Source organism: Hyperolius riggenbachi, chromosome 4, assembly GCF_040937935.1.
Source record: "Hyperolius riggenbachi isolate aHypRig1 chromosome 4, aHypRig1.pri, whole genome shotgun sequence".
Lineage (NCBI taxonomy): Eukaryota > Metazoa > Chordata > Amphibia > Anura > Hyperoliidae > Hyperolius > Hyperolius riggenbachi.
Genome location: NC_090649.1, coordinates 120,191,887 through 120,317,919, shown reverse-complemented (window position 1 = coordinate 120,317,919; position 126,033 = coordinate 120,191,887). Strand labels below are relative to the sequence as shown.

The 126,033-nt window shown below is 44.8% G+C and overlaps 2 protein-coding genes across 4 annotated transcripts; both read left to right on the top strand.

The window, feature by feature from the left end:
- The first annotated feature begins 17,226 nt into the window (after window positions 1-17,226).
- On the top strand, window positions 17,227-36,592 carry RNF168 (ring finger protein 168). Its single transcript, XM_068280463.1, has 7 exons — window positions 17,227-17,379; window positions 20,120-20,457; window positions 21,635-21,711; window positions 25,871-26,050; window positions 26,145-26,272; window positions 29,885-29,957; window positions 33,724-36,592. The coding sequence occupies exons 2-7, from the start codon at window positions 20,130-20,132 to the stop codon at window positions 34,606-34,608; spliced, it is 1,671 nt and encodes a 556-aa protein (XP_068136564.1). The 5' UTR covers window positions 17,227-17,379; window positions 20,120-20,129; the 3' UTR covers window positions 34,609-36,592.
- Window positions 36,593-52,411: 15,819 nt separating this feature from the next.
- UBXN7 (UBX domain protein 7) lies at window positions 52,412-95,730 on the top strand. 3 transcript variants are annotated; one of them, XM_068280460.1, is made up of 12 exons: window positions 52,412-52,524; window positions 64,948-65,095; window positions 68,059-68,123; window positions 69,064-69,129; window positions 73,957-74,016; window positions 77,073-77,185; window positions 79,694-79,840; window positions 81,398-81,488; window positions 81,573-81,700; window positions 88,138-88,570; window positions 92,455-92,534; window positions 94,115-95,730. In XM_068280460.1, the coding sequence occupies exons 1-12, from the start codon at window positions 52,467-52,469 to the stop codon at window positions 94,274-94,276; spliced, it is 1,551 nt and encodes a 516-aa protein (XP_068136561.1). In that variant the 5' UTR covers window positions 52,412-52,466; the 3' UTR covers window positions 94,277-95,730. The 3 variants fall into 3 exon arrangements, with proteins under 3 accessions (XP_068136561.1, XP_068136562.1, XP_068136563.1); XM_068280462.1 differs by lacking the exon at window positions 52,412-52,524 and adding an exon at window positions 64,205-64,429; XM_068280461.1 differs by lacking the exon at window positions 73,957-74,016.
- Window positions 95,731-126,033: the final 30,303 nt, after the last annotated feature.

Genomic DNA, 126,033 nt, shown 5'->3' with positions numbered 1-126,033 from the left:
ATGTAAATTTACACTACCGTTTGCTACATTATCTGTCATTTACCGCATTTAAAATGTATACTTTTTTCCTTTGAAACTTTAAAATCGATTTTCTCAAAAACTATAGGGTCTTCTTGAAAAAAAAAATTCCCTTTTGTACCCACTGTCCCTGTCCACATCCCCTCCAAATTTGATGTAGCATGTAAGGGGGCTTTGCTATTAACCGTTAAAGTCGGCGACGGCTCACCTTCCGTTAAAGTGTATTTTTAAAAAAATGTGGATTCTATGTGAACGGCGAACAGGCCTTTGTTTGCAGAATACTGCCCGCCAGGGGAACTGTTCGGGTCATCTCTATTCAGCTGTTGCATAGGCATTTTCATAGCTTCACATATGCTGTCTGTCCATCTTAGCCTCTGCCGTCCTCTTCTACTTTTGCCCTCAGTTTTTCCAAGCATTGTGGATTTCTTCCCAAAAAATCTGATCTTCTCATTATGTGACCAAAGTATTTGAGTTTTAATAGTAGTGTCAACCCTGAGCCTCTGTAGCTTGTGTTTGTCCCTAGCGGAGGTGCCCGCATACCATGTGATGATGGAGGAGCAGAGAATCAACTTTATGGTGGTGGAGTAGAAGCAAGTCAGAGGGTGCAGGGCATGCCAAACTGCCAAACATTTTCAATGTGTATATACCAACTATTATTAAAATATGGCTAAGGTATTGGCGGCAGTGTGTTCGGCTTTCAGCAGCTTTCCGTTGCGGTTGGCGTTTTCGTCCCCGCAGGAGGACACTAGCCACGGTGGTTAACCAACCTTGGAAGCTACATGTAGCATCCAGGCTCACCTCAAACGCAGTGATGGGCAGTACTACATCTAAGATATTAATCATCATGCACTTGTTCAACTCTTCTTCTACATTCTTTGCAAACAAAAAGATGTGAAATTGAAAATATATAAATGTCTGCCTCCAATATCCTCAGTTTAGTGGAACTATATAAATAGCTATGGTGCTTTCTCAAGCTTTAGGGTCGCTTCACACTTGAACGGATGCAAAATACGCTAAGCTGATGCACTTCATCCAGTGTGCATCTGCTTGTAGTTTGTGCACCGTCGATCCACTTAAAGGGGTTATGTGGAGATAGAAAACAGAACAAAAACAGACAGTTACCTGGGGCTTCTATCGGCCCCCTGTAGCTATCATGTCCCGCGCTGTCATTTTACGATTGTCCGCTCCCCGCCGCTGGCACCAGTCAATTATTCGTCTAACAAGACGAATAGTGTGCACTCCTGCTCGCGTCTCCGGGAGCTTACTGCGCAGGTGCAGTACGAGGATTTCTTGTACTGCGCCTGCGCAATAAGCTCCCAGAGACGCATGCGGGAGCGAGCACATGCACGGCCGCGCAGCCGCAGTCTTGCTGAAGGGACAATTAGACCGGGACCGGCGGTAGGGCACGGACGATTGTAGGATGACGGCGCAGGACATGACAGCTACAGGGGGCTGATAGAAGCCCCAGGTAAGTGTCTGTTTTTGTTTTTCTTTTAACTCCTCAGAACTCCTTTAACAAGTGGAAGCGGGTTCTATTTTTAACAGTAGGATCCGTTTCTGTGCTGAGTGTAGGTTCAAAAAACATCCCTGACGGGCCACATTTTTAAGTGTAAACAGCCCTAAAATGTCATTGTCCACTATAATAAGCGTTGTCATCGATACTTATCAGTTTTTTTTAATCCAGTCAGCAGTATAGAGAAATTTAAAAATGTCAGTAACATGATGTAGTGATAGATGTTGCTTTTAAATCTCCTGATAGTTTTAGCCACTTTTTTTTTTACCACTCTGGCCACATTTTGTTAGCGCCTGTACAAACTGAAAATCGCCAAGCGCAATCGCAGTACGATGCAATTGTGTTTTGTAATCAGAATTCTACTTTTAAATGGTTGTGTGTTTCTGATGCGATTGCGATTCTGCTCTTTTCCTGGTTTCCTGATTGTTTACCTAAAAATCACAATGAAAATCGCATGCATAGCGGTTTTTATGTGTTTTTCAAGCATAGCGCTTAAAAAGCGCAGCGCAGCAGTCACGGCGACTTCGCTTTTCTAAAAAACACATCGCACCACTGTGTACAGGTCATCATTATTTTCATGATTTTTCCAAAGGATGTGGGAGGAAATCTGAGTGCCCGGAGGAAACCCACACAAACACAGGACTAATCTATTAACCCATACAGATTGTGTACTGACTCACATTTGAACTCGGGGACCTTAGTGTTGAAAAGAAGAGCACTACCCACTGTGCAATACAAAGTAATAATACAAGTGTAGTAATTGAAGTTGATTACATAACACCTAGCAGATCCCATTCCCATAATAAGTCTGTCTTTCTGATCTATGGAAGAAGCCCCAGGTAAGTAAAAGTCATTTTTTTGTCCCAGTTCTGGAGTCACTTTTACCACTGTATGGGGTCCCAAAGCACGTAAGCAAGGCCATGTTCAGTGAGAGGGATATGGAGGCTGCCATATTTATTTCCTTTTAAGCAATACCAGTTGCCTGGCTATCCTGTTACTCCTCTGCCTCTAATACTTTTAGCCATAGCCCCTGAACAAGCATGCATCAGATCAGTTGTTTCCGACGTTTGTCAAATTTTTAAAGATTAGCTGCATGCTTGTTTCTGGTGTAATTCAGACACTACTGCAGCCTAATAAATCAGCAGGACTGCCAGGGAACTGGTATTGTTTAAAAAGAAATGAGTATGGCAGCCTCCATTAGTCCATATACTTTTCAGAGTCAGAGGTAAGCCTGAGGCTTCTCTCAGCGTCCTCTGTCCTCCCACTCGTGAGCATGACCCCCCTCCACGTCGGGGCCGCGCATCTCCTCTGCCATCAGGAGGTGCGTGGCCCCAATAGCATTGCCGAAAATCCCTTGTCTGCAATTTTCCAGGGGGCCGCGCTCAGCGAGGGGGACAGCAGAACACAGAGGGAAGCCTCAGTAGGATTTTGAGGCTTCTCACTCTTTAGGTAATTATCTTTTTAATACCTGAGGTTTGGCTCGGGTACACTTTAAGTCATCCTTTAACCCTCCTGGCGGTTGATTGTTTCTGCCAAATAGGCAGAAATCTGTTTTTTTTAATTTATTTATTTTTTGTTTCATGTAAAGCTACCAGAGTTGTAGCTACATGAAACACCACTAGACGGCGGTGTCCCTCTAGTGCGATCGTCGCCGGCATCAATAGCAAACAGGGGAATGCGTATATAACGCGCACCCCTGTTTGGCTTCTCCTGTCGCCATGGCGACGATGGGAATGACGTCATGGACGTCAGCCGACGTCCTGACGTCAGACGCCTCCGATCCAGCCCATAGCGCTGCCTGGAACTCATTGGTCCGGGCAGCGCAGGGCTTTGGCGGGGGGGGGCCTCTTCCGCCGCTGCGTACAGGCGATTGCCGCAGAGCGGCGGCGATCAAGCAGTGCGCGCTTTAAATGGAGCGAATCGCCCCACTAGGGGCTGAGATATCCTCCTACGCGTCATAGCCAGAGCTCAGCTCGGGCTTACCGCCAGGAAGGTTAAAGAACAAGCGACACCCATGCTAACCTAAAAATAAAAAACACATATATAAGTAGATAAATACTACTTCTACTTGCATAACAGATGTATTGTGCTATCCACATAATGATTTCTGTGAATTTTATAAATGAAAAGCAGAAAATCCTACTCTAGGCAGTGGCCATCTTGCCAAGCTAATGCTGACATCATATCCTCCCTGACTCTTGTTTCCCCCCCTCCCTTCTCTTGCTCATTGTGTATTCATTAGCTGCCCTCCTCCCAGAGTCTTCAGACACTCCCACTGAGTTGTATACTAGGAACTACAATGCTTTATCCTCCAATCCAGCCTTTCTCAACCTTTTTCCCCTGGAGGAACCCTGCAAATAACTTTTGGATCTCAAGGAACCCTTGCAAACAATTTTTTGATCTTGAGGAACCCTGCATTTATTTTGCAGGAGGCATGGTCTTTAACCACCTGAGCGGTCTGGACGAGCTCAGCTCGTCCAACACCGCCGGAGGTCGCCGCTCAGGCCCTGTTGGGCCGATTTTCATCAAATAAAAAGCAGCACACGCAGCCGGCACTTTGCCAGCCGCGTGTGCTGCCTGATCGCCGCCGCTCTGCGGCGATCCGCCGCGAGCAGCGGCGAAAGAGGGTCCCCCCAGCCGCCTGAGCCCAGCGTAGCCGGAACAAAAAGTTCCGGCCAGCGCTAAGGGCAGGATCGGAGGCGGCTGACGTCAGGACGTCGGCTGACGTCGATGACGTCACTCCGCTCGTCGCTATGGCGACGATATAAGCAAAACAAGGAAGGCCGCTCATTGCGGCCTTCCTTGTTTATTCTGGGCGGAGCGCCCTCTAGTGGGCTTTCATGCAGCCAACTTTCAGTTGGCTGCATGAAATAGTTTTTTTTTTATTTAAAAAAAACCCTCCCGCAGCCACCCTGGCGATTTAATCAGAACGCCAGGGTGGTTAAAAGTATGTGTGGCTGTTTATTTCACTCCCCCCATTACACTGCCACTCCTTATACTGTCTCCTGAGCCACCAATTTAGTGCTTCTTGTTTCAGTACCACCTATTATAGTGTGCTCTATTATACTTTCACCATGATGGGGGAAAATGCCAAGGAACCCCTGCAGAGTACTCAAGGAACCCTGGGGCTCCAGAGAACCCTGGTTGAGAAAACCTGCTCCAATCGCTGAGTCACCTCAGCCTTGCTTGTAAACACAAGTGAGCAGAGGTGTTTCAAATAAGAAAGCTAGGCAGGGGAATAAATGGAAGAGGAGGAATATATTACAGATAAAAAGAACTCCCAGCATTCAACTCTTCGGCACTGTTTGGCACTAGGGCCAGTGCTCATAAAGTATGTGATAACTACAAACCATAACAGTAGAAAAAGTTTTGCGAGTTTTAAATGCAGGATTTGCATCTTTATCACTTAACCTGCCTGGCGTTCTGATTCCCGCGGCCCTGCGGCCGTGGGAACGTTTTTTGCAATTTTTTTTTAAAAATATATCATGTAGCTAGCCTAGCGCTAGCTACATGATTCCCCCCTCCCTGCGGCGTCCCTCCCACCCCTCCGATCCCCGCCGGCGCAATCACCCATTCTGAACGGGATTTCCAGGAGGGCTTCCCCCGTCGCCATGATGACGCACGTCGTGACGTCGGCGACGTCGTGACGTCACAGGGAGACCCGATCCACCCCTCAGCGCTGCCTGGCACTGATTGGCCAGGCAGCGCACGGGGTCTCGCCTGGGGGGGCCCTGCATCGCGGCGGGTAGCGGCGGATCTGCAGCGGGCAGCGGCGATCGGACACAACACGCAGCAAGCAAAGTGCTTGCTGCGTGTTTTAAAAAAAAATTATTCAAATCGGCCCAGCGGGGCCTGAGCGGTGACCTCCGGCGTCTCTGGACGAGCCTACCTCGTCCAGAACGCTAGGGAGGTTAATACACTCAGACCAGTTGCTGTTGAAATTGGATTTTTATGGTGACAATACCGCTTTAAATGTGAACTACCCAATAATTACAATGGGTTCTCAGTTTAACTGCATTGTCCTATGCAGAAAACATGCAGGTCGTCAGAGAGTGTGAACCTTGCCTCATACGTGTACATTGCGTAAAATAACCTGTGAGAATTCATACATAACAGTAGAATGCTGTTTTGTGAATCAATGTGTGTGCCACTGCCATCTTGTGGAAGGAGTTTAATATTACAAAACTTTTCAATTTCTAAATACAGTACTGCCTTTACTGATGGCTATACACATACAACACTCTTCTACAAATACAGTACTGTAGTTTACTTTTTTATTTTATTCTCTGATACTTGTAAGTGGATGTTAGTTGTGTGGACATAAAGCAGATGTATCAGCACCATCTCAAAATAATGCCATGATTGTCATCCCTTTAGACCAGTCGCCCTAACCCCGATTATCATGAAGACCTTCGAGAGACTGTTCTCTCCTACCTGAAGCTTCACACTGCCACCCTATTGGATCCCCTACAATTTGCGTATAGGGCAAACCGGTCTGGGGAAGACGCCATTAATATCTGCCTTGCACATATCACTGAACATCTGGATAAACCGAAGACCTACGCAAGGATCCTCCTCCTGGACTTCAGTTCCGAGTTCAACACCATCTGCCCGAACATTCTGCACGATGACCTGGAACGGCTCGGTGTTGACCCAACCCTTTGCACCTGGATCAAGGACTTCCTTACGAACAGTACACAGCTAGTGAGACTCGGAGACTGCTCCTCCAGTGTAAGAACCACAAACACAGGCGCCCCGCAAGGGTGTGTACTGTCACCGATGCTCTTCTCCCTGTATACAAACAGCTGCACCTCCTCTGCGGACACCGTCAAGGTCATTAAGTTTGCGGATGATACCACCATCGTAGGACTCATTGGTGATAAAGCGGAGCTGGAATATCACAGCGAGATCGAGCGGATTCTCAGATGGTGCTCAGACAACAAATTTGTACACAGCAAAAACGGTGGAACTGATAGTGGACTTCAGAAGGAACGCCCCACCGCCCAGCCCGGTCATCATTGACGGTACCAAAGTCACCAGGGTACATAGCGCACGGTTCCTAGGCACCACCATCACGGAGAACTTGAGATGGGACGAAAATACCTCTAAAACCCAAAAGAAGGCCCAGCAGAGATTGTTCTTCCTGAGGCAACTGAGGAAGTTTGGAATGCCCAGGGAGCTACTGACCAGTTTTTATACGGCGACCATTGAATCTGTCCTTTGCTCCTCCATCATCGTCTGGTACTTGGGGGCAAATGCAAAAGACAGGCTCAAACTCCAGAGAGTCATCAATGTGGCTGAGAAGATCATTGGGTCGCCCCTGCCACCCTTGGACCTTCTCCACACATCCAGAATGAGGTCCAGGGCAAATAGAATCACACTCAACCCCTCCCACCCTGGCAATCACTTTTTCAGTCCCCTCCGCTCGGGACGCCGCTATAGGTCCATCTACACCAAAACCACCAGGCGTAGGAACACATTCTTCCCTCAAGCGATCAATCTCCTTAACTCAGACCCTCTCCCCAATGTCATCTCCTAAGTCCCTTCAGCAGCTCGGGGCACTAGAGTACGAACGCGTGCCCATGTGTCATTTGCTCTGTTGCAATGTTTCTTTATATATTGTACTATGTGTAGTGTCACTTGCACTGTTTGTCAATTGCCAATATGCCTTGTGTCCACAAATAATTCCGGTCGCACTTGGCGAATAAAGTCATTCTGATTCTGATTTTGATTCTGATCCCTTTAATACGCAGATTGTTTAATATATAAACTGAACCAAAAGACACAGGCAAGGGGTGATGGGGCAGAAGGATTAGAGTGGGCCTATTTCACCTGGCTCATGGTGCAGACATCACCCGCATTATCAGAGGCCCATCACAACTGGGTAATACCTGCGCCATGTGTTGTTGTGAATTGCCCCATCCAGTCCTCCTACTCTACCCCCCCCCCCTTTTTTATTTTGGGTGGAAACTTCCTCATCATTAAAGGGGAACTGAAGTAGGAGGTATACGGAGGCTGCCATATTTATTTCCTTTTAATCAATACCAGTTGCCTGGCAGCCCTGCTGGTCTATTTCTCTGCAGTAGTATCTGAATAACACCAGAAACAAGCATGCAGCTAGTCTTGTCAGATCTGACTTTAAAGTCTGAAACACCTGATCTGCTGCATGCTTGTTCAGGGGCTATGGCTAATAGTATTAGAGGCAGAGGATCAGCAGGGCTGCCTGGCAACTGGTGTTGCTTAAAAGGAAACAAACATGGCAGCCTCCATATACCTCTCTCTTCAGTTCCCCTTTAATGCCAGGGTTATAATTTATATGTTGAATTCCGCCACATTGATACTGTTCTCTTATTCCCTATACACCCACACACTGTACACTCAAGTACGCATGCACTGCACACCCATCAGCTCTGCCCTTACTCACATTATGCATGCGCTGTACATCCATCAGCTGTGCCCTTACTCACATGTATAAGTGCACTTTACACCTGTCAGTTGTGTCCTTACTCACATGTATGCATGCGCTGTACACTCATCAGCTGTGCCCTTGCTCACATGTACGCATGCACTGTACATCCATCAGTTGCTCCTTTATTCACATGTTCACAAGCACTGTACATCCATCAGCTGTGCCCTTACTCACATGTATGCATACGCTGTACACCCATCAGTTGTGCCCTTACTCACATGTACACAAGCACTGTACACCCATCAGTTGTGCCCTTACTCACATGTACACAAGCACTGTACATCCATCAGTTTTGTCCTTACTCACATGTACACAAGCACTGTACATCCATCAGCTGCGCCCTTACTCACATGTACGCATGTGCCGTACACCCATCAGTTTTGTCCTTACTCACATGTACACAAGCACTGTACATCTATCGGCTGCGCCCTTACTCACATGTACGCATGTGCCGTAGTACGTACACCCATCAGTTTTGTCCTTACTCACATGTGCACAAGCACTGTACATCCATCAGCTGTGCCCTTACTTACATGTATAAGTGCACTTTACACCCGTCAGTTGTGTCCTTACTCACATGTATGCATGCGCTGTACACTCATCAGCTGTGCCCTTGCTCACATGTACGCATGCACTGTACATCCATCAGTTGCTCCTTTATTCACATGTTCACAAGCACTGTACATCCATCAGCTGTGCCCTTACTCACATGTATGCATACGCTGTACACCCATCAGTTATGCCCTTACTCACATGTACACAAGCACTGTACATCCATCAGCTGCGCCCTTACTCACATGTACGCATGTGCCGTACACCCATCAGTTTTGTCCTTACTCACATGTACACAAGCACTGTACATCCATCAGCTGTGCCCTTACTCACATGTACACAAGCACTGTACATCTATCGGCTGCGCCCTTATTCACATGTACGCATGTGCCGTAGTACGTACACCCATCAGTTTTGGTCCTTACTCACATGTGCACAAGCACTGTACATCCATCAGCTGTGCCCTTACTCACATGTATGCATACGCTGTACACCCATCAACTGTGCCCTTACTTACATGTACGCATGTGCTGTGCATCCATCAGCTGTGCCCTTACTCACATGTATGCATGTGCTGTACATCCATCAGCTGCGTCATTGCTCACATGTATGCATGCACCGTACACCCATCAGTTTTGTCCTTACTCGCATGTATGCATGCACTGTACATCCATCAGCTGTGCCCTTACTTACATGTATGCATGTACTGTACACCCATCAGCTGTGCCCTTACTTACATGTACACAAGCACTGTACATCCATCGGCTGTGCCCTTACTCACATGTATGCATGCACTGTACATCCATCAGTTGTGCCCTTATTCACATGTACGCATGTGCTGTACATCCATCAGCTGCGCCCTTACTCACATGTATGCATGCAATGTACATCCATCAGTTGTGCCCTTACTTACATGTACACAAGCACTGTACATCCATAAACTATGTTCTTACTCACATGTATGCATGCACTGTACATCCATCAGTTGTGCCCTTACTTACATGTACACAAGCACTGTACATCCATAAGCTGTGTTCTTACTCACATGTATGCATGCACTGTACATCCATCAGTTTTGCCCTTACTCACATGTATGCATGCACTGTACATCCATCAGTTGTGCCCTTACTTACATGTACACAAGCACTGTACATCCATAAGCTGTGTTCTTACATGTATGCATGCACTGTAAATCCATCAGTTGTGCCCTTACTCACATGTATGCATGCACTGTACATCCATCAGTTGTGCCCTTACATGTATGCACGCACTGTACATTCATCAGTTTTGCCCTTACTCACATGTATGCATGCACTGTACACCCATCAGCTGTGCCCTTACTCACATGTACGCACGCGCTGTACATCCATTAGTTGTGCCCTTACTCACATGTATGCATGTGCTGTACACCCATCAGTTTTGTCCTTACTCACATGTATGCATGTACAGTACATCTATCAGCTGTGCCGTTACTCACATGTACACATGCACTGCACACCCATCAGCTGCACCCTTACTCACATGTACGCATGCACTGTACACCCATCAGCTGTGTCCTCACTCATGTACGCATGTGCTGTACATCCATCAGCTGCCCCCTTACTTACATGTACACAAGCACCGTACATCCATCATCTGCGCCCTTACTCACATGTATGCATGTGCTGTACATCCATCAATTGTGTCCTTACTCACATATATGCATGTACTGTACACTCATCAGCTGTGCCCTTACTCACATGTATGCATGTGCTGTATGCATGTGCTGTACATCCATCAGCTGCCCCCTTACTTACATGTACACAAGCACCGTACATCCATCATCTGCGCCCTTACTCACATGTATGCATGTGCTGTACATCCATCAGTTGTGTCCTTACTCACATATATGCATGTACTGTACACTCATCAGCTGTGCCCTTACTCACATGTATGCATGTGCTGTATGCATGTGCTGTACATCCATCAGCTGTGCCCTTACATGTACGCATGCACTGTACATCCATCAGCAGCGCCTTTACTCACATGTACACAAGCACCATACACCCATCAGCTGTGCCCTTACTCACATGTACATATGTGCTGTACATCCATCAGCTGTGCCCTTACATGTACGCATGCACTGTACATCCATCAGCTGCGCCTTTACTCACATGTACACAAGCACCATACACCCATCAGCTGTGCCCTTACTCACATGTACATATGTGCTGTACATCCATCAGCTGTGCCCTTACATGTACACAAGCACTGTACATCCATCAGCTGCGTCCTTACTCACATGTTTGCATGTACTGTACATTCATCAGTTGTGCCCTTACTCACATGTATGCATGCGCTGCACATCCATCAGCTGTGCCTTTACTCACATGTATGCATGCGCTGTACATCTATCAGCTGTGCCCTTACTCACATGTATGAATGCACTGTACACCCATCAGTTTTGCCATTACCTAAATGTACGCATGCACTGCACACCCATTAGCTGTGCCCTTACTCACATGTACGCATGCGCTGTACACTCATCAATTGTGCCCTTACTTACATGTACACAAGCACTGTACACCCATAGGCTGTGCCCATACTCACATATACTCAAGCACTGTAAGCTGTATCTGTATTCACACATACTGTACACCTATCAGATACTTGTATGCATACACTGTATATTTCCTTCCAGGCTGTACATTTACACATGAACTTGTCATTCATTCCTGGTCTGCAGGTTTGTAGAGGTGGCAAAGGTGTCTCACCAGGATGTTTTTGTCCCACTTGTCATTTTACAAGGTTGGAAGGTATGCTCGTCAAGCCTAGAAGAGTCATTGGAGTATTTGGAGCAAAATTCTTGCCAGAAGTGGAGCAGATGCTCAGAATAGCCAATAAGGATGCTTTATTTCCTGAGCATCTACTCCACTTTCTACTCCAATCTTTCTTGCACTGGCTTTGATCAATCTGCTTCAGTATTTTGCCCCTGTGAGGGATAGCTAATGCTATATTAATCAAAAACAATCAATGGCAAAGGTGGCCAGTAACGATACAATTCTCTGTATAATCCAGTGGCGTATGGGCCACAGCCGAGATGCAGCGCTGTTACTTTGAGATAGAACGCAGGACCGGGAAGTTAGTACATGCGGCGCTGGATCCTGGCAAAGTGAGTATCTGTGATTACCCACACTTCATGCACCCGCCGCTGTGCCCTGTCCCCTACAACCCCCCCTCCCCACCTGGCTACCTATACTGGGGCCACCTATACCTGGCTACCTATACTCAGAATCAGAATCAGAATCTTTTATTTCGCCAAGCACGGCTGGGCTGTGCCCGGAATTGGGTTTGGCAAGTACAGGGCAAGTGTGAGAACAAGCAGGACATAACGATACATATATGTAAGCAGACAGACAATATAAGGGGTACAGTTACAGCATTTGGACACATTTGAACACGTATATATGAAGTGAGCACCCGTACGGTCAGGCTGGGTGCTACCAGACACCACTTGTCGTGTAGGATGAGGAGGGATCTAAGAGTTCAGATAATTTACGGCTGAGGGGAAGAAACTGTTCCTGTGCCTTGTGGTCCTGGTGTAGATGGATCGGAATCTCCGGCCTAGGGGGAGCCTACTAAAGAAGCGGAAACCTGGGTGGGACGGGTCATTAGCGATTTTTTGAGCTCTGGAGCGCAGTCTAGAGTTGAAAATCTGGTCAAGAGAGGGGAGTGGTTTCCCGATGATTCTCTCCGCTGATCTGATGACCCTCTGCAGTTTGTGTCTGTCGCTGGCGGCGGATCCAGCATACCAGACCAGGATGGAGGAGCAGAGGACAGATTCAATTGTGGCAGTGTAGAAGCTCGTCAGAAGCTCGCGGGCCATACCGAACTTCTTAAGTTGGCGTAGGAAAAATAGCCTCGGCTGGGCTTTTTTCTGGGTTGAGGTAGTGTTGGCTTTCCATGTCAGGTCCTTAGAGATTGTCGTGCCAAGGAGGCGTGCACAGGGGACGTTCTCAACTACCGTGCCGTCAATGCTGATCGGGGGTGGGGTGGTGGCGCGTTTCTTAAAATCGACAATCATATCGACCGTTTTTGTAGTGTTGAGGACCAGCCCGTTCTCCCTACACCAGTGGCAAATTCTGTCAATCTGCTGGCGATACTCCTGCTCATCATTACCCGAGATGAGGCCAACGATGGTGGTGTCGTCGGCGAACTTGAGGACTTTGACGGAGTCCGCAGTGGACCTGCAATTGTTAGTGTATAGGGAGAATAGGAACGGCGACAGTACGCAACCTTGGGGGGCTCCTGTATTGGTGGTCCTTGGTTGGGAGATGATAGTGTCCAGCTTGACGGCCTGGGATCTATTACTTAGGAAGTCCGTGATCCAGAGGCGGAGGGTGGGGTGGACTCCGAGGGCAGCGAGATTTTCCTGAAGTATTAGGGGGCTGATGGTATTAAACGCCGAGCTAAAGTCGAGTAGAAGGATCCTGGTGCATGAGTCAGGTCTGTCCAGGTGTTCATTTACAAGCTCCAGGCAGATATTTATGGTGTCGTCAGTAGACCTGTTTGCTCTATATGCAAACTGAAACGGGTCCAGCAGGGACTCGGTCGATTGCTTGAGGAAAGGCAAAACCAAGCTTTCAAAGGCTTTCATGATGACTGAGGTGAGAGCCACCGGCCTGAAATTGTTGAGGTCTGAGACACCCTGTTTTTTGGGGACCGGGATGATTGTGGACCTCTTGAAGCAAGCAGGGACCCTGCCTTCCTGGATGGACTTGGTGAAGATGGATGAGAGAATGGGAGCAAGCTGCTGTGCGCAGGTTTTCAGACAGGGTGGTGACACTCCATCTGGGCCTGAGGCTTTCCTTGCCTTAATCCTTGACAGGTGTTTCCTGACGTCATCCTCATACACCGCTAGGGGGGGTGGGCTTGCATGTGGGGGTTCTAAGTCAGAGGAGGTGGCCAGAGGCTCTGGGGACCTTGCTGGATTCTCAAATCTGCAATAGAACTCGCTGAGGTTCTCAGCGAGCTCGGTGCTGGGAGTTGCATGCTGCGGAGGGGGCTTGTAGTTCGTGGCAGCCTTGAGACCCTTCCAGACAGTTCGTGGCAGCCTTGAGACCCTTCCAGACAGTTCGTGTGTCTCTTGAGGAGAGGTTCTGTTCCAGTTTTACAGCGTAGTTCTTTTTGGCGGCCCTCAGTTCCTTGTTTAGGGTGTTTTTTGCCCTCCTATACTCCTCCTGGTTGCCAGACTTGAACGCCAGTTCTTTGCTTCAGCGCAGATGCCGAAGTTTATTTGAGAACCAAGGTTTGTCATTCGGGTAGTGTTTGCGGATTTTTGTTGGTACACACTGCTCCTCGCAAAAGCTGATGTACGAGGATACAACGTCTGCCCACTCATCTAAGTTCGGTGTTTCCAGAGCCTTCCAGTTCGTGCAGTCGAAGCAGGCTTGAAGTTGTTGTTTAGCCTCCTCCGACCAGACTTTGCTGGATCTTAGGACTGGTTTTGCGGTTTCCAGGCGTCTCCTGTAGGTGGGTATCAGGTGAATGATGCAGTGGTCCGATGAGCCCAGTGCAGCTCGCGGGGTTGCCTTGTAGGCATCTTTCAGGACCGTATAGCAGTGGTCCAGAGTGTTGGCGTTCCTGGTGGGGCAGGTGACGTGCTGGTGGTAGCGCGGAAGTTCATGGCGTAGGTTGGCTTTGTTGAAGTCCCCTAAGATAATGAATAACGAGTCCGGAAGGGACAACTCCCACTGTGTGATGGTGTCGCTGAGCACGCTTTGGGCCGTTTTGACATCAGCGTCAGGAGGAATGTACACCCCAACAAGGACGTAGGAGGAAAATTCCCTGGGTGAGTATACGGGTCTGCAGTTAACCAGAAGGAGTTCCAGATCAGGGGAGCATCTCTTGGCAAGAACAGAGGTGTTGGGGCACCAGGCAGAGCTGATGTAGAAGCAGATGCCACCCCCTTTTCTTTTCCCTGAGAGTGCGCTGTCGCGATCTGCCCGGATGATGCTGAAGCCATGGAGATGGAGGGCACTGTCGGGGATGTTGTCGTGCAGCCATGATTCTGTGAAGCAGAGGACTGGGGTGTTGCAGGGAAGTTCCATCTTGCTACTGAGGAGCCGCAGTTCGTCCAACTTGTTTGGGAGAGAGCAGACATTTGCCAGGAGGACAGCGGGGATGGCTGATCGCAGTCCTTTCCTTTTCAGTCTCGCATGGGCTCCGGCACGACAGCCTCTCCGTCGCTGGCCCCAGCGGGGCCCTGACCCAGGGGCAGTGATTTTTTGGACATGGCTCCAGACAGAGTCAAACAGGAATCTGTCCTCTGGGTGCAGGGCTGCGCTAGGCTCCCATTTTAGGAGCTGTGGTCTGGTGTAGGTGATGCGTGTGAGTTGAGGGGGCATGGGTGTAGAGTCGACTCGCGGTCGCTGTGGTCCCAATCGATAATTGTTCAGCCAGTAGTCGTGCCCTACAGTCCCTCCTGTGAGCCGCACAAAAACAGAGGGCCACTTATACCAGGCTACCTATACTGGGGGCACCTATACCTAGCTACCTGTACTGGAGGCACCTATACTTGACTACCTATACTTGGGGCACCTATACCCAGCTATATATACTGGAGGCACCTAAACTTGGCTACCTATACTAGGGAAACCTATACCTGGCTATCTCTACTAGGGGCACCTATACCTGGCTATCATACTGGAGGGGGGGATGGGTGAAGGAGTGTGGCCCATCTAGCTACCAGACTGGGTGGGGAGGGGGAAACCCATATGGCTACTATAGGTGTAGGTAGTAGCACATTATTTAATGTAGCGATGGGGGGGGGGGGGGTGCGTCCAAATTCCGCATTAGGACCCAAGGTCTGTAGCTACGCCAATGGGATGACTGATCGTCCGATTTGATCGTATTATCGATCGGAAACCATTCTTTGGCCCGGCTAACGTTAGGAAAGCTGCAAACCAATCCGATCAGATTCATGGAATCGATCCAAAAAACAGATTGATTCCATTAATCTAATTGAATTGCATAGCAGCTTTCCATCCGAATTGGACCATCAATTCTCCAGAGAGTAGTATCATTAATAAGCACTTTAACATTAACCATTTTCGCCTTTTGCGTCCCAAAGGTTGCTCTAATGCTGCTGCGTGCTCCCGTGCGCGATCACACCCGTGCCCGTGCGCTCCCGTTAGCCCGGAGATCAATGAATGGGAACACAGAAAGAACACAGAAGCCGCACTTCTGAAGAAAAAAAAACATTTCCCATCCTCCATTCACATTCTGTAAGCAAAAGCGATCACTTACTGGAGTAAAAAAAATAATTTTTGACTGTGGCCAAATAGTAAAACTATATCTACATACATTTTTTTTTTTAATAAATACAATTTATTACATTTAAAATTAACTGTTTACCCTCCCCCCCCCACTCCCACAAAAATACCCAAATAACTGTTTTAATAAAAAAATACCATAAATAAATTAAAAACAACAACAACATAAATAGTTACCTAAGGCTCTGAACTTTTTTAATATGAATGAGAAGATTGTATATTACTAATTTTTTTTTAATTATAGGCTTGTAAATAGTGATGGTCGCAAAACTGAAAAAATGCACCTTTATTTTCAAATTAAATATTGGCGCCATACATTGTGATAGGCGCATCATTTAAATTGTGTAATAACCAGGACAATTGGGCAAATAAAATACATGGATTTTAATTATGGTAGCACGCATAATTGTAAAGCTATAATGGCTGAAAACTGAGAAATAATATTTTTTTCCACTTTTTTTTTTCTTTTTATATTTCCGTTAATTTAGAAAAAACAAGATATAGATCAACTCATAGTGATGAGTAGTGATAAAGTTATTGGCGAATGAATGGGAGGTGAAAATTGCTCTGATGCATAAGGTGAAAAATGACTTAAAGAGACTCTGTAACATTAAAAACATCCCCTGGGGGGTACTCACCTCGGGTGGGGGAAGCCTCCGGATCCTAATGAGGCTTCCCACGCCGTCCTCTGTCCCACGGGGGTCTCTCCGCAGCCCTCCGAACAGCCGGCGACTGTGCCGACTGTCATTTCAATATTTACCTTTGCTGGCTCCAGCGGGGGCGCTGTGGCGGCTTTCCATTCCGAACTACACGGAAATACCCGATCTCATTCGGGTCCGCTCTACTGCGCAGGCGCAGGAGACTTGCGCCTGCGCAGTAGAGCGGACCCGACGGCGATCGGGTATTTCCGTGTAGTTCGGAATGGAAAGCCGTCAGAGCGCCTGCGCAGGAGCCAGGAAGGTAAATAATGACGTCACCGCTGCCCGGACTCCACGGAGGGCTGCAGCGAGACCCCTGACGGATGGAGGACGGCGTGGGAAGCCTCATTAGGATCCGGAGGCTTCCCCCACCCGAGGTGAGTACCCCCCAGGGGATATTTTTATGTTACAGTTCCTCTTTAAGGCTAAAGTGGTTAATGTAGCTTTTTTTTTGTTTGTTACATTACTCTTTATTAGACTAAATGTAAGTGTTAGAGGCGCAATCATCATATATTTATTACACACACACAAAGTAACTACAGACAATACTACTCTGGGAGAAGGCTGGTCTCCGGTAATATGGCCGCTGAGGCGCTACAATAATGTAGGACTCTGGCTGTAATAAGAGGATACGGCGGTAGATCGCCCTCTAGTGACAGGAAGCGAGCAGGCGCGAATGAGTTGAGGAGATTAATTGCTGTCATTGGTTTCGCATTGGCGCCAGATTGCTGAGGAGACGAGCGGTTTCCGGGGAGTCCCTGCTGACTTTCCCGCTCAGGATCGGGATGTCCCGGCCTCCCAGCGCAGCATCGAGGGGTGAGGAGGGATATCTCGGGGTGTGGGGAGTCCTGCGATGTGCTGCTCTGTGTGGAGACATGTACAGGCACGTCTGTGACAGCAGGGGAGCCATGTCTGCAATCTATTGCATTGTTTACGTGTGGGATGGCTTCTCACACCTCAGTATTTGCCTTCATTTACAACTTGTCATTTCATTGCTACGGTGTGGTGTTTTATGCTGAAGCGTGGATCAGTAATGCAATGTACTTCATTGGCTGATTTTACTTCTCCCATGCTCAGTGTTTGTGGTGTAAGTTTATAATTAAGCTGCACAGAAATTTGGGTGTAGGGTAAAGCCGCTAAACGGCTCACCCTGCTCCTGCAAAAGTCCCGGTGGCGTTAATTACTATTCCCCCTCCAGGTCGCTTTGGACAGTAGGGATAGACTTAAAGGAAAACTTAAGTCAACTATAAAAAATGAGATTTACTCACCTGGGGCTTCCCTCAGCCCCCAGCAGCCGATCAGTGCCCTCGCAGCCCCGCTCAGATGCTCCTGCACCCGCCGGCGAACACTTCCGGTTTGGCCGTCACCGGCTGACAGGCATGGGAACGCGAGTGATTCTTCGCGTTCCCAGCCTGTATATCGCCCCCTATGCTGCTATTGCGGCCAGCTGGTAGCAATAGCAGCATAGGGGGCGATATACAGGCTGGGAACGCGAAGAATCACTCGCGTTCCCATGCCTGTCGGCCGGTGACGGCCAAACCGGAAGTGTTCGCCGGCGGGTGCAGGAGCATCTGAGCGGGGCTGCGAGGGCACGAAATGCTGCTGGGGGCTGAGGGGAGCCCTAGGTGAGTAAATCTCATTTTTTTATAGTTGACTTAAGTTTTCCTTTAATTCGGCTGCCAGCTATTGCTGGTGGCCAAATTATGCTGTTTTTATAGGAATTTGGGCTCTGGAATTACTGTCTGAGTGCCGCTTTAGCCTCAGTTCCTATTACAGGCTATGGCAGCGTGGGCTGCGTCTAAATCTCCGGTGCTGTTTTTAGTTGCTTCGTTTGTGTGGCGGTAGCAGCATTTCGGTAGATAGGCTCACTAGAGCGTTCTCAGTGGCTTTCTAGAAATCTAGGGTTTGCCGTCCATATTTTGGCAATGTGTGCGGGAGGCAGACACGCACGACATCAGAAGTGCATAGACTGCACCGTCTGATGTTCCCACTGCATGCATTCCGGACCAGTGCAGTCCGCAAACGCATGCTGCACGGATTTTTTTGCTCAAACGCATGGCTGTCCCATTCACTACAGTGAATGGGAATCGGCCACGCAACACATGCAAACGCAGATGACGTGCAATCGTATGCGTTGTGTTCCGATCGCACAGCCATCTCCGTTTGATAATGTGAACGAGGCCTAAAGATTTCACAACCAGTGAAACATTTCAGAATGTAAATCGGGTAGAGGAAAGATTTTACAATGGGCAAACACTGACTAAGTAATCGATAACTTAACCCGTTGGGGACCGGCTGCCTAACCTCCCTTAAGACCAGGTAATTTACATGTGGGAGGGCAGATTTGGGGGGGGGGGGGTGTCAGGCAGCAGGATCCCTAGTCTAGCTAGCTGGGCATGGTGTCCCCCTTGTAGCCAGGTGTCGGATGGCTCCTGATCACTGAGGGGAGATGTCAGCTGTCACATAACAGCTTAATCTTCCCTCTCGGGTGCGCTGATCGCGTCGGGAGGAAAAATGACAGGTGGCGTAAATCCTATGCCGCATCAGGCTTAGACAGCCACAAGTGCAGCGTAAGATTTACATGCGGCGGTCCCCAAAAGTGTAATATTGTAAAGAATAAGCAATTTTAGGAATTTGTTATTTACACTACAGTTCCTCTTTAACCGGACTGCTGGGCGGCAGTGATTGAAATCTGTCTTCTTTGGGAACTGGTAGGTCTTGTTCACACCTAGGGCGATTTGCGCTTTTTTTTGAGTGCTGGCGACTTTGAAAAATGCCCTAAAATACCTTGTGCAATGAATCCATATGGGATAGTTCATATCAGCGCGCTTTGTCTGCTTTCTGTTCACAAAAGCGCTGCATGTACTATTTTCGGGGTGATTTTTCTACAATGGAAGGTATAGGAAAAACGCAAATGGCTCACAACGTTTTTTTTCTTATACGGCCATTGCGTTTGCGCTTTAAAAATAAATGCATTGTATTTTTCTTTTCCGGGTCAAAGAGTTCACTTCCTGACTGATATCAGGAAGTGAAAAAAACAGTATCGTTCTGCAAAAGCGCTTACAAAAGCACTTTGCACAAAATTGTACTGTGCAATGGAGTGCTGGGGGGGGGGAAACCCTCAAAACAAAGCCTTATTCCTGCCAGGGCATAGATTTCAATCACTCTCGCACTTCGCGCCGCTCTGTCATCGCTGCAACTCGATGCCATGCTGACAGGAGAGCTCCGTGTACCAATCAGGAGCTGACTCCATTGGCTTATGGCCCCGTAAAAATAGAGCCAATCAAGATCTTACATTCTGGGCAGGGAGCCAGCCAGTACAGGGTCTTGCATAAGTATACAGCTGCATGCAAGCACAGATGTAAAACAGATTTTTAATTCTGAAGATGCAGTGTAACAAAAAAAAACTTTTTGCTTGCACTGCAGATCATTTGTACTTTTTAGAATTTTTCCAATTTAGCTCGGCTTGAAATTTGCAGACCAAATGAGTTTAATTGTTTTGTTATAGAAAAGTGTATTCCTGACCTTGTCTTGTTTATCACTTCCTGCTCTGCAGATGATGAATAATGCGCAACTCCAGCATGCCAAAGAAATTGCAGTACCCTTTATCACGCTCAGAATGCCTGTGTGCAATCTGCCGGGAGATCTTGTTGGAGCCGGTGACCCTGCCATGCGATCACACACTGTGCCTCCCATGTTTCCAGATGACAGTGGAGAAGGCCAGCCTGTGCTGCCCTTTCTGTAGACTGCGGGTCTCCTCCTGGGCACGGCACAGCACTCGTTCAGGGACTCTAGTTAACCAGGAACTGTGGGACTTTATCCAGCGTCAGTACCCAGAGGACTGCAAGCGCCGGGCGAGTGGGTTGGAAACTGAGGATGACGAATTTGAAGATGGTGAGTCTTCCCTTCCCCCCCCCCCTTATTGCTAATTCTATAATTCTATACCTTCTTTTAAAAAAAGAAAGGAGACTATAAGTGGCAAGTGCATTGTATGCATCGTGATATGCAGGGCTGTGGAGTCGGTACAAAAATCTTCCGTCTCCGACTCCTCAGTTTAGGAAACCACCAACTCCGAATACCCAGAATAGCTCCGACTCCTTACTCTTATATTTACCAGGGCTGTGGATTTTGTACAAATTCATCCGACTCCTACTCCTCAGTTTATGAAATCGCCGACTCCGGGTACCCAAAATTGCTCCAACTCCACAGCCCTGGTGACAAGTGCACATTTCTACATGTTTATGCAATGTGAAAAATTATAAAATGTAAAATACATGTGTACGTTTGGAGTTGTACATTTCTCCCAGAGTAAAATGCAGTATACATTACTTTTCTCCTATGTTGCTGTCACTTACAGTAGGCAGTAAAGTTCTGACAGGTTTTGGACTAGTTCATCTCCTCATGGGGGATTCTCAGTATCTTTATTTATTTTAATACAAGTTTGTACAAGCGCTTAATGTATCCGCATTGCTTAGAATGAGCTGTGGAGGAATGTACCATTAGGATAGGTGCAGTAATTTATTATCTGTAGGTGTGCTGCACATGGAGTGTCACCGCTGATGTGTAAATGAAATCTTGTCATGGAGCGGCACCCTGACTGGTTTGCTCACGCTGACAAGTTTAGGCCTGTGACCCACCAATCCATTGACTGATAGTATAACAGTGATTATTTGGCAGCTAAAGGTAGTGATTTGATGAAAGCTGCACCAGCCGCTTTTCACATTGAGTGAGGAAGGCTCTGCAAGTTTTGCATGTATCCTGCATGTGTATTTTAAGCTGGTAAATCATCCCTGCTGTTTTTCATCCTGTCAGTCTGGTTCATTGCCTCTGCACACCAGCTTTTGCCTTTCAGTCTTGCATTCCACAGACTTGGCAGCACTGCCTCGGATACAAGAGCTAGTTATGTCACCTAACTTCACAGGGAATCCCTCCTCAGCTATTTGTGTGTGACCTTTGCACACTATACAAAATTAAAACAAATTTGTTTTTTAGGAGTCAAGCATTAAGCAATAAATCTAGTTCCGTAACATATTTTTTTTTTTATTTATTTATTTATTTTTTTGTCTTTTAGGCTTTACGCCTTTTCCAACTCTGCAACTGTGTGAGCCAGGGGAAATAAGGCAAGAATATGAGGCTGAAATCAGTAAGGTAAGATGAATTTCTAGTAGACAAGAGGCTTGTTATTGATGTTTGCTGGGGGGCTTTTTCTCTGACGGGGCTGTGGAGTCAGTACAAAAATCATCCAACTCCGACTCCTCAGTTTATGAAACCTCCGACTCCAGGTACCCAAAATGGCTCAGACTCCTTAGTCTAATACAGGGATGTCAAACTAAAATACAAAGTGGGCCAAAACTAAACGCTGGGACCTAGTCGTGGGCCAACCTCAAAGTCTAGTGGCTGCCCTCCCTTATAAAGTTCCCTGGTGTCTTGTGGCTTTCCTTCCTCCCCTATAGAGTTCCCTCGTGTCTAATGCCTCTTTCCTCCCCTATACAGTCCGTGGGCGGCTAGTGACCACCCTCTCTTGCCTATAAAGCTACCTGGTGTTCAGTGCTTTCCCCCTCCCTTCCCATATGGCTTCCCTGGTGATCTAGGGCTTTACCTCCAATATAGCATCCCCAGTGGTCTAGAGTGGACTAAACATAATACAAACTGGGGAAACCACTCAAGGGCCAAATTTATTTGCTCTGAGGGCCAGATTTGGCCCGTGGGTCGCAGTGTGACATATATGGTCTAATACTTACCAGGGCTGTGGATTTGGTCTGAAAATTATCCGACTCCTTAGTTTATGAAACTATCCACTCCAGGAACCCAAAATTGCTCCAACTCCACAGCCCTGCTTTCTCATTACCGTTTTCTTGGTGATAGCACAAGTGATTTTTGTTACCTGGAGATATATGCAAAGGTGGACAATTTGGGCGACCTTGGGCCGCCATACTCTGTAATGTGAATTGCGGCTAAGCTGCGCCTAGACAGTAATTTGGGCGCCATCAAAAGATGGAACAGAAATTATTTTAAAAACGGTGTCATTTGGCCGCCAGCAATAGCTGGAAGCCGAATAACATCATTCCCCTGAGTCCATGGCGGCATGGAGGGGTAATGGTAATAAATGCCGCCAGGTCTTGCAGGAGCAGGGTGAGCAATTTTTCAGTGTTACCCTGCCCACAAACTTCTCAGCACCATTTTTGCATGAAAGCCCTTGAGATATATGCAAAGGTTTGGATGCAACCGACCGATGTGGATCAGTTTCTGCAGTGGGTGAAGGAAGAAACTGGAAGAGGGTGATTTGCAGTGGAATGATTTAGATAACCATTGAGGTTATATATGATCACCTGGCTGCTAAATTTCTCTGCTTGGATATAATGGAATATCAGCATAGGGAAGAGCAAGGAACCAGAAACCTCCACATAATACGCACCAAATGTTATATTCCAGCATTGTAATTTAATGGGAACCTGAAGTAATTGGAATACGGAGGCTGCCTTTTTCATTGCCTTGTAGGTTATGCTGAACTTTTGGCTTTAGTTGTTTGGGTCATACACCTGCAGCCTACTGGGTGCAATGAGTCCAAAGAGTCAGGCGAGAGCCAAAGCATCTAACCTGCATGCTCATTCTGGGGCAAGTTATTTAACCACTTCATGACAAAGAACATATATACGTCCATTGTATTTGTGGCCAATGCACCACCAGTTTGTTAATAAATGTGGCACATGTGGTATCGTTTTAACCATGACGAGTTGTAGAATACATTTTGGTGTGTCTTACAGCTTGGACCCCCGTCACATAAAAAATAGGTAGGGACAAACTCAATCAAAACATAAAAATTAATGTTCAAAATTGTGATCAAACTTGAAAAAGTTGTAAGAAAACTACCAGAGACATATGTGGTAACATTTTAACTGTGATAAGTAGTAGAATAGAGTTTAGACAGTTTTAGGGTTGAGGCCCACGTCTTGTGTATTCTTTTTAGTCACAAACTGAATCAAAAGCAGTTAAATTTTCGCACATTTTGTACAAAAATAAGACTTGTAAAATGATAGTTACAGAATATATATATATATATATATATATATATATATATATATATATATATATATATATATATATATATATATATATATATATATATATATATATATATATATATATATATATATATATATATATATATATATATATATATATATATAATTTTATTATTATGTTATCTAAGGAGCGTGGCTTTTTAAATATGTTTGCCATGAGGGTTTATTACTATTATTTTTGTAAATCAGGTCTTGTAATCATCGTTAGTGTATGAGAGAGAAAAAAAAAATGAAAGAACAGAAAAAGACACCTTTCTTTCCAAATACAATAATGTCACCATACATTGTGCTAGGAACAAAATCTAAATGTTTTAATAACCAGGATGAATATGCAAATAACATTTGTGGGTTTAACTTATATTTAGCACTGTTTATTGTAAAGCTATACTGACTGTAAATGAAGAAATAGTGTTTTGTTTTTTTTTCTATTTTTTTCCCTTTAAAATGTATAGAAAATAAGGTAATTACTAAACAAAATTATCACATGCTAAACAGGGCTGTGGAGTCGGTCCAAAAATCCTCCGACTCCTCAGTTTAGGATTCCACCGACTCCGACTCCTCTAATTTGCATATTACAATTTTGTTGATTAAAAGTATGTAACATGAAATTCGTCTCTTAACTGCCAACTCTTAGGAATTTTACAAGACAACTGAAGTGAGAAGGATATGTAGACTACTATATTTATTCCCTTTAGACTAAAACTAGTCCTTGGTAAGAGTACTTGTAAAAGGTACAAACCGGAACAAAGAACATCTATCAGGCCCTAGGCAATGTAAGTGTGGGTACATGTAAGAATGATGTGCAGGTACTCTGCAGGGGAATGAGGAGATTGTAAACAGACAACACCTCTGTGTTCAACGTGCACAGCATTCTCAGTGGATTCCCTGCAGCTCTGTGGGGAGTGCATATGTAGAGTATAGTACTACTGTGTAACAAAGTAAACCTGAGACAGATGAAAAGTAAAGTTTTATACATACCTGGGGCTTCCTCCAGCCGCCTTCAGGATAATCAGTCCCTCGTTGTCCTCCTCCACCACCTGGATCTTCTGCTATGAGTCCAGGTACTTGAGCCAGTCAGGCGTAGTGCGCATGCACACACTCCGCCGCCAGGAGCATACTACACCTGTGCAGCACTATTGCGCAGGTGCAGAATGTTCCTGGCTGTGGGAGCGGCATGCGGCCGGACAGCGCTGACTGGCTGAATTACCAGGACTCATAGCAGAAGATCCGGGTAGTGGAGGACAGCGAGGGACTGATTAGCCTGAAGGGGGCTGGAGGAAGCCCCAGGTATGTATAAAACTTTACTTTTCATCCGTCTCAGTTACCCTTTAATTTGTTGTCACCAAACCAAATTTTAATAACATATCACATTATTTGATTTCATCAGCAAAGGGAGTGCATACATTTGCATAAATCAGCATCCGTGCAGAATTATTTCCATCTCGTTGACCATCTCTATTAGTGACACGGCTACACATCAGGCTTTATTCTTACAGCATAGATGTTATTTAGTATATATGAGATTCCTGTGTACACATCATATATACAGTCACAATCAGATATGTATATCTGACCTTAAAAATACGGGGACTGCTTTATTGAAGCAGCACAAGTAACTCATTTTGATTGGTTTATTTCATTTTTGTGGACTAAGCACAGCTATTACTGTATATATACATTATTTTTAATGACCATTATCTGAGAAATAGAACATTTTATCATATTTTCTATTTTAATTACAGTTACAAATTCATTAGGAGTCGGAGTCGGTGCATTTTTTCCCGACTCCGACTCCAGGCACCCAAAATTGTCCGACTCCACGACTCCGACTCCACAGCCCTGATGCTAAACGCCTAATTTGTCCTGAAAAAAACCAATATATAGATAATTTAGGTGTAATAAGTAGTAATAAAGTTATTGGTGAATGAATGAGAGCTTCGCTGATATGTGAAAGTTGCTCTCGTCCTGTGGTTAAAGTATTAGAGGCAGAGCATTAGCATAGCAGTCAGGCAACTGACATTGTTTATTACAGAATATGAATCAAGCATTAAATGCAATATACAAGTTGATGCTTTTTGAATAATGTATTTGCTTATAGGAGCGTACTGAACCCCAGTGTGTGGCAATGCACTAAAGGCACAATTCATTTTATGGACCCCCTATACTCTTGACATATTTTAGTTCCGGATTGTAAGCATGGGGATAATTTGTATGATTCTGATTAGATTGAGGCTGAGCGACTCAGAATAGAGGAGGAAGAACGGAAGGCAAGTGAGGACTACATAAAGAAACTTTTGGCGGAGGAAGAGGAGGAGCAACGATTGGCTCTGGAACGCGCACAGAGGGACCTGGAAGAGCAGCTGAAGAAGGATGAGGAGCTGGCCTGGATGCTCAACAGCAACCTGGTACATTATGGGTGAAGGGTTGCTGGCTGCCATTATTCATCTGCTCATGTGTCGTCTCTTCATATGTATCGCTTTCATACTTTTTTCTTCATAGAATGAGTCCAAAGCGTCTTCAGGTACTCCATCTCCTGAGACTTCTCCTGTAAATCTGAGTAAGACTTTCAATGCAAAGTCATCCAAGAGTATTAAGGGCAAAGCGAGTCAGTCTGGAGATATTGAGAGGTGAGGAAAGATGCATGAATAACCTAAAGCCCCAGAACTGAAAAGAATATGTAGTAGCAGAATGTACCGTATTTCGCGCCGTATAAGACGCTCCGGCATATAAGACGCACCTAGGTATAGAGGGCAAAAACCAGAGTAAAAAATTATATATACTAAACCTGGTGCGTCCATAATCCAGGAGAGTCTTGTACATGTTAACCCTCAAATGTTGTCCTCCTGTGTCCCATTGTCTCCCCATGTGTCCTCTGTGTCCCTCATACATGCCCCATGTGTCCCCCATGCCTGCCCTATGTGTCCTCTGTGTCCCCCATGCCTGCCCCATGTGCCTGTGTCCCCATGTGTCACCTATGCATGCCTCATGTGTCCCTCATGCCTGCCCCATGTGCCTTTGTCCCCCATGTGTTCCCTGTGTCACCCATGCCTGCCGTGTCCTCTGTGTCCCTCATGCCTGCCCCATGTGCCTGTGTCCCCGTGTGTGTGTAAATTGTGGCTGCACCCGATGTATGCCTCTGCCCGCTCCCTATGCCTGTAATGTGTCCGGCGTGTGTAACAAGTTCCCTCCCGCTGTGTGGCTGATCTCTGCGTGCCCCCGCTAGTGTATAATATGCCCGCTCCCCCGCCTGCCTTATCTCCCTCCCCCATGTGGTTGCTGGCCCCCCTCCCCCCCCCCCCCGGGTGTTAATCTGCAGCGGCTTACCTCTCCGCCATGCCCGCGAGGATTGGAGACCTCCTTCACAGCCGCGCATCTCGCTCTAGTGATCGGCATGTGGTGATTGCGTCATTATCACATGCCGATCACTAGAGCGAGATGCGCGGCTGTGAAGAAGGTCTCCAATCCTCGCGGGCATGGCGGAGAGGTAAGCCGCTGCAGATTAACACCCGGGGGGGCCAGCAACCACATGGGGGAGGGAGATAAGGCAGGCGGGGGAGCGGGCATATTATACACTAGCGGGGGCACGCAGAGATCAGCCACACAGCGGGAGGGAACTTGTTACACACGCCGGACACATTACAGGCATGGGGAGCGGGCAGAGGCAACGGTCGGGTGCAGCCACACAGGCAGGGAATTCCCGACGTGGCGGCGGGTCGCGGTCCGTATCGGCGGGCGTTTTCCAAGTCGGGAATTCCCTGCCTTTGCCGTATAAGACGCAGGGACTTTTCCCCCCTATTTTTGGGGGAGAAAAAGTGCGTCTTATACGGCGAAAAATACGGTATTTACAGGAACTCTGATTAGTTAGTGCAGTGTGACTGAATCCATTGGAATAACACAATCTGTTTTTGCTGGATGTGCAGCACCCCAGTGTGAAAGGGGTCTAACAAGTTGGTGCTTTGAAGTGAACCCGAGGTGAAAATAAACTGATGAGATAAACAATTTATAGTTATCCTACTAAAAATGACTGAGTATCCTAGGCTTTTCTTTTATATTGAAACACTTGCAAAGTAAGTTGAATGTTTTACTGTCTCTAATCAGTGGCAGCCTAATACGTGTCCCAGAGTTAGTAAAAGGTCAATAGTTCATGTATTTTATCTCTCCCTGTCCTCAGAAGTTGTATTCTGCCAGGAGAACTTTTATGGCTGTAATTTGCTTATCAGTGATGTTTACTATATTCCCACACAAGGTACCGAGAAACCAGAAGCTGTCACTTGCATGCCTAAAAATTAACTTTTTCAGGCAGCAAAATAAGTTAAACAGCCTGGTTATTATGTTTTGTACTGTACATACACATGTTTATCTCATAATGTCAAATATCACCTCGTGTAAACTTTTTAATTCTGCTGATGAATTGCACACTGTGTTGCTTTTAGTTGCTGTGTGAAATTAAAACCCAACTAATGGCTAAGATTGACACAAAGTAAGGCTAGTGCTGGTGAGCTCAGCAGTGAGTTGTTGTTTTCCATAGTGTAGGGGATATGTCGCCTTTTAGCTGCCCCAGCACCTGTCTGTCAGTTTAGAGCAGCCTTTCTCAAACTTTTTACTGTGGAGGAACCCCTGCAAATAAGTTTTTTTTGATCTCGAGGAAGCCCTGTATTTATTTTGCAGGAGGCATGGTCTTTAAAAGTAGGCAAAAAACGAATCGCGATCGAAGCGCCGTAGTAAAAAAAGGCAGAGGCGTAGCTAGGGTTTTCAGCGCCCGGGGACAAAGACTATTAATGCGCCCCCTAAGGTGAAGGGTCGTGACCAAATGTGGGCGTGGTTATGGGTGCTCCACATTTGGTCACGCCCCTTCAAATGTACATGGAGGTTAGCAGGCTCACGCTCACCCACCCTCCCTCAGTATGTACCTTCCAGCATGTTCCAAGACAAATTCAGCAATCATGAGCCCCCCCCCATCAAGACAATTTCCGCAATCATGAGTAAACATGAGGCCCCCAACATGACCAACTCAGCAATCATGAGGCCCCCAACAAGACAAATTCAGCAGTCATGAGGCACATAAATAGACAGCATTTCACATAAATAGGCAGAATGCCCCCTTAATATGGTAGACACCTCTCACCTGGCAGCAGTTCCCCAAAATACACTCAATCTGACAGCAGTGCTTCCCCAAAAATAGGTAGCCCCAGGTCTATAGGTGTCCCCAGAATAGGTGGCCAGCAGTATAGATGTCCCCAGAACAGGTAGCCAGGGGTAGAGATGTCCACAGAACAGGTAGCCAGGGGTATATGTGCCCAGAGTAGGTAGCCAGGGGTATATATGCCCAGAGTAGGTAGCCAGGGGTATATATGCCCAGAGTAGGTAGCCAGGGGTATATGTGCCCAGAGTAGGTAGCCAGGGGTATATGTGCCCAGAGTAGGTAGCCAGGGGTATATGTGCCCAGAGTAGGTAGCCAGGTCAGGTGTCCCCCTCCCCAGCAGGAGGGGAGCAGCGCAGAGAAGAGCTGCTCTCCCTTCCTCGCTGTCCCCTCCAATGTCCGGGTGGCTGGCAGCGGCGGGCGGAACTTACCTCCGTCTCGTCGCAGCGCCGGATGGATCTGCCACTACTCTGGTCTGGTCCAGACCAGAGCAGCGGCTGCGCACCCGAACTTCCGCCCGGCGCTGGAGCGAGACGGAGGTGAGTTCCGCCCGCCGCTGCCAGCCAAGAGCCACCCGGACATTGGAGGGGACAGCGAGGGAGGGAGAGAGCACCTAAGGTGAGGGAAGGAGGGGGGATATGGCCCCCCTTCCCCACCGTCCGCACAGCTCTCTCTCTTCTCTGCGCTGCTCCCCTCCGCCGCCAAAAAAAAAAAAAAAAATAAATAAAAAAAAACCCGCAGCTCAGCCAGGCGGAGGGCGCCCTTGGGGACCAGGCGCCCCGGGGCACTTGTCCTACCCCGACCCCCCCCCCCCCCTAGCTCCGCGCCTGAAAAAAGGGCAATGCGATTTACATGTTATCGCGGTGCTCTAGCGATTAGAAAAATGGCTGCGATGCACTTTTTAAATCGCCTCAATTAGGGCAACAGATTGGCAAGAGCTGGAGGGATGCTGTAACCCAACTACAGTATGGAAAATGACAGGGTATGACAGATGAAACATATAATGCAGAGCAGAACCAATGCACCTCAGTCTTGCTGTCTCTGAGCTTAGCACATTGGCATGCGTGCATTATATTTGTTTTTTTTTTCTTTCCTTTAGGTTCCTGTCTCCAGTGTCTGTGAAAGTGGTTCATATTGAACAATCTCGTCATGTCGCAGATGGATATACACTGGTAAATTTTCCTACAGCTTTCAGTTTAAATAAGAATAAAGCTATTATTAAAGCGGAACTGAAGATCGCATTAAAACAAAGTGTTTCACTTACCTGGACCTTCTGCCAGCGCATACATTTGAAATCGGCGCCGGTAGACTTGGGCGCAGGATACAGCCGGTATATGGCTGATCCTGCTTCTGCACAAGTCCGGGCCGTGTTAATTACTATTCCCCCTCCAGGCCGCCATGGATAGTGGGGAATGATATAATTCGGCTTACAGCTATTGCTGGAGGCCGAATTATTGTGTTTTAAAAGCAACTTTGGCTCTGTCTTCTGACTGTGCCGACGTTACTCACTGAGCGACGCTATAGCTGTAATTGTTGTTACAGTCTATGGTGGCGCCAACTACGCCCAAATCTACCTGCGCTGAAAAGCACTGCTCCGACTGCCAGCCCCTTGCAGCCTTCCTGTCCCGCGCTGGTCCTCCACGATCCTCCGTTCTCCCAACGCTAGCTAGTTTCATTTCTGCCAACTTGCAAGTCGACCGCAACTGCGCCTGGGCAACGCGTATCTTTCTTCACATTCCTGCCTGCAATGCTATCCGGCGTTAATGGCGGGACGTTATTGCAGGCAGGAACGTGAAGAAATATACGCGTTGCCTGGGGTGCGCAGTTGCCGTCAACTTACAAGTCAGCGGTAACGAAACCAACTGGCAGCAGGAGAACGGTATAGCCTAAAGTGGGAGCACCACTTTGCAGCATATATAGCCTGCCAAAGCTCCAGTGCTGCCAGTAATGTGTGGCTAGGACTAGCCTGTTTACTTGTCAAAATACAAGGCAAGTGAGTTTAAAGAAAAGTTGAATGCGCTGAAGAACAAAGGCCATCCAGAAAACGTAGACTCCATTTTTCTAAAATGTCTATTTGACACAAAGGATAAAAAAAACCTGGACAAGGTTATCTTACTGTGAAAGATCCAGCGAAACCTTGGCAGCAATATTGCCAACAATGCTTAGCACGGCATGTCTTACAAGTCAAGTAGTGTTAATGATTTATGTAGTGCCATCATCTTCCAAAGATTATGTAGCATAAAATTCCCTCTTGCTTTGTTCCTTCACATGACTTAGGGTGAAAAACCTTGGTAGCAATACAAACAATCGTATTTAGAGACCCTGAAGCGAGTGTAACAGCATGTGATTACCGTAAAGCACTATAGATAGTGCTAAACCGCCGCATTCCCGCGGCAAAATGAGGGGTTTATACTGCCAAATCCCCTCTCCTAACTCCGGGGAGCGCTTCTTGATGAGGCAGAGCTTATGGCTGTAGCTCTGCCTCTCAGCACGTCAAACCCCGCTGATCGCTGCCTCTCAATCTTCCTTCACTGAGGGGCGGGGAAGAGCCGGCGATTGACACGCATGCAGGCAAAACTGCAGCCGTACGCTCTGCCTCCATGAGCGGCAAAGGCAACGACCAAGAAAGTTGTGGATTTTGCAGATGGGGATTTAGGAGGTATAAACAACTCGTTTTTTTTGCGGCTGGGATGCGGTGGTTTAGCACTATCTATAGTGATTTACATACAGTAATCACATTCTGTTACTCACTTCAGAGTCTCTTTAAACATATTCTGTGAAAAAAAAAAATTAAAAAAAATGGTAATACTTATGGGATAATTCTCACATTTCATGGAAGCATGTTGCTATTTGCTGTTGACCAAGCTGGAAAATCATTGGCCAATGCTATTGTTGACTCTGCAGTTGTGCTGCTCATCCTCCCCCCCCCCCCCCCCCCCCTTTCCATACAACAGAGTAAGCTGCCCAAAAGATAGGGTTATATATAAACTTCCTATATAGTGACAAGCATGGAAATACATTTCAGCTTTGGATTACAGCCCAAACAATCAATGTAGAATACACACCAAATTAATCCTGGCCATCCTTGCCCCTGGCGTTCTAGTCGGGCTCCTTGATCTGGAAGACCTCAAGTCGGGCATCCCTATTATAACCATCGCCATAGTGACTGTAAGCTCATGTAGGCAGTGCCTTGGTTTCCTCTGCCTGCATCAGCTTCTTATTTGAGGATGATGGAAATGGAAGAAATGTCACAGGAATCATGGCTTCTAGGAAGAGAGGGCAAACCATTGAAAAGAGTCTTATTTTCATTGGTGGCTGCTGACGCTCCTTGCCTTTCTTGTTTATTGCTTCTCCCTAGGCAGTGTGTTGCTGGTACCACTGTGTCCACTTTAACCAGTTTGTGTTCCGTGGTTTTAACCCCTTAAGATTCCTGACATGTTTGACACTTTTTAGCTGTGTCACTGTTCATACAGCAGTAACATCTTAATTACTTATACCATCATAGTGGTATATACTGTATCTTGTTGTTTTTCAGTACAATCTAGGCTTTCTTTGTATACTTTTATTTTATTGTTTGGGAAAATATGAGGCGTTAATACAGAAAAGACACTCCCGACCCAACCCCCAACCTTCCCAATTTTCACATGACATGTCCCACAGTTGTAAAACTCATTAAAAATGAATTATTTGGCCCTTCCCGGTTAAAATGATACCCCATATGTCATATGTTACTAGCGGAGTGTGTGGCGGAACATCATCCCCAGCCTGCACGTCTGTATCGATCGGATGCGTTCGCTAGGGCAACAGTGTGAGGGGCCATAGTGCTGTACAGATGCATTGCTCGGCAATGGCAGAATGATACATCTGTAGAACATTGGGGCTCCAAACTTTTGCCCCAACGATCGCATCTGATGGTGGTAGTCATTAAAAGTTTTTTTATAAACAGATCTAGGTAATGCAGGGGTTAACAATGGGTTAATAGGCTAGCATGGGGTTAAAACTTAAAGAGACTCTGGTAGTCTCCTGAAAACCATCTTTTTATTTAAAAAATGTGTTTAACATGTTAGCCCTACCTAAACCGCCGCATCCCCACCGCTGTAATCTAACCCCCCTAACTCCCCAGGGGGCAATTCGGGTAGCGCCTCCGTGAGAGGCAGAGCTTTCAGCTGCAGCTCTGCCTCTCAACGCGTCTGTCAGCCCGGATCACTGCCTCTCCCCCGCCCCTCTCAGTCTTCCTTCACTGAGAGGAATGGGGGAGAGGCGGAGATCCGCCGCTGATAGACGGGCATGGAGGCAGAGCGGCGGCTCATAGCTCTGCCTCCAACAGCAGCAAAATCCACGACCAAGAAAGTAGTGGATTTTGCGGGGGAGGGGGGGAGTTGGGGGGGGGGGGGGGATTTAGTTAGATTTCAGCGGCGGAGATGCGGCCTTTTAGGTAGGGCTAACATGTTAAACACATTCAGGCTTCAGTGTCTCTTTAGCTGGGGATAAATCACTTTTTATTTTATTAGGGACACGTCACTTTATTTTGTCACTTTTTTAACATTTTTTTTTTTTTTTTTTTAATTGCCTGGATTTAGTGAATGATTATTGCTAGCAACAATCATTCACTTTTAACACAGGATCGCACACGAGCGTGCCCAATCATGTGCATACAAGGCGGTGGCTATGTTTAATGCAGGATGTAGAATTCCTGAACTAAGCAGTTAATTTACCTGAAGTTTGAGTGGCCTGTGTATAGCTTGCATATACCACACAACCTAAATTAATGTCCAGCGCTGCGTAATATGTTGGCGCTTTATAAATACAATAAATAATAACTGAGCATAGTGAATTTTTTTTTTAACTTCAAGCTACATTGATGGGATTGTTTTATATTATGCTGCTATTTGACGTGTGTTTCTAATAACGACTGCTTCTAATGTATTTTATTGACAGCACATAAACGACAGTGTGGAACATGCTGCGTCTCTGCTGGAGGATTCAGATGACGATGCAATGCCCACGCTCTCCCCTCAGTTTTCTACTGTCAAGGGAGGTTCTTTGCAAGGATCAGATACAGAACTGCAGCTGCCTGACCTAACTGAAAATTATCCTATTGGTAGAAGTGCCACACAGTCAGCAGGATTGTTTACTAAACATGTAAGTCAAAGGATGGGAAATGACTCCTGTATTAGTATATCCTCTACGGAGCTCTCGCCTCCAAGGTGTTCCACGTCCCAGGACCACTATAGAAGATGGCGAAAAAATTCTGAAGACAGCAGTATTTGCAGTACTCCCACACACCTACACAAAACAACACTTAAAAGAACTCTGGCTTCCTCTGGAGATGAAGACCATGTAAATGAAAAGAGGCCAAAGATGTCTTCACTGGATAACAGTACAGAGCTCGGATCTCGTACAGAAAAACTAAAGGAGCTTGAAGAAAATCTGCATGAAAGGAAACTGCAGGAGGAACAGGACAGACTTCTGGCTCTGCAGTTGCAGAAACTTTTGGACAAAGAGCAGAAACAAGTCAGCAGACAGAAGGGTTCTCCAGATGAGTATAAGCTGAGACCTAAAAGAACGCCGCAGGAGCCTTCAGAGACTGAATCACAGGAAAAGGCATCTTCGAAGTGCAACACTAAGGGCTCTGAAAGTGGAGATTCCCCTGATGAAAACAAAAAGCCTGCCCCTCCAAAATGTGCACCATCCCGACCAGCTTCTGGAAGGACAAGAAAAGCCTCTGAGCTGTCCTCATCACCTCATGGGGGAAAAATCTTAAAGCCGAGTAACAAGCAGCAAACTATATTAGACATGTTCCAAAGAAGTAAAGGAAACTAAATCTGGAGCAAAGGCATGTTTACTCATAAACTTGCTTCTGATTGGATACTTGCCTTTGAGGCAAGGCACTGACTCCCGTAGAGCCTTTCTGGTCCTCTCTCTGTGCTCTTGTTCAACCTATATGCCCTGTTGAAAATGTGAACCTTCAGGACTCCTTGGCATGCTTTGAAAGTACCCTTGTCCCCGAGTAATTCTGTAGATGGGGCATCCTTACTGCACATGCACAACAAGCCAGAACTTGCACATGCACAGTAGAGATCCACTCATCTTCGAAAATACTTTAGATTGCGAGTACTTCCGAAACCTACATGAGGCATCCAAAATGGTTATTTGACAGAGCTGCTTGCACAAATTCACAGGGGCACAGCGGTCGAATGAGGACATGGAGCGGACCCGGAAGGCTCTATGGGGCCAGAACCTTCCATCATCTTCACTATTTTTTTTTTTTTCCCTTAAAGTGGACTTGAGCTCTTACACAGGACAGAAGGAAAACGGAGAGAAATGCACCCTGTATGTATTTAGAGAGTTTAGCCTGTCTAATCCCCCCCCTCCTCTGTGTCTAATCACAAGGTGTGTCCCATAGCAGAGATGGCAGATAAGCTCATTTGAAAGCGCAGGATGTTAATAATCTGTCTGCTTTCATGAAAGCAGGAAGTAGAAACAGTGCAGATTTTATTTTAGGATTTGTATCAGTTGTAACAAAGAATTGTTTTTGTTTAAAGGTTATGCTGTTGCATATCTCTTAAAACAGAGAGGAAGTTCTGAGTTCAGGTCTGCTTTAAATTTGTTCAGGTCTTACTTATATGCAAGATGTTGCTGCTTTTAAATTACAGTGGCATTGTTTATAATTCAGGGAAATGGCACTTAAAACTGGAATGGAACTACAGTCACCACATGTACTGTCTACACTGAATATTGAGTACTCTATCGTAAAAATGTTACTGCAATAGCGGTGTTTTTGTTCGCTAACACCATTTTGGTTTCATTTCCTCCTTTCTCTCTCTCCCCCCCCCCCCCCCCCAACACCACCTATCCAGCTTGTATAAGTGCCTACTTAAGTGTACTACAGGAACAAGCCACATTGCTTCCAGAGTTTCTCTCCAATTAAGAATGCATGCATGCATGATCTGGACTGTACAAAAAAAATGGACAGAAGCTGCTGCCACTGTAAGATCACCTGGCTATGATTTTGTTTGTTTAATAAAGACTTGCTTTAGGTTATATAATGAAAGCAAACCTGTAACATGTCCCCCTAAAAAAGTTAGAAACTTGCCCACGTAGTGGGAACCACCTAAATGGTTCATAGGCTTCCATTGTCCTCCTTGACCCAGCTATCGCTGGTAGCCTCTTGTTCACACGCGCTCCATATGAGCAGAGGTACTCTGTGCAGCAACGGTGGCCTCATGGCTTGATCAGGAAGCCTCTACACCAGAGTTCCCCAACCCTGTCCTCAAGGCCCACCTACAGTGCATATTTTGTGAAAAACCACAGAGGTAGTTAATCAACTCTGCTGAGACACCTCACCTGTGCATGTTTGTGGTTTCCTGCAAAACATGTACTGTTGGTGGGCCTTGAGGACAGGATTGGGGAACTCTGCTCTACACCATCCAGAGGCTTCCCTCCACTTAGTTCGATATCTAGGGGGAGGGGGGGGGGGGGCATGTTACAGGTTTGCTTTAACCACTTCATGCCAAGGGCTGAAGAAAACATCCTTGAGTACGTGGACTGAAGTACACTTCCTATTTACACTAAAGGTGCACAAATATAAATGTCCATATTGCAGGAAGTGGTTGAGGGAGGAGAAACCTCCTATATCCGGCAGTGTTGTTGCCTGCGTTTGCTTAGGCTTTAATCTAAGCTTGTCGCTTTATGTGGCCAGATAATTCTATAACAAACGTTACTGAATTAATTTCTGCTGTGTTTCTTGTATTATAAGGGTATTGCTTGGGCATGCATTAAAAAAAGCCATTGTTCACCAACTCTATAGGTTGTCCGATGTGCTATAGTGGCTTTTAGGTGCTCTTTGATTTTGGTTCATCGATAGCAATAAATATGTATGTTTGGTGGGCCTTGGTGCTATATTCCTTATTGAAGGGACGCTTGCATTGTGTGCAAAAACAACGCAGGTATCACATTTTGTTTCCTGGACACAATTGTTTGCAATTTCCCACATTTGATGGAGACGGGCCAATGATTTTCAATGGGCTGTTGCATCTAATGTGAATTTTAAAAAGTGTAAGCTTTTTGCCAGCGATTATGTAGCGATTAGGGATTTTAATTCTAATTTGTCCTTTCAATGTATCATTTATTTATTTTTTTACAGTTTGCAGTACTTTAAAATCACCTTCAAATCGCTATGTGTAGCGATTCATGAGCGATTTTGCCAGCGCTTTAATACATTGGCCTCAATTCACTAAGCAGTTTAGACTAGACTACTGATGGTTTGGTCAGTTGTATCAAAGGGGAATTCACTATTACCAAATGTTTTTAGACCTGGTCTAAACCATTTGGCAATTAGGTCGGTAAAGCAGGGGAAATGATCAAAAGATGCAATTCACAAACAAGTAGCTATTACTGACATCCTTCTCCTTTGAGCTCTCTTCTGCATACAATTAAACTCCTGCATAATTAATTCAAAAGGTTCCATCCTTAAGGTGGCCATACACTTATAGATTAATAGCTAATTCGACCATCAGATTTCTGGCAGATGTCTGTCAAGTCCAATCTGACAGGAATCTATCTAATGTGTGCCACACTCTAGGAACAGATTCCCAATAGATTTCAGAATCTATTGAAAATTGATCTAAATGCATTATTGGACCATTAGATCAAATGCAACTCTATGGGCCATTGATCTGCTGCCAGCAGCAGATCAACCTAGTGCTTCTATCCTGTCAGATCAAATCGATCGAATAGGGAATTTGATAGAATCGATTTCTGATCGATCGATTCTATAGAATCGATCGATGGCTAAAATCGCCAGTGTATGGGCTCCTTTACATCTAAAATACCTCACAGAATTAATTTACCAGCAGAAATCAGCTGGTCTAAGCTGTCAGAAAAAGTGGGCGGGGTTACTTTGTGAATTGTGTAATTTCTGAATGTTAGACCAGGTCTAAAAAGTGGTCTAAAACATTACACCAAACCATCAGTAGACTACAAACCATCTGTAGACTAGTCTAAACTGCTTAGTGAATTGAAGCGCAAATGCTACCAAAATGCTGACTGTTCTGCGATTGCAATTTTGTGAATCACAATCGCTACTGTGGAATTTGTTACATTTTATTTACATTGGCAGAGCGTTTAGGGAAAGTACTAGTGATTTAAAGCGCTCCCTAAACGCTAAAAAAAAAAATCACTCTAGTGGGTTCCAGCCCTAAAAGTGACACAGGTAAAATAAAATATATACCGTATATTCCGGTGTATAAGACGACTGGGCGTATGACAACCCCCCAACTATTCCAGTTAAAATATAGAGATTGGGATGTACTCGCCGTATAAGACTACCCCTCTTCCAATGCATACCAAATAAAAATCCTATACTAGTGCTATGTATGAACAGATCCTGGTGCTGTACTGTATGTGGTACTCAGTATATAACAGTATATAGGCGATTGACTGGTTGGATTGGTCAACTCTCCCTAAGCGGATTGGTCAGCTTTGTCTCCCTGTTTATCAGAGCGGTGTGGAAGAATAGATTGCGCTGTGCCCTTAAAACACGACTCTTTCACCCGTCTGGCCCGCCCTTGTATCCTATTTACCTCCTTCTCTGCCTCTCAGATCTCACACATGTGCGCCTGCGCTGCTTCACTGCAGTCCTCAGCAGCGAGATCTGAGAGTCGGTAACAGGATAGGGAGTATCACCCAGCAGACAGGACAACCCCTGACTTTTCAGAAGATTATCAAAGGTTAAAAAGTAGTCCTATACGCCAGAATATACTGTATTTTTGAAGAGAGAGAAATAGAGAATCCATGAGTTGTTGTTATTGATGTCTTTTATTCCCTGTGAATGACACCTCCTAGTTCCATATTGAAAGTCAATGGAAATGCATTAAAAAAAAAAATCAGTCAGATACTTGAGAGAGAACCTAAACTGATAGGGATATGGATGTTTCCTTTTGAAAAATACCAGTTGCTTGGCAGTCCTACTGATCTCTTTGGTTGCAATAGTGGTTGAATCGCACACCTGAAATAAGCATGCAGCTGATCCAGTCTGACTCCAGTCAGAGCACCTGATCTGCATGCTTGTTCAGGCCCTGTGGCTAAAAGTATTAGAGACACAGGATCAGCAGGAGAGTCAGGCAACTGGTATTATTTGAAAAGGAAAAAATCCATATCCATCTCTCAGTTTAGGTTCCCTTTAAGGAGAGGGAAGGGTCTGGAGCCTTCCTGCTCCTCTCTCAGTGCCTGTTCCAGTGGAGGATCCTCCATTGCAGTATTTGACCAATTTGATCAAATACTGCTCTCTCTGCCTTTGAAGGGAGGCTTCGCAAGTCTCAGGGAGCCCGAGTGATCCTGAAGACGGGCCGCTCCATACTGCGCGATCGCCCTCTTTCGAGCGTGCACAGTATGGAGCCGCCTGTCCTCGGGAGGACTCTGCTACCGACTTCCCCTGGGGGTTTGAACAGGGGAGCAAGCACGAAAGAGTTATCGGGCTTCTAGATGTAAAATAAGGGCTACTTACCCGGGGCTTCGTCCAGCCCCAAGCACCCAGCATGTCCCTTGCCGTAGCTCTGCACGCAGCCGTTCACATCCTCTGCCTCCTGGTCCGCTGTGATGACGCCAGACCTGGAGGTCGGCCTGTACTGTCAATCACCGCCACGTGGACTGGAGTGTACTGCACTGTGCTTCGGTCCACGGGGCGGTGATTGGCAGCACCGCTCGCGCAGTCATCACCACGGACCGGGAGGAAGAGGAGGCGAACGGCTATGTGCAGAGCTGCTGCGAGGGACATGCTGGGAGCTTGGGGCTGGACGAAGTCCCGAGTGAGTAGCCTTTATTTTACATTTAGAAGCCTGATCACTCCTTTAAAGGACCACTATCGTGAAACTGCTAAGATTTAAAATGCATGTAAACTCATTCAAATGAGAAGTACAAATGAGACATAAATTTACTTTTTTTTCCCCCCCCTATGTTGCTGTTATTTACAGAAGGTATTAGAAAGCTGACCAAATTGACAGGTTTTGGACTAGCCCATCTCCTTATGGGGGATTCTCAGGGTTGTATTTATTTTCAAAAGCACTTAGTAAATGGCAGTTACTCCGCTCAACTACCAAGAAAAGTGTGCAGGGAGGCTGGCCAGCATCCTACCTAATAAAACCCCTGTGTGTGTGTCCGTGTGTGTGCTACTGCGCTATGCCGCAGGGCAGGCAGGGGGCTGGGTGCGCGCGCGCGTGTGCTGATAGGTGGCGGTGGGGACGGCCCTAGCCTTTTATTAAATGGGCTAAGGTGCCTAGGCTTTATATAAATCCTTTGCAGAGAGTGTTTATAAAGAATTAAGACCATGCTGAGAATCCCCTATGGAGAGATGGACTAGCCCAAAGCCTGTCAGATTTCTACTACTTTAAGTGACAGCAACATAGGAGAAAAATTAATTTATAGGTCATTTTACTCTGGGGAAAAATGTACTTATTTGTACATGTTTACATGTATTTAAAATTTTACAGTTTTTCGTGATGGTGGTCCTTTAATGGAGAGGAGTGGGAAGGCTCTATAGGATTCAAAGCCTGGCTTCTCCTTAGGTAAGTATCTGGCTGATATTTTTTTTTTCCTAAATCGATTCCAATTTACTTGAACTCAGTAGTCCATGGAGGGCTCAAGGTCAAAAAAGTGAGGGGAAAGCTCTGACAGGGAAAAGGCAACAATAAAACTCTTTAGGCTCTAATCTCTTTACACCTAATTAAAGCTGATCCGAAATGAAAAACTAACTATAACTAGTAACTTGTCTATCTATCTATTTAATTATCTAATATAGATTAGATAGTTTACACAGCATATCTAGCTGCAAACGGCTTCAAAAGTTTAACAGGGTTTGGCAGCCGGTCCCCAAAAGGGTTAAAGAAATCAGTAAAAAGCCTGCTGTGAGTTACGTTGGTACCTGCCGCATTGCACTTGATGTGAGAGCCCATATGAATTTTGCATTGTGATATTGTCAGTGGTGACATAATGGACTGTAAAAGGTCTTTTCCAGCTCAATGAGAGGAGTTTGGATTCAAAACAGCTATGACAGTCTGATGCAATCTTAGGTCAAGTGCACACCAAAACCGCTAGCAGAGCGTCAAAACGCTAGCGGTTTTGGGAGCGAAGAGCCGATATTTGTTGGGGTGCACACCGAGCGGATTTTGTATGTGATTCGCTGGCCGCATCCTCATCAGCGTCCGCGTGGCTAATGTATCTCTATGGGCTGGTGCACACCGGCGGTTTGAGGTTTTTAGCAAACCGCAAACGTGCAGCAAGAGGCACGTTTGCGGCTTGCTAAAAACCTCAAACCGCCGGTGTGCACCAGCCCATAGAGATGCATTCGCCACGTGGATTTTCAAGCGGATGTGGCCGGCGGGTCTGCCCAGTGTGCACTGGGCCTTAAAGCCCATGAAACTGGAGATAGAAATAAGAGACTTTTTTTTTTTAAACCATTAGTACTAAACATACTACATGTTCATCTTTAAAGCTTATTTTACTCAGTCCCTCACCGCAGCCCTGATTCTTTTTGGTGTCCCTGTTGGCCACTTGCAATGATGGTGACCCGCCGGCGGGGTCAGCTCTACTGCGCATCAACATCTGGCGCATACTGCGTGGGCACAGTATGCGCCAGATGACGGTTATGCGGGCAGAGAAGAGCTGCCATTAAGGCGGGTGGCCAGAGAGAACAGCGAAGAGGACCAGGGCTGCGGCGAGGGACTGAGACTGCTGCTCGGGAGTGGAAGAAGTCCCAGGTGAGTCAAAAATAGATTTTAATGTTTATCTCGGAAGTCCTTTAAAGTGTACCCGAGGTTACATGAGCTAAAGATATGGATGAACAGTACAAACATTAACCACATACATACTAGCAGTCTTTAGCCTCTTAAAGGATAACAGAAGCTAAAAGGTTCTGGTAAAATGAAACCTGCACTGGGTAGGGAGAAAAAAAATTAGATACTGCTTCTGTTGTTCACTGCCATCAGCCGCTGGTCTTCTACTATTCCTCCCGGTGTCCTGGCAACTTGGCTGACCTTTAACCTGGATTATCTTTGCTTCTGCCCGGCGCATGATGATGGGCAGAAGTACGCACACTCCCCTGGCTCCTCTGTCCTAGCATCTATGCTCTACTGATAAGCAAGCGTCAGACGCTAAGAGAAATTATTTGCTGTGCATACGCCGGTCACACCGCTCCTCCATCCCTGCAGGCAGTCCTCTGCCATGCCTATGACGGCAGAGCTGTGTAAGCGGGTCCGGAGCCGCTTTCACTGGCTCCTGGCGCTGTCTATCAATGTACGTGCAGCGGGATGATTGAAATTTACTCCCTGGCAGCAGTAAAGGGATCAAAATGGTGTAGATTGCAATCAGCGTGGTTCAAAAGTAGTTCGTAACCAGGCTGTTTTACTTTGCTGCCTAAAGAGTTTATTTCTAGGCATGGAAGTGACAGCTTCTGTTTTGTCATCAATATAGTAAACATCACTGATAAGCAACCTACAGCCATAAAAGTTTTCCTGGCAGAATACAACTGAGCTTGGGAGAGATATAAAAAGGTCAATAGTTCATGTATTTTAAGTCTTGGACACAATAGGCTGCCACTGATTTAGAGACCGTAAAACGTTCCAACGTACTAAACTTTGTACATTTTTAGCTACTTTTGGACCATGCTGATTAAAATCTACACCCTGTTTTAATCCCCTTACCACTGCCAGGGTGTAGCTTTCAATCATCCCGCCTCGCGTTCTCACCACTACTGCCAATTTCGCCACTCTCTCCCTGCCGCAGTTCACCCACCCTGCCATCTCTATTACGGCAGAGCCCTATGAGCCGGTCAGGAGCCGATTTAATTTGCTCCTGACCCTGTCATCATTGTAAGCCAATCTTATTGGCTTACATTGATATCTAATGAAAGCGGCTCCTGTCTGGCTCACACAGCTCTGCCGTCATAGCGACAGCCGAGAGGATTGCCTGTGGCAATGGGGGATCGGCGGGTATTCACAGCAATTCGTCAGGAGGTGCCGTTCCTTTGGTACCAGTGGCTAGAGACTGCTGGTATGTAAGTGGTTAAAATAAATGAAAACATGCAATACTTTAAAAAGTCATTTTTCGGAGTAGGAGACATATAATTGTTTATCTCATCAGTTTATTTTCACCTCTGGTTGATTTGTATACATACAAGAACGCTACTTCTTCTGTACTGTTGAGTACACAGGATTCTGTGGGGACATCTACTGGTAAAATACATGTTAACATACATTCAAATAAATCCCCCATTAGTTATCAACCCATTATTCCCTGTTCTTGATGGTTATCAAAATAAATATAAGAAGTTACAGCATTCTGAAAAACAAACAAACAAACATATTTACCTTTAGGTAGCACTACAACTGCGAGTTGCTGTGCAGTGCATTTTAACTCTGGGAGTGATTAAAACATAGAAATGCATGCTATGTGAGTTTCAGCACGTGAATTATGCAGATAAGCTCGGCTGAATCAGCTGAATTTATTCATATATTTTAAAGGAAACCTAAACTGAGAAGGATATGGATTTTTCATTTTTAAATAATACCAGTTGCCTGACTCTCCTGCTGATCCTGTGTCTGTAAAACTTTTAGCTACAGCCCCTGAACAAGCATGCAGATCAGGTGCTCTGACTGAAGTCAGACTGGCTTAGCTGCATGCTTGTTCCAGGTATGTGATTCAGCTACTACTGCAGCCAAAGAGATCAGCAGGTCTGACTAGTGACTGGTATTGTTTTATTGTTTAAAAGGAAACATCCATATCCCTCTCAGTTAAGGTTCCCTTTAAGTAAGTGTTTCTGTGTCACATACATGGTGGAAGATTTTCCTGCAAGTATTTGCCTCTCTGTTTCCAGTATAAGGCCCCGTTCACACTGCACGCGTTTCCAGCCGCGTTTTGGAAACCCGTGCAGGTGGCCGACACGCACGACATCAGACAGTGCATAGAGTGCACTGTCTGATGTTCACACTGCATGCGTTCTGGACCTGTGCGGTCCGGGAACGCATGCTGTATGCATTTTTTGCCAAAACGCGTGGCTGTCCCATTCACTTTTCAGTGATGGGATCAGCCACGCAACGCATACAAACGCGGATGGCGTGCGTTCGTACGCATTGCGTTCCCGTCTGCGTTTGTAATGTGAACGGGGCTTAAGGCACCTTTTGCACCTAACAGAAATCTTGTGCGTTTTTTTTTTTTTTTTGGGGGGGGGGGGAAATCCACTGCACATGTAAAACAAGTCAATGGCATTGCATTTAACTTGCATCGTTGTGGAATATATTTGAATGCATAAATTGCACAACGCAGAATTGCAAATATGAAAAAAACATGGTCAGAAATGGCAGGGAAACGTGTAAAGGCAGCCTATTGGTGCCACTGCTGCCCAATCCACTGAGCCTTTGATAAAACTGAATGAAGACTCTGGACTGAATACAACAGTGTCAAAATTTGATATTCCAGTAGAACAATAAATGACAGCCTTTTATATATACTCTCTGTAGCAGTAACTCATCAAGCTACGTTTAGGCTGGTTTCACAGTGGGACGTTACAGGCGCACATTAGTGCAGCCTGTAACGCAGCCCACCGCACAGCAATGAAAAATCAATGGGCTGTTCACAGTGCCCACGTTGCGTTACATAGTAACGCTGCGCCATAGGTCAACGTACTGCATGCAGTACTTTGTTAGCGGCAGAGCCACGTTAGACTGCTTGCACATGCTCAGTAACATTGGGGAGGAGCGGAGAGCGGCCAGGCACATGGCTAATTAACCTCCCTAGCGTTCTGGACGAGCTAGGCTCGTCCAGAGACGCCGGAGGTCACTGCTCAGGCCCTGCTGGGCTGATTTGAATAATTTTTTTTTTTAAACACGCAGCAAGCACTTTGCTTGCTGCGTGCCTTACCCGATCGCCGCCGCGATGCAGGCCCCCCCCCCAGGCGAGACCCCGTGCGCTGCCTGGCCAATCAGTGCCAGGCAGCGCTGAGGGGTGGATCGGGTCTCCCTGTGACGTCACGACGTGGGTCGCCATGGCGACGGGGGAAGCCCTCCAGGAATTCCCGTTCAGAACGGGATTTCCGGACGGGCCATTGCGCCGGCGGCGATCGGAGGGGTGGGAGGGATGCCGCAGGGAGGGGGGAAATCATGTAGCTAGCGCTAGGCTAGCTACATGTAAAAGAAAAAAAAAATATATGCAAAAAACGTTTCCGCGGCCGCAGGAATCAGAACGCCAGGCAGGTTCACTGCACTCAGTGACGTGCAGTGTTTACTTCTTGGAACGGCCGCTCTGTGCGGCGATTGGCCAGCGGGACCACGTGATGCCGCATGCGTCCAAGAGTGCGCATCACGGACGCTAGAGTGAGCTGCACAACGCGGCTCACTCTGACGTCCAAAGCAGGGAGCACCAGGCGTTGTGTTAGGGGCATGTTATGTGACAATAACGTCCCCTAAAACGCAACGTCCTGGTGTGAAACCAGCCTTACTCAACCTAACTGGATTTTGGATAATAATGTGTCTATTACACTATAAACAAGGTGTGGTTAAAACAGTAATCCGCATTTAACAAAAAATTATAATCTTAGGCCCCTTTCACACAGGCAACTGCCAGCAATGAATTCACTGCCTGTTATAGGCTGGTACGACCTGTATTAGTTCTCTGCCTCTGGGTAACACCGCCGCATGCCAATTGCTTGACATACGTGGATGTTACAACCGCTGCAATCTGGCTGCATTTAACATAGCACCTGAATTGTATTAGGGGGCAGCAGAAAGGAGACTGAATTGCTTGGCAAGGGTAAAGTTTAGCCTCCCATCTGAAAGAGGCCTTAGAATGTAATGGAAAACAGGAATGTCTCACAAAGGTCTCTTTCAGAAGGGAGGCTGAACTGCATTCTTGCTGAGCAGTTCAGTCTCCCATCTGTTGCCTGCCAGTGTAGTTCGGGTGCACTTTAAATATAGCCAAATTGCAGTGGTAGTAACACAACACATGTCGAGTGCTGACACATGGTGGAGTTACAGGGTGGCAGTGGAGTCTGAGCATGGCAGCGGTCATGCTCAGGTATTACTCCATGTGGGAGAAAGGGAGTGGGCACTAACAAGTGCCCGACGGGTGCAGCATCTGACCGTTGTCTGTGTGAAAGGGGTCTTTACTGACTTTGTAGAATGCAAGTTATTCAATCTGACCCCTTTTACATTTCTACTTGCATGTTGGACCATATTTGGGGCTCTAAAAATGTGCTGATTGCTCCCTTTGTTGTGTAGGCCTTAGGTTTTCAATATGTGGTACGCATATCTCAGAATGTACTTTTGACATCTTCCACAGCACTTTACAGAGTATACATAGTTTTGTCACTAACTATCTCTCAGAGGAGCACGCAATCTAATCCCTAGTCTAGGCCCAATTTAGGCGGGGGTGTCAATTAACTTATCTGTATATTTTTGTGATGTGGGAGGAAACCGGAGTTCCTGGAGGAAACCCATGCAGACAGGAGGAGAACATACAAACTGTAGATAGTTCCCTGGATGGGATTTGAACCAGAGACTCAGCACTGCAAGGTGAGAGTGCCAACCATTATGCCACCGTGCTGCCCATCATTGAAGAGAAGCCAAGGTGGGTTTCTGACCTGAATATTAGGACACAGAAGCACATTTGGCATACAATGCCCAGCCTCTGTGTCCATATAGTGGGCCCCCCCCCCCCTGCGCTCTGCATGCAGCTTGTTGCTAGCGGGCTGTTTATCTGTGTGCTGCCGCTCCTCGCCTCCTGCATATCACCACTCCCTGCCTGCGTCCCTACCCCCCCCCCCCCCACCCTCGTTTCCGTAAGCCGATTGGAGGAAGCTTGCGGAGGCTAGGAGGGAAGGGACGCTGGCGGGGGGTGGTGATATGCAGGAGGCTGTGGAGCAGTGGGTGAATGTCAGCACAAGCTGCATGTCGCTAGTATAACAGTTTTTATATTGGGGAACAGCAGAGCGTGGGGGGCACTATACAGACACAGAGGCTGGCGATAGTATGCAGAACCAGCCTGTGTCCTAATATTCATGTCAGAAACCCACCTTGGCTTCTCATGTAAAGAGATTCTGAAGCGAGTCTAAATCCCCTTTTTGAACTTGTATTTATGTTAAGCAGTATAATCCTTGCTAAACCACCGCTACCCCTGCGGCAAAACGAGGGGTTTATACCTCCCAAATCCCCTCTGCAAAATCCACAACTTTCTTGGTCGTGGATTTTGCTGCTGTTGGAGGCAGAGCTATGAGCTGCAGCTCTGGCTCCATGCGTGTCATTCTGCCGGCGGATCTCCGCCTCTCCCCGCCCCTCTCAGTAAAGGAAGATTGAGAGGGGCGGGGAGAGGCGGCGATCAGCAAGAATTGATGCACGAAGAGGCAGAGCTACAGCCATAAGCTCTGTCTCTATGAGGAAGTGCTCCCCGGACACAGGAGAGGGGATTTGGGGAGTATAAACCCCTCGTTTTGCCCCGGGATAGCGGCACTTTAGCAGGTATTATAAAATAAATACAAGTTAAAAAGGGGAATTTAGACTTGCTTCAGAGTCTCTTTAAAGGACAACTATAATGAGAGGGATATGGAGGCTGCCATATCCATTTTGTTTTAAAGTGTACCAGAAACTTTAAGTTCTAAAGACTTGATACTTACGCGGGGCTTCCTCCAGCGAGTCCCTCGCTGTCCTCCTGCATGCTGCCATTCAGCCACGATCATGCCTGGGTAACTAGCTCAGATGGGTCCAGTCTGGGTCTTGTGCACATGTGCAGCCCTCCCTCACACGCACAGAAGAGCTCGATTGTCATGACTGAGCCAGTTACCGGGGCTGATCACGTCTGAATGGCAGACCGCGGGAGAACTTAACGTCTCTGGTTTCCTTTAAGCAATAGTAGTTGCCTGGCTATGCTGCCTCTTTCCTCTGCCTCATATACTTTTTGCCATAGACCCTGAACAAGCATGCAGCAGATTATGTATGGTGAGCTGTACTGATGCTCACCACTCTCCCCGTTCTCCATTCTGCCTCTCCGCTGCCTCTAAATGCCATCCGCGACCCTCTTCTGGTTGCCTGGGTCCTGCATCACCCAAGTGTTCGCCCGGCTGTGCGCGTCCTACAGCATGCGGCTGTAAGTGCTCTACACATGCGCATAATGTCACGATAACATGTGCAGAGCGCTCCTGGACGTGGGCACGTGCTGTAGGAAGCACGCAGGCAGGCCTGTGTAGGTGCAGTGATGTCTGACCCAGGCTACCCGGAAGAGGGTAGCCAGAGAGCATTTGGGGGCAGTACAGAGAATGCAGGGAATGGTGAGCATCAAGACAGCTCACCATACATGCCTGCTTCCCCGTTTCTCATATTGATTTTGGCTCTGGTATCCTTTATTAGCTGAGCAACAGCACAGAGGGATGACAATGTTTAGCAATCCATTTTGGCTACTGGGACTCACTGCTCAGAGAGGTAATAAAATAATTTGTCAAAAAGCTATGATGCATATTTATTGTAGTGATAAATACATCAGAAATTGTGGAATTTTAAATACAGTAGAGTCTCATTTATCCGCCACAGGTGGGCATTGCCTGATATGTGTGCTTTCAGGTTACTTGAGAAGTCAAGCAACTGGCGTTAAAAATAACACCAACGTCCCCCCAGTGCAGTAACTGCATAGGAGTGTGCAGTAGAAACTGTTTAGGCATCCTCTTGGAGCTGTCCTTTTCACTTCTTACAGCTCCCAGCTGCTGCTCTGTGGATGGCCCCGATGTGTCATGTGACCCAGTGCGGTCACATGACAACCCAGGGAGCCTAATGAGGACACTGGAAGCTGCAAGAAGTGAAATAGATGGCATCGGGAAAATGCATAAATAGTTTCTTCTGCGCACCACTGTGCAGTTAATTCAGCCCTAAAGAACTAGCACTACACCATGTATATGCAATACAGAAAATATTTATTCATCAAAATAAACCACTACAAAATTGTTAAAATCAATTAAACGAGAAAAGCCATAACCACATGCACAATGTTTCCATCATATACATAAACATACCTATAAATCCTAATGAATGGTAAAGTATAATACAATGGTTTGCAAAAGTATTCGGCCCCCTTGAAGTTTTTCACATTTTGTCACATTACTGCCACAAACATGAATCAATTTTATTGGAATTCCACATGAAAGACCAATACGAAAATCATACATGATTCCAAACATTTTTAAAAAAAAAAAAGACTGCAAAGTGGGGTGTGCGTAATTATTCAGCCCCGAGTCAATACTTTTGTAGAACCACCTTTTGCTGCAATTACAGCTGCCAGTCTTTTAGGGTATGTCTCTACCAGCTTTGCACATCTAGAGACTGAAATCCTTGCCCATTCTTCTTTGCAAAACAGCTCCAGCTCAGTCAGATTAGATGGACAGCATTTGTGAACAGCAGTTTTCAGATCTTGCCACAGATTCTCGATTGGATTTAGATCTGGACTTTGACTGGGCCATTCTAACACATAGATATGTTTTGTTTTAAACCATTCCATTGTTGCCCTGGCTTTATGTTTAGGGTCATTGTCCTGCTGGAAAGTGAACCTCCGCCCCAGTCTCAAGTCTTTTGCAGACTCCAAGAGGTTTTCTTCCAAGATTGCCCTGTATTTGGCTCCATCCATCTTCCCGTCAACTCTGACCAGCTTCCCTGTCCCTGCTGAAGAGAAGCACCCCCAGAGCATGATGCTGCCACCACCATATTTGACAGTGGGGATGGTGTGTTCAGAGTGATGTGCAGTGTTAGTTTTCTGCCACACATAGCGTTTTACATTTTGGCCAAAAAGTTCCATTTTGGTCTCATCTGACCAGAGCACCTTCTTCCACATGTTTGCTGTGTCTCCCACATGGCTTGTGGCAAACTGTAAACGGGACTTCTTATGCTTTTCTATTAACAATGGCTTACTTCTTGCCACTCTTCCATAAAGACCAACTTTGTGCAGTGCACGACTAATAGTTGTCCTATGGACAGATTCCCCCACCTGAGTTGTAGATCTCTGCAGCTTGTCCAGAGTCACCATGGGCCTCTTGACTGCATTTCTGATCAGCGCTCTCCTTGTTCGGCCTTTGAGTTTAGGTGGACGGCCTTGTCTTGGTAGGTTTACAGTTGTGCCATACTCCTTCCATTTCTGAATGATCGCTTGAACAGTGCTCCGTGGGATGTTCAAGGCTTAGGAAATGGTTTTTGTAGCCTAAGCCTGCTTTACATTTCTCAATAACTTTATCCCTGATCTGTCTAGTGTGTTCTTTGGACTTCATGGTGTTGTTGCTCCCAATATTCTCCTAGACAACCTCTGAGGCCGTCACAGAGCAGCTGTATTTGTACTGACATTAGGTTACACACAGGTGCACTCTATTTAGTCATAAGCACTCATCAGGCAATGTCTATGGGCAACTGACTGCACTCAGACCAAAGGGGGCTGAATAATTACGCACACCCCACTTTGCAGTTATTTTAAAAAAAAAAGTTTGGAATCATGTATGATTTTCGTTCTACTTCTCACATGTACAGCACTTTGTATTGGTCTTTCACGTGGAATTCCAATAAAATTGATTCACGTTTGTGGCAGTAATATGACAAAATGTGGAAAACTTTAAGGGGGCCGAATACTTTTGCAAACCACTGTAGATAATAGCAACCAAGATGCTCAGGGTGAGAGCTCTCTTGGGCTAAGAACCCAGGTTCAGTATTTCAGCTGTTAAAGTGCAATTCTTAATAAGCAGCAACATGGAGAAAACAACTAACATACATAACACAAAACAAATAGTGTGACCCAATACATCCTAACTACTTACAGCCTAACCCCTAGCACACACTTGTGGGGCAGAGTGTAGTGATATACTTTTGCCACTGTGCAGTTAGATAGGAACGTTATTGTGTCCTGACAGGCATGCTGGTTAGTGGAGACTGCCGGATGCCTGAGTTCTGGACTCTACTGTAAATCTGTATTCCTAGTGAAAAAAATATACTGAAATGCTGTCAATTTTGATTAGGACTTTATTAAAATACCATCAATTTCATGATTCAGTGATCTACACGGGTCCTTTCACACCGATCATGTTGTTGAAAGATGCAAAAGTGCCAAAAAGTTGCATCGCTTTGTTAGGCCGGATCAATACTATAAGCGCTTTTAAAAAATTTCTCCCTTTCTCTAAAAGCGCGATAAAAATCAACATGATTTTTCGCATACACGATTGCAGCGATTTTTACCACGATTTTAGTGAAAGTGAATGGGAGAAATTAAATTGGGTTAAAAAGCGATCAGAAAGCACTAATCAATCACAAAGCGCTCAGAAAAGCGCTAATAGTGTGGATCCGGCCTTAGAGTAACCATATATCACTCAATGTGAAGGGCGATTGATTTTTCGACACAATCATTTTATCAGATGGTGGGAAAATTGATACTGCAACATGGCCACCTGAACAATCGGACAAGTTGGGGCTCAATCAGACGTGGCGATAACGTTTTTCGATTTCCCAAAGTGCCCCTCCTCCATGTGTGTCCCATCCTATGTGCAGTGTTAAAGGCTCACCTGTCATGCCAGTGCGACTCCTGAACTTCTCCAGTGTCACCATGAGCAAATGTACCATGTGACCACAACGCATGTAGCGACAGCACTATGAGCACCAGTGTCACCTGGTACAGGTACTTGCGATGATGCCAGACATCGGAAGAGGTCATGATTTGCACCAGTGTAACAGGTGAGCCTTCAACACTGCACACAGGGGAGGGGAGGTTGGTGGTACACAGACATACCTGGGGGTCAACAGCAGGATGATTTCCAAAAGAGATCATTATAATGATATTGTCTGTAGTGATGGTATGCAACAATCACAGGGCTTGATTCACAAAACGGTGCTACCTTTTAGCACAGCTGTTAGCACGGCTTTTACGCATTTAGTGCGAAAAAAACGGTTTTCACGCACAAAAATTCGTAAAACGCGGGCGTTAATGCGTGAAAAATTCACGTTAAGGTGCAAACTTTTAAAAGTTATCACACAAAATTTCTTCGCGCGAAGCACTTTTCACATTGTACTAATAGTTAGCACTGTTTTATGAATCAAGCCCACAGAGTGAAAGATGACTTATTTTAATTGAATAAAATATAACTGGCAACTGCAAGCTGCCCTGCACCAGAATGGAACTTTAGCAACGGAAGTAGAACATCGTTATTTTGGTTCTTGAAGATGACTTTCCATGAAATATGTTATACAGTTTCTCCAATAACGTATGTAAAGCTAGGAACCACGTCTAGGAGGAAATACCAAAACCCCCAGGATAGGCGGAAATGCGTAAAATACAATCACTTCGCGTCAGTGGGCTGTAGATGGTCCTGGTCTCCGGTAACATGGCTGCCGTTGTGGACCACAATCACAGCGTATCTGTAGACAGTGTGGTGCTGACAGCGGCTTTGAAGAATGAGAAAAGGGCAGTCTGGCACTCTGCGTGACTGAGCATTTGGGGAATTCCTGCTTAGAATCATAGCATGAGCGCTAGAGGCACAGAGGCCAGGCTTCTGCACGGAGGCGGAGACATGTTAGTCCGGCGGCGCCTGGGCCTCTTGCGTCAGTGTGCGCTGCATGTAGGGAGATGGGTGGTGACATTGGCGCAGCCGCTGACGGAAGAGCTTGTTGTTGTGTGGCGCGGGGAAGATGGCTGCGGATTGTGGGGTCCCCGCTCAGCTGCTGGAGGAATTTATTTCCATTACCGGTATGTTGAGTGTTGCTGCTGGTGCAGGTTTGAGGCAGGGCCCTGCAGGAGCTCAGCAGTCACGTGTGGAGCCGCCCTGCCTGCTAGAGGGGTATTATCTAATAGTGCACACAGGCATGCCTCTAGGCCAGGGGAGTCAAACTCAATTAGAAAGTGGGCTAAAAATGAACACTGGGACCAAGTCACGTGCAAACCTCAATGTCTAGTGGCCACCTCCCTCCCCTATACAGTTCCCTGGTGTCTAATACCCCACCTCCCTCCCCTATACAGTTCCCTGGTGTCTAATGCCCCCCCTCGTACAGTTCCCTGATGTCTAATGCTCCCACCCCTGTACAGTTCCCTGATGTCTAATGCTCCCACCCCTGTACAGTTCCCTGATGTCTAATGCTCCCACCCCTGTACAGTTCCCTGATGTCTAATGCTCCCACCCCTGTACAGTTCCCTGATGTCTAATGCTCCCACCCCTGTACAGTTTCCTGATGTCTAATGCTCCCACCCCTGTACAGTTTCCTGATGTCTAATGCCCCAACTCCCACCCTGTACAGTTTCCTGATGTCTAATGCCCCAGCTCCCACCCCTGTACAGTTCCCTGATGTCTAATGCTCCCACCCCTGTACAGTTTCCTGATGTCTAATGCCCCAACTCCCACCCTGTACAGTTTCCTGATGTCTAATGCCCCAGCTCCCACCCCTGTACAGTTTCCTGATGTCTAATGCCCCAGCTCCCACCCCTGTACAGTTTCCTGATGTCTAATGCCCCAGCTCCCACCCCTGTACAGTTCCCTGATGTCTAATGCCCCAAATCCCACCCCGTACAGTTTCCTGATGTCTAATGCCCCAGCTCCCACCCCTGTACAGTTCCCTGATGTCTAATGCCCCAACTCCCACCCCTGTACAGTTCCCTCCCCTGTACAGTGCCCCCCCCCCCTTGCCCTCCTATTCCTAAACAGTTCCCTGGTGACACCCTCCCCCCTCTATACAGTTTCCTAGTGTCTAGTGGCCCACCTTCCTCCCCTATACAGTGCCCTGGTGTCTAATGTCCCCCCTTTCCTCCCCTTTACAGTTCCCTGGTATCTAGTGCTTCCCCACTCTTAATCAGTTCCCTGGTGTCCAATGATCCCCTCCCTCCTCTATACAGTTTCCTTGTGTCTAGTAACCCAACTACCTCCTCTATAGAGTTCCCTGGTGTCTAATGCTTCCCTGCTCCCTCACCCATATGGCTTTCCTCCCTCTAGGTCAGGGATGTCAAACTGGTCCTTCGAGTGCTTAAGTCCTCACATTTTTGACACAGCTCAAATTAATTGATGGGTCTGAATCAGGAAACGTGTGGTCCATCAGGTAGAACACATTCCTCTCTTTCTCAGTCCATCCTAAACACTGGCATGGATCTGGCCCTCCAGGCCTAGAGTTCAACACCTGTGCTGTAGGTATTCACCTCCAATATAGCTTCCCTGGTGGTTTAGGGTGGGCTAAATATAATGTGACTGAGGACACAGGAAGGAAAAATTCTCAGCACTTCGACAAATAGGGGTGAAGAATACAACAGCACGGGTGGCTTTATAGGTTAAGCAAAGAGGCGTGCATCCGGTGTAAAATGTTGAAAACACACTGATAATTGTTAGTACATGAAGGCAGTCCGGACTGGCTTCATGTACTAATAAATATAATATGAAGTCGGGAAACCACTTGCTGGCCAAATTTGATGGATCTGTAGGCCAGAGTTGGACATGTTTGCTCTGAAATACATGAGGGTTCCACATGCAGTCGTTCTAGATCAGAGCAATTGCTGGTGCCTCCAGTATGCTGCTCATGGCTTTCATCATTGCAAAATGCTCTGCAGTTATCAGTGTAGCTAAATAAAATGAGTTGAAAGCATTTTGAAATAGGTTTGTTTTTTACCTCATGTTTTTTGATAACTTTAAAGAGGAACCGTAACCAAGAATTGACCTTCATCCCAATCAGTAGCTGATCCCCCTTTTCCCATGAGAAATATATTCTTTTTCTCAAACAGTTCATTAGGGGGGCGGTCTGTATGGCTGATATTGTGGTGAAACCCCTCCCACAGCGTGATGTCAGGACCATGGTCCTGACAGTTTCGTGTCTGTGATCTGAGCTGTGATCGATTTAGATGGTGGGCAGGTGCAAAGCAGATGCAAAATGGAATGCATCTGCTCACCGTGTCTGTTTTGCATTCGCGCTAGTGGGAACACAGCCTAAAGGAACTGGTGGAGCTAATCTGCTTTGGAAGTTAATGATTAACTTTACTCGGTGTGCAGTTGTTTCTATTCTTACCCAACTGTCACATCATTCCATCTTCCATATATGACTGCTCTGTGACAAAGATCCACACCTGTTTTCCCTTCATGTGTCAACACATAAGGCAGCAATGGGAGGAATCGGTGGGGCTGTGTGCCACAGGGTGGGCATATCTGAGAGAAGTAATGAGGTGGATTGAGCAGTCTGGTTTGAGCGGAGTTTGGTGCATGTAATTATATTTGCTCCATCATGATTCCATACTCAAGGAAGGATACGGATAATGATAGCAACTATGCCCAATGCTGTACATTAGGGGATCTTCATTTTATTTGTTCAGTATACTAAACCTGTAATTTTCCACCCAAAGAAAGTAAGATACTCAGGGCTGGATTTACCATAAGGCACTGAAGGCACATGCCTACCGGTGCCCAATGATGAAAAGGCGGCTCAATCCCCTTCCCAAGCGCCTCCCTCCTTCCCTATGCAGAGTCCTGATGAGAGTGTAAATGAGAGGTTACTCACCCAGTTCTCAGTATTCCACTGAGGAGATCTCCCTTCAGTCAGGGGCACCTCTAGCAGCTTAAAGGGGAACTGAAGAGAGAGTTATATGGAGGCTGCCATGTTTGTTTCCTTTTAAGCAATACCAGTTGCCTGGCAGCCCTGCTGGTTTATTTCTCTGCAGTAGTATCTGAATAACACCAGAAACAAGCATGCAGCTAGTCTTGTCAGATCTGACTTTAACCCTTTCTGGACCAGCACCCTCTGCCCCCTTAAGGACCAGAGGGTGCTGGTCCCGTAAATCGCTGCTTCCCGACGAGTCGCCGCAATGATCCGCCGCTCCCGACGAGCACGCCGCTCTGTCCCCGCCGCAGGCTCCTCTCTCTGCCGTCGCTATGACGGCAGAGCGCTGTGCGCCGGTCAGGAGCCGCTTTCATTGGCTCCTGACCCTGTCACTCCATGTAAGCCAATGAGAGCGGCTTACATGAATGACAGGGCCAGGAGCCAACGAAAACTGCTCCTGCCCGGCTCACAGTGCTCTGCCGTCATAGAGGCGGCAGGGCAGCAATGAGCGGCGGGGGCAGAGCGGACCGAGCGGCGGAGACGGGCAGGGGCGCGCAGTCAATGGGACGTAGAGTTTACATCCGGTCAGGACCGCATCGCCCCCCTGACCGACGTAGATTCACACTCGCTCGGTCCGCAGGTAGTTAAAGTCTGAAACACCTGATCTGCTGCATGCTTGTTCAGGGGCTATGGCAAATAGTATTAGAGGCAGAGGATCAGCAGGGCTGCCAGGCAACTGGTATTGCTTAAAAGGAAATAAACATGGCAGCCTCCATATACCTTCCTCTTCAGTTCCCCTTTAATACTGAGGTTTCCCTAGCTACCTAATACTTCACTGCACTCTAGCTACTCAATATTGAGGGTACTTGTTCTGGCTACCTGATACTAAGGGGCACCTGTAGTTACTTACGATGGACAAGGTAAGTAAGGGAGAAGTGACAGCTGGAACAGTCAGCACACTTGCAGTGCAGTTTGGTGGGAGTACGTAGGTTCATGGAGAGTGAAGTGTAGGGTGTCAGGATATTTGTGCCTATAGGCTCCTGTGATTTAAATCCAGACCTGAAGATACTTATTTATATAGGAAAGCCTATGGATAGTCCAGAGGCTTCCAGTCTCCTCCTTTACTCCAAGGGCCGGAATCCTGACAGTTTGCAGTCTTGCTCCCCTTCGTGTATAAGTGCGACATGCTGCGCCTGCACAGTAGTACGGAACTGCTTGTGGAGGAGATGCTTTAGCTCACTGCCCAGGTGTGCCCATACTCACCCTGCCAGTGCTCAGCTCATGAAGGAGAGTGCATATTTCACAAGAGGGTCCGTGCATGGCATCGATGGTGTCAAGTAGGACATGGTATGCATTGACCAATCCTAAGGAGGGAACCTTGATGATTGCGGTTGGCTTACTTTGGGAGTCCTGCAGCAGAACCAAGATCATCTATATTGTTTGGCAGTTTTTATTGTTGTGTTATGCGTTACTGGTACTCATTTTCAATTTTGCTTGACAATCCCTGCCCAATTTTACTACCTGCATGTAGTATTATGGGAAACAGATTTTTAATACTATAAAAGGATTGTGTAGGTAAACTCTCATACTACATGGACATGGTAAACTTGGTCAGTGGGTGGCCAAATAAAATTGAGGGTGTGTACCAGGCTTAAAAGCCAGCTGAACCGCGAGGTATATGGAGGTTGCCATAATTATTTCCTTTTAAACAATACCAGTTGCCTGGCAGCCCTGCTGGTCTATTTGGAGGCAGTAGTGTCTGAATCAGACCAGAGACGAGCATGTGGTAATCTTGTCACATCTGACAATGTCAGAAACATCTGATCTGCTGCATGCTTTTTCAGGGTCTATGGCTAAAAGTATTAGACAGGATCAGCAGGACAGCCAGGCAACTGGTATTGCTTAAAATGAAGTAAGTAGGGCAACATTGATACTTGCCGAAGTACAGTAAAGGCTCTGGATAGCATAGATCCTTTCAATTCCTCTATCCCAGGTGTAGCTTTCCAATCTGTTCAGTTGAATAGCTCTTCGAAACTCCTTGTTCCAAAGAAAAGCGCATCTGTACTGTACAGGTCTGAGTCCCAACTTACGGATGCGCAGTACATATGCATTCGTCCTCGGAACGACTCAAGGGCGCAAGTATTTCTGAAGATTGCCTCATTGGTTCTGAAGAGCTATTCAATGGAATTACTACAACTGGGGTCAGTGCTGGAACGACGGGCTGAATGGAGGAAGTGAGTTTCCTCAATTCAGGTTTGCTTTAAAGCGGGATTGTCACCATACCAAATCAAATTTCAACAGCAACTGGTCCGAGTGTATTAAGTGATAAAGATTCTAATCCTGCATTCAAAACTTGCAAAACTTTTTCTGCTGTTATGGTTTGTAGTTATCACATACTTTAGGAGCACTGGCCCTAGTGCCAAACCGTGCCAAAGAGTTGAATGCTGGGAGTTCTTTTTATCTATAATATATTCCTCCTCTTCATTTATTTCCCTATCTAGCTTCTTATCAGAAACACACTCTGATCACTTGTGTTTACAAGCAAGGCTGAGGTGACTCAGCGATTGGATGTGTAAATAAAAAATAGACAGTGCAGTTGTTAGTATACACCTCAGTGGGAGTGCCTGAAGACTCTGGGAGGAGGGCAGCTAATGAATACACAATGAGCAAGAGAAGGGAGGGAGGGGGGGGGGGAACAAGAGTCAGGGAGGATATGATGTCAGCATTAGCTTGGCAAGATGGCCACTGCCTAGAGTCGGATTTTCTGCTTTTCCTTTATAAAATTCACAGGAATCATTACGTGGATAGCACAATACATCTGTTATGTAAGTAGAAGTAGTATTTATCTACTTATATATGTGTGTTTTTATTTCTAGGTTAGCATTGGTGTCGCTTGTTCTTTAACTCAGACAGCAATGATAATTAAATCTTAAGTTCATCTAACGCTTAACCCTTATGCTGGGAATACACGGTTCGTTTTTGCCTTCGTTTAAACCTTCGTTTCGATTGTGCCTTTTGTCCTTTTCGATCCCGAAATAATCGGTCATACGGTTAATATCACCACCCACGGTTTCGTTTTTTTTTTCGATTCTGATGGTTTCGTTTTTCCAATGATCGAAGGCTGCAAAGAAACGAAACGAAAATCCCTTTTTACAGGGACGGACTAACATAAACGAATATATAATCGATCTGAACAGCCATCAAGCCTACCAATGGCTCGATTAGATGGATAAAGAGAGATAATATCAAACATGTTCGATCACTAGTCGTTCGTTTTTGGGGTCTATTAATCGAAACTATAATGAGATTATGACTATTTTCACATACGTTTTCAACACTCGATTCGTTTACCGAACGAATCGAAGGTTTAAACGAAGGCAAAAACGAACCGTGTATTCCCAGCATTAGGCTTTGTTCACAGTGGTCAGTTGCGTTGCAGAATAATTCTGCATGTCAGCTCACTGCTCATACAATTCTATGGGCCTGTTCACAGTTACGGTTTGCGTTATTCTAACTCGCTGCATGCAGGCTTTGTATTAAAGTCTATGGCCAGTCTCCATTGCAGTTCACAGTCATTATAACGAGTGAGATATGCAACTGACCACTGTGAACCTAGCCTTAGACTGCCACAAATTTTAAAGGATACTGTGCCTGTGCCAGATATTTTGGCATACTGGTCTGTAGGCCTTTCAGAATGTTTGCCTCCGTAAGTAATGGTTTTCTAAAGGTATATTCTCGCCAAAACTGCTTCTGAAGATATGAGTTAAGATGTCCGTGACGTATGGAGGCAAACGTCTGGGAATTGCCTAAGATGTTTGCAGGAGGCAATTGAAGTTTTTCTGAAAAACATCTTTAGATGTGCACTGCATATGTAGGTGGAATTACCGAAATGTCTAAAGACTTCACTGGCAGTCTAAGGGTTAAAATGTACCCGAGGGGACGTGATGAGACAGACGTGTATGTACATTGCCAAGCATATAAATAAATAGCTTGTGTTCCTTTTTTTCTTTTTCTACCTGAAAGAGTTAACATTCAGGAATGCACGTGGCAGCTTCTCTCCAGTTGGGACCAAGTCAGTCTATAGCATAACCCTCACTGATTAGGCATTGCAGCCATAAAATTATTTTCTGGCAGAGTACAGCTTCTGAGAGCAAGGGATAGATTGGGGGGAGGGGAAGGTCAATAGTTCATAGTTTAGCCCTGGGACACTTGAAAGCAGGGCTGCGGAGTCGGTCCAAAAATCCACCGACTCCGACTCCTCAGTTTAGGATTCCACCGACTCCACGACTCCGACTCCTCTAATTTGCATATTACAATTTTGTTGATTAAAAGTATGTAACATGAAATTCGTCTCTTAACTGCCAACGCTTAGGAATTTTACAAGACAACTGAAGTGAGAAGGATATGTAGACTACTATATTTATTCCCTTTAGACTAAAACTAGTCCTTGGTAAGAGTACTTGTAAAAGGTACAAACCGGAACAAAGAACATCTATCAGGCCCTAGGCAATGTAAGTGTGGGTACATCTAAGAATGATGTGCAGGTACTCTGCAGGAGAATGAGGAGATTCTTCCGCTATTACACATTCTTCATGCACAATCTGAACTAGGTTTATGGGCGATAGACAACACCTCTGTGTTCAATGTGCACAACATTCTCAGTGGATTCCCTGCAGCTCTGTGGGGAGTGCATATGTAGAGTATAGTACTACTGTGTAACAAAGTAAACCTGAGACAGATGAAATTAAAGTTTTATACATACCTGGGGCTTCCTCCAGCCACCTTCAGGATAATCAGTCCCTCGTTGTACTCCTCCACCACCTGGATCTTCTGCTATGAGTCCAGGTACTTGAGCCAGTCAGGCGTAGTGCGCATGCACACACTCCGCCGCCAGGAGCATACTACACCTGTGCAGCACTATTGCGCAGGTGCAGAATGTTCCTGGCTGTGGGAGCGGCATGCGGCCGGACTGCGCTGACTGGCTGAATTACCAGGACTCATAGCAGAAGATTCGGGTGGTGGAGGACAGCGAGGGACTGATTAGCCTGAAGGGGGCTGGAGGAAGCCCCAGGTATGTATAAAACTTTACTTTTCATCCGTCTGTTACCCTTTAATTTGTAGTCACCAAACCAAATTTTAATAACATATCAAATTATTTGATTTCATGAGCAAAGAGAGTGCATACATTTGCATAAATCAGCATCAATGCGGAATTATTTCCATCTCGTTGACCATCTCTATTAGTGACACAGCTACACATCAGGCTTTATTCTTACAGCATAGATGTTATTTAGTATATATAAGAGATTCCTGTGTACACATCATATATACAGTCACAATCAGATATGTATATCTGACCTTAAAAATACGGGGACTGCTTTATTGAAGCAGCACAAGTAACTAATTTTAAATGGTTTATTTCATTTTTGTGGACAAAGCACAGCTATTACTGTATATATACTGTATATATACACATTATTTTTAATGACTATTATCTGAGAAATAGAACATTTTATCATATTTTCTATTTTAATTACAGTTACAAATTCATTAGGAGTCGGAGTCTGTGCACTTTTTCCCGACTCCGACTCCAGGCACCCAAAATTGCCCGACTCCACGACTCCGACTCCACGACTCCGACTCCACAGCCCTGCTTGAAAGATCGTGTCATTGAACAGGGACAATAAATCATTAAACCTACTTTTTACGTTTCATAACCTCTTGACGACCAGCTAAACTGGTCGTCTCCGGGTTACCATGGAAACGGCCGCTCGATCGAGCGGCCTTTCCATGTCAGTTCATGGAGGGTAGTTTCTTCGCAGCAGCGCTTCTATGGTTTGCTCCTGTGCAAGATTAGAAACCTGTATAAAGAAAAAGCAGGCACATAGCGGGTAAACCTTAAACACTCGTACACCCTGTGTCAACACAACACAATGATAATAATAATAATAATAATAATAATGTGCTCTGGGGTAATACACCGCATGCAGGTTGGGGGTAACGCTCCCCCCCCTTTAATCCTCTGCTCACCAAATGTCTGCTTTAATTCAGGCACGTAAATTGGTCACTGCAACAGGTAGCTGTTAGAATGATGTTCAGGATGTGGGGGTGTCTTGCTTCTTAGTACAGATGAGATCTGATATGGGCATGTCAGATCTCATCTGTACTAAGAAGCAACACACCCCCACATCCTGAACATCATTCTAACAGCTACCTGTTGCAGTGACCAATTTATGTGCCTGAATTAAAGCAGACATTTGGTGAGCAGAGGATTAAAGGGGGGGAGCGTTACCCCCAACCTGCATGCGGTGTATTACCCCAGAGCACATTGTGTTGTGTTGACACCGGGTGTACGAGTGTTTAAGGTTTACCCGCTATGTGCCTGCTTTTTCTTTATACAGGTTTCTAATCTTGCACAGGAGCAAACCATAGAAGCGCTGCTGCGAAGAAACTATTTTGTGTGTGAGGAGGACTAACTGGTTTTTGCTCTCATTTGGCAGTCAGCTGCAGATTGGAAGGACTTGTTAAATAGGTGGTGAGCGCTGTGTCGCTTTTTGATTAGTTCATGGAGGGTGTCTCCGTGAACAGCCGGAGAGCCGCCGATCGCGGCTCGCTGGCAACATGTAAACACGCGGGGAAGAAATCCCAGCTGTTTACATCATATGGCGCTGCTGCGCAGCAGCGCCGTAGGGCAGATCGGCGATCCCCGGCCTCTGATTGGCCGGGGATCGCTGGCATCTGATAGGCGGAAGCCTATCCTTCAATGCGCAGGACGGAACTCCGTCCTGCGCATTACGGAGGGAGGGAGGTAAGGAGGCAGAGGGCGGAAATGGCTGCGGAGGGGGGCTTTGAGGAGCCCCCCCCGCAAAACGCAGATGGCCGGCGGCGATCAGACCCCCCCCCCTCCTGGCAGGACATCCCCCTAGTGGGGAAAAAGGGGGGAAGTCTGATCGCCCTGGCATAATACTGATCTGTGCTGCAGGCTGGAGAGCCCACGCAGCACAGATCAGGCAAATCACCCCTGGTCGGCAAGTGGTTAACATAAAACTATGGGATGTCTAAAGGAGTAGGAGGATATATACAATTGCTTATCATTAGTTTATTTTCACTCAGGATTAAAGTACAACTGAAGTAAGAGGGATAAGGAGGCTGCCATGTTTATTTTCTTTTAAACAATCACAGTTGCCTGGCTATCCTCCTGAACTCTTTGGCTGCAGTAGTGTCTGAATCACACGCTCTGTAATGCCTGGTGCACACAATGCAATTTCCCATCAGATTGCATGTTGTAGAATCGATAATTTCCGACATATCTGATTGGTTCTATCATTGATCGGTTCTATTGATCAATTTTGTATAGAAATTATCAGAATTCAGATTGGACCTGTCGTAAATAATCGATTCGACCATCAATCTGACGGGAAATTGCAGTGTGTGTACCAGGCATAACAAGCATGCAGCTAATTTTCTTGGCTCTTGGATCATCTACACTCTACTCTAGTGCTTGCAGTCACCCAGTGACTGAGGGTCCATTCACACTGGACCCTCTTGGAGGAGAGCGGACATTTCTTCCTGTTATGCCAGTGGTGGCAGTGGATTTAAGGTACACTTTACCTCGGGGTTAGTGCAATACTTAACATTTGTAAATTGATTTTATGCAAACAGGGTCCAGTGTGCATGGACCCTCAATTACTGGGTGATTGCAAGCACTACAGAGGAGTGTACATGGTCTAAGCACTGAGCCATATACTTATCTTTTGCTGTTGATCCATTGTGGAGTGTTCAGAAACAGCCTTATCAGTCTGCCTGACAGACTGTACACACGCACTGTCACCGTGCGGACCCGGAGGGTCCGGCGGACCCGTTGTTGCTGGCGGTAGTGCGTGTGTACGCACCTTTATAGTGATTTTAACTTTTGGATTGCCTGGTTAGCATCCTTATTACTTGCTTACCAGATAAAAATAAAAAATGTATTTTATGTCCGACAGTTACGCTTTAAAGAGAACCTGAACTGAAAATAAAAAGTCAAAATAACTGTACACAGGTCATACTTGCATCCTGTGCAGTCTACTCCTCAATCTCTTTCTCCCCTCCTGCATCCCATTTGTCCACTGTGATCAATGGAATTCTCTGTCCTCCATTTTGAAAATGGCCATTTACCCATAACAGCTTCTCTGTCAGCACACAGTTAAACTGTAATATCGCCCACTTGAGCCATGGGGATACATGGACATTACCTTGCACATTTAGTTGTAACTGACAGCAGCTCCTATATAACTGACAGCAACTGGTGTATTTCAGTTCCGACAAAATATTGTCAGAACTGGAAGGGGTCACTGTAAGAAGAAACCGGTGAGCCTCTGAGAGGAACTGACGGTGAGGTAAGTATGTAATATTCATTTGCAGCTGTATCATGTGTTTATTTATTTTAAATAATTTTACTCAGTTCAGGTTCCCTTTAAGAAGTGCTGTAACTAAAAACACATTTCATTAGCCAAGCAAACAATTGTATTGGCATTACCCAAAATGTAGTGCTGAAGCTTCTTTGAATCACAATGAATGAATTTTTCAAAAGGCTTCAATCAAACGCGATGACCAGCACTGAAAACTTTCAAGGTGTTTGTTTGTTCACATCAATTGTGAATATTCAGCCATCATCCAATACATGGTATAAAAGGTATGAGAGGTGAGGCAGGTTTTGTATTGCTGCACTCGACAAAGAGCGGGCAACCGCTCGAAACAACGACTGTTCCGTTGTGCTTTATTCCAGTCAGCCATGTGATTAACACACTGATCATCAGGTGCTTTCCGCTGTGCTGTGTGCATCAGAGAGCTATTCGTACAGAGAGCTATATTTATATCCTGCTTCATGTATGGGATGGTGGCTGAATATTCACTTTTGATGTGAATAAACACCTTGAAATCTTCAGTGCTGGTTATCGTGTTTGATTGAAGACTGTGGTCTGTAGAGCCAAGCAGACTGAACCGTGCAGGAAGGAACAGACACAAGTGAGGAGTGCTGTCCAGGAAGTACACCTATTATGCATTTTCCAAGAGGAATACCTGGAATGGCTGCATTGTCTGTGAAACTTGTGAGTAGCAGCTTAGTGTCTGATTCACCTTTTACTAGCAGTGAAATATCTGAGAGTGTAAACCATCTGGCATGTAGAGGTTTCTACTACACAATGCCTGAAGTGGGAGGGTGAAGGATGGTTTTTCCTTACCAAGCTAGAGTTCAGGTTTACTTTCCTTCAAAGCAGTTTATCTGATGCATTGCAGAGCACGTAAACCTGGGTACACACAGTACAATTTTCTGTGAGATTGACAGATGTTTCACGTCATTTCTTACCGGTCTGATCAGATTCTGATTGATTTTGGGTACTTGACGCAAAATCAATTGCAAAATCGATTGGGAACAATTTGGATGTCTACACACGAATCAATTTCTTATCAGATGAATGGTTAATTTGATGGAAAATTGTACCGTGTATGGGTCTTAACGGGTTGGAAATGGAATGTAGTTCTTTTTGCATGTCAAGCCTAATTGAAGCAAGTATCAAGCTGAACTATAACCTTCTAAAATAGACTGGCAATATTTCTTTCCACTTAGGAGCCACGGAAAGCGTGGGCAAGCATATGCTAGAAGCATGCAACCACAATTTGGAGATGGCTGTCACAATGTTTCTGGATGGGGGTGGAGTAGTGGAAGAGCCAAGCACGAGTTCTGCCGGGACATCTACTGCCATTCCGGCTGCAGAGTAAGTCTCATTACTGATGCTGTGTTGTGCAGAACATTCATACTGATCTTTCACATTGAATACAATGCATCCGGAAAGTATTCAAAGCACATCATTTTTCCCACATTTTGTTATGTTACAGACTTACCGTATTCCAAAATGGATTAGAATCATTTGTCTCACAGTATTCTACATACAACAAACCCCATAATGACAACTTGAGAAATGTTCTGTTGCTGGGGTACCTTGTAAAGCCAATGGAACATGGATTGTATCCACCTGTTTGCTTCTACCTACGTTTTATGTTCACTAATCAGTGATTGCTTGCAAATTAGCAAGTGTAAGTTGTTGTTACAGTACTGAACTCAGCTACACTGCCCAGATATGGGTACCAGCAGGTTGAGTGTAGAAATTACTATGGCAGTGTCGGCTGAGAGGTTAAGCCTGTAAAAAGAACCTGAAGTGAGAAGTATATGGAGGCTGTCCTATTTATTTCCTTTTAAACAATACCATTTGCCTGGCAGTCCTGCTGATCTCTTTGGCTGCAGTAGTGTCTGAATAACACCAGAAACAAGCATGCAGCTAATCTTTTCAGATCTGATAATGTCAGAAACATCTGATCTGCTGCATGCTTGTTCAGGGTGTATGGCTGAAAGTACTAGACGCAGAGGATCAGCAGGACAGCCAGACAACTGGTATTGCTTAAAGGGACTCCAAGCTCAAAATAAAAATGAAATTGCTACTCACCTTGGGCTTTCTTCAGCCCAGTGTAGGTCGAGAGGTCCCACGACGGCGTCCTGGCTCTTCTCCTAGGCCTTCACTCAGAAATGGCTGCCTGGCGACACTGGGCCCGAGTGTTGGGCTCTTTCTTCCTCAAACGTCACACTGATGTCACCACGGCGGCCGGCGTGACAGTACGCCCCTAAAATGCCAGGGCAGTATAGGAACCCCACAAATGACCCCATTTTAGAAAGAAGACACCCCAAGGTATTCCGTTAGGAGTATGGTGAGTTCATAGAAGATTTTATTTTTTGTCACAAGGTAGCGGAAATTGATTTGTATTGTTTTTGTTTTTTTTTTGTTTGTTTTTTTTTTTTTTTTTCATACAAAGTGTCAATTTCTGCTAACTTGTGACAAAAAAATTCTTCTATTTTGTCACATGACATACAGGAAGTATTTGTGCATTAGAGCCTGCAGGAGGCGAAGTGGATAGACGGGAATCGCTGGACTCGTGGTGGAAGGTATGTCAAGAACTGATACAGCTTGGGGGATAAAGGAGGCACAGAGAGACAGAGCGGGTACAGAGAGAGACACAGAGCGGGTACAGAGAGAGACACAGGAGACACAGAGGAGGCACAGAGAGAAACACAGGAGACCGAGGGAGCACAAAGAGACACAAAGGGGGCAAGAGAGAGGCCCAGAGGAGGCATAAAGAGGCAAAGGGGGCACAAAGAGAGATGGGGGAACAAAGCTTGATTTGAAGGAAATCGTGAATTGAATTGAAATCGCAATTTTGGACAGCAATCGATCAATTCAATATTTTCCTAAAATCCTTCAGGCCTAATGGATTCAAGCACTGCCATTCCCCTCTATTCTCTGCACTACCGTTGGCGGGAGTGCAGAGAGAATAGAAGGGAACTGCAGCGCCTAGAACCATTAGTAGGTGTTTGTGTTCACCTCCTTTATCCTTCCCCGATGTTCAGCGCGGGGAAGAGGGGGAATGCGGCAGCAGGTGTGCGGAGAGGGGGCAGACAGTGACAGGAGATGGCCTCTGCCCCCCCCCCCTTACAGTGGCTGGATCCACCACAGTGAAGGGGAGACCAGGCTGCCAATCAGAAGGGAGAGAGGTGAGTGACAGAGGCTTCAGCCAATCAGGCTGATTCAGCATGCCTGTCACTTCTCTTTTGCGTCTGTGTACCAATATAGAGCCTGGGGGCATGAGGAGAAAAAACCTAATTGGAAAAAAGTAAGATTGATTTTAAAGTTTTGAATTTCCTGGTTAGCATCCTTTTCACCCTGATTTACAAATTGATTTTGTATTTTATGCCTAACAGCTACTCTTTAAAGGGAACCTTAACTGAGATTGATATGGATGTTTCCTTTTAAACAATACCAGTTGCCTGACAGTCCTGCTGATCACTTTGGCTGCAGTAGTGGCTGAATCACAACCCTGAAATAAGCATGCAGCTAATCCAGTCTCACTTCAGTCAGAGCACCGAATCTGCATGCTTGATGAGAGGCTGTGGCTAAAAGTATTAGAGACACAAGATCAGCAGGAGAGTCAGGCAACTGGTATTATTTTAACCTGTAGCCGACCGCGTCACGCCAATGGGGGAGGTTGCGGCGGCAGCCCCAGGACCGCCCAACGCCGATCAGCGTAAAAGTCCAGGGGCTCTGGTTTGCAGGCGATCGCGCGCAGGTTGCGCGCGCATCTCCTGCTTAGTGGGCGGAGCAGAGCTTGTGCGACTGTTAGACGGCGAAACCACCGTCTAATTACATTGTACAGCGCTGTGATCTGCAGCAGCGCTGTACTGGGGACAGCCGTGTGACACGGCTGTCCCCTCCTGAGGCACAGAAGTGATCGGCTGTCATAGGCTGAAACCTATGACAGCTGATCACGGGGATTGGCTGGTAGGGAGGGAGGAGGGTTTACAACAATAATAAAAAAAAATATATTTTTTTATTAAAAAAAAACACAAACAATCAAACATCTGGGGGGCAATCAGACCCCACCAACAGAGAGCTCTGTTGGTGGGGGGAAAAGGGGAGGGGAATCACTAGTGTGCTGTGTTCAGCCCTGCCGCTTGGCCTTAAAGCTGCAGTGGTACATTTTACATAAAATGGCCTGGTCATTAGGGGGGTTTAACACTGTGGTCCTCAAGTGATTAAAAGGAAAAATCCATCTCCCTCTCAGTTTAGGTTCCCTTTAAGTACTACTGTCCTTTTGTGTATTCTGTAATAATGTGCTGGTCATTTTCTTCCAGAGATGAAGTCCGAGCACCAATTCCACAAAAACAAGAAGTCCTTGTAGAGCCTGAAATATTTGGAGGTCAGTGCTTTAGTCCTCTCTGCAGTAACTTAACTGTGTCCAAGGGGTTCAGTTGCTTACTGTTTACATAGTACAGTGTTTCCCCAAATATAAGTCAGGATCTATATTAATTTTTTCTCCAAAAGATGCCTTAAGCCACTTCCCCACACTAATTATTATTATTATTTTTTTTTTTGCTGCAATTTTTTCAAAGCCGCATGGCGTGATCCATGCAGACATCAGAAGTGTATAGGTCTGCACTATCCCCATCCTGATATGCATAGACTGATGTCCCCATCCCTTCCACAAAAACAACCTGCTGCTCTGTTTTTTGCAAATAGTGAAACCCTTTATTGGTACATGACTGTTAGTAACATACAAATCCTATAAAACCCCCCCTAATAAAATATCTGGCTTAATAGTTGGAGCGCATCTCACACATAGTACACTAACAAGCCTCACCACCAATCCTAAACTAGGCTCGCCATTTTAACAATCTATGCCAGGCTTATGAAGCAGACCCCTCACTCAGAAGAAGACTCAGTCTATTGTACCTTCCGTGGCCTTCTGTGGTACGCACAGGCTCGCGCTTGCATCTCCTGGGGATATCGATGGAGTGGGGGTGTAGTACATCCCGGTGCTGGCTGATGCCTCCACACTTGGCGTGGTGTACACTGTGAGGTAAGCGTGTTCTGCGAGGAGGACACGCTTACCTCATGGCGTGAGAAGCTTGTCCTGGACCTGGTCTGCTTTGCCACTTGCCCATAGTCACTGCTTTTGGTGGCACCCTGGAGTACCCTGTACTCTCCAACAAAACTGCAGATTGCCACTGTGTGCCAGCCCTCCTATCTTCTTCCGACATAATGAAAACTTTATCTGCATCCAGCTGGTAACGCTATGTTGACTTATTAAAAGTTATTGCTACAGTCACCTGTTCTAAAATTCGTTTTTCTGTTAACAGCTCCTAAAAGGCGAAGACCAGCTCGTTCGATATTTGATGGATTCCGTGATTTTCAGACTGAAACCAGTAAGTAACTGGGTGCTATTCTTGTAAATATTTGCACACTATCAGTGGTATTGGAGAGTTAAGTGGTGTATGGACTTCAGATGAGAGTTGAGCTGTGTGATTCAGCTGTTAACTTTAGCCTGCCTGGCAATGCTTGTACAAACCATGTACTGTATATGCAGGAATTTGTACTCGTAATCCTGCATCATATGATGGCGATGAGCGATTTACATTTATGTTGCCATAAATCTAAAGAATGTGGACAGTAAACTGCACTGGTGCCAACATGCAGAATTACAAGCAGGCACTAGATTATCAAAATGGAGTTAGAAACTTTAACGTTATCCAATATGATTGTTAAAGGGATCTGAGCATAGTTTTCATAAAATATGTATATACATAAAACAAACATTCCCCCTGCGTGTGGTTTGTAAATTGTGTTAGCCATTAGCTGGCAAACATTACTTTGCTATGGGGGGCTGCTTTCTACTCACATTGAAGGACTATAACTCCCGGAATGTGTTAAGGTACCGCTGCGGTATCTTCAACCTGCTACGGCTCTGGATGGAGAAGGTTTTGGAGCGCATACAGATGGGGGCTAGGGAGTACTCCCTCCTGCCCCCCCAAGGAAAGTAATGCTTGCCACCCCCAGAACGGTCTACACAACTTACGAACCACCCTGGGGAGGGGGAGTTGTTTTATTAAAGTGAAGTTGAAGGGAAAAAAGTGCCCCTCTGGGGTACTTACCTCGGATCCTAAAGAGACTTCCCATATCCTCCTCAGCAGAGGCGATCCAGCAATGGGACCCCCAAAAGTCCACTTGTTGCCTCTGTGGCCAGATGCACTGGCAGCTTTCTGCTCAAGCCCCGGCGGAAATAACCGGGCCCAATCAGGTCCACTCTACTTTGCAGGTGGCTTGCGTCTGTGCAGTAGCGTGGACCCGATTGGGCTCAACTATTTCCGCTGGAATTAGAGCGGAATGGCCTGAGCAGGCAGGCTACTAGCATTAATATTGTTTTGATTGTTATGATTGTGGGGGGCTGTCAGCACTGGATCAGGTTTTCTGAGGATGGGGAAGCCTCATTAAGATCCATAGGCTTCCTCCTCCCGAGGTAAATATGTTTTTCCTTTTCTAAAAGTTACAGGTTCCCTTTAAATTATAGTTCTTGGACAATGATTTGAATTCACACAACTGTTGTCAGGAAGTGGTTGACTCTGTTTTTCCTTTAGCCCATGGTGTCTTTCAGCACAGGTTTTATACAGTAAGAACAGTGTCAGAGTTGATCATCAATGGTTTTTATGGCAAGCATAATTTATGCTGTGTTTTATGATTCATATTTTTGCCCACTTTTGTTAGCTCAGTATAGTTCAAACTTGGTTAGAAATGCATTATAAAGCATATATCAAGTTTATGGATCACCTCCTGTCTTCTCCGGTCTGTTTTCCATGTTTCTGGATTATAGATCTTTGCTAAAGCGATCCTTTAGTCAGTCACTAGTTTATCGCTGTACAAGTCCAGCATGCAGCCCTTACCACCTCAGCAGCACTGCCTGATGTCACTAACAGGGCCCTTGTGAGCCTCAGAAAATCCTCACATTGGCTGGCCTCCAGCCAGGCTCCTCCCTCCCATGATGCAGCTCATCTTTGCCCTGACGTGCCCTGTCTATTGTTGGCCATGCACCTTTCACCTATGGCCACATCATAGACTAGCCTGTGCATGAATGCAGACACCAGGCAATGAATGTTTGGGGTCTGGTAAGTGTTTGGCCTAGTCGACTAGTGCAGCCTGTAAGCAGATTTGTATTTAACTTTGGGGACTTGCCATGACTCATTAGTGACAGCAGGAATCACTGCTAAGGTGGTGAAGCTGCACAGCATGCAGTCTTAGCACCAATTAAGGTTACAGCAATCCACTACAGGATCACTTTAAAGGAGAACTCCAGGATGTGTAATATTTGAATGCTGTATTTCCCTTGTTTATGATATGACTTGAAACAGGCCTGGATTTACATCACAGGAGCCTATAGGCACAGAAGGTCTGTCGCCATAGTCTCTGGCGACAAAACACCCTCTGCTTCCCCTGTCCGACGCAGTTAGCCAGAGTTACGTCTCAAAGGATCAATCGCTGACCTCCAAACTCGGTCTTAAAAACATTTTATACAATGCATATTGAATGGGGAACAGTCATATAAGTACTGCCAATTGTAAGCAATGTTGCTAATTAGTTACATTATTCGTTATGCTAGCGGCACAATAATTCAATTAATAGTGTCACTATTTGGTAAACTGCAAGAAATATTCATAAAAAGTAGAGAGTGCAATTATGGAAAACTTTACAATAGGTTCTCAAGTGCTAGGTGCAGCATAGTGAAGGTGAAAAAAGTGCTTAAAGGATTTATCAGGCATTGGCAAGTAAAATAAGGGCTACTTACCCGGTGCTTCGTCCAGCCCCCAGCTCCCAGCATGTCGCTTGCCGCAGCTCTGCGGTGAGCCGTTCGCCGCTGCTGCCTCCCAATCCCCGGTGATGACGTCAGGCCGACCTAGAGGTCGGCCTGTACTGCGCCTGTGCAAGCGGCGCTGTCAATCACTGCCACGTGGACCGGAGCGTACTGCGCAGACGCAGTAGCTGCGGCGAGGGACATGCTGGGAGCTTGGGGCTGGACGAAGCCCCGGGTAAGTAGCCCTTATTTTACTTGCCAATGCCTGATGACTCCTTTAATTATGTGGACAGCAATAAAAGGAAAAAGTATAAAAACTATATAAAAAAAATACTCTGTGCTATTTACTATACATAAGGTTCTTTGCAGTAACCTCAGAGCCAAGTAAAAGTGCTAGGTGCAGATGAGGTAGCGAATAAATACAGTTAGCAAAAGTGGAGTGAGTCATAAGAGCTAGATGCTGAATAGCAGCAATGGAGGGATACAAAAAGTGCTTAGTGCTGTTAGAGGTGGATATTATTCATTGCTTGACTCCCTAAAGGGGATCACCAATGCTGATCTTTAGAGACAACTATGCAGAGTAATGTGCAATACAATAGACAATGCAAAGCAAATAAATCAGTTCACAGAAATATACCCATGCAAACACTAATTTATGGTCAGCAATGTAAGGGTTAGCAGCATGAGATTAGGGGGAGGAGAGCAGCAGAGATAAAAACGCTGAAGGCTCATACACACATTTAACTTAATGCACAACCAACCACGCAACATGACCAACTGCACAACATGACCAACCACACCAAGTGGTTTAGCTACTTGCCGACTGTTCCACGCCAATTGGCGTGAGCAGTGCAGCAGCCCCAGGACCGCTCCACGCCGATTGGCGTGAACGGCTGTCTATGGGGCTAGCAGGAGATGCGCATCTCCTGCTTGGAAGGCGGAGCCTTCAGTCTCCGAGTGGCGATTGCCGCTCGGGAGACTTAGATGGTGAAACCGCCGTCTTTACATGTAGCACAGCGCTGTGGTCAGCATCGGCGCTGTACTGGGGACAGCCGTGTAATACTTGTGTCACTTGTGTGCTGAGTTTTACGGCCCTGCAGCTTGTCCTTAAAGCTGCAGTGGCCTATTTAAAGGGGAACTTCAGCCTAAACAAACATACTGTCATCAAGTTACATTAGTTATGTTAATTAGAATAGATAGGTAATCTCTTACACACCCTGTTTTAAAAGAACAGGCAAATGTTTGTGATTCATGGGGGCTGCCATCTTTGTCATGGGGGCAGCCATCTTTTTGGTTGAAAGGAGGTGACAAGGAGCAGGAAACACAGTTCCAACTGTCCTGTGTCCTGATTACCCCTCCCAGCTGCACACGCTAGGCTTCAAATGTCAAATTCAAAATGTAAGAAAAAAAAATTGCACCAAAACAGCAGAACGAGAACCACAAAATCAGAAATCCCATCATGCTTTGCACAGCATCAGGGGTAAAAAGCCCGGGCAGTTTTCTTTTGTGCAGCTAAAAATGAGGCTTGTATAAGAGAAACAAAGTTCTGATGCTGTGAAACTGTTAAAGAAACACCAGGCGTTTTCAGTGCTGCTGAGTCGATTTTTAGTCCGGAGGTTCACTTTAACTAAAAATGGCATGGTCTTTTGGGGGGGGTTTAACACTGCGGTCCTCAAGTGGGTAAGTGACAAGTACTTACACACACGCTAACCAACTAAACAACCAACTTGCTTTAATACTATGGGTGCAAGCTAAATGACAAATTTTACAACACGTCCACATTCAAACACAGTTGTTCAAAAGACTTGTACACACGTTCCAACCTGCATGATAGTTGGTCAGGTTGATCTGGCAAACAGCCCGTTATCAGTTGGTCATCTGGTTGTTTGACAGCTGTACACACACACACAAAACTTCCAACAGACAAGTTCAGAAGATAGTTGGACAGATTGTTGGTAGGTGTGTATGAGGCTTTAGTGAGATCGACACTCCAGAGCTGAAGTGAAATAGATAAGTGCAGAAGGGGGAATGAGGAGAGGGAGCAGCTAACCCTGGCTGATATGTTCCGTGTCCCCATCCCAGTCGTGCAGAAGCTACATTAGCGGCATGCGGCTTTGCATGGGAAAAGGAGGTGGACACTCTGGGAGGGGAATAAGCTGCCCTTCATCCATCAGGCGCCTGTAGGTTCCTGCCTTAATGGTAAATCCTGCCCTGCTTTGTAATAGTGTTAGCAGCATTCCTGCTGTTGAAAACATTGTACCATGCAGTGGACTTGTTCTCCCTCTGTGCTAACAATGATGAGCAGCTTCTGCCAGGCATTGTTTTGTGTTTAAAAATAATCTTCTATTGTCCCTAAAGCTGTGATGCAAATAATCTGTTTCTCTGTTTATCTTCTGGCTCATTCAAACAGGTGAGCCGGAGAGCTGGCTAGAGAGAATTTTACTTGTGAAGGACAAAAACATTTTAAGAGGTATAAATTACTCTTATCCTATTGAATGCCCGATCCTATGACAATTTCATGGAGTTCTCCTTTAAATAGTGACATCAGGCCATGGTGCTAAGTGACTAGGCATTGACAGCAATTCAAAGATAGGCTTATTTATAGACAGCCATTTTATTTTTCATGTTTGCTGTATTTAGATCACTGCCAGTAAATGCTTGGTTGACTTCGCCTGATTCTTCAATTGATCTATTAAAATGGTTGTTGGTTGTGCTGAGCCTGATCTGAGAACTGTGATAACAAACTAGTGGTGCCCATATATCACTCAATATTGTGGCCCTTCTGATTTGATAATTTGGAATGAAATCAGAAGAGAATCTGTGCTGCAGCATGGCCACATGATTGATCTTTCGACTGACTTCCAGCGGTGGAACACTGATTTTTGATAGATTTCATGTTGACATCTTTCAGCATTTGGAATGCAGGCAATAGATCCCTCTGTGATCAGACTCAATGAGAGAGTTATCTGTCTCATGGTTGATCTGCCCAGATATCGAGTAATGTATGGATACTTTAACTACTGTGAGCCTCGTACACATGTTATCTGAGCCATCTCCACCTGGATTGTGTGCAGGTTCCCCAATGCTTCAATCCAAAGTGCTGGATCGTCTTGGCTTGGTGCAGGCCGAGATGATCAGTCTTGTCTTTTTTACTCTTTCTGCTCCAAGCTGTTCTGTCGTCCCTCCTTCCTATCATTCGTCTGTACAGCACTTGGCCCCTCCCCTGGAGGCTGACAGCTGCAGCCAAAACTTTTTATATTGCATAATTTTTAATGGGCTGATTTATCATTGTATTTGTAAGAAGTGCAATTATTACAAATTTGTATAATGATTTCTTAGAAAAATTCTTAAAGTGCACCTAAACTGAGAGGGATATGAATGTTTCCTTTTAAACAATAACAGTTGCTTGGCAGTTCTACTGATCTCTTTGGCTGCAGTAGTGGCTGAATCACACACCTGAAACAAACATGCAGCTAATCCAGTCTGACTTCAGTCAGAGCACCTGATCTGCATGCTTCTTGAGGGGCTGTGGCTAAAAGTAGAGACACAGGGTCAGCAGGAGCGTTAGGCAAGTGGTATTATGTTAAAAGGAAAAATCTTTATCCTTCTCAGTTTAGGTTCACTGTAAGTATAGATTTAACACATTTCCCAAAATACTTCTTTTGCCCCTGCTGGAATATTTCATCTGTTAATAGTATGGTAGAACAGCATCATGTGTATAAGCACAATCCCTGCCATCGGAGGAACCTCAACTGAATTTTATAGTGTACATTATAGAGGTTTTAACATCTGATGATAGTTGTGGTATGACACGAATTGTGCTTTCTTTGCCAGTTTGCATCACACGGTGGTCCTAATGTATGAAAAGGGCTCTTAAAAAGTTTTTTCCCCATTAGCATCCAACACTCCTTGCTATCAAACATCTTTATTGAGAGTGAAGATAAACCGCATACTGGTTGAAGCTTCACTATAGTCGTAACAAGCATCCAACACTCCCTTAGGGCTCAAATCCACTAGAAGCCTTTTCTAAGCGCTAGTGATTTGAAAAAGCTTTTGCTAATGCAATGCTATGGGGGATTTTCATAAAATCGTATCGCTCCAGTGGGATCACATCCATAGCATTACATTAGCAAGAGCTTTTCAAATCACAAAGCCCTCAGAAAAGCCTTAGGCCTGGAACCCACTAGAGCACTTTTTTGTGCATTTAGGCATCGCTTTAAATCGTTAGCGATTTGCCTAAACACCCTGTCAATGAAAATGGATGTGACAAATTCCACAGTAGCGATTGCGATTAGCCAAATCACAATCGCAGGACATGCAGCATTTTGGGAGCGTTTGTGCTTCATTGTATAGCGATTTGTGTGTGATTTTAAATTACTGCAAACTTGGGGGGAAAAAATATAATTTAAAACCAGCAATCAGAGTTGAAATCGCTGGCAAAAAGCTTACACTTTGCTACCAAAATCGCCAGAAAACGCTCATGTAATCACTTACACATCTCTAATTCAAATTCAAGACACTTGCGATAGCGATTTGCGACTTGTAGTGGGTTCCAGGCCTTTTAGGGATAATCAGTCAGATGCAAATATTTCCAAATGTAAATGTATGTACTTTTTTTATGCAAATATATGCAGCTTGAAAATGGACCAATGAAGTTACATTCAGGTTTAGAATGGTCCATTTTCAAGCTGCATACATTTGCATAAAATGTACATAAATTTGCCTAAACTTGGAAATATTTACATCTCATTGATTATCCTTGCACCCTTATCCGATGCTAGTTTGATGAAAACATAAATCTGGTTGCTATGGACATTGAGAACATTAAACTGGAGCAGTTAGGCCTAGTGCACGCCAAAAACCGCTAGCAGATCCGCAATATGCTAGCAGATTTTGAAACGCTTTTTCTTCTTTTTATGTAGCGTTTCAGCTAGCATTTTGCGGTTTTGGGAAGCGTTTTTGGTGTAGTAGATTTCATGTATTGTTACAGTAAAGCTGTTACTGAACAGCTACTGTAACAAAAAACGCCTGGCAAACCGCTCTGAAGTGCCGTTTTTCAGAGCGGTTTGCGTTTTTCCTATACTTAACATTGAGGCAGAAACGCCTCCACAATCCAAAATCTGCAGCAGCCCGGGAGTATGCGTTTCTGCAAAACGCCTCCCGCTCTGGTGTGCACCAGCCCATTGAAATACATTACCCAAGCGGATCTGCACCCGCAAGCGGCTCGCAAAACGCAGCTGAACCGCTCTGGTGTGCACTAGGCCTTTGTCAGGTTTCCACTGTAATTGAAACAAGGATTCTGATTGGTTTCTCTTGGCAACTGTTGCACTTTTGCTATCATTTTTTTTTAAATGGTTTTCATTCATCAACCCCATTATTTTACTACACATTCATAGTATTTCATTGATATCAAATATATGTAACATTGATGATCAGGCAATAATAGTAAATTATTTTTTTTTTTTTTACTCCCCTCCCCTCTCCTCTTACCCAATCTTGTCTGTCATTCACATGGGGTTGCTGCAGTCCGACAGGAGCAGGAGCTACGGAATGGAGGAGTTGTGGACAAAAAACTGACAACGCTGGCTGATCTTTTCCGCCCACCTATAGATCTTATGCATAAAGGCAGTTTTGAGACGGTATGTGCAGATTTGAATGCTGGAAGTGCCTACTTGTTCACCTGCTGTTCCTTGTTTTCTCCCTGGGAACTTGCTTTATACAGCTGGGAATTCTGGTTTGCACTAGACATAAGGAAATCCAGAAGTGCAGAGGACTATATAGGAATAATGCATGTTGGACTGATGTGGCTCTATAAAATGTATAAGCTACAGGCTCTCTATACATCGGCGGGTTCTGGTTGTCTGCCTGGCACTTGGGAGTGATGCATCATGGGAAACCATACTTGCTTACTTACAACTGAATTATTTTTTAAGATGAGTTTTTGGTTTAAGTAGGCAAAATTATATTCAATGTTGCTTTTTTAGTTCAAGGGCTTTTCAGATTCTTTCAGCCCCTTCCAGAAAACACCAGATTCTCAAAAGAATTGCGCTGTGCGGTGGGCGTGCCACAACCGCAGCACTAAGCTGCCACCCACAGGGGAGTCTGTGCATACTCATGTATGCACAAACGCAGCTACATACATACCACAACTGCCGCACACCTTAAACCACCGCCCACAACTGTGCAGCACACACTGCGCCACCCACACTGAGCTGCCCCTCACAGGTGCTTCTGGGTCCGTGCATATTTATAACTTTTTTTAGCCCCTGACTGGGGTTAAAAATAAATGTCACTTCACAAATAGCATTTGCACATATAAGCAATACTGGAATAGAATAACAACATGATAATAGCATAGGCAGTTCTGCTATTAACATGTTTGTTTTTCTGATTTCAGAACCTCTTAAAAAGGAGAAATAAAATGCTATAAGAAGAAAGCGAGAGTGGGACCCTCTAACACAAGTTCTGGGACTCCTGTTGCTGTCAGACAGTGAAGTCACCTGTAAACTCCGTGTGAGTTGGGCTTGTGTCTGTGCCTTATGCTTTCTGTGCAGGTCTAGCGCCATCTAGGGGCAATCTGCACAAGCTGATTATTAGTAGTGTGATGTGTTTCTTCTTTATTATTTTGCTGTTTATTTACTGGTTGAGGCAATAGTAGATTTATTAATGTAGAATACAAGTCATTTAACTAAACATGTAATATGTCCTTCCACTCACCATTGAATGCATCATTTTTGTACTTTTTAAAAATGAACCCCCTATAAGGGAGGGTCTGTAATAGTGTGTGCTGCTGGGGGGTGGGGGCACCATTACTTTACCTATGTGGTGCTGATCCTCTTGCCCCTTGTTACGTTCGGGTTCCTCCATCTTCTCCAGCTAATAGCAGCTTCTGTGGGAATTTGTCATTACCAGTTTGGGTCATTGGCGTATGCTGCGATGCATGCTGGGAGATCCGAGTACAGTTCCCTTTAATAGGTATTGGATAAAAGGGGGGGGGAGGAAGCATCTATTTTAAGGTTCTATTTTCATTGACTTACAGTACCAACTGCTTGCACTGTTCTGCTGCTTGCTTAATTCATACATAATAAAAATCAAGTTATCAAATATCTGCAGAGTAAAGGTGTGTGTATATTATTATTTATTATTTATATAGCGCCAACCTATTCCGCAGCGCTGTACAGATTATATATTGTACTGTCACTTAACTGTCCCTCAGAGGGGCTCACAGCCTAATCCCTACCATAATCATGTGTATGTATGTGTGTATTGTGTGGTGTATGTATTGTAATCTAGGGCCAATTTAGGGGTAAGACAATTAGTTTATCTGTATGTTTTTGGGATGTGGGAGGAAACCAGAGTGCCTGGATGAAACCCACACAGACACGGGGAGAACATACATACTCCATGCAGATAGTGCCTTGCTGGGATTCAAACTGGGGACCCAGTGCTGCATGGCGATAGCGCTTACCACTACACCGCCATGCTGCCTGGCTAGAAGTCCTGCCTGTAAGCACCATTCTTAGACACTTTGTACATGTATACCCGAGACTAGCTAATGTTACGCGCATTGCTTTGCCCATTGCAATGCACGTAACTAAGGAAGGCACACTCCTTACATGGCAGCGCGCACTGCTTTGTAAGGTGTGCATAGGGCGCACTACGGCTCATTATGATGAATCAAGCCCATAATGTATTAAGAATTTGACATTTTTTTTGCCAAGATAAGGGATATGGCCAATGGTAATATCCATAGTCAAATTTTCTACATTAGGTAGAAAACATTTAACCCTTTAAAGGTGGTTGTCTTAATGAATTTATCTTAAATCTTACAGTAAACACTAAAAACAGGATAGATAAGATAAATCCGTATTGGATGATTTTTCATTATTTCTGTTCAAATATGGAGCGTCATCTGACTTTAATGTTGTGCCTCTTGCCAACTCACACTAGGGGGCAGCAGAGATATGAAAGTCAGTCTGTAAATAGAACATAGTGTGAGAGAAAAATGCATGCATATGGATAATTTACAGGGGACATTATGATGGTACATACAATAAACCTGGTTACTAATCATGGGTGTAAGTAAATGCATTATTGCATGCTACGTCAGAGCTACTTGTAATATCTATGCCACATTTAACCTGTAGGCTAAAGAATGCGGCCAACTGAAGAATAAATGGCTGATGATCAACATACAGAATGTGCAGGATTTCGCCTGCCAGTGCTTGAATCGGGATATCTGGAGCAATGACGCTGTGAAGACTTTAATACGGGAACATTTCATATTCTGGCAGGTGAGTTATGGGATATTTTTTTCAGTGTTTTAACATTCATATTTTATAGGTAAGATGATTATTAAAAAAAAAGTTATTCATCCATCCATATCTTATTTTGTCCTCCGGAACCCGATATAACACATTTTCTTGCACAATCTCAGTCCTGGTGGTTTTGTTTTACTACTGTTAGAACTTTATTTAGAAGGAAGCATCGTTTTTTTGACTTCCCCCTTTATTTTTTCCTATATCTAATCATCTGACCACATGACTCTTCAGAGCTCCCGGAAGGCAGTGAACAGTCTATGCTATGTTTTCATTAAACTGACACTGTATTGAGAGGGATATGCATGCTGCCATATTTCTTTCTTTTTAAAGAATGCTCATTGCCTGGCATTCTTGCTGATCTTCTTGGGGGATATATTGTCTGAATCACACACCTGAAACAAGCATGTAGCTAATATATAACCAGACTGCAATCACAGCACTTGATGTTCATACTCTTCTGGGTCGGTGGCAGAATGTATGAGAGACACAGGGCCAGATTTATCAAAGCATTACCGACCTTTTTTTTTTCTTCTACAACTGTTCTAACCAGCAGAGGAACTGTTCTGCATAAGAAACTTCTACGTAATTACGGCAGTTTAGGGTGGATTTCTAGAGCTGCACTACCGTTAAGAAATGTGCAAATCCATCTCTAAACTGCTGCAGATTAAGAAGTACTTAAAAGCAGTTCTCCAGATAGTGCAGCAGTGCAGGCTAGATGTGATTTCTGAAGGGCTCCTCCCCCCTCACTCAGAGCCTGCTGATAGTAGATGTTGGTTACCTCAGCAACAGTAATTTTCCTCACACAATATGTATTGCCTGAGAAACCTTCCTAACTCCTCCTATTCCTAACAGTTTAAGAAGTAATCTGCACTACTTAGTGATTTCTTCGGACGTCTGAGACAATTCTGAACGGATTTATAAAAACCTACTATTTTTTTTTCTCAGACACTCTTGATAAATGTCCCCCACAGGATCAGCAGGACAGCCAGGGAATTGGCTTAGATAAAAAAGCAGCCTTCACCTCCTGACTTCATCCTGTAGGGTTTAGGTTTACAGTGCTCAGATATGTTGCAGAATAATTCTGCATGTCAACTTGCTGCCCATACATTTCTATGGGGCTCATAGTACTGCACTATGCAAACTTCCCGTTTCAGATAAGATAAGGACACAGACCAGAAGGCCTGGCTCCTTCTGGAACAAAGTTAGTTTAAATTGCACTTTGCGTGTATCCTTTTTGTCCTTAGTGGCCTGCATCTGTACGTAGTAATTCTCATGATTTTATGGTGTGGTTATTCGTTTTCTTGTTTGTTTTGATTGTGTTAGTATTCTGACATATTTTGCCTTTCATTTATATAATAAGAACTGACAAGTGCCAGCTGTAATAAAAGCTATACCACCAGTGTGTTCTCCTTATGCTTTCTATATACCTATTATAATGAACCCTCTTCTGTCAGGCCCCCACTACAGGTCTGGTTTCATGAATTGCACTTCCTAATGTTAATGAAAATGTTGTGTTGGTTGTTTGCCCAGGTGTACCATGACAGTGAAGAAGGGCAGAGGTACATCCAGTTCTACAAATTATCAGACTTTCCCTACGTTTCCATTTTGGATCCTCGTACAGGTTAGTATTTCAGACTGAAGAGCCTACTGCACTCTCTCTGCCTGCTCCATGTTCTCTCTGATTTGTGTTTCTGCTTGTCAACAGGCCAAAAGATGGTTGAGTGGCACAAATTAGATGTGAATTCCTTTCTGGAGCAAGTCACTGGATTTTTAGGGGAGCACGGGCAGCTTGATGGTCTTTCTAGCAGCCCACCTAAAAAACGACTGCGTTCCGTAAGTAGGCACTCTGTGCCCTTCAATTTTCAACTCCAGTTTATTATTATTATTATTATTATTATTATTATTCTAATTATTATCTCTATAAAGCTGACATCTTCTGCAGTGCTGTACACAGTATACATATTGGCTTCAATTCATCAAGCATTACTGCATTTGGTAATGCTGAAAACAGCAGACTTTACGGAGCACTTAGGAAAATGTCAATTCATTAAATCTGTTACCGCATGAAAAGCTGAAATTCCTGAGCAGTGAGATAAATTACCGACTTGTACTTAACACATGTCAGCAAATGTCAGTAAATGTCAATTCATCAAGGTTACAGAATTCACTAACGCATTCGGTGATTACCTCCAGCTCTCCTCTGTCGGTAACCAGCTTCGAATGCTTTCTGTGTGGATCTCCCCATGATTACTTGGAGCAGGCAGCCTATAGAAACAGGCGCTGTCTCCTGCAAGTGCCGCTGATAGGTTGGGCAGGCTTCTCCCTTGGAACAAGCTTTTAGACCCCCCAGGCAGTGAGCAGAGAGAGCGGAACAAAATATGTATTCCTGGCACCCTTCGGTGGAGTAACCCTTTGAGTCCCTGTTTGAAAATGCAGAGATGCTAGTGGTGAAATCACCAAGCATGGCATTTGTAATGTCTCCGGGAAGTTCATCTAAGTTGTGGCAATTAAATAAAATGTTCAAGACTAATGGACAGATTCAGAGCAGCAGAGGCATGATGACAAACAGTAAATATAATAATAATCCGAACATTTGTATAGCGCTTTTCTCCTGTTGGACTCAAACTGCTCAAGAGCTGCAGCCACTGGGGCGTGCTCAAGAGACCACCCTGCAGTGTTAGGGAGTCTTGCCTTGAACTCCTTACTGAATAGGTACTGACCCTAGTCAGGATTCAAACCCTGGTCTCCCATGTCAAAGGCAGAGCCCTAACCAGTACACTATCCAGCCACTACCAAATGTGCACATCTAAAGGGATGTCAGGAAGCCTCTATTGTAATTGTTCAGGCAGCTTGTAACTACACAGAGACACTCCAAGCTGCTCCAGCTACTCTGCTGTTATCAAACAGCCTTTGATGAATTGAAAGCTTAGTAGTTCGGTAACTTAAGGAACATCTACTGCACATGTGAAAATATTGATGAATTAGCACACACAAGTGTAAAATACCGAATGCGGTATTTTTTAACTACTTGGATTTTGTTATCGAACAGCCTTTGATGAATTGAAGCCATTGTTTTGTCACTTAACCTCCTTGCCGGTTATCCTGAGCTCAGCTCGGGGTAACCTGCCGCGGAGGATTCCTCAGGCCCTGCTGGGCCGATTTGCATAATTTTTTTTTTTATACACGCAGCTAGCACTTTGCTAGCTGCGTGTCACTTACGAGCCACCGCTCCGTGCCGATTCGCCGCTACCCATTGCATTAGAGGGTGCCCCCCCCCTTGAGACCCGTGCGCTGCCTGGCCAATCAGTGCCAGGCAGCGCTGAGGGGTGGATCGGGACTCCCTCTGACGTCAATGACGTCATCGCGCCCGTCGCCATGGCGACGGGGGAAGCCCTCATGGAAATCCCGTTCAGAACGGGATTTCCGGATGGGCATATGCGGCGATCGGCGCATATGGGGGGACGCCGCAAGGAGGGGGGAAGCATGTAGCTAGCGCTAGACTAGCTACATGCTAAAAAAAATAATAATAAAAAAAAAAAATATGCAAAAAAATACCCTCCCTGCCGTGCGGAGCAAATATTTATAACGGCAGGGAGGTGAAAGAGGAACTCCAGTGAAAATAACGTAATAAAATAAGTGCTTCATTTTTACAATACATTTGTATAAATGATTTAGTCAGTGTTTGCCCATTGCAAAATCTTTTAAATCCCTGATTTACATTCTGACAATTATCACATGGTGACATTTTTACTGCTGGCAGGTGATGCAGCTGCTGTATGCTTTTTTGGCAGTTGGAAACAGCAGGAAACAGCTATTTCCCACAATGCAACAAGGTTTACAGACAGGAAACTGCCAGGACCATGGTCCTCAGAGTTTCTTGTGGGAGGGGTTTCACCACAATATCAGCCATACAGGGCCCTCTGATGATCAGTTTGTGAAAAGGAATAGATTTATCATGTAAAAGGGGGTATCAGATACTGATTGTGATGAAGTTCAATTCTTGGTCACGGTTTCTCTTTAACTGTCCCTCAAAGGGGCTCATAGTCTAATACCAGCCATAGTCATATGTCTACGTATGTTTCGAGTAGTGTATGTATCATAGTCTGGGGCCAATTTAGGGGGAAGCCAATTAAGTTATCGGTATGTATTTGGGATGTGGGAGCAAACTGGAGTGCCCGGAGGAAACGCACGCCCGGACGGTGGAGAACATACAAACTCTGTGCAGATATTGTCCTTGCTGTGGTTCGAACTGAGGGCCCAGCACTTACAAGGAAATAGTGCTGCCCAGTTGTATGTCAGTTCTGTTGATTCGTTCCTGAACAAAGACAAAAGTCAGTGTAGCCCGCAAGACAGAAGCAGAGTGAAACCTGATATGTGATTAGTGCCTTTTTTTATCCATATAGCACTAACATTCTTTGTAGCACTGTACAAAACAAATAGTGGGGAGCACAGATGCATGAGTAGTTCAACACCTGCACAGTTGATGTGTGTTTGACACATCGACAATACTGGTACATGTTCATTTGATAAAGTACAGCAGATAAGAGAAACACTAGGGGGAGGTACCTGCCCTTGTAAGCTTACAATCTAGAGCAGCCTTTCTCAATCTTTTTTGACCCGAGGAACCCTTTGGAAAATTTTCAAATCTCGGGGAACCCCTGACGTATATGTATGTATGTCTGTGTGTATGTATGTATGTTTATATGTGTGTGTGTGTGTGTATATATATATATATATATATATATATATATATATATATATATATATATATATATATATATATATATATATATATATATATATATATATATATATATATATATATATATATATATATATATATATATATATATATATTATATATTTTTACCCTATATTCAAATTTAGCCCATTTCCCCTCTATAGTATGGCACCTGTGCCCTCATTATTTAGCGTTTTCCGCTGTGTCCCCCTTAACAGGTATGGACCCTTTTGTCCCACTTGTTAGAAATTATGGCTCCCATGTGCCCTTATTAACAAGTGTGGCTGCTATGTCCCCCCAGTTTGTTTGGCTGCTATGTACCACTTTTCTGTGGTTGCTTTGTCCCCCCTTTCTGTGGCTGCTTTATGCGTTTGTTCGCTGCTGTCTCCCCTTTCTATGGCTGCTTTGCCCATTTGTGTGCTGCTTCCCCCCCCCCCCCCCCTCTCTGTGGCTGCTTTGTCCCCCGTTTCTGTGGCTGCTTTGCCCGTTTGTGTGCTGCTTTCTGCCCCCTTTCTCTGGCTGCTGTCATTGGTGTCAGGGAGCGCAGGGAAAAAAAGACCATACTTACCATCTGAAGTCCTTTCCTCCTTCCTTGAAGCTGGGATCCTGTTACAACTCCTGCGCGTGCCGGAACTATAGAGCTGGCTTCAGGTGATGCGGCTGCTTTATAGATCCATCCGCCGCATCACTCGCAGCAGCATGAAGGAATCCTTCTGTTCTGCTGCTGCAAACCTATGGAGAAGCGGGACTATAATGTCCCGCGGAAGTGTCAAATTGACACGGAACCACTGTTGAGAATGGCTGATGTAGAGGATAGCAGACCATGTTTATAACTAACAAAACCTCCATTTCAGATTTTCTTGGCTTTTTGTATATATATATATATATATATATATATATATATATATATATATATATATATATATATATATATATATATATATATATATATATATATATATATATATATATATATATATATATATATATATATATTTATATTTAGTTGGTCAAATGTATTTCTGGCAGAAATCCTTCCTTAAAGTGAACCTCCGGACTAAAAATTGACTCAGCAGCACTGACCAGGCTTGGTGTTTCTTTAACAGTTTCACAGCATCAGAACTTTGTTTCTCTTACACAAGCCTCATTTTTAGCTGCACAGAAGAAAACTGCCCGGACTTTTTTCCCCTGATGCTGTGCAAAGCATGATGGGATTTCTGATTTTATTGTTCTCGTTCTGTTGTTTTGGTGCAATTTTTTTTTTTACATTTTGAATTTGACATTTGAAGCCTAGTGTGTGCAGCTGGGAGGGGTAATCAGGACACAGGACAGTTGGAACTGTGTCTCCTGCTCCTTGTCACCTCCTTTCAACCAAAAAGATGGCTGCCCCCATGACAAAGATGGCAGCCCCATGAATCACAAACATTTGCCTGTTCTTTTAAAACAGGGTGGGTAAGAGATTATATTACCTATCTATTCTAATTAACATAACTAATGTAACTTGATGACAGTATGTTTGTTTAGGCTGAAGTTCCCCTTTAAATCCCAAATCCTTGGGTTAGAAAACTTTGGGAAATTGTTATTGCTTTGTGTGTCCCTATTTGGCTAGATTATGAATTGCTTCCTGTCCCTGGGACCCGCTTAGTGCTTTGAGGCTTTTACATGACCACTGTTAGTAGAAGTGGTCAATGAGATGCACATTTTTCTAGGTGTCCATTTACTTATTTGGGGGGCGTCTTCCAGCCCCTGAAATCCTCCTGGTCCCTTCAGCCATTCCTCCACTTTTCCCCTCCGTAATCCAGCCAACTGAAGAGTCGGCCACTACACATGTGCGGAGCCAGCCGCGCATGTCCTCTATCGCGCTCCCACCGCTGGGAGTGTTCTCACTAGCAATTTTTGCTTACTTCGCAAGCGCAGAGTGCTCCCGGTTACAGGATCGCGTTGGAGGAGGCATAGGGCCATGCATCCAGCTTTGGATGGGGACACCGGAGGAATGGCAGAGTGCAGGATGACAGCAAGGGACCAGGAAGACTGCAGGGGCCTGGAAGAAGCCCCAGTTAAGTAAATGGGCATTTTTTTTTTCTACTTAATTTTTATAATTACATTAAAGCGGTATCGTCACCATAAAAATCAAATTTCAACAGCAACTGGTCTGAGTGTATTCAAAACTTTCAAAACTTTTTCTGCTGTTATGATTTGGAGTTATCACATACTTAAGGAACACTGGCCCTTTAGTAGTCGTGCCAATTAATTGCATGCTCGGGGTTCTTTTTATCTATAATCTATTCCTCCTCTTCCCTTTATTTCCCTGCCAGCTGCTTATTTGAAACCTAATCCCCTACTCACTTGTGTTTACAAGCAAGGCTGAGGTGACTCAGCGATTGGAGGAGACAAGGAAAAAAAGTAAAGGGCAGAAATGACATCACGAGTTAGCCTTAACTGTGGGCAAAAGACATGGCCCCCACCAGGAACAGAATTCTAGTAATTTACTATATTCACTGATATCAAAACGTGGACAGTACAATACATGTGTTATGTAAGCAGATCAAGTATTTATCTACTTATATATGTGTTTTTTTCCCTGGCATAGTATGGCTGATCCTACTGCTTTAAAGGAAACCTAGTCAGTGATTCATTCTCCCACTATCTACAAAATTGTCTGTCACTCTTGCACTGTGGAAGTCTAGGTCATGGGCCTCGATTCATCATTCTCTTTGAGATAACTTTTTCCAGTTTGTTAAATTACCGAATTCGAAGTTTAGCGATTTCTAGTTGTATTCATCAAGGTTTTTCCTCATTCGGTGTGAATTCGATAACAATTCGGTAACCATTCGGTAACGTGTCGATATTTCCATTTTACAGTGGTACTTTAACACAAGGCCATAAGATTCCCATGGAATTGTGGGTAAAAGGCAGTCCTTTGAGCACTACGCAGCAACATTCTGAATAGGGCTTTACACCTGGATCAGGATTCTGGAAGTGGTTGGGACAATCCCACAATTTGATAGGAGCCTTTTCTAAAAAATTATAGTGCAGCTAGCAAATTAGTTAACCCTGACACTGCCTGTGTTCTCTTACAAGATGATTTAAGAGAAATGCAAATGTCGTGTTATAGCAAATAAATTTATTCTCTTACAAATGTATATGGTTGCAGACCTTATTCTTGCCCTTCTGCGCCTTTGAATCACTCTCAGCTGATACATAACCACTTCAAATGGCTCCATCTTCTCTGTCAGCAATGATCTGACAGGAATAACGACAGAGCAGTGAAGGAGATAACTAATCCTAAATGTAACGCTAAACCACGCCCACTTTCTTTTTCATGAATTGCACTTTATTCCGTTTTAGCGAATCGTTACCGAATGTTCGCTAACAGCTGTAGATAACTTTGATGAATCCTGAAATGAAGTTAACAAATTCGGTATTTTACCAAACTGTTGTTAACAAATTTGCTAAGTGTTGATGAATCGAGGCCATAGTCCTAGAATGAAATTCATTGGCTGACTGTTGTTGTTTGTTCCATTTGCAGGAGAGCCTTATTGACGCAAGTGAAGAAAGCCAGCTAGAAGCGGCTATACGTGCTTCCTTGCAGGAAACCCATTTTGATTCTACTGCTGCACCACAGGCTTCTCGATATGAGGAGGACTCGGATCCTGAGCTGTTTTCTGACAGTGAAGAATTCATCTCTGTATGTGGATCTGATCATGAGGAAGAAGAGGAAAAGCCTGTAGAGACATTGCCAGAGCCAGAGACTTGCAGTAGTAAGACTAAGAAAGCCACATCTAAAAATTCTAGTCATAAAAAAGAGGATCAACCTTTGCCTGTAGAAGATTCTGTGGTGGAACAGGGCACATCAAACCACCAACCACCTCTAGAAAAACGTCCCAAACCTCAGGCTGAATCTCATATACAGGAATGTAGCGGTAACTTAGACCAATCAGAAGACTGCCCAGATAGCAATGGTAAGTGCTTTACTCTCCTCATATGAAAATGTATACCAGCGCAGTGGGGTAGATGGACCTGTCTGCAGCGTTTAGCCAGCTAGTATGAGACAAGGCTTAAGCCATTAGAGATGGTGGGCAGAGAATAATGGCAATGGTTCCAGGCCTGTCCTGTGCAGCAGAAGGAAAATCACAGTTAAGGTGGCCACTAACGGTCCAATTACTAACGAAAAATTGTTCAAGCAATCAGAAATTCTGATGGGCACAATCGATTACGAACAATTATAAAAATAGTCGTCCGATTGGATTTTGATCAAACCAAAATTTGGATTTTGTAGTTGGTTGTGATAGGAAGCAAAGATTGGATTGTTGATGGTATAGTGAACAATTTTTCGTCCAATCAGAATTATCTGATTGCTTGAACGATTTTTTTGCTAGAAATTGGATAGTTAGTGGCCACCTTTAGAATGGGTGCCTATCTGAGGTTGACACCTCATTGCTGTGTGTGCTGAAACAGTTGTAATGATACTTTGCTATATCTATGTACTATAAGAGCACACCTTAACTATTTCTCCAAATGATATCTTGTGTTTTGCCACTCGTGTTACTTTGGTATTGGTAATACTGAACAAATATTTTGCAGGCAAACTGTATGATGCTTGGATAGCCCTAGAATGCAACATATACCCTCTTCAGCTGGCGGGAGTGCCATGCTGCTTTATTTAAAATAAAATGAAAGGAGAAAAACTTGGGTGGTGGCTGGGAAGTTACAGTGTAATGTACCATGCGGTTGAGTGAGCTCATGTGTGCACCAGGGCTGTGGAGTTAGCACAAAAATCATCCAACTCTCACTCCTTAGTATATAAGGCCCCGTTCACACTTGCGTTTTGCCATGCAAACGGACCGGATCCTGATCGGATCAGGACCTGGTCCGTTTGCATCAGGCTGCCATCCGGATCCGTGGGCAAAATATAGCGAAATTTTAAGAAAAAAAATGTTGGGGGTCTGCAGAAGGTGCACCTGTAGAATCAGGTTCCTCCGCTGTAGGCCTCACCTCCACCTCCGACATTCTGCCAAACAGCTCCAGCACGTCTGTCACTGCTGCTCCACTCCAGATATGCTGGGCCTATGTGTCCCCATCCGAAATGGCCGCTTGGTTACGCATAGGAAGTGGGGTAGAACATCAGGTTTTTGTAGGCAGTGTGTTCTGTGCCTTCCGTTCTCCATTGGTTCCGGATGGTGCTGTCAGGTCCGGGTGCGTGGGCCGGAGATCCGGACCCAAAAAATAGCGCATGTTGGAAAAGAGATCCGGCTCTGGTACGTACGGACCGGACGCGTGTGAACGTCCACATAGACTTTACATTGCTATGCGGAACGTACGTTCCGTTTGTACAGTATGCGGTCCGGATCAGATCCGGAAAATCCGGATAGCGAACGCTAATGTGAACCGGGCCTAACACCATGGACTCTGACTTAAGGTACCCAAAATTACTCTGACTCCACAGCCCTTGCAGGGCCAAGGAGTGGGTACAAAAATCATCAGACTCCAACTCTTATTCCTCAGTTTATGAAGCCACCAACTTCAGGTACCCAAATATTGCTCCAATTCCTGTCACAGGCATATGGAGTATAGTCCATTTGCTTACTTGCCAACAAGGGCAGGGAAGCAGGATGAACATTGGTCCACTTTTGTATTGGCCACACAAATCAGTTAGCATTTTTTCCATGACGTCATATTTTTCTTTATAGCGGATCCAAGATGAAAAACTATAACAAGTAACTTTCCTACATATCTTCTCTGAAGTTAAGATAGTTTACACAGCAAATCTATCTGCAAACAGCTTCAACAGTTTATGATTATTTCTTCCTGTCTAACAATGAGGGCAGCCATGTTCTGTTTGTGTTCATTACACACAGGAAATAAATATGGTAGCCTCCATATCCTTATCACTCCCACCTCGGGTTCCCTTTAAGCATAGCAGCCGGTGAACTTTGGTGCAAGATATTGCCAATTACCAGTTAGAGTCAGAATATAATAATAATCATAATAATAATCCGAACATTTGTATAGCGCTTTTCTCCTGCCTGACTCAAAGCGCTCAAGAGCTGCAGCCACTGGAACGCGCTCAAGAGGCCACCCTGCAGTGTTAGGGAGTCTTGCCTTGAACTCCTTCCTGAATAGGTACTGATCCTAGCCAGGATTCGAACCCTGGTCTCCCATGTCAAAGGCAGAGCCCTTAACCAGTACTCTATATAGGGAATATCTCCACGTCTGACTCTACCTTACCTCTCCACCACTTTATCAGCTAACACTAACCTTTACATCCGCGCGTAACAGAAACTTCCCTCCCCACCATCGTACCGCTTAACCCTAACCCTCAGTGCTTGGCTATACTATAGCTGACTCCTGTTCCTAAAGTCCCGTTCCTGCTGCCATCTGTTTTTTATTGCACTATAGCCGAACTCATGACTGATCCCTTTGCTCAACCCAGCTGCTATTATTTTGTGTTCATATAACGTTAACATCTCCTGCAGAACAGTACAGAGTATATAATCTTGTCACTAAGTGTCCTTCAGAAGAACTCATAATCTAATCCCTGCCATAGTCATATGTCCATTGTAGTCTAGGGCCAATTTAGGGGGAAGCCAATTAACTGATCTCTATATTTTTGGGATGTGGGAGGAAACTGGAGCACCCAGAGGAAACCCATGCAGACACAGGGAGAACATATCTGTGCAGATGGTGCCTTGGCTGGGATTCGATTGTGACATAGCAAAGTGAGAAGTTTGAAAAATATAGCTCAAGAAATTGATACTTGCCATGTAATTGGTTCATGTTATGTAAAGTAGTACCGTAGGGGGGGGGAAGAGTTGAACTTACATTGGGCCAGTGTCGCAAATTCCGACAGTGTACTGGCGGCAGGGACCGGAGCATCGGTGAGTGGTTGCACAGGACACCTGCGGGTGTGGGGAACCGTTACAAGCCCCATGTAAGTCCAGCTCAGAGGGAGGTACTGCTTGCTTGGCCACATTACATTATATCCCAAAATGTAATGAGGCTAAAGGGGCCCATACACTGGTCGATTTCATCGATCAATGCTATAAAATCGATCGATCAGAAATCGGTTCTTTCAAATCAGCAAATTGATTGATTTGCGTTCAATTTTGATAAATTTGGGTCAATTTGATCTGACAGGATGGAAAATCTAGGTCGATCTGTTGCTGGCAGCAGATCGATGGCCCATAGAGTTGTGTTGGATCTAATGGTGCAATAATGCATTTAAATCGATTTTCAATAGATTTCATTCTGAAATCTATTGGAAATCTGTTCCTAGTGTGTGGCACACATCAGATTCCTGTCAGATTCAATTTGACAGGTATCTGACAGATATCTATCATGTCCTTGGTGAACTATTACACTTTCTGTATTTGAAAGACCATTACTTAACTTTGCGTCTGTTGGAACATAAAAAAACACATTTTTTTACTGGTTATGGAAGTAGAGAATTGTGATGGTCTCCTGCAAGCTACTGTAAACAGGAAGTGACGGTTTCTCCCAAACAGCTTGTCACTTCTTCACAGGATTTAAAGGAATTCTGTGTACTCAGTCCATTGCATTTTGTGATAAAGCCAGGAACATTTTTTAGCACATAGCTATGAAATTTTGTGGTGTTAATAGAAAACGGTACACTACAGTGAAGCAGATAAAAAAGGTGCCAAAGACGCCCTGTTAAAAACTGCACCGCCACTGGCAGTATTGTTAAAAGCTGTGATTAGCTGCTATAAATGGTGACTCTCGAGCACACTTTTTACCGGGCACCTCTTCTTCTTTTTTTTTTTTTTTTTTTTTTTTTTTTTTTCACGGCACTGCAGACCGTTTGATCATTGCTTTATTTCTATTTTAGGACCCAAGGCAAAACTAATGTTACGGTATCCTGATGGCAAAAGGGAGCAAATTACGCTACCAGAGAAAGCCAAGTTAATGGTAAGTATGGATCATATCTCATAACTTTACAGCAATCCTCCACAGTTCACTTCTATGAAAATTAATACATATAACGTGTATATATATTTAAAACCACATTATCTTGTCTTCCACAAGATTGGGGATGATTTATCAAGACACTTGCAAGGAAATCTGAAGCAGTTAACCATAGCAACCAACCAGGATCTATGACTGGAATAGGCACTGGTCACTCTGGGCAACTGCTTCAAATTTTTTTGCAAGTCATAAGCAATCCCCAAACTTAGTACAGTTGGCCACTGGGTTACTGCAGTCAGAGTTCAGGAAGAGTGGGTTCAGCCACAAACAGCCAAGCAAATCTCGCTTATTGAATTTAATAGGAACGTTTTAAAAGCTGTCATTCTCACAGTTTATTAAAATTCAGAAAACGTGGGAAGATCCTGCACAGCTAATCACATTTCAGCACTTTATTTTAAATGGGAATATTTAAATTGCAGCCATTCTTAGATTGTTAATGGTGGAGTCCTCAAACTTGGCCCAGTTGGTCACAGGGTGATTGGGGTTGAATCAGATTGGATCAATCAGATCAGTCAAATCATGCAAATGAGCAATTCGGTTGCACCAATAGTAATGGCCTAAACTGATTGGCACAATCGTGCAGTTGGATTGGACCAAACTAATTGGCCCAGTCATGCAATTGGGGATGGCGCGTGGACTCCTGCCCCACGTAGTGTAGCGAGCACTACAGGCTACTATCTATAATTGTCAGTCTAGGCATTGTAGTGAAATAGTGTTTCTTCTAGAACATTCACAAATACAGACAGATCATCATCGTCATGGGCAATAAGGTGAAGGGTTAGCGTTCTTGATCGTAAGAGCGAGGTCATTTCAATTCTGTAGAAAGACTGAAATTGTTTGCTCAAAGTATTGATAAGAAGAGGTGATTACCAAATATGTCCAATAAGATGCAAATTATGGAATTCTTTCATCTCATTGACCATTTCTAGTTAAGCAAACCTGAAGTAAAAAAAAACTTCTGAGATAATGCATTGTATGTGTAGTACAGCTAAGAAATGGAACATTGGTAGCAAAGAAAAGAGTCTCTTATTATTTTCCGGTACCGGAAGAGTTGAGAAACTTCAGTTATCTATGGAATAGAGCTTCTCTGAGCTCTCCAGTCTTGTTTTCTGAAGCACTTAAACAACCACGAAACAGCGACAGGTTGAGATGAGGTTTTACTGCAGGAAACTATATAACTGAAAATAATAAAAACGACTCTTTTCCTTGCTACTAATGTTCCATTAATTATCCATACTACACATACAATTCATTATCTCATTTTTTTTCCGCTTAAGGTTTGCTTTAAGCTAAGAGGGGCAGCTGTCTGCTCTTGTACAGCTTGCAATCCTAACTGCTTATCGCTTGCATGGGCTGCTTTGTAGACCAGTGCAGATAACGGTTTCATGACACTGCTGGAAAAAGGGATTGACAGACCTGATTCCCACTATTTACCTGATCAATGATTACAGTAGCATTTAACAGACCCTTTTTGTGTTTTCATGACTGCTTTTACATCTGTTTCCATTTTTTTTCCCCGCCAGGCTTTGGTCAAGCATGTTCAGAATAAAGGCTACCCCAATGAACGATTTGAGCTGTTAACAAACTTTCCACGACGAAAACTGTCACACTTGGACTATGATATCACATTACAGGAAGCAGGCTTGTGTCCTCAAGAGACTGTATTTGTACAGGAGAGAAATTAAAGACTCTGTTAAGTCCCCCAATCACCTTTTGTTAGTTCATCATTAATATATTTTTGGTCCCCCTGTTTGTGTCTTACTGGTTCATGTTGCTTGGGAGCGGAGCGTTGCAGAGATGCACAGGGCTTACTCAGAACAGCCCAGAGCTGTGAAGACACAGAACGGTTGTACGGTGCAGTACAGTTCTCTCCACAATGTCATTTCACAAGCCTCCTCTGTTTCTATTGGATAAAGCAGAGCACAAGCCCCTCCTCTGCAGGCTTCAGGTACTCCCGCCTCTTTCAGGAAATTGATAACCATCTGGAAGATCATTTTTGTGTAAAAGCTCCAAGGATATTTTCCAGACTGACTGTTATTTATTACGCTTCACTGCAGAGCCTGCAGAAATGCTTTTGTTTATGTTAGACCTCTGTCATTTACATTTTTATTTTCTTATTCCAAATAGATCCAATATGGATGACCATGCACCTCAATTTTTTTTTTCTTTCTGTCAAACACCGTTTATTGGCAAAGAACCTAAGACAATCCATGCTGTTTTCTCTCAGTAGAGGCCAGAGCAGCCAGCATTCTTGAAATTGCAGCTGAAATCTTGCAAGTTATAACAGGAAGCCTAGCCATACACTCTGCAATTCTATGCCTCTGCATTTGAGCTATATCACTCGGATGACTCCGTCATCATCACTAGTAGCGCAGCCTAGATTTACATATATTTCAATGCAGGGATGGATACATTAATATGGAATTCAAGGCCCAGGCTGTACAGTGAAGGAGCTGCTCCATTGATTACAATTAGACACTCAGAAGGTAGATGCCAGCTGTCATTTAAATGACAACTGAAAATAGAGGCATATGGAGGTTGCCATATTAATTTCCTTTTAAGCAATACCAGTTGCCTGGCTGTCCTGCTGATCATCTTCCTCTAATACTTTCAGCCATAGACCCTGAACAAGTATATGCAGATCAGTCGTTTCTGATTAGCTGCCTGCTTGTTTCTGATGTTATTCCGACACTACTGTAGCCAGATAGGCCAGCAAGGCTGCCAGGCAACTAGTATTGTTTAAAAGTAAATAATTAGGGCAGCCTCCATATTCTTCTCACCTTAGTTATTCTTTAAAGAGAGCCCGAGGTGGGCTTATGAAATAAAAAAAACTCAGCTACCTGATCAGGGAGGCTGAGCGGATCAGGTAGCCTCCAAAACTGGCCCACTGGGTCCTGACGCTGGAATGAGAGATTCATTCTTTCATTTACATCATGGGGGGGGGGGGGGGGGGAGGCAGGAAGAAAGAGCTGTCTAGTGGCACCTGTGGAAATACTGCATGAACACCCCCTACATGTTTAACTCCAAGATAGCGACAAATATTGTCTCTATTCTCGGGGCTATAGCGCTGCGTTTGCCGGTGTGGGGACACAGGCATGTCATGACAGGGACCACGCCTCTGTGTCCCATCTGCCCCCCCCCCCCCCAAAAAAAAAAACACCTCGGGTTCTCTTACATGAACTTTGGGCTCAATTCACAAAGAACTGTTTGGTAAAAATTTCATGTGAGGTAAATTAACTAGTTTGATAATTCACAAAGATTTGTATTTCATTCGATAGCTTAAAGACTCGTGCAGTATTCATGTGGTATTTGATGGATTCTTGCATTGCATGGAAGCCAGATCTGATACCACAAGCATTCTTTATTATTCTACAAGTAAAGGGTGTGTCCAAGCTGCATGAAATTTAACAACAAAATTGTATCAGTTCAAAACCATTAGTATCTTACTAACAGTTTTTAATTTCTATACAATGTTGTAAATTTGTGTTTTACAACACGTAAAAATTAGGAGAAAAAAATGTTCCTTCACTTTCTTTCTTACCTGAATACTTTAACTCCTTTTCTCTACCCTGTTTCCGCTTTTCTCTCCATCTAACAACCTTCTGTAACCTCACAAAGGCTGTTTATCATACAGACAGGTTCAGGTTAGCTATAAATTACCATACATCGCACTTGTTTCACTGCATGTGTTATCCTTTGTGAATTGTCATTTATGAGGTATTTACCTCACAAGTTTGGTAATTTACCTCGCTACTCTGTAATTGTATTTTTCCATGCGGTAACAGCTTTTGTGAATTGACATATGACAAAATATTCAGTGAAACCAGTTGGTTTCCTGTTGTACCACATGCGGAAATACTTTGTGAATTGAGCCCCATGTCTTCCTGGTCTCTGGGTTTTGTCCAGCCTTGTGGTAATGGAATCGCAATTAATTGCAGCCTCTAATCACTATGATTAGTGACTAGCTAGTTAACTGGGGATTGTGAAACCAAGGATGATATTGTCTTATGAACATTGCAGCTTATGTAATCTGCCTCTCAGCCTCCTGGAGAAATTATAATAAAACTGTCATTCTATACTTGTTAAACAGCCGTGCTAGAAGTGCCTACACATACCAGGACTTGTATATCACAGCACAGTTCTTGGTGCCTGCACGGCATTTGGCAGTTCCAGCATTCTAGCAAGTTTTCATGCATACATGCAAAAATGGCACCAGGAAATTTGGGAAATGTCGAAAAAAGCAGCACATCCTGTTCCTGCAAAAGTCCCGTCGGCATTAATTACTATTCCACCTCCTGGCCACCATGGGCTCAGGGGGTAAGATGTAATTTATCTGCCAGCTATTGCTAGCGGCCAAATTACACTGTTTTTAAAGTGAACAAGAGACTAAGCACCCTCTGGCTCTGCTTTGCTACTTCGAGGATAAATAGCAGGAAAGCAGAGCCACTAGGGGGCAGACTTGGGCTTGAAAAGACATCACAGAAGACTGACTCGGCTATAATCATTCTAGGCAAAGCTAGACTGAATGCTAAGTCGGGGATTCTTATCAGGGATGATAACAGGCAGATTTAGCAGGGAAGAATGAAACAAAGAGCAGGGTAGCTGTTTACTGTCATGTTTCCATTGATATATATGGTAAAATACATGAGGGTGCTTCGTCTCTGGCTCTTTAAAGTCATTTGGGCTACGTCTTTTAACCACTTCCACACCATGACATTTTATGCTGATCTGTGCAGCGTGGGCTCTCCAGCCCACAGCACAGATCAGCTAGCAGCCAGGGCGATCAGACTTCCCCCCTTTTTTCCCCACTAGGGGGATGTCCTGCTGGGGGGGTCTGATCGCCGCCGGCTGCTTGCGCTTGCGGGGGGGCTCTCTTCAAAGCCCCCCTCCGCAGCGCTTCCTGGCCGCCTTCCCCTTCCCTCCCTCTACCTCCCCCTGTGAGCGGTGCAGGACGGAATTCCGTCCTGCGCCGGATAGGATAGGCTTTAGCCTATCAGGTGCCGGCGGTCCCCGGCCAATCAGAGGCCTGGGATCGCCGATCTCCGCCACGGCGCTGCTGCGCAGCAGCGCCGTATACATGTAAACACCGGGGAAGATCTTCCCCGTGTGTTTACATTTACCCTGTGAGCCGCCGATCGGCTCGCAGGGTGTTCACGGAGACACCCTCCGTGAGCTGACATGGAACGGCCGCTCATACGAGCGGCCGTTTCCATGGTATACACTTCTGGATTCAGGGGCGTGTATATACGTACCGAGAATCCGGAAGTGGTTAATGGCGCCCAAATTACTGTCTGATCGCCGCTATAGCTGTAATTCACATTCTGGCCTATGGCGGTGCATTGTGTACCCAAATTTCCTACACCGGTTTTGGTGTTAAGATTTTCATAATGATAAGGGAAGTATAGGTCAAAATGGCTGACAGGAAGCTGCAGGGCCATGCTAAATGCCTCATAGGATAATCCTATACAAACTGGCCTGAATTACTAGATCACAGAATGACTTTTTTGCTGCCTGGAGTTGCTGTTTAGAAGGACACTATGGTTATTTTAAATTTAACATGAGAAGATCCTGAGTCTGATGTTTTATATAGCATTCCTTTTTTATTTTGTAATCTGTTAAAGTTATATCTCTTAATTTTTTACAATTGTGTTTGTATTCTCCTTGATGTGGGCTAGAGGACCCAAAGTATATGCACAACGATCAGAGCTGCATTAAGGTCAAACTGTGCTCAAGGTATGAAAGCTGCTTTAAAGGAAACTAGAGACGATGCATACTTACCGGTTTATACATACCTGGGGCTTCCTCCAGCCCCATGCGCACGGATCGCTCCCATGCCACAGTCCTCTGCTGCCTGCAGCTCCGGTACTGGGTCCCGTAACTTACTCCAGTCACGGCCAGTCTGCACAAGAGGAAGTGTATATGGAAGATTCTATCCACATACATGTGCAACTTCTCTTTTTATTCCTAGCATTATTTGCTCACTTAGGCCTGGTGCACACCAACAACCGCTAGCAGATCCGCAAAATGCTAGCAGATTTTGAAACGCTTTTTCTTTTTCTGTAGCGTTTCAGCTAGCATTTTGCGGTTTTGCGAAGCGTTTTTTGTGTAGTAGATTTCATGTATTGTTACAGTAAAGCTGTTACTGAACAGCTACTGTAACAAAAACCGCCTGGCAAACCGCTCTGAAGTGCCGATTTTCAGAGCGGTTTGCATTTTTCCTATACTTAACATTGAGGCAGAAATGCATCCTCAATCCAAAATCTGCAGCAGCCCGGGAGTATGCGTTTCTGCAAACCGCCTCCCGCTCTGGTGTGCACCAGCCCATTGAAATGCATTACCCTAGCGGATCCGCACCCGCAAGCGGATGGCAAACCGCAGCAGAACCGCTCTGGTGTGCACTAGGCCATACTGTATATAATGAGGTGCACTATAAGGGATGCTGACCTACATGTTTTGCATTTGTCCACTTACACAGACTTATCACTGTACATAATATATTTGCTATAACTCCTCTCCTACTCGGAATATACGCAGAGGGAAGATAGCGATTGATGTAGAGAAGTAGAAAGGGATTTCTGTGTAGCACTTTTTAACCACTTCAGCTATTTTCATACACAACTGGCTGGGGCTAAAAGTGTGTGTGTGTGTGTGTGTGTGTGTGTGTGTGTGTGTGTGTGTGTGTGTGTGTGTGTGTGTGTGTGTGTGTGTGTGTGTGTGTGTGTGTGTGTGTGTGTGTGTGTGTGTGTGTGTGTGTGTGTGTGTGTGTGTGTGTGTGTGTGTGTGTGTGTGTGTGTGTGTGTGTGTGTGTGTGTGTGTGTGTGTGTGTGTGTGTGTGTGGGCTTCAATCACATGGCTTGACTGACCTGGTATTTGCCATGACTTCACGCCGTGTTGTCCCCAGCAGCACCAACTCACTTTTTCTTTTAATATTATATCCTGAGCCACAATGGTGAGTGACGGCTTCTTGTAGACTCGGTGGATTCCTGTTTGGCTACGAGCTTCACAGACCATAAAAAGTGTAGATCATATTCTGCTTGGAAGAAGTTGGTCACATTTTTTTCTTGATTCTTCACAGTGATGAGAAAAGGGAAGTATGTCTATTATTTCAGTTTTACGTTTTCAGGACATGATAGATGCGTCATCTGCTCTACAATTGTTTAAATATCACCTCAGATGTAAAACATGCGAAAGATCACAATGTGTCAGCATTATTTAACAAAAATGAAACCAAAATGAAGAAACCATATGTGATTCAGTAGTTTGTAGAACCACTTTTAGCAGCCATAACATGAATAGTTTTCTGTATGACTATTGTGGTTGAATTTTGGCCCACTTTTCGTAATATTTCTTCAGTTCATTGAAGTTTGTGCCCGACACTCCTAAAGTCTGGCCACAATGTTTCAATCGTGTTGAGGTCTGGACTTTAACTGATCTTTTGCAACACCTTGATTTTTTTTCTTTTCAGCCGTTTTGTTGCATATCTGCTGATGTACTTAGAATCCTATTACTGCATGACCCTGTGTACCTGTCACAGAGATGGCCTCACATTTCACTCTAGAATACTTTTAGGGCTGGTGCACACCGGAGCGGTTCTGGAGCGTTTTTTAAACCGCTTGCAGGGGGAAAACCGCTTGGCTAATAAAAGTGAATGGGATGGTGCACACCAGGGCGGCTCGTTTTTTCCACAAACGCAAACACTGGGGATGCAGCATTTTTGAGATTTCTGAGGCGTTTCTGCCTCAAGGTGAAAGGAAAGGTGAAAACAGGAAAGGTATAGGAAAGGTGAAAACAGGAAAAACTTTCCTGAAAACAGGAAAGGTGAAAACAGCTCTGAAAAACTCTAGATCAGAATGATTTTCCAGGTGTTTTTGTTACAGAAGCTGTTCAGTAACAGCTTTTACTGTAACAATATTTGTAATCTGCTACACAAAAACGCTTCAAAAACCACTCGGCATGCTTAGAAAACGTCTCTAAACATGCCTAGATTCGCTCTGAAATCTGCTTCAAAAACCTCTAGCGTTTTGCAGATCTGCTAGAGGTTTTTTGGTGTGCACTGGGCCTTATACAGGGGAGGTCATGGTAGACTCATTTACTGCAAAGTGCCCAGGTCCTGTGGTTGCAAAACAAGCCCAAATCATCTTTTCCCTCCCAGCATTATGCTTGTCAGCTAGTATAAGGTGTTTTGTGAAAACCAACAGCACAAACATGGACAAGCATTTCTTCTTTGGACTCCTAAGTCAGAGAGGACACTGTTTTACTATTCTAGGAGTCTTCTGGTTGGTTTGGATGCACCTTCAGGTGAGCATTGCACAGTCTGACCTGGTAAGTTTGCTGGAACCTCCAAACCTGTTAACCCCCTTAGCGTTATGATTCTTTCTGGATTTTCGGGTCTAAAAGCGGTGCAATTTTTTTTTAACCCTTTCAGACCTTAAATCCTGGAAAAAAAATCATGCTGCCAGGGAGATCTGCAGTTTTTTACAATCCCTAACCTCCCTTGCTCCAGCGCTGCAGTTATGCCTCCATCCTCCGGGTAGTGCTGCAACTCTAAAGTGAAATTGCCTGCTGTCGTCATGACAACAGCTGGCGATCTCACTAGGAGGAAGTTAAACCCTGGAGGAGAGGAAGAAGAATGGCAGCCCACATCTGGATCCCCCGGGAGGTATGTAAAAACACTGGCTGCATGCATTGCTCGGGATTACCGCTCTGAGCTGCGGTTTTCCGCCCTGAACCTAGCTCAGGATTACCGCCAAGCAGGTTAATATTGGAGGTGGTATTGAATGTTCTCCACTTCTGAATAACCATTCTTATTGGAGAATAATGGTCTTCAAGCCCTTCCCAGGCTAATTGTACGATTGCTGATGGCTCTCTTCCTTGGCACTACTCAAATGCTTTCTGAGATGTGGTCACACATGCTGAATTATTTTCCATTCCTTTAGATTCTCAAGTTTTGCTGCAATTACTCATTCGTTACAAAAGAGTGAATATGGCACTTTTAGTTTGGCTATAATTTTTGGGAAAATACCACATTTTCTTACAAATTAGTATATTCTCAAATATTTTGCCATGAGAAAAATTACTTTTACCAAATGCATTTGAGATTTTTAACCATTTTAGTACCGCAGTACAGTATATCTACATCCTGGCAAAATTCACTTCCATGCTTGGGGTGTAGATATAAGCATCCCTGCCGCTGTCAACGCTCCCGTTTACGTGCTCTCCTGTTAGACCAGAGATCAATGAATCGGAACTCAGTTCCCATTCATTAATCTAAGTCCCGCTGCAATGATCACTGGCTTCAATGAAAGGCTGCAATCATTCTGAAAAAAAAAAGTTACACATACACGCTTGACTTCCTGTAAGCGTAATCCAGTACTATGCTTACAGGACCCTTAAGAAGAAAACGAGAGTACATCTTGTGGCCAAATGGTAAAGTTACACCTACATACATTTATTGTACTAAAAAGACCCACAATTACATTTAAAATAAACTTCTTTCCTCCCATGCTTTTCCATAGTACTCAAAAACCTTTTTTTGCATTAAAAAGAGACAAAAAAACCCAGTTACCTTAGGGACTGAACTTTTTTATTTAATATATACAGTATGTCAAGAGGGTATATTACTGTTGTTATTTTTTTTAAAATTATGGGCTTGTAAATAGTGATGGACGGAAAACTGAAATAAATTGCACCTTTATTTCTAAATAAAATATTGGCGCCATACATTGTAATAGGGACATCATTTAAACAGTGTAATAACCGGGACAAATGGGCGAAAAGGGGAAAAAACCCTCAGTGGTTAAGGGTTTTTTTTTTTCCATCTTTGTGAAAATGTGTATGGTCCAAAAATTCTATTTTTTTTTTTTATTGGATTTTGAGTCACATGAGAATGCTAATTTCACTGTGAAAATTACTGTGGTGGAAATTCAAACGCCTTCCTAGTGGTTATTTATTTTCCTAGGTAGAGACAAGCTTCTCAGCAGAGGTGGTTTGTCTAAACAGTCTTTTCCAAAACTGTGTGCGTGCGTGCGCACACGTGTGTGTATGCACCTTTTTAGACTTTCCATGCAAATTTCCTCTGCCTTGAAGCTAAGCTATTTAAGTCTGAGGCTGCTTTTCACAGTAAGACGTTACAGGCGTACGTTAGTCTCTTGTAGGCATGCAATTAAAGTAACTGATCAAAAGAACTTGATTCATTTGAAGATTCTTTTAACTTACAATTTCATGTGTAATTACTCCCTATCTGCATTATTGACTCACTGCGGCTTTCCCTTTATTTTATTACTTTTCACTTCCCCCTTTTAAAATGGCATTTATCGGAAGGACAAATGTGACAGTTGCAGCTTCTGGAAGTTACGGCAACTACTACCCGCAAACTGCTGACTAAGGAGATATGAATCACTGTGCATCTAGTCACTACTGGGATATAACCTTAACCTTTAGTTGACAAGAGGACTAAAGTTATGGCCCTGTATTTTATGTGAGGTATAGTGCAGTCCTATTCTGTACAATTGAATGGGGCTGTATACAGGGATCGGCTTCCAAATAGCTACAAGTCCGTAGCTACTTTGATTCAAAATGTTAATGATGAGTTGATTAATCAGCTCTGACCACGGGTGTCGAAGGGTTAACTTACCCATAAGTCCGCAGGATCCTCTGCGTATCATTCGTGTCATGCGCAAAGTGTTGCCCGCATTCCACGACTTGCTACCGCGCTTCCTCCTTCTGGCTTGCATCCCTGGCTGTATATTCCAGGATACTGAAGTGCTCCTGTATACTGTAAATTTTAATGACAGTTTTTTTACTTTTGGACTGTGCTTATATCGAGTCTTATAAAATCTCTGTATCAGGAACACCACTTGGCTCCAAGTAATGTGGGTGAGTTCAGCAGAAATGTAACTGGAAACCAGTAGCACCTCCCCACCCACAACAAACATCTAGACCAGTGGTTCTCAAACTTTTGGGGGCGACAGCACATTGATGGTTTTGAAATTTTTATTTCAATGCACCCCTGGGCAAAACCAACTTCCAAAACGTTGCCATGACTTTTATTGACTCCGCCCTCCCCCTCACAGCATTCTCCCTCCAAGTGGTCACTAACCATATATAATACAATGGTATATCAATGTGCAGTTGCATTATCTGATAGCAGAAAGGATGGGGAGGAATGCCGAGGTACACCAGTTTGCCGCGGCACCCAGCTTGAGAACCCCTGATCAAAAAAAAGCCCCCTCTCCTAAAATAAAAAGGAGGCTGCAACAACCGTGCAAACAGCCCAATAAGACATAATAAAATAAATGGTGAATGGTTTCATTAACCACCCTGGCGTTCTATTAAGATCGCCAGGGTGGATGCGCAGCAGTATTTTTTTTTTTCCCCCATCAGGTAGCTAGCCTAGCGCTAGCTACATGATGCCCCCCACCCTGCGCTATCCCTCCCACCCCTCCGATCACCGCCGACGCACTCAGCCCATAAGGAAATCCCGTTCTAAACGGGATGCCCTTTAGGGCTTCCCCCGTCACCATGGTGACGATCGTGATATCATCTGGCGTTCCGATCCACCCCGCAGCGCTGCCTGGCACTCATTGGCCAGGCTGCGCAGGGGTCTTGGTGGGGGGGGGGGAGCGGCGGTTACGCGGCGCATCGGCAGAGGCGATCGGGACCAACACGCAGCAAGCAAAGTGCTTGCTGCGTGTTTGAAAAAAAAAAATGTGAAAATCGGCCCAGCGGGGCCTGAGCTGCGCCTTCCGGCCATACCGCTAAGGAGCTCGTCCATACCGCTAAGGAGCTTAACAACCAATTCTAGAATCTTAGATCATCATTAAGCAGGCATATTTACCAAATAACAAACAGCATGTATACTCCCACCACACAATCAGGCAGAGTGTTCCTCCAAACAACATAAGGCAATGTGTACCAGTCTATAAACTAACCAGGCAAGCGTCCTAACTTCCATGCAAACAGCCATATGACTAAATAAAACACTGTATTATACTATTTTCCACAGCGAATCCTAGAATCTTAGATCATATTGAACATGTCCCCCCCCCCCCCCCCAAAACAGCATAATTAGGGTCTCTCTTCACTGCATACTTAGTCAACAGATCCACTCAGACAGTATTATTAGACAGACTATCCCTCCATATAAAAAAGGCTGTATCCCACTCTCCAGAAAAAGGAATGTAAGTAGGCAGCATATTCCCTCAGACAACTAAATTAGGCAGCATACACCTCAAAATAACAGCGCAGGCCCTCAAATACATAGCCTTAACCACACTGCTGCTGCTACAATAATAATACACAATAACATTTGTAAAGCGCTTTTCTCCCATAAAACTCGAAGCGCATTACTGTTTTTTGTTGGTAGTGAAGGTAGTGCCCTATATTTTTGATGCTTTAAAGTAATCTGAAGTGAAAATAAACTTATGAGATAATCAACTATACAGCTAAGAAATAGAACATTCGTAGCAAAGAACAGAAAGAGTTAAACTTCACTTGTTATCTATGCAAAAGAGCTTCTCTGAGCTCTCTGACTAATTTGTCCTATATTCTGAAGCACTTATACATCAAAGAAACAGTAAGACAGCTTCCGATAAGCTCTTACTGCAGGGGAGTTCAAAGGCAGTGCCGGCGCTACCATAGAGGCAAAGGGGGCAATTGCCCCAGGGCCCCAGAGCTTGTAGGGGCCCCCAGTGGCTACAAGAGGAAAATTTTTCAAAACGACCTTATAGTTTTTGAGAAAATCGATTTTAAAGTTTCAAAGGAAAAAAAATACACATTTAAAAACCCGCCAACTTTAACCTCCCCGGCGTTCCATTGAGATCGCCAGGGAGGCTGCGGGAGGGTTTTTTTTTAATAAAAAAAAAACTATTTCATGCAGCCAACTGAAAGTTGGCTGCATGAAAGCCCACTAGAGGGCGCTCCGGAGGCGTTCTTCCGATCGCCTCCGGCGCCCAGAATAAACAAGGAAGGCCGCAATGAGCGGCCTTCCTTGTTTTGCTTAGATCGTCGCCATAGCGACGAGCGGAGTGACGTCATGGACGTCAGCCGACGTCCTGACGTCAGCCGCCTCCGATCCAGCCCTTAGCGCTGGCCGGAACTTTTTGTTCCGGCTACGCTGGGCTCAGGCGGCTGGGGGGACCCTCTTTCGCCGCTGCTTGCGGCGGATCGCCGCAGAGCGGCGGCGATCAGGCAGCACACACGGCTGGCAAAGTGCCGGCTGCGTGTGCTGCACTTTATTTGAAGAAAATCGGCCCAGCAGGGCCTGAGCGGCAGCCTCCGGCGGTGATGGACGAGCTGAGCTCGTCCATACCGCTCAGGAGGTTAATGGTTAATAGCAAATCTACCTTAAATGCTAGAAACCCTAAATTTGCAGGATATGTTAAGGAGATCATTGGGAATAAGAGGAAAAAAACATTTTTCAAAAAGACCTTATAGTTTTTAAGAAAATCAATTTTAAAGTTTCTAAGGAAAAAAGTATACTTTTAAATGCGGTAAATATCATTTTTAGTAGCAAACCTAACGGTAGTGTAATTTTACATGCATCAAAAGAAAGAGCAATAAATTTCCTGACGGGGTTTCCAGGGGGTCCATACACAGCCGCAGCGTTGGCCAGGGATCGCTATACAGCCGCAATATGGCGGTATGAAGATCCCTGGCATTTTTTCCTATTTTCCCCCCAAAAATTTTATGTTTAGAGTGTGGGAATTTTTTTTAATTACCGTATATACTCGAGTATAAGCCGACCCGAGTATAAGCCGACCCCCAATTTTTACATTTAAAACAAGTACAAAATGATTGACCCGTGTATAAGCCGGGGGTAGGAAAATAACACCTACTGAGGACCTATGAGGGTTCTCTGATCACTAAGTGGGAATTAAGAATATTCCCCCAAGAGGCGCAATTAGGTAGTTTTAGTTGTAGGCAGCTATGTAAACCTCTAAAATGAGTAAAAACAAAAAGGCTCTGAGTCTAGTTGACCTAATAAAGCCCTGTCCTACCCAGGACAGGTCTCACCTGGATATGGTGTAGAAGAGAGCCAAGCCTGTGTAGGCATGTCATCCTTGTGGCAGCCAGGGACTGGGCTCTCTGGATGACAGCAGCCGTGGATACTTCAATGTATGTTGACTCGCCGGTATGAGATCATGTGAACCTGAGAGTGGCAGCAGCATTAGCCCCACAGCGAGACGGCCAGCTCAACCATAGGTGTAAGTAACAGCGGAAGAGTAGTGTCCACGTATCATATGCTGCTGCTGGCCGAATGCAGGGAATGAGTGTCGCGCAGGTTGCTAAGCAACGCGGCGACTGTGAATGGAATAGCGGGGGACTAAACGGTAGTTTACTGGGCAATAAGAACTCAGCCCCCGACATCTGTTGAGTGGCGCAAAGTGAGAGCATTCACTCACTGGTTCCCGCCGTAATGTTTCCTCTTCAGCTTCTCTTTCAGTCTCATTTCTATGACGCACTCCAGTGTCTCTTACACATCACGTGTGAAGAAGGAAGCTGAAGAGGAAACCTAGGGAACCAGTGAGTGAATGTTCTCACTCTGCGCAGCTCTACAGATGCCGGGGGCCTGGCATCTGTAGAGCTAAACTACCCTTTAGTAAACTACCCTTTAGTCCCCCGCTATTCCATTTCCACTGCGTTGCTTAGCAACCTGCGCGACACTCATTCCCTGCATTTGGCCGGCAGCAGCATATGATATGCGGACTCCGCTCACCCGCTGTTACTTACACCTTCCGGGGTTTAGCTGGCGGTCTCGCTGTTGGGCTAATGCTGCTGCCGCTCTCAGGTTCACATGATCTCATACCGGCGACTCACCTTGGAGGTATGCAAACCACGGGCATACCACTGCAGGGGATGGGGGGGGGTCAAATACCGGCAGAAACTGCAGGCAAACACTGTTCAACATACACCGCTCTGGCGGTGGGGGTTGGAGTCCACATGCCGGGGACTAGAGATCATTTATTTATAGCTTCACAGACAGCGTCACCACTCCTTAAAAATATGACGCGAGTATAAGCCGAGACCCCCACTTTTGGGACACTTTTTTTGTCCTAAAAACGTGGCTTATACTCGAGTATATACGGTATGTTGTGTCCCCCCTCCTGAAACTTTTTAACCCCTTGTCCCCCATGCAGGCTGGGGTAGCCAGAATGTGGAGCTCCGACCGATTAGGGCTTTAAACCCTGACTATACCAGCTGCCAAAAAGGTCCCTTAATGCCGATTTTTGTTCCGGGGTATTTGTTGGGGGGGCCCCCCAGGTTTATTTTGCCCTGGGGCCCCATTGTTGCTTAAACCGGCACTGTTCAAAGGGTCATTAGCTCTGGTCTGGTTCATAGTTTGAAATGCAGTGTGTGGTTTGTAATTGAAAATATGATAGAATGATGCAATGTTATTAAAAAAAAGCTATATAACTGAAAATATAAATAAGACTTTATTTTTTGCTACTAATGTTTTATTAATTATCTGTACTGCACATACAGTCCATTAAATCATAAGTTTTTTTGATCATCCATTTAATATACTACTACTACATTTGCTAATTTATTATTTAGTATTTACACTCACCTAAAGGATTATTAGGAACACCATACTAATACGTAGTGTAGTGGGGGTGTCTCAGCACCTTGCAGGAAAAAAATATAGGAGACAAATACGGGAGCCCAATAGTGTAGTATATTAGTATGCAATTGAAAAAAGGAATTTCAATAAATTACTACTCACAAAAGGAGGTTGCAAGGGCAACCAACCGTAGGAAGCAGGTGGAGACCATAAACCCGACTCCACTCGGGGTAGTCCCAGCCGGGACCTGGATGTGGTCGCTCTCCTTGAAAAAGTGGGGACAGGTGTCCACTGTGGGGAACCCACAGGTGGTCTGTCACCACCCCTCAAACACAGATTGTTTGGGGGTATAGCTATGCACAATTGAAGGTAAAGAGGCGCCCTGGTTGAAATAAAAGCATCTAAAAACAGCTTAAAATCGAGGAAATAATATGAGGTGGCTTACCTCAATAACGAAATCCTTGTATATGACAAAAGATTTTTATTTAGCACAGGCAACGCGTTTCGCGGGTCCAAGCCCGCTTCATCAGGCCAATAAAAGTGCCTACAATAGTGAAAGAGCTACTCAGTATAACTGTATCGACAGCGTTATAGGTTAATACAATGAATACTTATGCATTATACATTTATATCCTAATAGTATACATACCATTATGGTTAAATGAAAAACGATCAAATGATTCGATAGATCCATCAATCAGAAAAACGATGCCGCCCAGCACACCCGCGGCGGCTGAGCGGCGAGTGACGTCGGGTGTGGCGTAGTTACAATTTAACAAAGTTGTTACATTGTAATAACTTTGTTACATTGTAACTGATAGAACATTTCCGAGGATAATGCGTGGGATCATTTATTTAAAGGGACAGGTAAGTATTAATGGTTAATTAACCATTTCACAACTGAGGGGTTTTACCCCTGAAACACCAGCGCTATTTTTACCTTTCAGCGCTGCCTCCATTGTAGTATTTATGTACTATGATTGGTTATTGGGGACTGGAGAGTCTCCATAACCAATCATTGTACTGCAGAGCCGGGGTGTGTGTGCGCGCGCGGGTCGCGGGGGCGCGCGATCGCGCGCTGCACATTTGTTTACATTACATTGTTTTGAATGAAGACGGCTTTTGTTTAAAGCCGTCTTCATTCTACTTGCAATCGGCGAGGCTAATTGGATTTAGGAACGCTCGTTCCTAACATCCAATTAGTCACCTGCTGTGCGGGCTGGCTGGAGTGCGCGCGAGAGTTCCCCGCCCACTCCCAGCAAGTAAATAAACAAGTGCGCCTTTCTCCGTCCCTGGGGGTGAAGCGGTGCGCAGAGGGACGGAGAAATTTAGCACTGGGGGGGTGAAGTGGTTAAGAATATTAAAGGACTTTTTTCGTGGTTATGTTTCTTGTTCAATTAAGATACTTTTTCTATGTGTTTGTGTGTTTATTTACTTTTAACTCTTAAAGGAAATGGGTAAGGGGTACAAGTACCTCTATACTCATTTCTCCTGGGAGGGGGGACCCCTTTTTAAAGGGGACTCCCAGATTCCACCATGAACCCCCCACCCAGGAAATCGCGGCCTCCACCTCCACCGCCCATCGGAGGTGGAGAAGAGCCCCTTGTCCTTGGATTGGACAAGGGCTCGGAGGGGGAGGGGAAAGCTTGGCTGCCCCTCCCCTTCCGAGAACCCCCAATCCATGGACCATGCGGGCTGGTATAGTCAGGGTGCGGAGCCCCACGCGGCCGGTGCTCCGCATTCTGGCTATCCCAGCCTGCATGGGGGACAAGGGGTTAAAGAGGTCTGGGAGGGGGGACCCCACGTCGTTTTTTTTTTTTTTATATTTCCCACACTCAGAACGAAGTAAGTAAAACTCTTCCCACTTGGGGGAATCTATGAAAATAATACACTATTGTTACCTGTGCAAAAAAAACGGACATTTTCCGCATTTAAAAGACATTTTTGCCCTTGAAACTTAAAAATCGATTTTCTCAAAAACTATAAGGTCTTTTTGAAAAAAAAATTTCCTCTTATTCCCACTGATCCCCTTAATATACCCTAGGAATTTGGTGTTCCTAAACTTTAAGCAGGCTTTGCTATTAAAGTCGGCGGGTTTTTAAATGTATACATTTTTACTTTGAAACTTTAACCGCTTGCCGCCCGCGTCACACCAGTAGGCGTGGCCGCGGCGGCAGCCCCAGGACCAGCTAACGCCAATTGGCGTAAAGTCCTGGGGCAGCAGTTTACGGGAGATCGCGCGCACGATGCGCGCGCATCTCCCGCTTGGTGGGCGGAGCCGAGCTCCGCCTTCAGTCTCCGAGCGGCGATTTCCGCTCGGGAGACTGTTACACGGCGAAACCGCCGTGTATTTACATGTGCAGCGCTGCGATCAGCAGCAGCGCTGCACTGGGGACAGCCGTGTGACACGGCTGTCCCCATGGGGGACAAGAGAGCGATCGGCTCTCATAGGCAGAAGCCTATGACAGCCGATCGCCGTGATTGGCCGGCTGGGGGGAGGGAGGGGATTTAGAAAAAAAAAAGAAAAGAAAATGTCCAAAAATATTTAAAAAACAAACAAACAAATATTTATTTAAAAAAAAATAAACACAGGGGGGGCGATCAGACCTCACCAACAGAGAGCTCTGTTGGTGGGGAGAAAAGGGGGGGGGAGATCACTTGTGTGCAGAGGTATACGGCCCTGCAGCTTGGCCTTAAAGCTGCAGTGGCCAATTAATGTAAAATTAGGCTGGTCACTAGGGGGGTTTACCACCATGGTCCTCAAGAGGTTAACATCGATTTTCTCAAAAACTATAAGGTCTTTTTGAAAAAAATGTTTTTCCTCTTATTCCTCCTGATCTCCTTAATATATTCTCCAAATTTGAGGCTCTTAGCATTTAAGGGGGCTTTGCTATTAACCCTTAAAGTCGGCGGCTTTTTTATATTATACGGAGCGTTGTGGTTTAACGCGAAATTACGGTAGCATTTAATGCGAAATTACGGCATGAACAAATACCCATTGTAATGCGAAAATTACGCGAAAATTACGCTTACGCGAAATTTCGCGAAATCCTTTTTCATTACGATTATGTACTTACGGCCATAATCGTAATTACACTAATTACGCGAAATTTCGCGAAATCGTAATTAGGTCATTACGCTCATATATTCACGGGCAAGATAAATATCTCCTATACTGTACTATGAATGCTGGATTCTTGTATATGTAATTTGTGCATTATTAGTACTATTGTTATTATTTTATTATCAATTTATTATATATATATATATATATATATATATATATATATATATATATATATATATATATAACTTTAGTTTTTAATTTTTGTTATAAAAACCTCCTGCAGCATATGGAAATTTTGGGCATGCCGGCTTGGTTCGCAGGGGCGTGCGGGCTGTTTGGCGCAGGTGTGCTGGGCGGTTGGCGCGTGGGGTGCCGTTAGCGGGCTTTTGCGCGCGTGGGGTGCCGTGATTCGACTTTTGCGGGCGCGGGTCCGCGGGCGGCGCTTTGCGTGCTGGCTGTTTGGCGCACCCTTGCTGGACGGTTTGCGTGGCTTTGTGAATCAGGCCCATGGACTGTTGATCCTTTTTGAACATTATATATGCATACCTTCACATGCAGCTGAACACTGCATTTGCATATTTACCATCTCCCATTTTAGATCAGCAGTCCAGATCCTTAAATTAGGTTATTTACTTTTTTGAAAAATCGTTTTTCTGATTGATGGATCTATCGAATCATTTGACCATAATTAAATTTCATTTAACCATAATGGTATGTATACTATTAGGATATAAATGTATAATGCATAAGTATTCATTGTATTAACCTATAACGCTGTCGATACAGTTATACTGAGGAGCTCTTTCACTATTGTAGGCACTTTTATTGGCCTGATGAAGCGGGCTTGGACTCGCGAAACGCGTTGCCTGTGCTAAAAAAAAATCTTTTGTCATATACAAGGATTTCGTTATTGAGGTAAGCCACCTCATATTATTTCCTCGATTTTAAGCTGTTTTTAGATGCTTTTATTTCAACCAGGGCGCCTCTTTACCTTCAATTGTGCATAACCATACTAATACGGTGTTTAAGCCCCTTTTGCCTTCAGAACTGCCTTAGGGCCGGTTCACATTACAAAACGCGGATGGCCACGCATGCGGAACGCAACGCATGCGACCGCACGCCATCCGCGTTTGTATGCGTTGCGTGGCTGATCCCATCACTGAAAAGTGAATGGGACAGCCGCGCGTTTTTGCAAAATCTGCGTGCAGCATGCGTTCCCGGACCGCACTGGTCTGGAACGCATGCAGTGTGAACATCAGACAGTGCACTCTATGCACTGTCTGATGTCGTGCATGTCTGCGTCCTGCACGCGTTTCCAAAACGCGGCTGGAAACGCGTGCAGTCTGAACGGGCCCTAAATTCTACGTGGCATTGATTCAACAAGGTGCTGAAAGAATTCTTTAGAAATGTTGGCCCATATTGATAGGATAGCATCTTGCAGTTGATGGAGATTTGTGGGATGCACATCCAGGGCACGAAGCTCCCGTTCCATCACATCCCAAAGATGCTCTATTGGGTTGAGATCTGGTGACTGTGGGAGCCATTTTAGTACAGTGAACTCCTTGTCATGTTCAAGAAACCAATTTGAAATGATTCGAGCTTTGTGACATGGTGCATTATCCTGCTGGAAGTACCCATCAGAGGATGGGTACATGGTGGTCATGAAGGGATGGACATGGTCAGAAACAATGCTCAGGTAGCCCGTGGCATTTAAACGATGCCCAATTGGCACTAAGGGGCCTAAAGTGTGCCAAGAATACATCCCTCACACCATTACACTACCACCAACCTGCAGAGTGGTAACAAGGCATGATGGATCCATGTTCTCATTCTGTTTGCGCCAAATTCTGACTATTGAGACTCATCACGCAACATTTTAACTTTAAGGGGGTATAACTTTGCCCAACGATTAGTAAAAGATGGTTTGTTCTCCACCTTCGCCCACTCATCTAATATAACACCCTTAATTTCTTTCATTAATGGAAACGACGGACCGACTTTCGCTAGATGTGGATAGTACTTTGGCATTTCTTGAGAGGCTTCTTCAGAATCCGTCCATTGTAAAGCTTCTTTAATTGCAGAGATCAGTGGACCCACCAAAGAGAATTGAAAACTCTCTTGCTCTTCCGCATCTGAACCGGAATCCTGAGATTGTACAAGATCTACAGGAGGATCTAGCTGAGGAACTGAGATATCTTGTGCCTGACTCGTATCTTGCGAATGAGAAACATCAGCGGAGGTAGAGGGCATCTGGGCTACTAACTCTTCTCGCACTGCTTGCTTTATAAGTTGCAGGACTGCAGATGAATCCTCTACATTGTTTGAAGTATTTTCTTGTAGACAAACATCACAAACGATTTTACCCGGAACCGCTCTGCGACCACACATCCAACAATCGGTCCTTCTAGGTCTTGGTGGAGGAGAGTAGTATCGAGGTGAAGGAGATCGTCTCTTAGATCTTGATCTCGATCTATAATAGGAGGGAGATTTTTGACGACGAGACTTTGATCTACTTCTATCATCCCTTTTCTTCTTATAAGATGAATCATAAGACTTTCGACTGTGTTGACGTGTTTTGAGAGCGATGCTTGCTTGCCTCTTTAGGTCTAGAGGGGCTAAACAAGAATACTAATTAGTATTCATAGAGCCCAGACCCTCCTTTTTTTTTTTTTTCTTTTAAAAACTGCATACCTGCGAGCTTGCTGCTGATCTTTTGTGCGCCCCATTAGACTGAGGGTTATGGCTGCAAAAAAAAAACCAGAAAAAAATAAAATATAATTAAAGAAAGAATAAAAAGCAATAAAAGAATTGGCAGGTACACTCTAGCAAAGGGATATACCTTGCCAGAGATGGAAGAGGAAAAGAATACTGCTTAGACAGGCTCTCCTAGCCTGTCCCCTGTGCTGGAAGCTGCTTCCGACAGGAGCTTTAAACAAAAGCACCCGCCGGATGAACAGCAGCCGTTTAAATAGAAATCCTGGCCATGAGCATGCTCAGTGCGAGCTGCCCACGACCAAGATGGCCGTCGCGCGATCGAGCAGACTGGCAAGAAGGCGGAACAGAGCTGGGCCATAATATTCCAAGATCTCGCGCGCGAGTACCTGAATAGACGCTCGTTTGGACGCACGCACCACGCCGCTCCGCTCCTCTCCCGGCTGGGAGTTTTTGCCTTCCTCCATACCACCCGCCGAGCGCAGCCATAGCAGGACTCTGACCGGGTAGATTATGCAGCCGCACCGCAGGAAGCAGCCACACCGGGCCAAACAGAGGTAAGAGCAGAAACAGAAAGAAGAAACAAAATAATAACAGAGGCAGGCAAAGACCTGCAGCCCGCACAACGCGCTGCATTTAGCAGAGTCTAAAACGGGGATCAGCTACCCACATCTCTGGAGTGCATTTAGCACCCACGGGAGTCTTCTCCAGGGAAAGGGATAAACCCTGGAGGGGAAGAAGCCAACCTAGATAGAGAAAAGAAAAAAGTGTCCAAGGGAGGGGAGGACAGTAAAAAAAAGAATATCGAGCAATGGTGCGGACAAAGACCTTATAGTTATGGTGTCCAATGGGGTTAGGGGGCGGGGCCTTAACCCAGAGTATGCTGCCGTGGAAGCACCAGGGAAATAAGCATATTAGCTCATTAAAGTAATACAAGATGCAAATAATACTGAGTTGATACAGAAAAATGCAAATTTATGCAACATGAAAATGCACCACCAACAGAATATATTGGTAGGTGAACAATGGCGCCAGAAGGATAAAAGTACATAAAATTTTTAATAAAATTGCTGGGAGGAAGTGGTGGACTTGCCTCCGTTAAAGCAGACACCAAGGACTGTAAATATATAGATATACACATTTATTGAAAATACCCCAAAGATGCAACGCGTTTCGCGGGCACAGCCCACTTCTTCAGGCAATAGGCAGGGGATAAACAACTGCAATTCAGTTATAGCAAGCAGAGCTGCTCTGCTTGCTATAACTGAATTGCTGTTGTTTATCCCCTGTTGCTGTTGTTTATCCCCTGCCTATTGCCTGAAGAAGTGGGCTGTGCCCGAGAAACGCGTTGCATCTTTGGGGTATTTTCAATAAATGTGTATATCTATATATTTACAGTCCTTGGTGTCTGCTTTAACTGAGGCGAGTCCACCACTTCCTCCCAGCACTTTTTAAAAAAATTTATGTACTTTTATCCTTCTGGCGCCTCTGTTCACCTACCAATATATTTGAGTCCACCCCAGGTGGAGGGGTGATCTACCCCCTTTCTTCCTATCTACAGAGAGCGACTTCTTAATCCTGAGTGAGGACAGGTCTAATCTCCTCACCTGCCTAATGAGTGGTTACCTAGGTGGTAACCCGTGTTTGTGAGTATTACCATCTCACTGTTTCATTTATCCAATCAATTTTGACATAGTACACCATATTGGGCTCTCAATTTCTCTTCAACTTTACCACCAACAGAATGACCCTTGGTGGGTTTTGAATGGTCCATTTTCAAGCTATACAAATTTGCATAGAAATTTGCATAATACTGCATCAACCTGGAATTATTTGCATCTCATTGACCGCCTCTAGATGCAGAGGATGCAACTACTCAAGGACCCCAGGACCCGAAGTGCCCGCATGGATTTATCCTATACATGAAGGACTTGCTGAAGCTGCACCACACCTCTCACAACCTCAGATCAGCAGGTCCCATAAACTTGGTCGCTCCCAGAGTGCTCCTCAAAACCTTTGGGGACAGAGCTTTCTGTCATGCTGCCCCTACTCTTTGGCACTCCCTATCATACTCAGTAAAGACAGCCCCATCCCTGGAGTTATTCAAATCAAGACCGAAAAGCCACCTGTTTAGCCTGGCACTCCCGGACTTATAGAATTCTTCCTCTGTTCCACGACTTACCAATCAACCAATTATTTTTCTGAGCCATGCTTCGCGCTTTGAGTCCTACGGGAGAAAAGCGCTTTACAAATGTTATTTGTTGTTGTTACTCACTGCATTCGCTCTTTATTGGTGCTGTAGTGATCATGACCACCTCTACCTGTGATTTAAACAAGGGTGAAATCAACTAGTGCAGCTGAAGAACACTGCTCAACCACTAATATTAACTGCCTGTTTTTTTGTTTTGTTTTTTTCAAATAATTTTTATTTGGAGGTATGAAAAGGGAAAATAACATACAATACTTATAGCATAATAACTAGATACAAAGATCAAGTTACAGTTTGTTATAAAATAAGTATTTTACGCACAAATAGCCTCCATGTTTTTTAAACGCTTTTCTACACAATAAACAACCTTAGTTTGAATAGAAACAGTGAGATTCCAGGTAGAAATTAGCCAACCACGTTATAAGTATTCATTGATATATTAAACTGCTAATTTCGTAAAACAAGTTAGATTTAATTTTACAGTATGAACCTCATTATGCGTTATCTTATAACCACTAAGATAGACAATTAGGGACAGTTTAACCGATCCCTCTTATAAAGAGGGGACCTTGTCCCTAATAAAAATAACCATAGTATAAAAAAAACATTATGAAAATACAGCATCTTTACATCGAATAAAAACTTTTGTAAAGTAGCAGCTTGGTTCATATGACAAAATACTCATCATTATCTCACCAACAGGTGAGAAGAGGGAACATATTTGTGAGGTATAAGATATACCGTAGTCTCATAGACACCATAAGAATTAAATGCCTACATTCAAAACCCCTAAGGATCCTGCTATTGTATTTGTCTAGTTAAATACCATTTAGTGTACTTGAAGGGTTGCATAAGGTTCAGTAGTTCAGTTTTAGGGAAATAATTCTTAATAAAGGAGGTCCAAGTTTTAAAAAAAATTGCAGTATTTTTGGATTTGTTTTGTTCTGCATCAAATTTGGCAACATACATGAGCTTAATCATTATGGCAACTACATTTTTGAGGTTTGGAGTTGTTGAAAAATTAATTTTTTAGCAGATAAAAAGACAAAGGCCCAAATGCAATTCACTTTTTTCTCCTGAGTTTTCTCTTAGGTGATATTTTTACAACTTGTCATAAAATGCCTTTAATTTAAACAGCAAACAAGAAAATACTCAAAACAAATTTGATAGTAATTTTTCACCAACTTTTGGGTACGTTTTCAATTGTAAAATGCTGAAAATTTAGTTTACAGAGAAGATGAAAATTATCTCCTAGGAGATAACTCATGTGAAAAAATGTATTGCATATGGGCCAAAGTGTACAATGGGTTTAATTGAAGTTTCTGCCTGAGCTAGAGAGGGGTCTGGAGAATGGAATAAAGAGGCCCAAGGAGTAACTGTTCTTTGGATTGATGTTAATTTCAGGCACATTTTCCACACCTCATCCCAGAAGTTTTGTATTTGTGGGCATAGCCTGAATAAGTGGTACAGATCTGGGTATGCTATCGCACATTTTGGGCATGCGGCTAAATAGTCAACTTTACTTGTTATGTGTGTAAAGTTAAATGCATAGTAAGCTTTATTTATGATTTTGAGCTGCACTTCCCTCCAGGATTCACTTAAAGTGAACCTCCAGACTAAAAATCTACTCAGCAGCGCTGACAAGGCTTGGTGTTTCTTTAAGGGCTGGTGCACACCGAGCGGCTTTTTGGGCGTTTTCAGATCCGCTTGCGGCTGCGGATGTGCTTGGTCAATGTATCTCAATGGGGTGGTGCACACCAGAGCGGCAGGCGTTTTGCAGAAACGAAAAATGCCTGGGTGAGGCATTTTTTGTATTGCGGATGCGTTTCTGCCTCAATGTTAAGTATAGGAAAAACGCAAACCGCTCTGAAAAACGGCACTTCAGAGCGGTTTTGCAGGCGTTTTTGTTACAGAAGCTGTTCAGTAACAGCTTTACTGTAACAATATATGAAATCTACTATACTGAAAACCGCAGCAGCAATCCGCAAAACGCTAGCAAAACGCCTCATAAAAATAAAAAAAAGCGTTTAAAAATCTGCTAGCGTTTTGCGGATCTGCTAGCGGGTTTTGGTGTGCACCAGCCCTAACAGTTTCACAGCATCAGAACTTTGTTTTTATTAGCCAAGTCTCATTTTTAGCTGCACAGAAGAAAACTGTCTGGGCATTTTTCCACTGATGCTGTGCAAAGCATGATGGGATTTCTGATGTTGTTGTTCTCGTTCTGCTGTTTTGGTGCACATTTTTTATTTTTTTTTTTGAATTTGAGATTTGAAGCCTAGCGTGTGCAGCTGGGAGGAGTGATTAGGACACAGGACAGTTGGAACTGTGTCTCATGCTCCCTGTCACCTCCTTTTAACCAAAAAGATGGCTGCCCCCATGAAATCACAAACATTTGCCTGTTCTTTTAAAACAGGGTGGGCAAGAGATATTACTTATCTATTTTAATTAACATAACTAATGTAACTTAATGACAGTATGTTTGTTTAGGCTGAAGTTCCCCTTTAGGATTGAACCTCTGCCCACCCTTTTTCAACAGCTGACGTTAATTCCTCCAGACTGGTAGACAATGCCTTAGCCCAATATGCGAGATGCTTATTTGAAAGGGAGAGCAGTTTGTAATTTCGCAGTTCTAAATATAGATCTGAAATAGATGTCTTTTCAGTCAGGGTGCCAATAATTTCAAGAAAATTGTTATGATTGGGCAACAAAGCTTTAGGTCCTAAAATTGAATTAAAATAATGTTGCATTTGATAGTAGACCATTATGGAATAACTGCCTGTTTTACCACCCTACTCGGTTATACAAATGTACATAAGTCAGGCAGCAATGATCGATGGTGGTATAGATCGTAACTGTCTGGAACCTGTGCTATTCAAATACTTGCAACAATCCTTGTAACTGGCTTTCCATAGATCATCGAAGAACTTACTTTTCAAGGGCCTATGGGTCAGCTAGCTCCCACCACTTTGCAATACAAGCTGGTTTGCAAGTACAAGCAATTAAAAATATTGAAGGAATACTGTAGGGGGGCCGGGCGAAAATGAGATGAACTTACCCGGGCCTTCTAATGGTCCCCCGCAGACATCCTGTGCCCACGCAGCCACACACCTATGCTCTGGCCCCGCCTCCAATTCACTTCTGGAATTTCAGACTCTAAAATCTGAAAACCACTGCGCCTGCGTTGCCGTTTCCTCGCTCCCGCTGATGTAACCAGGAGCGTAGTGCGCAGACACAGACCATACTGGGCCTGCTCAGTACGCTCCTGGTGACATCAGCGGGAGCGAGGACACGGCAACACAGGCACAGTGGTTTTCAGACTTTAAAGTCTGAAATTCCAGACAGCATGTCTGGGGGGGACCATTAGAAGCCCCGGGTAAGTTCAACTCATTTTCCCCTGACCCCCTACAGTAAATTGCAATCGCTATTTTATATTTAGTACTCAATCCAATAACACCTCATGGATTTCTCCTTTAGAGTGTGTAGCTCACATGCTACAAAGAGGAAGTTGAACGTTTATCTGCAAATATACAGTGTTCTTTTCTACCAAACTCATGATGAGGTTGAAGTATTTCAAAATGTATCTTCTTCTCAACCCATACAAACACTACATTACATATTTAATGTGTGATGTCAAAGTAACTCTGAAGTGATAATAAAAATAAAAGTTAGATGCTCTCCTTGGTTACATTGCCTTTGCTGGAATTTTGGGGTATAAGAAGACACGGGAAGCTTCTGGACTATCGGGTTCCCTCTACCAATCCATCCTTTCATTTTATTTTTCCACTTCAGGCTGCTTTCACAGTAAGACGTTACAGGCGCACGTTAGTGCAGCCTGTAACGCAGCTCCACCGCACAGTAATGAAAAATCAATCAGCCCGTTCACAGTGCCCACGTTGCGTTACATTGTAATGCAGCACATCCGTTGAGAGTGCTGCATGCTGTGCGTTATGCGCGGCTAGGCCGCGTTAGACTGTGCGCACATGCTCAGTAGTGTTGGGGAGGAGCGGAGAGCGGCCAGGCACATGGCTAATTAATATTCACTGCACGGTGTGACGTGCAGTGTTTACTTCCTGGAGCGGCCGCTCTGTGCGGTGATTGGCCGGGTGGGACCACGTGATGCCGCATGCGTCCAAGAGTACGCATCACGGCATCACGGACGCCAGAGTGAGCTGCACAACGCGGCTTACTCTGACGTCCACATCAGAGAGCACCAGGCGTTGCGTTAGGGGCACGTTATGTGCCCTATTACGTCCCCTAAACACAACATCCTGGTGTGTAAGTAGCCTCAGAGTAGACGAACTGTACTTTGAAAACTTGTAATTTGAAAAGCCGGCAATAATATTTGTGCACAAAAGCGAATATGGTAACTGTATGGCATACATGCAAAAGCGGCACCGCTAAATTTGGGCACAAAGTGAAGCCGAAAAACGTCTCAGGCCTGGAACCCACTAGGAGCACTTTTCTGAGCACTTTTTGATTTGAACAGCTCTTGCTAATGTAATGCTATGGGTGTGATCCCACTGGAGCGATGTGATTTTATAAAAATCTCCCATAGCATTGCATTAGCAAGAGCTTTTTCAAATCACTAGCGCTAAGAAAAGGCTTCTAGTGGGTTTGAACCCTTACCCTGCCCCTGCAAAAGTCCTGGCGACGTTAATTACTATTCCACCTCCAGGCCGCCATGGACTGATGTGGAAAGAAGTAATTCGGGTGCCGGGTATTGCTGGCAGCTGAATCGCACTGTTTTTAAAGTAATATGAGGTTCGTCTTTTGACGGCGACATATTCTGTTAGGATGCACGCAGTGTATTACCAGGCAACGCGGTGGAAGCATATCTAGGGTCTGTAGTCCGCACTATGTGTATAGCATCCAACACGTGTGATGCAATAGTTGCTGTGCATTTTCATCCGCTTTTATATGTATTCCACAATGGACAACAAAATGCATGTAACAGTGTTTGTAAAAAGGCTTTCAGTTAGAACGCATAGATATAAACTGACCCATAAGGGAACATGAAAAATTCCTTCACGAGCGCTGTACATCAGTTGTCCATTTTGTCATAGCTGACAAAAACTGAGTTAGTGTAAACCAGTCCTAAGTATCGGGTCCCGCTAGCAGCCTTAACCCTTTGCCGGTGATTGGCAAAGCTCTGCAACAAAAGAACCTTATGGGGGAGGTTCCCCTGCAGCATTGCGATCGCAGAGTGATCTTAAAAGCATAACATTTTTGAAGCAATTCCAGAGCAACCGCATTGAAGGAATCCAGGGGGCAAATCACAATCCTTCATGATCACTCCAGAAACGCACTACAATTCGCGGTGTTTGCGGTTTTAAAATCGCAACTGCTTTTCATATATCCAAAAAGTGCTGTTAGTGGGACCCAGGCCTGAATGTTGATACTGAGACCACTGCCTTTTTAAAAGGGTGTTTCAGAAATGAGATATAAACTCTTCCCTGGTAAGCAGCAAAAGGTCCTGATGCCTGATGCAGTAAACTAAAAGTTAGGGACATTTGTCACCACGGTAACACATTACCATGGCAACACACACGTTAACCCAGTAATTTGTGTTGTGCTAGGGGTTAACATCCGCCAACGCATGGGCATAGCAATCACCCCTGCGACCCCTGCCATCGCAAGTGGGCCCAAAGACTTTGGGGACCCTCCCCCTCCCTCTTCTCCACAACCAGAAGTGCAGCCAATTAGCAAACAAACCTCCCCTTTTGCTCATAAAAAACGCCTCCGCCACCTCCTCCCGCCATGCAGAGTAGCGGGAGCGTGTGTAATTTTTTTCCTGCTTCTAGACGTTGCTTCACAGCAGAACACTCTCTGCTGCCATTCGCTGGCTCCTAATCATGTGACCCTCATGATGTTTGATGACCAAGGGGGCCCCATGCTATCATTTTTTGCAGGTGAGGCCTGCTAAAGGGAACCTTAAATGAGAGGGATAGGGATGTTTCCTTTTAAACAATACCAGTTGCTTGGCGCTCCTGCTGATCTCTTTGGCTGCAGTAGTGGCTGAATCACAGACCTGAAACAATCATGCAGCTAATCCAGTCTGACTTCAGTCAGAGCACCTGACCTTCATGCTTGTTCAGGGGCTGTGGCTAAATGTATTAGAGACACAGGGTCAGCAGGAGAGTCAGGCAACTGGTATTATTTTTAAAGGAAAAATCCATATCCTTCTCAGTTTAGGTTACATTCCAGTTGAAGTAGTTTCATTTTCTATTAACTTTTCCTGCTAAATTCTATAAATATAGACTTGTGTAATAACTGAACCTGGGCTACGTAACTGTATTATCCCCATATTATTTATCACTAGTGTAATTTCCTTATTTAGCTTCTCATTTTTATATTTGTATCAAGGACTCGCCATTCATATTGATAGTATATTTATATCTTACACAAGAAAAGTGTTTCATTCATGTACTGTATTTAGTTTCATAACAGCTCAAGCTTGGCAGCCTGCAAACCTGGATACACACGTTGGATAAAACGTGTTCATATTGTTATTTATGTCCCCAATGGGCAGGTTTCCACTGATCTCCTGATCTCACTCACCTTGTCACTGACAATTCAGATTCAGATTCCGCTTTTTAATCAGTTTTTACCTCGGATTCAGATTCAGATTTGCAGTGTGCAAGGAGCAAACTGCAAATCTGAATCTGAATCGGAAGTAAAAACAGATTAAAAAGCGGAATCTGAATCTGAATTGCTTGCAGTGTGCAAGAGGCCGAAGGGTGGGAAATTGTAGTGTGAACACAGCAAGGGAAAGAAAACACAGTATAAGCTTTTTATATTATAATATTAGCCACAGTTATATTTTAAAAGGAGCCTGAGGTAAGAGACATGTGGAGGATGACATATTTATTTCCTTTTAACCATTTGAGGACTGCGGCGGTAACCCGCCCTCCTCCCCCCCCCCCCCCCTTCCCCCAGTGACCAGGCCATTTTCACTTAATCGGCCCACTGCAGCTTTAAAGCCAAGCTGCAGGGCCGCACAACACAGCACACAAGTGATTCCCCCCTCCTTTTCCCCACACCAACAGAGCTCTGTGTTGGTGGGGTCTGATCGCCCCCACATTGTTTATTTATTTTTTAATCGATATTTATATTAAAGATTTTAAAATAAATTTAACTTTTTGTTTTGCCCCATTCCCCTCCCTCCCACGCCCCCCCCCCCCGCCCCGCCCCACCAGCTAATCACGCAATCGGCTCTCATAGACTTCATGCTATGAGAGCCGATCGTTCTCCTGTGGGCCAGGGGGACAGCCATGTCACACGGCTGTCCTCAGTACAGCGCTGCTGCAGATCGCAGCACTGTACAAAGTAATAAGGCGGCGAAACCGGCGTCTAACAGTCTCCCGAGCAGCAATTGCCGCTCGGAGACTGAAGGCGGGGCGAAGCTCCGCCCCCAAGCAGGAGATGCGCGCGCATCATGCGCGTGATCTCCTGCTAGCCCCATAGAAGACCATTCACGCCAATGGGCGTGGAGCAGTCCTGGGGCTGACGCACTTCTCACGCCAATCGGTGTGGAGCAGTCGGTAACAGGTTAAAGGACATCTGAGGTGAAAATTAGCTGATGAGAAAAACAATTGTATCTATCCTCCTTCTCCTAAAAATGACTTTTTACATGGCCCACGGTTTCATTTTATATTTGGTTTTTAAGTTTTTACTGTTTCATTGTCTCTGCTCCATGACACTTTCATTGAAGTATGCTAGAACTCAAATCTATGAATTCTTGACCCTTTTTATCTCTTCCTGCTCCAGGAAGCCATTTACTGACAGGAAAGTATTTTATGGCTGTACTTATTTATCAGTGAGGGTTATGCTATAGTCTGACCCAGTCCAACCCAGATAGAAACTGTTACTTGCATACCTGAGTTTTAACCCTTTCAGGCAGAGAAAGAAAAAAAGGAACACAACCTAGTCATTTTTGTGCTTGGCACTGTGCATACACATGTCTATCTCATCATGTCACATGTCACCTTGGTTGTCCTTTAAACAATGCAATTCACTTCGCCTGTCTGTCCTACTGATCCTCTGCCTCTATAATTTTAGCCACAGACTCTGAACAAGCGTGCAGATCAGATGTTTCCGACAAAAATCTGACAAGATAAGCTGCATTCTTGTTTCAGGTGTGTGATTCACACACTACTGACCAGAAAGATGAGCAGGGCGTTCAGGCAACGAGTATTGCTTAAAGCAGGCCTGAACTCAGAACTTCGTCTCTGCTCTAAAAGATACGCAACAGCATAATAACCTTTAAAGAAAAACATTTCTTTGTTACAGCTGATACAAACCCTGCAATACATCTGCATTGTTTCTACTTCCTGCTTTCATGGAAGCAGACATATTGTTATCATCCTGTGCTTTCAAATGAGCTTATCTGCCGTGGCAGTCAGGTGGCACAGGGGAGAGATTAAATTACAACTTGTGATGAGACACAAATGAGGGGGAATTGGACAGACTAAACTCTAAATACGTACAGCGGGCATTTCTCTATGGTTTTCTTCTGTTCTGTGCAAAAGTTCAGGTCCATTTTAAAAGGAAATAAATATGGCAGCCTCTATATTCCTCTCACCTTGGGTTCCTTTTAAAAGTAAGACCCAGCAATTCACCTAAATTGCTCAAAGCAGTCTCAGGCCAGTATTATGAGGACCGGTTCACACTCACATCGCGGTTTTGTGATGCGAATATGCCCCGATTTGGGTTTTGAGTCCCGTTCAACATAACGAGAATCTCTATGCAATCACCCCAAAGTGCTGCATGCAGCGTGCTTGTGATTTATGCAAATCACAAATGCTGCAGTGAAAATGATCCCCTAGGGATACAATAGCAGCAGCGCTTTGCTGATCACCGGCGATCAGCAAAACGCTAAAAAAGCACTCAAATGTGATCCAGCCCTAAGAATGTGATTTTTAATTTAGAAAACACAGCTGTTATTTTTTCTTATCGCCAGCAACAAATAAAAAAAAGTCTCACACCTATTTCTCCACCTCCGGCTGTTTCTAGTGACAGGGGGTAGGTACTGGTCTCAGGCTGATGATGTAATGCTTGCATAGAAGAATATGGGAGGTGGTGTGCAAAATGGGCGCCCATTATAAAAGCCGCAATGTGCACATATTCTGGTCATGCAGTATACTCAGGCAGTTTTGGTGTGATGTGAGAGATATCATGTACTCTCTCACAGATCATCTCCCCCCTGACTCTCCCGCCTTCTTCCTATTACATCATAATCAATGGTCAATTAGGCGATACAAGAAAACCCTTACAAGACACCTAGTTAACGCGGCCAAAGTTGTAATTGCCCGACGTTGGAAATCACCAGATCCCCCCACAATTAAAGATTGGCTCAGGGAGATTGACTGGGTGCAAAAGATGGAGGATCTCACCTCCTCCATGCATGAAAGACGAGACCAATTTATGAAGACTTGGGCTGGCTGGTTTGAGTTTATCGAAACACCTCGCTATGTCTCTCTCACTTCCAGCTAAACCCTTTCTCTTCCTCCCCCCTCCCTGGAGGGGACCACTGCCCACACCAGACCTCTAAGATAGTTACCCCTGGCAAACTCAAAACTGTCACTGAGCGGCGCCAGGTAATACCCACGACCCTTTCCACTTCTTCACCTTTCTTCCCTTCTTTCCCTTCTCCACTAATCCTCTCTCTCTCTCCTTCTACCTTTACATATATTCTCTACTCTCACTCCTAGTAAAATAAGCACTCCTCTGGAAACTCTTCTGGCGCAATTGTGAACTTTATGCAATATACCAAACTGAGCTCACTCTATAAGAAGAATCCCATTACAAACGCGAGAGTCCGGGGTATGATCCCTTTTGGGCCCTGGCCTCTCACTATGATGCATCTTACACAGTACAAAGGACTCTCCCTATT

What these genes read in the sequence shown, in the direction of transcription:
- UBXN7 (XM_068280460.1), top strand. Translation starts at nt 52,467, where the DNA reads ATGGCTGCGGATTGTGGGGTCCCCGCTCAGCTGCTGGAGGAATTTATT. An exon ending in GGACAAAAACATTTTAAGAG is followed by an intron (nt 74,017 to 77,072) that starts GTATAAATTACT and finishes GGGTTGCTGCAG; the next exon opens with TCCGACAGGAGCAGGAGCTA. An exon ending in CTAAAAAACGACTGCGTTCC is followed by an intron (nt 81,701 to 88,137) that starts GTAAGTAGGCAC and finishes TTCCATTTGCAG; the next exon opens with GAGAGCCTTATTGACGCAAG.
- RNF168 (XM_068280463.1), top strand. Translation starts at nt 20,130, where the DNA reads ATGCGCAACTCCAGCATGCCAAAGAAATTGCAGTACCCTTTATCACGC. An exon ending in CAGTCTGGAGATATTGAGAG is followed by an intron (nt 26,273 to 29,884) that starts GTGAGGAAAGAT and finishes TCTTTCCTTTAG; the next exon opens with GTTCCTGTCTCCAGTGTCTG. An exon ending in TCGCAGATGGATATACACTG is followed by an intron (nt 29,958 to 33,723) that starts GTAAATTTTCCT and finishes TTTTATTGACAG; the next exon opens with CACATAAACGACAGTGTGGA.